General features: G+C 53.5%; 9 protein-coding genes across 19 annotated transcripts in view; 2 read left to right on the top strand and 7 right to left on the bottom strand.

Moving 5' to 3' along the window:
- The window catches only part of LOC138811300 (carcinoembryonic antigen-related cell adhesion molecule 3-like), a 25568-nt gene extending 21580 nt beyond the window's left edge, over window positions 1-3988 (bottom strand). Inside the window, 3 exon segments of the mRNA XM_069999030.1 lie at window positions 112-471; window positions 1918-2277; window positions 3925-3988. Coding sequence (XP_069855131.1) covers window positions 112-471; window positions 1918-2277; window positions 3925-3988 — 784 coding nt within the window.
- Window positions 3989-8586: 4598 nt separating this feature from the next.
- LOC138811224 (mitogen-activated protein kinase kinase kinase 10-like) lies at window positions 8587-25071 on the top strand. Of its 2 annotated transcripts, none has more exons than XM_069998910.1 (10): window positions 8587-10167; window positions 14678-14858; window positions 18401-18549; window positions 18789-18964; window positions 20536-20782; window positions 21884-22000; window positions 22567-22723; window positions 22803-22915; window positions 23159-23800; window positions 24473-25071. In XM_069998910.1, exons 1-10 carry the CDS (start codon window positions 9480-9482, stop codon window positions 24793-24795), a joined length of 2793 nt encoding a protein of 930 aa, XP_069855011.1. In that variant the 5' UTR covers window positions 8587-9479; the 3' UTR covers window positions 24796-25071. The 2 variants fall into 2 exon arrangements, with proteins under 2 accessions (XP_069855011.1, XP_069855012.1); XM_069998911.1 differs by having other exon boundaries at window positions 8590-10167; window positions 22567-22717.
- LOC138811225 (tetratricopeptide repeat protein 9B) lies at window positions 24888-27196 on the bottom strand. Its single transcript, XM_069998912.1, has 3 exons — window positions 26732-27196; window positions 26053-26235; window positions 24888-25445 (listed from the first exon to the last, which is right to left on the bottom strand). Exons 1-3 carry the CDS (start codon window positions 27147-27149, stop codon window positions 25330-25332), a joined length of 717 nt encoding a protein of 238 aa, XP_069855013.1. The 5' UTR covers window positions 27150-27196; the 3' UTR covers window positions 24888-25329.
- Window positions 27197-29948: 2752 nt separating this feature from the next.
- Window positions 29949-37636, bottom strand: LOC138811299 (cyclin-P-like). The gene is made up of 8 exons (XM_069999029.1): window positions 37540-37636; window positions 34085-34204; window positions 33829-33992; window positions 32488-32577; window positions 32238-32393; window positions 31648-31806; window positions 31291-31442; window positions 29949-30578 (listed from the first exon to the last, which is right to left on the bottom strand). The coding sequence occupies exons 1-8, from the start codon at window positions 37634-37636 to the stop codon at window positions 30404-30406; spliced, it is 1113 nt and encodes a 370-aa protein (XP_069855130.1). The 3' UTR covers window positions 29949-30403.
- On the bottom strand, window positions 36803-70410 carry LOC138811222 (RAC-beta serine/threonine-protein kinase). Of its 3 annotated transcripts, none has more exons than XM_069998907.1 (14): window positions 70217-70410; window positions 56417-56546; window positions 53891-54019; window positions 52684-52795; window positions 42561-42714; window positions 42264-42395; window positions 41886-41951; window positions 41350-41418; window positions 40876-40998; window positions 39822-39950; window positions 39496-39710; window positions 38992-39079; window positions 38787-38889; window positions 36803-38161 (listed from the first exon to the last, which is right to left on the bottom strand). In XM_069998907.1, exons 2-14 carry the CDS (start codon window positions 56460-56462, stop codon window positions 38082-38084), a joined length of 1446 nt encoding a protein of 481 aa, XP_069855008.1. In that variant the 5' UTR covers window positions 56463-56546; window positions 70217-70410; the 3' UTR covers window positions 36803-38081. The 3 variants fall into 3 exon arrangements, with proteins under 3 accessions (XP_069855008.1, XP_069855009.1, XP_069855010.1); XM_069998908.1 differs by lacking the exon at window positions 70217-70410 and adding an exon at window positions 59316-59421; XM_069998909.1 differs by lacking the exon at window positions 70217-70410 and having other exon boundaries at window positions 56417-56548.
- A 6036-nt stretch (window positions 70411-76446) lies between these two features.
- On the bottom strand, window positions 76447-93227 carry LOC138811221 (uncharacterized protein C19orf47). 4 transcript variants are annotated; one of them, XM_069998906.1, is made up of 12 exons: window positions 93152-93212; window positions 92255-92692; window positions 90328-90447; window positions 89205-89370; window positions 88405-88456; window positions 85447-85534; window positions 85256-85370; window positions 82693-82774; window positions 81134-81271; window positions 79697-79846; window positions 78787-78857; window positions 76447-77585 (listed from the first exon to the last, which is right to left on the bottom strand). In XM_069998906.1, exons 5-12 carry the CDS (start codon window positions 88421-88423, stop codon window positions 77088-77090), a joined length of 1161 nt encoding a protein of 386 aa, XP_069855007.1. In that variant the 5' UTR covers window positions 88424-88456; window positions 89205-89370; window positions 90328-90447; window positions 92255-92692; window positions 93152-93212; the 3' UTR covers window positions 76447-77087. The 4 variants fall into 4 exon arrangements, with proteins under 4 accessions (XP_069855007.1, XP_069855006.1, XP_069855005.1 ...); XM_069998905.1 differs by lacking the exons at window positions 89205-89370; window positions 92255-92692 and having other exon boundaries at window positions 76447-76686; window positions 77234-77585; window positions 93152-93227; XM_069998904.1 differs by lacking the exon at window positions 89205-89370.
- A 187-nt stretch (window positions 93228-93414) lies between these two features.
- Window positions 93415-108721, top strand: LOC138811219 (5'-3' exonuclease PLD3-like). 3 transcript variants are annotated; one of them, XM_069998900.1, is made up of 12 exons: window positions 93415-93511; window positions 99514-99599; window positions 99685-99759; window positions 99850-99992; window positions 101129-101312; window positions 102567-102687; window positions 102770-102897; window positions 103637-103837; window positions 105797-105936; window positions 107150-107315; window positions 107982-108081; window positions 108198-108721. In XM_069998900.1, the coding sequence occupies exons 2-12, from the start codon at window positions 99573-99575 to the stop codon at window positions 108383-108385; spliced, it is 1473 nt and encodes a 490-aa protein (XP_069855001.1). In that variant the 5' UTR covers window positions 93415-93511; window positions 99514-99572; the 3' UTR covers window positions 108386-108721. The 3 variants fall into 3 exon arrangements, with proteins under 3 accessions (XP_069855001.1, XP_069855002.1, XP_069855003.1); XM_069998901.1 differs by lacking the exon at window positions 93415-93511 and adding an exon at window positions 98871-98967; XM_069998902.1 differs by lacking the exon at window positions 93415-93511 and adding an exon at window positions 98874-98956.
- Window positions 108722-109120: 399 nt separating this feature from the next.
- On the bottom strand, window positions 109121-116668 carry LOC138811218 (homeodomain-interacting protein kinase 4). Its single transcript, XM_069998899.1, has 4 exons — window positions 115962-116668; window positions 113477-113833; window positions 110807-111640; window positions 109121-109630 (listed from the first exon to the last, which is right to left on the bottom strand). The coding sequence occupies exons 1-4, from the start codon at window positions 116424-116426 to the stop codon at window positions 109445-109447; spliced, it is 1842 nt and encodes a 613-aa protein (XP_069855000.1). The 5' UTR covers window positions 116427-116668; the 3' UTR covers window positions 109121-109444.
- Window positions 116669-118820: 2152 nt separating this feature from the next.
- LOC138811216 (periaxin-like) lies at window positions 118821-134397 on the bottom strand. Of its 3 annotated transcripts, XM_069998896.1 has the most exons (7): window positions 134340-134397; window positions 130367-130410; window positions 130183-130281; window positions 129195-129320; window positions 126659-126815; window positions 123375-123571; window positions 118821-122720 (listed from the first exon to the last, which is right to left on the bottom strand). In XM_069998896.1, exons 4-7 carry the CDS (start codon window positions 129219-129221, stop codon window positions 119031-119033), a joined length of 4071 nt encoding a protein of 1356 aa, XP_069854997.1. In that variant the 5' UTR covers window positions 129222-129320; window positions 130183-130281; window positions 130367-130410; window positions 134340-134397; the 3' UTR covers window positions 118821-119030. The 3 variants fall into 3 exon arrangements, with proteins under 3 accessions (XP_069854997.1, XP_069854998.1, XP_069854999.1); XM_069998897.1 differs by lacking the exon at window positions 130183-130281; XM_069998898.1 differs by lacking the exons at window positions 130183-130281; window positions 134340-134397 and having other exon boundaries at window positions 118821-121676; window positions 122427-122720.
- Between the last annotated feature and the right edge of the window lie 1717 nt (window positions 134398-136114).

Below are 136114 nucleotides of genomic sequence, written 5' to 3'. Positions count from 1 at the left end.
ATCATAGAGAATACGAGGTAGACTTGAAGCAGGCCTGCCATCCTGTGTGTGCAGTGCGTTTACCCCACGCAGCACCCAGGGCTCATGGCACCCAGGGAGGGCATCACTCACAGGCCAGGCGGATCTCCATGGACAGCAAGTCAATGTTAGGACCATCCTGTATGATCTGTAGGCTGTAGAGTCCTGTATCTTTCCAAGTGAGGTTTCTCAACAGCAAAGACCCATCGGGGTACAATTTCTCTTTGCCACTGGATGCAGGTCCTTGGTCGAATTGTCTAACATAGGCCAAATAGAAGACAACTACTTGGGTGTGGTCAATCTTGTCTCCTTTGAACCAATAGAAGGCTAACACATTCCTTGGCATGTTGTGGACACGGAGAAGAACATCCTCTCCTTTGAAAACCAAGGGCGGTATCATTTCAACAGTGAGCTTGGCAAGGCCGACCCGCTTCGGGACTGGTGAAAGTAAGGCTAGGAGAGAAGAGAGAAATTCATCATTCATTAGTGAGATTGCTATATCGGATGGAAAATAGAGCTCTGAGCCCTGAGAGAAGTTGTCTTCAATTTCCTGCCATAGTGTGTGTGTGTGTGTGTGTGTGTGTGTGAGAGAGAGAGAGAGAGAGAGAGAGAGAGAGAGAGAGAGAGAGAGAGAGAGAGAGAGAGAGAGAGAGAGAGAGAGAGAGAGAGAGAGAGAGAGAGAGAGAGTCTGTCTCCTATTGGCTCTGCTAGCAACATGACCTCCATTTCTTCACTGCCCCTGAACTTGCCACCCCTTCTGTGTGTGCAGTACTTCTCCCAGAGGGCTTCACGGCTCACCCCTGGCTGCCCTCTCACCCCCTGCTCACACTCGGAGTGTCCTGGGGAGACATTTTCCCTGACCCTCTCCTTTAGATTACCTGGGGCTCCACTTTCTCCCCTCTCCCTGCTGTCTCCTCTGTTGGCTCTTGTTACCCCCTGGCCTCCCATTCTAGATGCTGTGTCTTGCTGCCTGCAGGGGCAGAGATCGGTTGGGACAGGGATGCTGTGGTCTCTGTGGTGGCCCTGGGGCCTGGGATAGGCTCAGACACCCATGGATGAATGAAACACTGTTGCCAGGGCCCCAGTGTCTGCAGGGTTCATTTGGCAAGTTCTGAGGTTAGTGGCTAAGGATATGTTTAAAATCCCAGTTCTATTTTGTTTTGTTAATCTCAAGATTCATCCTGACATAAATATTAACATCCATTTTCAAAATGTCTTGGCCGGTGAACTTGAATGGGGAAGAGTTGAGCTTTTCCTTTCTCCTGACAAACTCCAATGGGGGACTGGTGGCTCACACCTGTCATCCTAGCTACTTAGGGGGCTGAGATCTGAAGATCATGGTTCAAAGCCAGACTGAGCATGAAAGTCCATAAGACTCATCTCCAGTTAATCACCCAAATGCCTAATGTAGAACTGTGGATTAAGTGGTAGAACACTAGCCTTGAGTAAAAAAGCTCAGGGACAGAGCTCAGGCCCTGAGTTCAAGCCTTAGAAGTACTAAAACGAAGCAAAACAAAATGAACACTCTCAGTATTTTCTGGGCAAGTAAGTATCTGACAATCAGCTTCTGTTCTCTATGACCCACAAGACAATACTTGGGACACAATTCCTTTTGGAAAAGGGACCACTAAGGGACATCTTTTCTCCCATTTTGCCTTCTGGGAACTCAGACCCTCTCTAGGACGGTGGGACTGTGGCCTGTGGACCGTCCCTCTGTGCCTTCTGTAACAAGTCTGGGGGGGGGGTGGACTTGGCTCCCAGTAAGTCCTGCCTTCAATACCCAAACCCCAACAAAGCCACATCCTGCAGAATAAGAGGTAGACTCTGTGTAGGCCCGCCAGCCTGTGTGTTCAGTGCATGTACTTCTCCTGGCACCCAGAGCTCATGAGAATCACTCACGGGCTACATGGAGCTCCACAGACACCGTCTGACTCCACAAGTCCTCTTGTATGATTTGTAGGGTGTAGATCCCAGTGTCATTCCAAGTGACATTCTTGAATACCAGGGAGCCATCCCAGAACACGATCTCTCTGCCCGTGTAGGCAGGACCTGTTTTGGATTGTCCATTTGCTGGCAGAAAGAAGACAATGTGATGGCTGTGGATGGTCTCTTCTCCCTTGAACCAGCGAAAGGCAAAAAGATTTGGTGGCAAATGGTGGACACGCAGGAGCACGGTGTCCCCTTCAGCAACAATGGGGGGCACGGTTTCAGCAGTGAGCTGGGCCTTTGTGGGTGCATTCCAGAGGCTTAAAAGTGAGGCTGGGAGGGAAGAAAGAGAAATCCATCAATACTGTGACCAGCCCAGTGCTGATGGCTGTACCTGTAATCCCAGCTAACAGGAGGCTGAGATGTGAGGATCATGGTTTGAAGCCAGCCTGGTTTTAAGGGCTTGAATGCTGTCCCTGAGCTTTATTATTATTTTTTTAAACTCAAGGCTAATGCTCTTTCACTTGAGCCACAGCTCCACTTCTGGCTTTTTTTTTTTTTTTTTTTTGGTAGCTAGTTGGAGATAAGGATCTCACCAATTTTCCTTCCTAGGCTGGCTATGAACCTCCATCCTCACATTTCAGCTGCCTGAGTAGCTAGGATTACAGGAATGAGTCACTGGGGCCCAGCCATGTAAGATATTTATCTCCAATTAACCACTAAAAATAGCAGAAGCAGAGCTATGGCTCAAGTGGCAGTTTGCTAGCCTTGAGCAAAAACAACAAAAAATAACAACAACAGCAAAAGAAAACCCTCAGAGACAGCACCCGGCTCTGAGTTCGAGCCCCAGGATGATCAAAAATAATAAACATTGGGCTGGGAAGGTGGCTCAGAGGTAGAGTGCTTGCCTTGCATGCCTGAGGCCCTGGGTTCGATTCCTCAGCACCACATAAGCAAAAAGAAAAAAGCTGGAAGTGGTGCTGTGGCTCAAGTGGTAGAGCACTAGCCTTGAGCTGAAGAGCTGAGGGGCAATGCCCAGGCCCAGAGTTCAGGCCCCACAACCGGACCCCCCCCCCAAAAAAAAACATACAAATGAAACAAAAGAATAATAACTAACAATAAATAAAGAGAAATTTCAGTTCACTGAGAAGTTCCTATATCTGACTAAGCCCCACTTCCATCTCTCTCTTTGCCAATCCTGGGGCTTGAACTCAGGGCCTGAGTACTGTCCCTGAGTTGCTTTTTGCTCAAAGCTAGTGCTCTACCACTTGAGCTACTGCACTCGGATTATAGGTGTGAGTCACCAGCACCTGGCCTTCATAGAATCTTCCCCTCTTCACTGTTGCTGCCTGAGGCTCCTCAGTTCCGGTCCTGAGGGCCCAGCTGTGGCATCCTCTCATGTCTGATTGTCTCAGTCCTAACCCAGCTGTTTGTCCCCCTTGTCCTGTGCAGCCCAGTGTGGCTGCCATGTCTCCTGATACCCTCCTGTCTCCAGATGTACTTCCAGCTTTTTCTGTGTATGTGGTACTGAGAAATCAAACTCAGGGCTTCATGCATGTGAGGCAAGCTCTCCACCACTGAGGCACATTCCCAGGCCCCCCCCCCACATTTTTGCCCGTCATGGACTTGAACTTTGGGCCTGGCTGCTGTCCCTGAGCTCTTCAATTCAAGGCGAGCACTCTACCACTTGAGCCACAGAGCCATTTCCAGTTTTCTGGTTAATTGGAGATAAAAGGCTCATGGACTTTCCTGCCTAGGCTGGCTTTGAATCGAGATCATCAGATCTCAGCCTCCTGAGTAGCTAGGATTACAGACATGAGCCACCTGTGCCCGGCCGCTGTCTCTCTTTATGTTCTGTTCCCTTAAGCTCCACATAGAAGCTCTGGTCTCTTTTCAGCTGCTGCCCTTCACAGAAGACCCCAGCAGAGCTCTGTGCTCTCTTTCCCCTGCCCTCCCTCCCTCAAGAAATCCTCCCCTCACCTGTGAGCAGAAGCCCCTGCCAGGGTATGTGTCCTCTGTGGGGAAGGGCTGAGTGGGCCTCCATGATGATATCTGTTTCCAGTTCTGAGCTCTGTGGAGGCGTGCTTTGACTCTAGCCCTGTTCCCAGGCTGGTCAGCTCAGGGGTCAGCTCTGCTGTCCTTCTTCCCTCTGAGTTGGATTTCCTCCCACCTTCTTTAAGATCCTCTTGATGTCCCCACCCCTCTCTTCATTCCAGTAGAGTCAGTAGAGAGAGATGCCTGTCAGTTGCCATGTGTGGGCGGGGCAAGTGGTCACCTTATCTGGATGTGGGTGTATGCAGCTGGAGCTGATGGATAGCTAGGAGCACATACACCGCTGAGTGTTGTAGGCAGAGCCTATAGGCAGAGTAGCTCTGAGAATCCATCCTTACTTATCATTCATTTAAACTGTTACTTTTTGTGTCACTACTGAGGCCTGAACTCAGGTCCCAGCACTCTTGCTTGGTTCTTTCGCTCAAGTCTGGCACTGTACAACTTGAGCCATACCTTTACGTTTGGCTTTTTGCCAGTTCTTTGAAGATAAGAGTCTCACAAGAGTTTCTGTCCCCCCTCCCTACCACCCTCAGGCTGGCTTCAAACTGTGATCTTCAGATACAGGCCTCCTAAGTAGCTCGGATTATAGGTGTGAGTCACCAGCACCTGGCCTTCATAGAATCTTCCCCTCTTCACTGTTGCTGCCTGAGGCTCCTCAGTTCCGGTCCTGAGGGCCCAGCTGTGGCATCCTCTCATGTCTGAGTGCCTCAGTCCTAACCCAGCTGTTTGTCCCCCTTGTCCTGTGCAGCCCAGTGTGGCTGCCATGTCTCCTGATACCCTCCTGTCTCCAGATGTCCATCGGTGTTCCCAGTGCCCAGCAGGGTGAATGGCAGATGCAGGCAGCATCTTGATTTCCCGGTCAACTGTGAGGCCAATGTCAGTTCAACATTCAGAACTTTTATTGAGTCAATACAAATCTAGATGTCCTTGGATGTCCAACTCTTGGATGTCCAGGATTTCAGGTCTAGCAATTCCCTCTAAGATGCCATTAAATAGAGGAGTATGGGGCTTGGTATTGGTGGCTCAGGCCTGTAATCCTAGCCACTCAGGAGGCTGAGGACTGAGGTTTGAAACCAGTTCAGGAAGACAAATCAGAGAGGCTCTTACCTCCTCTTAACCCATAAAAAAAGGCCAGAAGTGGAGGTGTAGCTCAACTGGTAGAGCATTAGTCTTGAGAGAAAAAGCAAGCAAGAGCGTGAGTACTTGAGTTCAAGCCCAGTACCAGCACACACACACACACACACACACACACACACACAGAGGAGTGGAGGTAAAAGTGAGAGAAAGGATATTTATTACCACACTTGCTATATGCAGGAATTGGGCAGAGACTATTGCAACATTCTAGTCCCTCCTCACGCACAGAAGGACAGATGTGTGCTTTGGGTTTTCCTAGAGGACGACTTGGGACTGTAGGCAGGGGGTGAGCTCAGTGAAGAATCCAGGTGAAAATGTGGTCTGTTGTTTTTCACAATCTCAGGATTCCTTGTGAAGGGCCTTGTCAGGACAAAAAAAAAAGTCACTGTAAGGATCAGTGCCTGTGTCTCATGCTTATAATTCAAGCTACTCAGAAGGCTGAGATCTAAGGAATGCAATTTGAATCCAGCCTGGGCAGGAAAGTCCATGAGACTCTTGTCTGCAATTAGTCATTAAAACGTTTGTAGTGGAGCTGTGGCACAAGTGGTAGAATACTCCACTAATCTTAAGTGAAAAAGCTAAGGGCCAGTGATCAGGCCCTGGGTTCAAACTCTCCTACCAGCACTAGAAAAAATAAAAGAGTACTACTAAAGTTTGAGACATTCATCAATGATAAAACTGTACTCCAAATATAGAATGGATTAGTTACTTGGTGAATTAATTTCTTTTGGTAGTACTGAGGCTTGAACTCAGGGACTTTGTACTGCTTGCTGACTCAGCTGGCACCCTAACACTTGATCCATGGCTCTATCCCTGCTTTTTCCTGCTTATTTTGGAGATGCAGTCTACAGTGATGTATGTCTGCTATCCTACAGAAAGCATACATACAGCCGGGCGCTGGTGGCTCACGCCTGTAATCCTAGCTACTCAGGAGGCTGAGATCTGAGGATCGAGGTTCAAAGCCAGCCTGGGCAGGAGAGACCGTGAGACTCCTATCTCCAATAAACCACCAGAAAACCGGAAGTGGCGCTGTAGCTCAAGTGGTGGAGCGCTCATCTTGAGCTGAAGAGCTGAGGGACAGTGCCCAGGCCCAGAGTTCAAGTCCCACGACCGACAAAAAAAAAAAAAAAAAAAAAAAAAGAAAGCATACATAGAAAGATAAGCCTGAGACTCTGTTTGAAAAAAAAAAAAAAAAGAACAAAAGCAAAAAAGCCTGGAGGCATGGCTCATGTGATAGGGAGCTTGCCTAGCACTTGTGAGGACCCACGTTCAAACCCTACCACCACCACACAGACCATAAAAATGTGTGAGTGAGACACCACTGAGGCCTGAGCTGCTTAAGTCTATGTGCCAGAACCAGGTGCTTCCGATATGATGGGAACAGCTTGGGGACAGGCCCAGCCACAGCCCCCAAGTCAAATCATAGCTCTTCCCTCCAGGCTAAATTGGTATCTGAATTTATAGCACTGGAGGCCCTATTTGTCTGCTCGGGCAGCCGTACCAAAGCAGCACAGACTGGGTGGTGTCAGCAACCAAAATGTATTTTTTTCACAGTTCTGAAGTCCAAGAGCGAGGTGTTGGCAGCTTCAGTTTCTCCTGAAGCCTCTCTCCATGGCTTGCAGATGGTCACATCCTTACTGTGTCCTCATATAGCCTTTTCTCTTCTCACACATCCCTGGTGTCTCTACTTTAACTGTCATCTCTCTCCCTCCCCCCCGCCCCTCTGTTACTGTGGTTTGAACCCAGAGCCTTATGTATACTTTTTTTTTTGGGGGGGGGGTCCGGTCGTAGGGCCTGAACTCTGGGCCTGGGCACTGTCCCTCAGCTCTTCAGCTCAAGGCTAGCGCTCTACCACTTGAGCCACAGTGCCACTTCCAGCTTTTTCTGCTTCTATGGTGCTGAGGAATCGAACCCAGGGCCTCATGCATGCAAGGCAAGCGCTCTACCACTGAGCCACCTTCCCAGCCCCCCTTATGTATACTTAAGCCAGTATTCTGCCACTGAGTTACATCCTCAGCCATAAAATTCTTCTTCCTTCCGACACCCCATCTCTCTCTACATGTTCTCACTGCCACCTTGATTTCTCTTCCTCCTCCTCCTTTTACTACTCCTCTTCTTTCTTTTTGCTGGTCCTGGAATCTGAACTCAGAGCCTGGATGCTGTCCCTGAACTTTATGTGCTCAAAGCTAGCTAGTGCTCTACCACTTGAACCACAGCTCCACTTGTGGCTTTTTGGTGATTCATCAGAGATAAGAGTTTTATGAGATTTTTCTGCCTGGACTGGCTTTGACCTGTGATCCTACAGATCTCAGCCTCTTTAGCAGCTAGGATTACAGATGTGAACCACAGGCACCAGGCTACTCAGTCTTTTTTAATTTCCATCCCTCCCCTTATCAACCCCAAATCATGGTGGTGGTTGAATTTTAAAAACTGCCTTTGACTCTTGCTTTGTCATTTATAATTTTTTTTTTTTTTTTTTTTTTTTTGTCGGTCGTGGGGCTTGAACTCCGGGCCTGGGTGCTGTCCCTGTGCTCTTCAGCTCAAGGCGAGCGCTCTACCATTTGAGCTACAGCGCCACTTCCGGTTTTCTGGTGGTTTATTGGAGATAGGAGTCTCACGGTCTTTCCTGCCCGGGCTGGCTTTGAACCGCGATCCTCAGATCTCAGCCTCCTGAGTAGCTAGGATTACAGGCGTGAGCCACCAGCGCCCGGCTCATTTATAATTCTGTATTGTAAAAGTGACTTCGCTTCTCTGAGTCATCTGTGAGACGGTGAAGATTTAACAATACTGTCTGTGCGATGCATTTAGCATAGATGCACACTTAGGACCCCCAAACTGAAATTCCTATTAGGGGTTGTTGGAGCTTCTGCAGAGCGCAAACCGCAGTGGCTGAGGAAACTCCCTCCTGTCCCCTCGCCCAAAGCTGGAGGGACAAGCAGGGGCGGCGGTGACATTCCCAGGAACAGTAAACACTTTGGGTAGGTCCGTGTTCCTTCGCTTACCTTTGCTTAATCCCAGCGCCCGGCGCGCAGGCGTCACCCTCGGCTCTCTCAAAGTTTAGGGCGCCGCCTCCCACAGCGCCGGGCCCAGAACGGACTACATTTCCCAGAGTGCGCCTCGGGCGGGGGCCCTGAGGGTCACCCAGCTCCCCGGTCCAGCTGCGTTTCGGGCTCGGGGCGGCATTGTCCATTCACTCAGCTCCTAGATTTCGGCTTCCTAAGCGTGTGCGTTATCCACCACCCCCATCTTGGGGGCATGAGTCCCACTCCTCTCTCTCCCCACAGAATGTGGTCCTTACTATCTGTGGGGAACCATTGGTCCTTTCCTCTCGGCGTCCCCAGATACAGGAGGAGAACCCGACACCTCGCTTTCCTCCCCAAGAGACGTCCATCGGGTCCTATCTCAGCCGGCAGCTCACAATGAGGGTCCGGGAGACAGACCGGAGGCCGCACGGTACACGGAACTACAACTCCCAGGCGGCATCGCGGCGGCGCTGCGGCCACGTCATTCCGACACCTCCAGCAGCCTGGGGAAGAGCCGCGAGCGATTGGGGGTGGGATGCGGGGGGACGAGTAGGTCAGCTCACAGCTGGGGACTGAGAGACTGCCTCGAAGCCTCACGGTTCCCCCCCGCGGAACTACAACTCCCAGGCGGCATCGCGGCGGGCGCTGCAGTTACGTCACTCCGGCACTGCCAGCTGCCCCCGGGAAGAGGCGCGCGCGCCGGCGGGCGGCGGGCGGGCAGGCAGGCGGGCGGGGGGGGAGGGGCAGGGTCTGGGGCCGACCTGGAACCCGGTACGGAAGATGGCAGCCACTCGACCACCCGGCGCGTGAGGAGGCCGAGGGGCGCGCCACCCCTTCCTGGGGCGGCCGCCCCTTCCCCTCGGGTCTCGCCATCCCTGCCCGGCCCCTTACGGTCGTGGCCCGGGATGCGGAATCCGGGGGCCGCCGGTGGAGCTGCGCGGGGTGGGAGGCGCGGGGAGGAGTGGCTGCCCGCTGCCCTCGCCCTCGGCCCCCACCGGCGGGCACGGCGAGGTTCCAGACGCTGGGGTGGGCCGGGCCCTCTTAGCGCCCTGACATCTGGGGGTGGGAACAGGTGAACCTGCGGCTCGCCCCCCTCCCCACCCCCCCCACCGCCCGGCTGGGACCGCCGAATCCGAGGGGACAGCCCTGCCCTTTTCAGGGCGGGCTTTGCCTGCTCCCCCAGAGGGCCCCCCCTCTCGCCATGGCCCCCAGGAGCGCCCGTGGACCCTCAGGGACCGCCTCCCACCCTGGCCGCCCGGGCCCGCCCTCAGCATCCCGCGGGCACCCGGTGTGAAGCGGCCTCCTGCAGCCCCTCCCCCGCCCATGGAGGAGGAGGAGGAGGAGGGGGCGGCCGCCAAGGAGTGGGGTTCGACCCCCGCGGGGCCGGTCTGGACCGCCGTGTTCGACTACGAGGCGGTGGGCGACGAGGAGCTGACGCTGCGGAGGGGCGATCGCGTGCAGGTGCTTTCCCAAGACTGTGCGGTGTCTGGCGATGAAGGCTGGTGGACCGGCCAGCTGCCCAGCGGCCGTGTGGGCGTCTTCCCCAGCAACTATGTGGCCCCCGCCACACCTGCGGCGCCCGTGGGTCTGCAGCTGCCCCAGGAGATCCCCTTCCATGAGCTGCAGTTGGAGGAGATCATCGGCGTCGGGGGCTTTGGCAAAGTCTATCGTGCCCTGTGGCAAGGCGAGGAGGTAGCCGTCAAGGCCGCCCGGCTGGACCCCGAGCGGGACCCGGCAGTGACAGCGGAGCAAGTGCGCCAGGAGGCCCGGCTTTTTGGTGCCCTGCAGCACCCCAATATCATTGCCCTGAGGGGTGCCTGCCTCAGCCCCCCAAATCTCTGCCTGGTGATGGAATATGCCAGGGGAGGTGCACTCAGCAGGGTGCTGGCAGGACGTCGGGTGCCCCCTCACGTACTGGTCAACTGGGCCGTGCAGGTGGCCCGGGGCATGAACTATCTTCACAATGATGCCCCTGTGCCCATCATCCACCGGGACCTCAAGTCCATCAACAGTAAGTGGTGTCCTCCCCCCACCCCCCTTCCACAGAACCTCCCAAGGCCAGGCCTAGGTGATGGGAGATAGGACCAGGGACACCAGGTGGCACTGTGCTTGGGATAAAGAGGGGCAGCAGTAGATCTTCAGGGCCAAGTGAGGCCGGCCTTGCCTCTAAGGAAGCTCAGAAAGTTTGGAGACCCTTTTGGCATTGATGGTCACACCTGTAATCCTAGCTGCTCAGGAGGCTGAGATCTGAGGATCCAAGTTCAAAGCCAGCCTAGACAGAAAACATCTATGAGATTCTTATCTCCAGTTAACCAACTGGCTCCAGTAGTAGAGCTCCTGGCTGGAGTGAAAAAGCCAAGTGAGCGTTGAAGTCCCAATACCTCCCCACACTCACAGGTAGAAAAAAAAATGTTGAAGACCAGACTGCCTCCCAGGATACAGTCACAATAGATCAATAAATATGTCTTCATGCACACAGTGACAGGCCCTACATTCCATGCCATAAACAGGACGTGCACATAGCCTGCCCTCATGGTACCCACCATCCAGTTATGGTGCCAGACAGACAAAACAAACCTAGCTTACCTGGAGACAAGGTTTCTCATCTCTGGCACCACTGTCATCAATGGATACTGCTGGCTGTGCGCATCAGCATCCTTGGCCTCTACATACTCTGCATTCTCCACTCTGTCCCAAGCTAGGAAAACCAAAAGTGACTCTAGACATGGCCTCGTGTTCCCACAGGGACAAATTCACCAGTTGTTAATGGCTTCCCAAAATCCTCTGGGCAGGCCTCCAAGGCAAACTGGATGTGGCTTATATAGAAGCTTCTAGGCTCCCTGGCTGGTCACAAGTTCCCCCAAAATTGATTGGTTGCTTGAATCCCAGGTGGATGGGAAGGTTCCCCAGGACTCCCATCTGGGCCACGGAGTGACTTGGGGACACTAGTGAATGTTATTTATTTATTTTTATTTTTTATTTTTTGGGTCCGGTCATGGGGCCTGAACTCTGGGCCTGGGCGCTGTCCCTCAGCTCTTCAGCTCAAGGCTAGCACTCTACCACTGAGCCACAGCGCCACTTCCGGCTTTTTTCTTTTTGCTTATGTGGTGCTGAGGAATTGAACCCAGGGCCTCAGGCATGCAAGGCAAGCACTCTACCACGGAGCCACCTTCCCAGCCCATGAATATTATTTATTAGTAGCCACACAGGGGTGGCTACTAACCACAAGCATGGTTTCTGCCCTAACATTTCATTCATTCTTTTCACAGATAGTTCTAGGGTGCCATATGCTACATACGCAGAGGAGTACACTTCCTAGCTCTCCCATACTTGTTCTGCCCCTCTCCCTCCCTTTCATTCCCTTAGTCATTCCTTCATTCCTTCTCTGGGGATCTGCAAGGCCAGGTGGTGTGCTTAAGTAAAGAGGCATCCACAGTAAATGGCCAGCATGACCCCTGTTTTCATGCAGTTCACACTCAGGCCCAGAAACCTGAGGGTCCCTCTTTGCCCTCAGCACTCATCCTGTTCCCTAATTTTTGCCACTTTGACATAATCAAAATTGTCCACTGTTTTTGTTTTTTAAACAAGTGTGTTGCTAGGCTGCATCAACTATAACCAAGCCCCTAGAACAAGTCAGAGTGGTCCTCGCTTCAGCTTCAGCTTATGTACACTCACAGATCGCTACCTGGTGCCCATATATTCTCAGGCCTGTGCCCAGACTGGAGCACTGATCAAGGCAGAGGTAGACGGGCCCTGTCCTCATTGATGCCCACGTTTCAACTCCCCTGAAACAGCTGGTGGACTTCTCCTGAAGGCTGGGACTGGCCCTTCCTCACCCCTGCTGATTCGGACAATGCTCTGAACTCTGGGCCTGGGCGCTGTCCCTCAGCTCTTCAGCTCAAGGCTAGTGCTCTACCACTGGAGCCACAGTGCCACTTCTGGTTTCCTGCTGGTTTATTGGAAATAAGAGTCTCATGGACTTTCCTCCCTAGGCTGGCTTTGAACCGTGATCCTCAGATCTTAGCCACCTGAGTAGCTAGGATTATAGGCATGAGCCACCAGTGCCCAGCTAGATGGTTTTTTTTGTTTTTTGGGGGAGGGGTCCGGTTGTTGGGCCTGAACTCTGGGCCTGGGCGCTGTCCCTCAGCTCGTCAGCTCAAGGCTAGTGCTCCACCACTTGAGCCACAGCGCTACTTCTGACTTTTTTTCTTTTTTCTTATGTGATGCTGAGGAATCCAACCCAGGGCTTCATGCATGCAAGGCAAGCGCTCTACCACTGAGCCACCTTCCCAGCCCCTAGACGGGGTTCTTAACTAGGGTTTCCCCTTGAGACAGAGGGTTTCCTCCATACCCGAGACAGAAACAGTGTCTGTAGCATGGTATATCCATTTCTCCTTCCCCAAGGAGCCCCTCATCCCGTGTCCTTCATCTTTGGGTTCAATAGTTCCCATGCACAGAGCATTGTCCTAAACTCTGGGATTACAGGAATGAGCAAGGCTAGATCGGCCCCCTCCCCTCTCCATATGAGATTTACATGCTAGTAAGGAGGACTAGATGATATCTGCTGACAAATAAGTAGGTGGACAAAGGGATGGATAAGGAGATTGCCAGACTTTCAGAGGGACCAGGAGTTCTCGGAAATAAGGCGGGCTAAGGGTGGGACCGAGAGAAAGGTTTGGATCTGCTGATAAGGGAAGGCAATGTTGGAGCAGAGATTCACAAAGAGAAGACTGTGGGTCAAGAGAACTCTGGGCAAGGGTCCTGAGGTGGATGAGCCTGACCTCGGCGAGAAGCATAAGACCAGAACCTCTGGAGGGGAGGAGATGAGATGGGAAAGGTGGGCAGGGGCTAGCTCTCAGGACTCTGAGGCCATACAGAGCACCTCAAGTGTTTCCTCTGATGGTATGAGCACTAGTAGAGGTTTCGACCAGGGGATGACATGGCCACAATAAGATTTTCAAAGGGGATTGATGTAGGCCCAGCTTGGGAGATGCAGAAATAAAGCATAAGGCCAAGACAAGCTCCATCTGCCACAGCGTTTATACAGCAGGGAGGTGACGGAGACGTAAGAAGGGAGAATGCCTGGGGAGATAGTCACATGCCGAGACATCACAGGAGGCTTCTAGAAGGAGATGGCAGTGTGTGGGCAGTGTGCTGGTCCCTCTGGTCTTCAGTTCCTTGATTTGCCCCATGGGCATGACAGAATAACCTCATGCTTGTCACACTTGGGGAAATTGACAGAGACGTAGAGAAGGTGGAAAAACAAGGAACAGTTTGAGGCCATCACAGGCTAGTAACCAGAGCCATCAGGAACACACTTAGTTTCAGGCAATAAACCTTTATAATCCTAGATAGGATCTGTGGTTGTCATCCTGTTTAACACAGGAGAAATCAGTCATGGCTCCAAGAAGGTGAGGTAAATGATACATTGTTATAAAGCTAATAAGTGGCAGAGCCCACACCAGCTGCCAAGGCCTGTAATCCTAGCTTCTCAGGAGGCTGAAGTCTAAGGATTATGGCTCAAAGCCAGCACAGGCAGAAAAGTCCCTGAGACACTTATCTCCAATGAACTACCAAAAAAGCTGGAAATAGAGCTGTCATTCAAGTGGTAGATTGCCAATCTTGAGCAAAAATGCCAAGCAAGAATGCAAGGCCCTGAGTTCAAGCCACAGGACTAGCACACACAAAAGATCAAAGTAGCAGAGCTGAGATTCAAAACAAGGCATTGAACTGCACTCTGAGGGGGAAATAGTCAAATATTGTAGCAGAAAGAGTCTGATAACAGCAATAGCTTGTGTCCAGCTATTTTCTAGTCAGCCATATGCTTTTGATCAAATGACTTCTCTGAGTGCCAGTAAGAGTATATTGCTTACAAGTCCATTCTTGTGAAAGACTAGATCAGCTGTAAACATTGAATATGTGTGGATGGATCAGTCAGATTTGGTCACAGTGATGCTGTGTAACAAAACCACCCCCCAAAAAACAAACTATCTTAACACAATTGCTTGCTACTGCCTGTATACTTGGAGCAGCAGTAAAACAGAGAGGCTTTGCCCCAGTATCTCCCATCTTTGGATCAGGGCATGTTGTTATGGCAACAGCAAAAGCTCAAGATGTCAAATAGACACTCAAAGACTCTTAAGAGCCCATCCTACCTGGGTTAGAGCCAAAAGATGGGGAAAGAGCTGTAGAATCACTTGGCAGAGTGGGCACACAGGAAGGGGTGGCACTGGGGCCCCCGGGGACTCTAGAAGACCGTAGGGCTAAAATGGAGAATCATTCTTCCCTTCTAGTTTGCTGGTCCCTTGTTCTTGGCCATTCATTGAGTTTCCCAGACTCCAGGCAGAGGACAGAGGGCTCAGGGAACTTGGTTAAAGCATGTGGAGAGACTTGTGGGGTTTGGGGCCAGGAAGATGCTGTGCAGAGTGGGGCTTGGTGTGAGGAGAGCCAGCAAGGCAGGTTGGCCCACGGTACCCACAGGTCTGGTGACCCTGACTTTCTTCTATTACTCCCGTTCCCAGTCCTGATCCTGGAGGCCATTGAGAACCACAACCTCGCAGACACGGTGCTCAAGATCACGGATTTTGGCCTCGCCCGAGAGTGGCACAAGACCACGAAAATGAGTGCCGCCGGGACCTACGCCTGGATGGCACCCGAGGTCATCCGCCTTTCCCTCTTCTCCAAAAGCAGCGATGTCTGGAGGTGCTGAGCTGGGGGGAGGAGGAGGAGGGCTTGGGGGGGCCTCAGGACCAGGGGAGAAAATGGAGGGGGTGGAATGTGTCTCCAGTACCCTGTACTGACAGGCTCACACAGTTACCTGCTCTGTGACAAAGGTGGCCCCAAGAAAGGACTTGAAGTAGAATGATAAAAAGAAAGTCCCTAGCTAGGTGCAGGTGGTTTATGCCTGTGATCCCAGCTACTCAGGAGGCTGAGATCTAAGGATCATGGTTCAGAGCCAGTTGAGGCAGAAAAAGCCCATGAGACTCATAACTTGAGCAAAAATGTTCTAGGACAGAGCTCTGAGTTCAAGCTCCAAGACTAGCGTGCATGCACACACACACACACACACACACTCTCTCTCTCTCTCTCTCTCTCTCTCTCTCTCTCTCTCTCTCTCTCTCTCTCCACTAAGAGAAGAAAGGTTTTGAAGTTTGGAAGCATGTAAGATAGTTGTAAAGATAGATGGGGGCGGGGGGGGCGGGGCTGGGAAGGTGGCTCAGTGGTAGAGCGCTTGCCTTGCATGCATGAAGCCCTGGGTTCGCTTCCTCAGTACCACATAAGCAGAAAAAGCCAGAAGTGGTGCTGTGGCTCAAGTGGTAGAGTGCTAGCCTTGAGCTGAAGAGCTGAGGGACAACACACCTGCTCAGAGTTCAGGCCCCACAATCAACAACAACAAACAAGACAGAGGGTATTGGCATATAGAACGAGGAGTAGATGGCTGGTGAAGGCCATTCTGAGGAGAAAGGGTGGCTTTGGGTCCATTCATAATGGACCCAAAGGAGCATGGTATATTCCAGAAGGTGTGGTTGGAGCAGGACAGGAAATGAGGCTGAGAGCTGCAAGGCTCAGCACCCCTGGTTTACTCAATACAATGCAGCCATTAGCCCCCTTCGGACACTCCTGTGAGCAGCGCCATCTGATCCAGCATGTTAAAAGCTCCCTTGGCTATGGGGTGACGACTGGATCTTAGGGGACAGTGGTGGTGACAGAGGCTGACAAGGCCATGGCAGTGAGCATGGGTGATAGCAATAGAAACTTGTCTACCATGGGCCTCTAGGTCGCCCGTTTGCTGTTCCACCAGTTCCCAGGGTCACTGATGGCCAGGACAGCAAATGCAGGATTCTCCCGCTTCCTTAGAGCAGGGCGGCTTCTGGACACCTGTGGCCTCACGTCAGGAATTCACAATGACACCCAACATCCATCACACACAGGGCTGGGAAGGTGGCTCGGTGGTAGAGTGCTTGCCTAGCATGCATGAAGCCTTGGATTCGATTCCTCATGAACAGAAAAGTCTGGAAGAGGTGGTGTGGCTCAAGTGGTAGAGAGCAAAAGCAGCCCAGGAACAGTGCCCAGGCCCTGAGTTCAAGCCCCAGGACTGGCAAAAAATGAAAAAAAGAAACCCCAAATAAAAAGACCAAAGGGGCTAAAGGTGTGGCTCAAGTGGTAGAGTGCTTGCTTACCCAGTGCAAGGATCTGAGTTCAAACTCACATACTAAATTTGTATGTGTGCGTGCGTGTGCACGTGCACCACACACACACACAAAGTTTGTACTTCATGTAAAGCCCAGGACTAACTGGCTGACGATAACCCAGCATGACAGATGATCCTATGCTGGGCTCCTCATCTGAGCGTTGGTGGTGTGGGGCAGAGTGACCCTCCTTTGCATGGCCCTGTCCTATACTTTTCAGGACAGTAAATACCCATTGCCCCCAGCCACCAAACATCAGCCACATTCCTCTGTCACTGAGGCTGTGAAAAACATCCCGAGAGGTTTGCAGGCACAAGGGAGCAAGCAATGAGGGGGCTTCTGCCATCTCCAGGATGTTACTTTCCTCTACCTTGCCTTCCATTCCCAAGCTTGCCTCATGACCCGAGAGGGCTACTTGAGCCCCAGCTTTTTTTGTTGGTCATGGGGTTTGAACTCTGGGCCTGGGCACTGTCCCTGAGCTCTTCAGCTCAAGGCAAACGCTCTACCACTTGAGCCACAGCACCACTTCTGGTTTTCTGGTGGTCAATTGGAGATTAGAGGCTCACAGGGACGTTCCTGCCCAGGGTGGCTTTGAACTGGGACCCTCATATCTCAATCTCCTGAGTAGCTAGGATGGCAGGCGTGAGCCACCAGCACCCAGCCAGCCCCAGCTTATGTCTACATTCTAACTGCTAGGAAAGGGGAAAGGGGCACACCTCTTCTCTTTTAGGACATTTCTATACCCTCCTTCATCCCACCGGCCAGAACCACAGTCCTTTGGGCATCCTTGGCCCCAGAGGAGGATGGGAAATCATTTCAAGCAGCTTACACCCGGCTCAAATTCGCCAGTGCTGTCACTGAAGCAGACAGGAGCTGCACACAGGCGGCAGCTCTGCCCATCTGTTTTTGGTGCCTAGAACAACAATGCCTTGGGCACAGTAGGTGCCAAATGAATGCACGTGTGGCTTGTAGGAGGGAACAAGGATGTAGCACACATTAGGGAGTGGTGATCAGGGCCCAGCGGGTGCCCAGAATCCTGGTGAAGGGGGGACACGCCCAGGGCAGTCGCACAGTGAGTTCTCCCCACTCTGGGATTGCCAGTTGTTGAGTTGAGCATGTTGGGCTCCAGCCAGAGGTAAACCCAAGTGTGACTCCACCACGGGACGGCTGTGTGGCCTTGAGTGGGCAGCTTGGGCTCTCTGAGCCTGTGCCTGTTCCCCCCAAAACACGGGCATCATACCAATACCTTCTGCCTCACAGGCTGTAGTGAGGATTACCCAGCGTGCCTGGCACAGTGCCTGGCCTGGAATAAATATTTCCTCAGTGGGGGCTGGGAAGGTGGCTCAGTGGTAGAGCGTTTGCCTTGCATGCATGAGGCCCTGGGTTTGATTCCTCAGCACTACATAAGTAAAAAGAAAAAAGCCAGAAGTGGCGCTGTGGCTCAAGTGGTAGAGCGCTCACCTTGAGGCGAAGAGCTGAGGGACAGCGCCCAGGCCCAGAGCTCAGGCCCACGACTGGACCCCCCCCCCCAAAAAAAAAATTCCTCAGTGAAAGATAGTGTTAACTTTTTTAGAGGTAAGGGCTGTGGGTCCTGCGGACATACAGAAGAAAGTCCTCTTCTCTTGTCTGGCTGTGGAGTCAAGGAAGGCTTCCTGGAAGAGGAGGCAATGTGAGCTGAGACACACCAAGGAAGAGGTGCTTTCATCAAAGGAATGAACGGCACGTGCAAAGGCCAGGGTTGAGAACAGGGATCTTACTGTTCTGTGTGACTGCAGGATGAAGCCGGGCTGGGCTGGGGACTGAGTGTTTAGAAAAGTTGGGGCTCAGAAGGATGGATCTGCCCAGTAGGCATGGGTGGGGGCATCCTACTGAAGGTGTTCAACCTGGGGCCAGGGAAGGGCAAGAGCAGATGGCTGGCTGGCCCATCTTGTTCATTGGAGAAGCGGGTCTCAGAGGTCAGATAGGATTCGGGTGGTCACGCTGGGCGCAGGACTGGAGCATTGGGTGAGGATCTGGGGTGGCTGTGCTATCATTCCATCCTCTCCCTCCCTGCAGCTTCGGGGTGCTGCTGTGGGAGTTGCTGACTGGTGAGGTCCCCTACCGAGAAATCGATGCCCTGGCTGTGGCATACGGCGTGGCCATGAACAAGCTGACCCTGCCCATCCCTTCCACGTGCCCCGAGCCCTTTGCCCGCCTCCTGGAGGGTGAGCCAGGACCCCATGGGGAGGGTAGGCTTTGCTTAGGGGGGCAGGGGATCTTAGGCCTGACCTCTCCCCTTCTCACTATCATGGGGTGGGGGCCCAGAAAGTGCTGGAACCCAGTTGACTCTGGGCAGCTCCTTCCCTGCCTTTCACTGTGCCAAGCTGTCCCCAGATGCCCTGCCTGCCTCATTCAGGCTGATTCCCGCCACCCTCTTCCCCCATCACTTCCCTTCCCACCCCAGAATGCTGGGACCCCGACCCACATGGGCGGCCAGATTTCGGCAGCATCTTGAAGCGGCTGGAAGTGATCGAGCAGTCAGCCCTGTTCCAGATGCCACTTGAGTCCTTCCACTCGCTGCAGGAAGACTGGAAGCTGGAGATTCAGCACATGTTCGATGACCTTCGGACCAAGGAGAAGGTGAATGTGGGATAGGGGGCGGAGGATGGAACGGGAGCCCTGATTTGGGTGCCTTGGGAGGCTCAGAACCCCACCTCATGGACCCCAGCCTGCAGGTTCAGCAGGATCTTTTTGCACATTCAGAAAAGACAGTAAGAACAAGGCACAGGGTGCCCATGGCTCACGCCTGTCATCCTAGCTACTCAGGAGCCTGAGATCTGAGGGTTGTGGTTCAAAGCCAGCCCAGGCAGGAAAGTCTGTGAGACTCTTATCTCCAATTAACCACCAGAAAACTGAAAGTGGCACTGTGGCTCTAGTGGTAGAGTGCTAGCCTTGGGCTGAAGAGCTCAGGGACAGCGCCCAGGCCCAGAGTTCAAACTCCACAACTGACAAAAAAAAAAAAAAAAAAAAGAAGAAGAACAAGTGCCCTGGCTGGGTATACGTACAGATACCTGTGTGTCTGGGATTGCCCTTAAAATACTACAGCAGGGGGCTGGGAAGGTGGCTCAGTGGTTGAGCACTTGCCTTGCATGCCTGAGGCCCTGGGTTGGATTCCTCAGTACCACATAAGAAAAAAGAAACAAGCCAGAAGAGGCGCTGTGGCTCAAGTGGTAGAGTGCTAGCTTTGAGCTGAAGAGCTGAGGGACAGCGCCCAGGCCCAAGTTCAGGCCTCACGACCGGACCCAAAACAACAACAACAACAACAAAAACACTACAGCAGGCTGGTACTGGTGGCTCATGCCTGTAATCCTAGTTACTCAGGAGGCTGAGGATCGAGGTTCAAAGTCAGCTGGGGCAGGAAAATCTGTGAGACTCTTAATCTCCATTGAATCATCAAAAAGCTAATGAAGCTGTGGCTAAGGTGGTAGAGTACCAGCCTTGAGCAAGAAAGCCAAGGAACTGCTCCAAAGTCCTGTGTTCAAGCCTCAGGACAAACCTAAATAAATAAATAAATATCAGCCAAAAAAAAATGCAAGGAGGGCAAAGATAAGGGCAGGAAGGGGACAGGAGATTTGTAAAGTGTAGATAGTTGTGATGAACAATGGATGTATAAATTGTGGATAAGTGCACTATGTGCACTATTTGGTCTTTGTAGATGTTGGAAGTTTTCTAAATTTCAGAATTAAGCCAGGCTCATGCTTGTAAGGCTAACTACTAAGGAGACTGGGATCTGAGGATCACAGTTCAAAGCCAGCCTGGGCAGGAAAGTCTGTGATACTCTTACCTTCAATTAATCACAGAAAAAGCTGGAAGTGGTGCTGTTGCTCAGTGGTGGAGTACTAGCCTTGAGCACAAGAGCTCAGGGACAGCACCCAGTCCCTGAGTTCAAGCCCCAATGAACAAACGAGTAACTACATAATACATTGCAGAGTTAAAAGATAAAAAAAGAAAAGGGACCCTTCCTCCTTGGGCTACCTCAGCTCTCCTACTAGATCTAAAGCTAGTGATGCTTGAGCTGGAGCTGTGAACCCTGTGTGTCCCACCGTGGATGCCCAAGTGCAGGGTGCCAACCACACCCAGCAGCTCCAAGATCACCCTGTCTCGGGGTGCAGAGAGGCTAAGCCCACCCGCCCTGCCCCCTCCCACTCCAGGAGCTCCGCAGCCGGGAGGAGGAGCTGCTGCGGGCTGCACAGGAGCAGCGCTTCCAGGAGGAACAGCTGCGGAGGCGCGAGCAGGAGCTGGCCGAGCGCGAGATGGACATCGTGGAGCGTGAGCTGCACCTGCTCATGTGCCAGCTGAGCCAGGAGAAGCCCAGGGTCCGCAAGCGGAGGGGCAACTTCAAGCGCAGCCGGCTGCTCAAGCTGCGGGAAGGCGGCAGCCACATCAGCCTGCCCTCCGGTACCACCCTGTGTGTGTGTGTGTGTTTAGGTACTGGGGTTTGAACTCAGGGCCTTAAGATCTTGCTTAGCTTTGTCACTCAAGGTTGGTGTTCTACCAATTGAGCCATACCTCTATTTCCTGCCAATCATTTCTTAGACGTACATCATCCATTATCCTGTATTTTTCCACAGCTGTTGGTCACTGTTAGCATGTCTCCCTGCCCCTTGAATTTCCTAGAGATTGCTGTGAGGGTACCTCAGGTGAAATTGCTGATACTCAGCCATTTCTGACTTAGAAAACAGATGTTTAGGTAGGGCATGGTGGGATATACCTGTAATCCCAGCTACTGGGGTGATGGAGGTAGGAGGATTGCAGTCCAAGGCCCGCCAGGGCAAAAGCACAAGATCCTATCTGAAAAGAAAGCTAGAACAAAAGTGCTGGTGTGTGTGTGGGGGGGGGGGGTTTGGAAGGTGGGGGGTGGGCAGGCATAGTTGGAGTGGTAGAGAGCTTGTTTTAGCAAGTAGGAAACTTTTGAGTTCAATACTGCCAAAGTAAAACCGTTTTTTAGGAAAACATTTAATCGAGCTGGGTCTGTGGTATAGTGGTAGAACACTTGCCTCGGATGCAGGGGGCCCTGGGTTTGCTCCTCAGCTCTGCACAAAAGGAATTTGTAAAGGTCTATTTGTAGATCTCACCAATTTATATCTGAGGGAGAGGGGGAGCAGGTTCATATGCCCAGGTTCTCCAAACACGCTTGAAGGTCTCCAGTGACCAGATTGTCTGTTTAGATTTTAGATGTAGTTATAATTACACAAGGCAGGATGGAAGGCCCATCCATCGCCTGTGTTGCGCCACTCCCATTTCAGAGCCAGGCTCATGGCTACCACGTTGGACACCCAGGCCTAGCTCCTCAGCGACGCCTGGCTAGATTGTAGACCTATGCCTTACACCTGCTAAATCATGGATTTGCATTCTAAGAGAGTTGCAGCTGGTGCCCATGCCATGAACTTGGGACTGCACTGGCTCCAGTGATCTGGGTGGTGATCCAGGCCGCCATTCCCCTGTACCAGTTGCTCGCCACACAGGGACTGGCTTGGCAAAGTCTCTTCCTCCTTGCAGGGTTTGAGCATAAGATCACAGTGCAGGCCTCACCAACCCTGGACAAACGGAAAGGCTCAGATGGGAACAGCCCCCCTGCCAGCCCCAGCATCATCCCCCGCCTGAGGGCCATTCGCTGTGAGTACCTGTGGAGCCCTCAGCAGTCAGTCAATCAACAAGGACCAAGACAGTCCCGCCCCTTCCTTCCCTCATTCTTGGGGAGCACAGATAAATCTGTAGGCTGGAAAATTTTCTTTTTTCTTTTTTTTTTCTTTTTGTCAGTTGTGGGGCCTGAACTTTGGTCTAGGCACTGTCCCTCAGCTCTTCAGCTCAAGACTAGCACTCTACCACTTGAGCCTCAGCACCACTTCCAGTTTTCTGAGTGGTTTATTGGAGATAAGAGTCTCACGGACTTTGCTTGCCTGGGCTGGCTTTGAACTGAATCCTCAGATCTCAGCCTCCTGAGTAGCTAGGGTTACAGGCGTGAGCCACCAGTGCCCAGCTTAGGCTGGATAATTTCTAGTCATGATCAGACAGAAGGGGAGAAAGAAGACAGTGGGGATACTACATGTGTGCACCCCCTGCCTGGCCCCTGGACTCCTGCTGTGTACCGTCAGAGGGTCCCTCCTGCAGGGACACCTAGAGCTCAGCCAGGACAGATGGAGTCCCCAAGACCCAGAAATCACGCGTCTTCTCTCCCGTAGTGACTCCTGTGGACTGTGGTGGCGGAGGCAGTGGAACCTGGGGTCGCAGTGGGCCCCCCAAGAAGGAAGAACTGGTCGGGGGCAAGAAGAAGGGCCGGACATGGGGGCCCAGTTCCACCCTGCAGAAGGAGCGGGCTGGAGGAGAGGAGAGGTGCCGGTGGGGCCCCCCACCCTACCCCGTGCCCTCCCAGGCCCTCCCACGGCGGACACCCCTCATGTCTCTGTACTGTCTTTAGGCTCAAGGCCCTGGGGGAAGGAAGCAAACAGTGGTCATCAAGTGCCCCCAACCTAGGCAAATCCCCCAAGCACACCCCTATCGCCCCTGGCTTCGCCAGCCTCAACGAGATGGGTAAGAGGTTGGGGTGCTGGGGAGGGGTCTGGACAGAACCCAGGGCGGGTGGGCATACTTGGGTGGGGGAGGTCCTGGTCCCCAGGGGGTGGGGGTCGTCAAGGAGCACCCTACCCCGAGACTTTGGAGGTGGGAGGAAGTTGGGAAGATGGGAGGACGGTGGTTAGTGAGGTTGGAGGTCACTCTGGGTATGCTTGGGAGCCTGGGCTGGGGGCAGCCAGTGATGGCCTTCTCGGGTTGCAGAGGAGTTCGCAGAGGCCGAAGGAGGCAACAGCGTGCCACCCTCCCCCTACACCCCCACGGCGTCCTCGCTGGCGGTGCCGCCCCCCGAGCCCGCCCCGTCCCCGTCCCCCGGGGCTCCCACGGCCCGGGCCCACGGCGCGCGGCGACGCTGCGACCTGGCGCTGCTGGGCTGCGCCGCGCTGCTGGGCGCCGTGGGCCTGGGCGCCGACCTGGCCGAGGCGCGCGCGGCCGCCGATGGCGAGGAGCAGCGGCGCTGGCTGGACGGGCTCTTCCCCCGCGCGGCGGGCCGCTTCCCCAGGGGCCTCAGCCCCCCCGGGCGACCCCCAGGCCCCCGCCACGACGAGGACGCCACCCCCGGCCTGGCGCCCTCCGCCACCCTGGTGTCGCTGTCCTCCGTGTCCGACTGCAACTCCACGCGCTCCCTGCTGCGCTCGGACAGCGACGAGGCAGCGCCTGCCGCGCCCTCCCCACCGCCCTCCCCGCCCGCGCCCGCCTGCAACCCCCTGCTGGACCTGGAGCTCGAGAGCTTCAAGAAGGACCCACGCCAGTCGCTCACGCCCACCCACGTCACCGTCACACGCCCGGTGAGCCGCGGGCACCGGCGGACGCCGTCGGATGGAGCGCTGGGCCACTGCGCGGCCGGTGAGTGGGGGCCTCCAACCGCACGTGGTAGGGCTGAAGCTTGCTTGCCACGACTGCTTCTGGGGCCAGGCCGGGTGTAGAGCGCTATCACCCCAATCCTCCCCGCGGGGAGGCGCTGCTCTGCCCATTCAGAGAAGGCAGTGTCTGGGATCTCCGCCATGTTGTCTAACCCCAACCCAGCCCCGTGTAGGAGGGAGGATAAGATACTGACTCAAGAGCCGCACCGAGGACCCTGCTCCAGGTTGGGCTTGGTGTCTCACCTCTGTAATCTCAGTTATCCGAGAGGCACAGTTTAAAGGCCCTCCGTCCAGCCTAAGACACTGGAAAATAACTAAGGCAAAAAGGCGTCAAGTGGTAGAGAGCCTGCCTTGCCAACAGCAGGCTTCGAGTTCAAATCCCAGTTCCCAGAAATGGAGGGAGGGAGGGAAGGAGGGAGGGGTGAATGGGTGAATCCTGTCCTCCAAAAGTGTGTAGTTCTACCCAGAAGATGGAGCTGTTGGGAGTAGTGGGGACCTAGTCGGGGTCAGGTGTGGCCCCCGGGATGGGGGTCCACTGCTGGACAGTGGGACCAGCCAGATCCACAGAAGGCAGGAATTCCTCTTGTCCTTCTGACATGCCGGCATGGACTCCCCTCCCCCACCCCACTCACCTCACGCCTTCCTCTCTCCCCAGGCCCTCGAGACCCCCTGGACTTCCCCCGCCTGCCCGACCCCCAGACCCTGTTCCCCACCCGACGCCGGCCCCCCGAGTTCCCTGGCCGTCCTACCACTCTGACTTTTGCCCCGAGACCCCGACCAGCTGCCAGCCGCCCCCGCCTGGACCCCTGGAAACTGGTCTCTTTTGGCCGGACACTTGGTATCTCGCCTCCTAGCAGGCCAGACACTCCAGAGAGCCCTGGGCCCCCCAACATGCAGCCCACGCTGCTGGACATGGACATGGAGGGGCAGAGCCAGGACAGCACCGTGCCCCTGTGCGGGGCCTATGGCTCCCACTGAGGCCTGCCCGCCACCGCCCGCCCGGGCAGCCATGAATGTAGCGCCCCAGGCCCCGCGGCAGCCCGTCGCACCCTGGCGGGGAGAGGCCTGGGCAGGATACTCACTATTTATTGGGGAAGGGAGGAGGGGGGAGACACTTAATTTATTCCTTTGTACCCCAGGGGGGTGGAGCCCTGAGCCCACCCTGCCGCAGGGGGAGGGTCGGCAGGGATTCTCAGGGACGGCATCGTGGGGGATTTGGCACAAAACAGCATTAAAGGTAACCCCTGCCCCCGACCTCGCTCTGCTCTGTGTCTTTCCCCCACCCTGGTCCCGATGCAGCCTTGACTCCAGGGGGCACTCGACACCCCACACTCCCTTTCCCAGTGTCTCTCCGAGCCGCAGGTCAGGGCTGAGAACCAGACCTGGGTCCCCACAAGAACACCACACAAAGTCATGGTCATCCGTGACAGGGCTTTACCGGCGCCCCGCGCGCCGCGGCCGGGGGCAGCTACAGGGCGATGTGGGGAGCGGGGTGGAGACGGCCACGCAGCCTCAGCCCACCACATCCCGGGCCGAGGCCCCGGCGCCGTGGCCGCCGTCTTCCCGCTGGAGGCCACAGCGGTTCATCTTCAGCTGGGTCAGCTGGATGTAGCGGAGCACGTTGGTGTCTGCAGGGCAGGTGGGCAGGGCGTGACCTGGCTATCCCCGGGAGGGGAGGGGAGGGGAGGGCGGGGTGGGGGGTGACAGCCACCCTCACCTCCCACTCCTGCCCAGCCCTTCCCCAGAATCCCGGCGGGGCAGATAGTTCCCGCCTCCCTGCCAGCCACGCCCTTCACAGGGGCGGGCGCCGGCGCCGGCTGGCTGGCGCTCCTCCCCGGTGGCATCTGTTCTCACCACGCCACTTCCCAGGAAAACTCTTCTTGCCTCCACGCCCACGCCCCTGCAGCACGCACCTGCTGTGGCTCCCCCCCCCCCAAGGCCGACACCTCCAGCTCTGCCACTCCCTACGCAGCCCAATTTCTCGGCCTCACCTGCCCTGGGTCAGTGAGTAGGCGCAAGTGTGAACGGGTAGCGTGTGAGGAGTGGGGGGGAGGGGGAGGAACAGGGCTGGAGATCGCTCGTGCCTAGGGTTGCGGCCGGCTGGGGAAGGGGAGGTGTCAGGATGGCAGGTGAGAAGAGGGAGGGGGGCTCTGCCCTGCCCTGAACCTCCTGCCTGCCTTCCCTCACCCTGCCCCCCCAACCCAGCCCTCACCCCCGCCCAGCCCTCGCCCTCACCTGTGGGCTCCCGGCTTCGGGCCTCCTGCAGGTAGCGCAGGGCGCGTGCGTAGTCGCCCAGGTGGTAGAAGGCGATGCCGGCGCGGTAGGTGGCCTTGAAGTTGCCCTGCTGCTTCTCCAGCACCTTCAGACAGTACTCACGCACACGCTCGTAGTTCACCAGCTCTGACTGCAACAGGCAGGCTGCGGGGGCCGGGGTGGGGGGTAGTGGTGGTGAGCCCCGAACTCCATGCCTGCAGCACCCCTGGAATCCACGTGACCTGGAAGTACCCGGCCTCTGCCCCCCCAGCCAAGGACAGTGTAGGCCTCCAGGGGGCGCCAACCTGTTACCCCATCCGAGGAGAGTCAAGCTGTGCCCAGCCAGGAGGCGCAGGAGACCCCGGGGAGGGGTGGGCGAGGGCATGTCCGGGGTGCGCCCTTGCCACCTTCCGTGTGCCCGAGGCAGGGGAGGGGAAGGATGACTCAGGGAAGTGGAGTTCTCAAGACTCAGCCCCAACCCCAGTTCCTGCATCCCTGTCTGCCCCCCATCCCTTTCCTTGATCAAGTTCTGAGGTCTGTCGCTTTAAGATTCCAGGATCTCCACCCACCCAACACCTGACCCTGGTCGCCCCCTGACGCCCCACCCTGTCCACGCATGCCCCCCTGACGCCCCCTGCCACCCCACCGACGGCGGCCGTACCCGTGAGGGAGTCATAACACTCCACCTCGGTGCTCTCCACCAGGCGCCGCTGCTCCTCGCTGAGGCGGGCGGGCCCTGGGCCGGCGGCCGGCCCGGGGGCCGGGGCGGGCAGGCCAGGGCGAGCCCCCTGCGCCGCCTTCAGCTGCAGCAGTGCCCGGTGATACTTGCCGATGGCTTCCCGGAACTTCTTCTCCCGGTAGCAGCGCTGGCCCTCTGCCTTGAACGCCACAGCGGCCCGTAGGCTGCTGTCGAGCGCCGCAGCCAGGCCCCCCGACGGTTCTGGGGCCGGACCTGGCCGAGCTGAGCCATGGCGGGGACCTGGGCCGGGGCCCGGCGGGGAGAGGGCGGGAGGCGGGCGCGGTGGAGGCTCCGGGGCAGCGCTGAGCATCAGCACCGGGGACAGCGCGCCGCGCTGCATTGTGGGAAACTCCTGCGGCCGCCGCTGCAGCTACCGCATCGCCCCCCGCGGGGCCGGTCCCCACCCTTTCTCCGCCCCCGCACCTCCCGGCTGCCGACTCTGGCTGCCCCCTATGGGTCTAGAGAAAAGACTCCCCCACCTCGCTCACCTTCCAATCTGCCCCTGTCGTGGTCCTCTAGCCGCCTCTCCCTCGTTCCCGCTCCCCTGACCGTCCCCACCCTCCTGCCTACTCTCCACTCCCCTACGTCCCAAGGTTTTTGGAAGAAAAGGATGAGCCCGGGGAAAAGAGCAGGAAGGCTGGGTTTAGCCCGCTAGCTATTTGGTACTTTGGATGAGACAGGATATGAGCTCAAGCCCCACACATTTATATTACCCAAATAAAATATTACTTTCTCGCTTGGATATGACTTGGACCGGTCACTGAAATTACCCTAGAACTCGGTATTCAGCAACATGAAACAGTATCTACTTTGGGTATGTTTCCTTTTTATGTAGGCAACAAATTATCACTGATCTCTGTGCCCAGCTCTGTTCTGGAAGTATCCGAAGGAAGCCCCTGGCCGAAGGGGTAAGGGAAAGCATCCTGGAGGAGGGGGGTGACTCTGCAATCAGGAAGAGACCTGATTGCCCTCATGAAGCTTATGACACAGTGGGAGAATCAGAGTTAGCAGCACAATAATTAAAAAAAAAAAGATATCCAAATGAGGAAACGTCATCAACCCAGAACAAAACTTAAGGGGACCCCACTGCAACAAACAAGCAGTGCAAGGTGGTGCATGATTGTAATCCCAGCCACTCCAAATGCATAGGTAGGAGGATCTTGGGCTGAGGCCTGCCCTGGGTTAGGGGAGGGAGACTCTCCCTGAAAAATAACTAACCCAAAAAAGAGTGGGGAGGAGCATAGCTCAAGTGGTAGACCTCTTGCCTAGCAAACACAAGGCCCTCGGTTCAAACCCCAGTACTGCCAAAAAGAAGTATGACTCACTAGGCACCAGTGGCTCATGCCTGTAATCCTAGCTACTCAGGAGACTGAGATCTGAGGATTGCAGTTCAAAGCCAGCCCTGGCAGGAATGTCTGTGAGATTCTTATCTCCAATGAACCACCAGAAAACCAGAAGTGGCACTGTGGCTCAAGTGGTGGAGCGCTTGCCTTGAGCTGAAGAGCTCATGGACAGCTCCCAGGTCCGGAGTTCAAGCCCCACGACCACCACCACCACCAAAAATAACAACAACAAAAAGAATGAAAGAAAGAAAAAGAAAAGTATGACTCTCTCCCTCATCCTTAGGGTCCAACTTCAAACCCCCTTATTCCTGAGTTTGAATTCCCAAATGCTGCATTCACCCTTCATAACCTCAGTAGTGCTGGAGATTATTTTCTTGTTTTCTTTTCTTTTTTCTTTTTGGTCATGGGGCTTGAACTCTGGGCCTGGGTGCTGTCCCTGAGCTCTTCAGCTCAAGGCAAGCCCTACCACTTGAGCCACAGCACCACTTCTGGTTTTTTGGTAGTTAATTGGAGATAAGAGTCTCATGGAGGGGCTGGGAAGGTGGCTCAGTGGTAGAGTGCTTGCCTTGCATGCATGAGGCCCTGGGGTCGATTCCTCAGCACCATATAAGAAGAAAAAGCTGGAAGTGGTGCTGTGGCTCAAGTGGTAGAGCACTAGCCTTGATCTAAAGAGCTGAGGGACAGTGCCCAGGTCCAGAGTTCAGGCCCCATGACCAACAAAAACAACAACAAAAAAAGTCTCATGGACTTTCCTGCCTGGGCTGGCTTTGAACCAGGATTGTCATCTTCTAGAGTAGCTAGGATTATAGGTGTGAGCCACCAGTGCCCAGCTGGAGTTTGTTTTCTTAATGAACACTATAGGCTGGGTGTGGTTGTAATTCCAGCACTCTAGAGGCTGAAGCAGAAGGATATCAAGTTCAAAACCAGGCTAGATACATAGCAAAACCTCAAAAAAAAAAAAAAAAAAACAAGCAAGAAAAAAGAAAGAAAAAGCAAACAAGAAATCTACTGAGGAAAAAATAAGTGAAAATCCATTAAAAAAAAAGTAGGTTAGTACTATGGCTTGAACTCAGGGCTTTGTACTCTCTCAACTTGTTTGCTAGACTGGTACTCTACCATTTGAACCACACCCCCAGCCTTACTTTTTCTGGTTATTTTGGAGATGTTGAGTAGCTAGGATTATAAACATGAACCAGTGGCAATCAGCAATCATTGTTCTTTTAACCTAGTGAATGATAAGATTCTGGAGCACCGTGTGAACAAGGACAACTGTACCTCACTCACAGTCCTATTGGATGCGATGCTGACATTTTTTACACCTACTAGGTGTCAGTGTTATATTAAAATTTTATAAGCATATTAAATCACACCTTTGAGGGAAAGACAATAAAAAGTTTGATCATACATTGTATTTTTTTGAGGGGGGGTCTGGTTGTGGGGTCTGAACTCTGGGCCTGGGCGCTGTCCCTCAGCTCTTTAGCTCAAGGCTAGCACTCTACCACTTGAGCCACAGCGCCACTTCTGGCTTTTTTCTGCTTATGTGGTGCTGAGGAATCGAACCCAGGGCCTCATGCATGGGAGGCAAGCACTCTACCACTGAGCCAACTTCCATATGCATGCATGGAAATGTCACAGCAAAACCCTCCCCTTCACAACAAATTTATACAAATAACAAAAAGGATAATAAAATAAAAACTACACCCTCTCCACCACCATGAGGTTGCTGGTATACTTATCATCACTGTGGCACTTCAGGAGTTAAGTACATCAGACTTCATTTATTGAACCCTATCAAAGACTTACAAACTGATGATCTTGTGCAATCATTAAAAATATTGAATTAGGTGAAGTATTAATACAGTGTTTACGAAATTGCAGACCTTCAGATTTGCCTGAGTAAAATCAGAAAAGCTGGCAAGGTTAAGCTAGCATTCCTCATAACTCAGCGGGGACCCCTGACTTCCCCACAATTCCCATCCTTTGAAATTTCTCATTCATCTTGACGAGCCATGCTGGGGAAGTCCGCCAGCGCCCCCTCTTGGAAGAGTTTTAAATTTCCCTCATCACCTTAATAAATAGCCTTGGTAAGAATATCCAATCAGAGAGATGAGAGGCTTAGGAAAGGACCAATCAAAACCGAGATCGGGACTACGACGTCACCAATGAGAACAGAGAGCGCTCAGAATAAAATAAACCTCTTCCAGACAGGAGGGAGGCGCACGCATTGGGTTTCTGGTTGGTTGGTGGCGTTTCACGGTGTTCTGGGAGCCGCAGGCTGGAGACCCCGGAGGAGTCGGTCGGCGGTGAGGCTGGTGCCCTGGTGCTGGGGCCTCGCGTACTTGAGGAACACAGCAGCACGGCCTGGCGCAGGACCTCGGAGCGCGGCTCGAACCATGCAGGGCTCAAGGGGGTCCAGCTCTGCCGGGCTGCAACGGGAAATGGAGAAACTAAGGACTAGCGGGAGGGGAGCCAAACCCCGAGGGGAGAGAAAAGAGGCACCAGCTGAGGGACAAGTTGATTCGTTTGCAATCTGGCGATGTGGCTAACGGGATGGAGACACTGGTTCAACCAGCTAAAGCGACACCCCAGCCGAGCACAGTTATGGAGCTGGGGGACACAAGGCCTGGCAGATCCTTCTCAAGTTTGGAACACAGCATCTTCCAAGCCTGGGAGATCCAATCTTCCACCCTGAGCTGAAGTTGAGTCCCCAGGTTTGTACAAACACCCTCATTCCTTTTTTTTTTTTTTTGGTCGTGGGGCCTGAACTCTGGGCCTGGGCGCTGTCCCTCAGCTCTTCAGCTCAAGGCTAGCACTCTACCACTTGAGCCACAGTGCCACTTCCGGCTTTTTTCTTTTTGCTTATGTGGTGCTGAGGAATCGAACCCAGAGCTTAATGCATGCAAGGCAAGCGCTCTACCACTGAGCTGCCTTCCCAGCCCCAAACACCCTCATTCTTACCCTTCCTCTGAGAAAACGAATGGGATCTTCCTAATGAGATCCATTCTCTCCCACACTCAGAAATATCAGTCTAGTCACACACTCACACACACACACACACCTACAATTGTTTTTCTCTGACTAGAAGGGGACAGAAGGGGACGCTCCTGGAGCAGCACAGGCCCTCCATCAAGACCATACCTGTAGAGCGCAGGTACAGGACTGGAGCCTGCCCCTTCCAGCACGCGGTAGGCCAAGTTTAGAGCCGTAGCAGCCCGACGCCCAGGTTCCCACCCCGCGGCCTCAGCCTCCAGCAAGGACAGCTCCAGGAAGTAGGTAGCAAGACGTTTCACCTACCGAGGAGGAATATCAGACCACACCCTCATGCCCACCACGCAGACCCTGCCCACTGCAAGGACACGCCCTATTATGCAAGAACCGCGCCCACAAAGCACGGCTGGAGCATGCCCAGTGCAGGCCTGGCCTACAACATGCTGGCCACGCCTATCCCGGACGGGCCACGCCCATCGCGCGGGCCACGCCCCTATCTAAGAGCACCTGGGCGTTGGTCCTGGCGAGCGCAGCAAGCAGGTGAAGGCACAGCAAGGGACCCGGATGATGCAGCCGAAAATCCAAGCGGCTCAGGATGCGGCGCTCGGCGCGCAGCAGCTCCACCCGAGAGAAGGAGCCAGCACTCAGGAGACAGAGGAAAGCAGGCTGCAGGGTGAGAGTGTGAGGGAAAACTGTGGAGGTCGCCTTGGACTCCCTGTCCTGGAGTGTCTGGGATGGAAACTTCAGCTTCCTGGTCTGTAAAATGGGGCACCTGACTTTTAAATCTGGAAGATGTGCATAGCGGGGTTCATTCCCCAGCACTAAAGTCGCTGAGTGGGACAGTCACTGAACCTCTCTGCCTTCATTTCTCCACCAAGAGGCTGACCTTAAACTACTCGAGATGGGCTGCACTCCCAAGTGCATGCCATTCTCTCTGCGAGAGTCAGTCTCCACCTCTCCTGAAGGGACACATTAGCAGTCCCTTCCCCACCAGGCATATTCAACCAGCGACTGCAGCCCAGAGCCCCGCCCTTCCCAGCCCCGCCCCTTCAGGCCCCGCCCATGACCCCGCCCCCGCCGTCCCGCCCCGGAAATACCTCAGGGAGCACGCACTCTTCTATTTTGCACGCCAGGAACAGACAGGCCACGCCCAGCAGCTGCAAGCGGCGCAGGCGCACTCGGCCCGTGTGCAGGTAGGAATCGAGCAGGTGCACGGCCAGGTAAAGCGTGTCCCCCGCCAGGCTCAGGTATTCCTGGGCAAGAGGCACGGGGTGACCACCAGGGTCACAGGCGGCGGACACGGGTTCGGCCTTGCCCCCTTCCCCCCGGGACGGGACGGTTACGTACGTGCACCTGGACCAGCCAGTCCACCACCAGCGCGCGCATCTCCGGGGTGACGGTGCGGGGCAAGGCCCTCCGGGGCAGCGCGCCGCACACCTGCGGCGGGGCGAGCGCGGCCTTACTCTCCACACCTGTCCTTCGGACTTGCCTGAGCTCCAGACCTCGGACGCCGCGGACGCCTGGGGTGAGTTGGACTCCACAGGGGTGTCTCACACTCCAAACTAACCTCCAGTAGAGTGGACTTCGTTCTAGATTATTCCTAACCCCCTTTTCTCGTGTGGAACCTCCATGGCCTTGCACCCGGCCATTTTCCTCAGGTTCACAGACTCCACAGTCAACCATCTACTCCTTCAGAACATCTAGAAACATCGATCTATCCAAACTGAAAATCTGACCAAGGAACCCCCCAGCTTAGAACGTCCAACGACTCTCTGTACCCCTCCTTAGGGCAGGAGGAAACAAAACAAGTTTATTCTTGATCCTATGTCACTTCCTTCCTCTCTTCCACATTTTAACCACCCTTTGGCTATGCCAAACTCACTCCTACCTCAGGACCTTTGTACTTACCATTCCTTCTTCCTGAAACGGTCCCTGCCCCCAGCTCCTTGCATTGCCTTCTTGGTCATTCCAAAAGTCCGTTTCCCCCCTTCCCCCTTCCCCATGCACTACACCCCATCACCATCACTTTGCATTCCTTAGTGAATACAGTCTGCCAGGCTGGTGGCTCATGCCCATAATCCTAACTACACAAGAGGCTGAAATCTGTCAGGCACCCGTGGCTCACGCCTGTAATCTGAGCTACTGAGGAGGCTGAGATCTGAGGATCATGGTTCAAAGCCAGCCCGGGCAAGGAAAGTCCATGAGACTCTTATCTCCAATAAACCACTAGAAAACCAGAAGTGGTGCTGTGGCTTAAGTGGTAGAGCACTGGCCTTGAGCTGAAGAGCTGAGGGTTAGCGCCCAAGCCCAGAGTTCAAGCCCCATGACTGACCAAAAAAAAGCTGAAATCTGAGGATCTCAGTTCAAAACCATCCCAGGTATGAAAGCCTGTTAGGCTCTTAACTCTAAGTAACAACCCCCCAAAAAATGCCAGGAAATGGAGTGGTGTCTCAAGGGCTAGAGCATTAGTCTTAAGTGAAAAAGCCAAAGGAGAGCATGAGGCCCTGAGTTCAAACCCCAGTTGCAGCGCGTGGGTGCACGCTCACACACACACGCTAATAATAAATGCAAGGCACAAATACAAAGGACTGTGAAATCCCCAAGGAAGGGCTGCACACAGGCAAGAGGGGAGGCTGGCCCATGCTGGCCTCACCCACCCAGCCCCCCTTAGCAGTTCTAGGTGCTCACCATGACCTCAGCAAAGATGTCCCCAGCGTACTCGCGTTCTCCCTCCAGCCCCAGTGTGCTCAGAGCCTCCTCCAGCCCTGTACCCAGATCCTGAGGCTTCTCTGGGAGTCCTGGGGAGACTCTCTTATCCACGGCCATGCCACTGGGAACTGAGGTGCTTGGCTCTGGGTTGGAACCCTGAAATGGACAGAGGCTGAGGGGCAGTGCCTAGAGAGGCCCAGGGATGGAGGCTGGCACTGGGGTCCAGGCCTCTCACCTGCATCCTCCACTAGCTTAGACCAAGGAGGCAGCTTCCAGCTGGAGAGAAGGGGCAGCTGCAGTCGCTTTGAATGCACCTGGACGCCTGCGCACTCCAAGTTTGCCAAGCTCCCTAATCCTGGGCAGGTGTAAATGGAAGGTGAAAGGTTGGCTGTGCCTCACACCTGTAATCCCAGCTACTCAGGAGGCTGAGATCTGAGAATCGTGGTTTGTCTAGTGGGGTTTATTATCCTTTCCTGTTTTCCTTTGTCTTTTCTGTGTGCACACATGCACTCACACCTGTCCTGCAGCTTGAACTCAGGACCTGGGCTCTCTCCCTGAGTCCCCCCCCCCCCGCCTCAAAGCTAGTGCTCTACCACTTGAGTCATAGCTCCACTTTTGGCTTTTGGGTGGTTCATTGGAGTAAGAGTCTCACAGACTTTCTTGCCTAAGCTGGCTCCAAACGGTGATCCTCAGATCTCAGCCTTCTGAGTAGCTAGGAAGCATACCGAAGCATAGGTGTCCCACTGTTTCATTTGTCTTCTGTATATAGAACCCCTATAAGTACTTCTGCAAGGCTGGTTTTGTGGTCCTGAGGCCCATTAGCTTGTGTTTATTGTGGAAGTTTTTTCTCTCTCAACTATGAGGAATAGCTTTGATGGGCACACTAGAAAGACAATTCTTATCTTTCATGGAGTATGTCCTTCCATGCCTCCCTGCCTTTAGAGGGTGTGTTATTCTAATAGGTTTGCACTCATATGTGACTTGTTGCTTTCCTTTTATAGATTTCAGTATTCTTTGATGTGTATATTGCTTTAACTGTAAGTCCAGGGGTGTTCCTTTCATCTTGCCTGTTTGGTTTTGAGCCTCCTGTACTTGCATGAACTTCTCATGGTTAGGGGTTATTTTCTATTATTTTTTGTTGGTCATGGGGCTTGAACTCTGGGCCTGGGTGCTGTCCCTCAGCTCTTCAAGGCTAGTGCTCTACCACTTGAGCCACAGCACCACTCCCAGTTCTCTAAGTCCTTTATTGGAGATAAGAGTCTCGCTGACTTTCTTGCCCAGGCTGACTTTGAACTGCAATCCTCAGATCTCAGCCTCTTTAGTAGCTAGGATTACAGGCATGAGCCACTGGTGCCTGGTCTCTATTATTTTATTAATAGTATATCTATACCTTTGGTCTTCCCAGCACTCCCCCCCCCCCCCCCCACTCCTGAGGCTTGAACTCTGGTCTGGGCGTTGTCCCTGAGCCTCTTATGCTGAAGTCTAGTGGTCTGTCACTTGAGCCATACCACCACTTCTGGCTTTTCCTGAGTTTATTGGAAGAGCCTCACAGACTTTCCTGCCTGGGCCTGCTTCGAACCATGATCCTGAGCTCTGCATCCTGAGTAACAAGGATTATAAGTGCCCAACTAGTATTAGTCTTTTGAGGATCTCCCAGAGGCATGTAAATTTCCATTTGTATTTTTCTCCTCTCAGTGTCTTTGATGTAATTCCTCTGCTTTATCTTCCAATTCCTGATTTGGGTGACTGAGTTCTTGATTTTTTTGTGGACTTCGCTGCCTGGGCTGGCTTTCAACTGCAATCCTCAGATCTCAGCCTCCTGAGTAGCTAGGATTACAGCTGTGAGCCACTGATGCCCTGCTAGTACTCAAGTTTTAACTTAAGCCTTCAAACTTACTTGGATTGTGGGCCCATGGCTGGCACTTTGCCACTTAAGCCATGCTACCAGCACAGCTTTTGGTAGAACTGTGTTAGAGATGGAATCTCTCAGACTTTTCCTGCCTGGGCTATCTTGGAACTGCTGGTGGAAATAGGCCTGAGGTGAAGGCTTCAGGGCAGGGTAGTGATAGCCGAGCTGCCGGCCTCTTGGATCAGGAAGCAGCTGGGAAAGGCCTGGGACATCACAGGCCCTTCAAAGGCATGCTGTCCACTGAGCTCTCTCCAACTCCTTAGTAGCCCCATCAGCAACCAACTCAAGATAGTCACTAATTAAGAAAGCACATCCCCATGATCCAGCCACCTGTCACCAGTGCCCCCAGCTGGGGCCAGCCTTTGTCACGTGTGCCTTTCTGAGGGTTGTCCTAGCCACTACGGCAGGTGTCTTCTCTAGTACACGCCCCTCCCCTTGGTCATCCTGTAAGCCATAGTCAGCACCAGCCACGCCCCAGGAGAGGGCGTGGCCTCCATCTGCTCTCCTCATTTCTACTGCCTAGGGCAGACTTTGCATTTCATACTTTGGGCAATCCCCAGTAGCATTCTCTTTGGTTGCACAGATGGTCAGCTTTGTTCCTGTGTTTCTCTGTTGTCTCCTGTGCCCATTAGATGCACCCCGTCAGAGATGGCTTTCTGGTTCTGGTTTGGAATCTGGACTCCAGTGCCTTGCACCCCTGAGCTCCTGGTCTTTCCAGGTCCTCCATCTGGCATATTGAGACACCAGTCTTGGTGGTGAAATGTGGGGTCTCATGGCTTCTTGCTGTAGCACAAGTGGGGAGCAGGGGTTGAGGCAGCAGTGGCCCTACCAGCACCAGCCTGCATACCACACTGGCTGCTCCCCACAACCTCCTGCTCTGCCCCCCTCTACTCACCCCAACTGCACTAGCCCAGACTTGCCCCCTCCACCTGCCTAGCTTTCTGCAGGGCTCTGAAACAGCAACAGTGCAGGTGTGTGGAGCCCAGGGACCAACCCCACAGTGGTTGCAAGGCTAGGGCAATGTCCATAGAATGCAGGCGAGGCCCTGGTCTGAAATTTATTGCTTGTACCGTACAAATAGGAGAGGGAAAGGCTAGGGGTGGGGCGGGGGGGGGGAATTGTCAAATAAACATACACACACAAAAAGGAAAAAAGACACCCCCCAAAAAAACCTACATTCCTGCCCCACCCACTCCTCCTTGCCTTTCCATAAACTGCCTAGTCTGAGGAGGTTGGGCAGGGAGGTCAAAACCATAAAAACTAAATTCCAGACACCAGAGAGGATGGGAAGAGGAAAAAGGAGGTGGGCAGGCGGCAGGTGGAGGTTGACCCCGAGCCCACACCGCACACACTCAAGGGCCAGGATATCTGCCTGTTTGAGTGCATGCACACACGCACGCATACACACACACACACACACACACACACAGACGTGCATCCCAGCAGCTCAGATGCCCACACAGTCCAAGTTGCACACACACACTCAATCATGCTCATATTAAGGCTGCAAACACAGGGCCCTGAAGATGGGGAGGGGTGCAGTGCCCTGGCCTCCGTTCTCAGAGGCCTTGACCCCCATGCGTACCAGAGACCTCCACCTCCACCCCGGACCCGAGTCCAAAGCCCAATACTGTCTCTTGTGGGATGTGTAACAGCCCAGGTGCCCTCCACCACACAGGCGCCCAGCCAGGCCAGGAGTCCAGCGGGATGTAAGGGCAGCTGGAAGAAAGGCCAGGTAAGGCACGGGGCTTGAGGCTGGGCTGGCCGGCCTCCGGCCTCACCCACAGGGTCAGGAGAGCAGCCTAGGAAGAGGCAGGACCTTGCTCCGATGGATGGTGGTGAGGAAGCCTTGGCTCTCACTTTAACGTCCCCGGCCATTATTGCTTTTCTCCCCGCAATGGGGCAGACTGCTCTTGCCAGGCCGGGGGACAGGACGTGAAGGCGGCTGTCTACTTGGAGTGACCAGATCTCCAGAAGCGGCCTCCATATTGAAGAGCAGTACAGGCAGCTGCCTGCGTGGTGTCCGCTCCGCCGGCGCTGGGCTGGTGCTGAGAGCCCTGACTGCCCCACAGCCCACCCGGGGGGCAGGAGAGGGACAGGCCCGAAGGGGAGGCTGCTGAGTTTGGGTGAAGACTGAGGAGGAGCTGGAAGTGGAAGGGGAGGGGGCGAAGGATGGGGATACAAACCAGAAAGGCAAAATACAAAGTTTGTTTTAAAAAGCCACTCAGGTGGCGGGCAGTGGCGTGCGCGTATCCAGAGGTGGCCACAGGGAGGCGGCGTGCACGTGTCCGCGTGTCCCGCGTGCAGGTGTAGGTGCGGGCGCTCACTCACGGATGCTGGCTGAGTAGGAGAACTGGGGGAAGTGCGTCCGCTGGTCCAGCTCCAGTGAGCCCAGGCTGTCATCTGTGGGGTGAGGGGGTGTGGTGGAGACAGCAGACCTGCAGAGGCCCAGGGTACCCCCAGCTCCCAGGAGGGGTGAGGTCCCCTGGGCAGGACAGGGGAGGCTGCGGCCCTCTGCAGGCCCAGCTTGCAGAGTGAGGTACCGTTCCCTGGGATGTTGTACAGGTCAGAAGGCCTGGGCCTGCCTGGGTGTCCCCTCCCCTGGGTCTAGCTCAGAACTGTGGTAGAGGCTACCACAGCCTGGGGACCTTCAGCCCTGATGCTGTCCTCCTTCACCACAGAGCCCTTCCTAGCTCCCAGGCACAAGGTCCCCATTAACCCTGGAGTTCCCATACCAGGTCCCTAATGTATCTGGCCTGCAGCCTGTCCCTAACTTACCCCCACCCTCCGCTGGCCATCCCTGGGCTTCCACGCTGCCCTGAGCTCCCCGGTAGACTCTGTCTCCAGTCCTAGGTGGGCATGGGAAGACTGCCAACGTGAGTCCTACCAGCCCCACCAGCTCCCTGTGACCCTCCCCAGACCAAGGAAAAACAATAGCACCAGGCCTTGCAAAGAGAGCGCAGGGCCTGCCAGCATGTGCTGGGTGCAGCAGTGTGTGTGTGGGGGGGGGGGGGGGCAAGGCACTCACAGCGGTCCGGGGGCGTGATGGTGATGGACTGCGCGGTGAACTCGTCATCGAAGTACCTGGTGTCCACCTCGGAGGTGACCTGAGGTTTGAAGGGTGGCAGGAGCTGCAGAGAGAGCAGAGCACCCCAGACTCAGGAACCCCAGGTCCCCAGGAACGGGCAAGGCCTTGCAGGGTTCCTGTGGGGGGGCAGGCGAGGGGCGCTCACCTTCTTTTGTACCACATCCTGCCAGTTGATGGTGAGGAAGAACCTGTGCTCCATGACCTCCTTGGCATCGCTGGGCCCCCCACCGAGCCTGGGCAGAGATAGCCATGAGCTTCTGCCTCGGGGAGCCGCGGGCTCCAGGAGCTGGGCTTGCAGGGCCCCAGCCATGGACTGGGAAAGGGAGGGGTCAGGGCGGGCTTGGCATGTGGCCTGACCACAGACAACTCAGCTACCCTAAGCAAGACTCTGTCCCAATACAGCAGTAGTCCAGGGGCGGGGGGCATGGCTCAGGTGGTACAGCACCTGCCTAGCAAGCAGAAGGCCCTGAGTTCAAATCCCAGTATCACAAAATAAAGCAAGTAAAAGGCAGTGCAGGGAAGAGGCTGAGGGCAGAGTTTGCTGAGTCCAGGTGCAGCGGTGGGGCCACACGCTTGGCGCAGATGACTGGGTGTGGCTGAGGGGACAGTGGCAGCTGGTGGCTTGGGCAGGGCGGACACCAGCCCTTACCTCTGCTTGGGGTCCTTCTTGAGCAGCCCGGCAAGCAAGGACTTGGCCTCGGGGCCGAGCGTGCGTGGGAAGCGGATCTCCTCCATGAGGATGAGCTCGAAGAGGCGCTCGTGGTCCTGGTTGTAGAAGGGCAGGCGGCCGCACATCATCTCGTACATGACCACGCCCAGCCCCCACCAGTCCACCGCCCGGCCGTAGTCGTTGTCCTCCAGCACCTGACAAGAGGCCAGGGAGAAGCTGGGGGCGGGGCGGGGCAGGGGTGCGGCTCTGCCCCATCAGGGTCCCTGTGCCCTGAGCTCTGTTCCTGTACCCCCAGCCCCAGGCACCTCGGGCGCCAGGTACTCCGGGGTCCCGCAGAAGGTTTTCATGGTGGCACCATCACTGATGCCCTCTTTGCATAGGCCGAAGTCAGTGATCTTGATGTGGCCATCTTTGTCCAGCATGAGGTTCTCCAGCTGCAGGAAAAGTCCAGGTATCAGGGCTGGGGCCCGGGGTGGTAGGTGCCACATCACAGGCTCCTGGGTATCCATTTCCAGAGGCCAAGATGGCCACAGCACACAGGCGTGGCCCTGTCCCTCTTCCTGGATGCTTTCCTTTCTGTGCTTCTGTGCGTCACTCACTGGGATGACAGGCGTGTGCTACGTGCCCAGCCACTGGCCGAGATGAAATGTCTGAGCTGGCTTTAAATCCAGATTCCCCACTGCTGCCACCCAGGTAGGCAGTATGACAAGCTTGAGCCACTGCACTGCTCATATTTTTTTTTTTTTTCTTTCGGCCAGTTCAGAGGCTAGAACTCAGGGCTGGGCACTGTCTCTGAGCTTTTTTGTGCTCAAGGCTAGCACTTTACCACTTGAGCCACAGCACCATTTCTGCCTTTTTCTGTGTATGTAGTACTGAGGAATCGAACCCATGCTAGGGAAGCACTCTACCACTAAGCCACATTCCCAAACCACATTTTTCTTTTAATTATGAAACATACCAGTGGACCACAAAGGAGATGTTTGTGTTTGTGCCACCCCATCAGGTCAAGGACCTGAGACCCATATGTGCCCCACTACAAGTAACTGGAACCTTCTTTGTCTTCATAGGCTTTTTCTTAAGAGGGGGGTGGAACCCAGGGATTCAATGCTAGCCAAATGCCTGCCCCCGCCCCAAGCTACCCCTCAGTCCTCTCCACATGTGCAGCGCATGGGCTCAGCTTCCCCTCATGGGGTCTAGCATTTCTATTTGTGCTGCTGGGTGGTGCGGTATATTGTGGTGTCTGCTACCTGGCATCCTGCCATTCTCTGGCAGTGGGCGCTGGGGCCGGTGTGGGAGAATATAGGGTGCACCCAACGAGCAGGCACACAGTGGACCTTTGGTGCTGGTGGCTGGGCTCACCTTGATGTCTCGGTATACCACGTCCCGAGAGTGCAGGTACTCCAGGGCTGAGACGATCTCTGCGCCATAGAAGCGCGCGCGGTCCTCCGTGAACACACGCTCCCGGGACAGGTGGAAGAACAGCTGTGTGGGCAGAGCGCGCTCAGCCAGGCATCCCAGCCCTGCTCCACAGGGACCACGGGCCAGGCAGGAATGGGGACATCAGTGTGGAGGGGGGACGGGACAAAGTGAGCAGATGCTCATAATGTAGTGATGCAGTTGGTTTCTGGAGCCCCAAACACAGCTTCCTGGCACTGCCAGCTGCCCAGCGCCACATGCCTCAGCACCCGGATTTGGTTCTGTCCCAGCTCATAGCTGTGTGCTTGAGGCAGGCAGGCAAGAGGCACTGAGCAAGCATCCCCCCACCCCGCCATCACCAGGTGTCCCTCTGTTGCACACGCCCTGGAAGGTACGCCGCAGGTGTGGCCAGCTCACCTCCCCTCCGTTGGCATACTCCATCACGAAGCACAGGCGGTCGTGGGTCTGGAAGGCGTACTTGAGTGCCTGCGGGAGGGAGCAGGGCAGCTGGGGCAAGAAGGGGCACAGGGAGGGATGCCAGCCAGGGATGGGTCTGCCCATTCCGCACTAGACTGCTCAGCCAGGACCAGGCATAGCCAGGACAGAAGGGACATTCTCACCACCCGGAGCCTTGCCACCAATTCACTCCCCTGCTTTAGTGGCAAAATACACTAAAAGTGCTCTTTCTCTCCCCACCTCCCTCCATCCAGATACACACACATACACACTCACTCTCACTCTCTCTCTCTGTCAGCTAACTGCTCGGGAGCCCTCTCGAGCCAGGCTGATGGGCAACACTTGGACCACACCTGCTTCTGACAGTATAAAGTCAGGACAAGGCACACCTGCTCACATGAAGTTGCCCACTATGGAGATGCTGCTCCCCCCTCCTCCCTACCCCCCACCCCCCGTACCCAGAGGGTCCTGATGCCTGGGAAGGGAGAGCAACTCACTGTGAGGAAGGGGTGCCTGGTGTTCTGGAGGACCCGGCTCTCCGTGACTGTGTGAGCGACTTCATCCTGCAGACACAGAGCCCAGGTGAGTGACCCAGGGCCACGCCTATCCATGCGGTGCAGTTCAGGCAAGGAGGAGCTGCACAGGTAGCAGGAGCAAAGCAAGCTGTGGGAGCCAACGGCAGGGCGATGCCAGACTGGGTGCCCATGGCACCGTCTTAAAGTCAGAAGTGTAGAGCAGTTCTGTTAGTCGTGATACTGAGGTTGAACCACGGGGCCCGATGCTCTACCACTTGAGCCACACCACTAAGGCACACAGCAGTGGGGGAGCATTAGCGGGTCTCTTACAGCCCCAGGCTGAGGTCCAGGGGTGCCCACCTTGGCAATGATGACCTCCTTCCGCAAGATCTTCATGGCATAGTAGCGGCCGGTGGCCTTCTCCCGCACCAGGATGACTTTACCGAAGGTGCCCTTGCCCAGGAGCTTGAGATAATCGAAGTCATTCATGGTCTGCGGTGCAAAAAGCAAGGGGTATCAGCACCCCACAATCAGCTGGCAGGATGTGCTGACCAACACCACCCTCAGCTCTGTGGCGATAGGCCCAGGCTCCCCTGCCTCTCCAGCACCCACAACCTGGGGAGCCAGGTCTTCGGGCCCCCCAACCCCAGCACTCACCACCTTGGCCCGGGCTCGGCTGACTGCCACATCCATCTCCTCTGGCGTGGATGAGTCGCTGGGGGAGCCACATTTGTAGTCCATCGAGTCCTCACCTGGGCCCCGCTGCTTGAGGCTGTTGGCGACCATCTGGATGGCCTGCATCCACTCCTCCCTGTGTGGGAACAACGAGGTGAGACCCCACTCAGCCCAGCCCCCCCACAACACGCTTGCAGACTGCAGAGCCCCTTTGGGCCTACAGAACTGATGTGGCCCGATGGGTACTGCACAGGCCCCTGCTGCACAGTGGGGGCAGTGCAGGGAGGGCACAGAGCTGAGCACCTCTGTCCCAGAGAGGTCCGTCCTGAGGACCCCTGGAAGCAGGTAACAGAAATGGTCAGTGGGGGCAGCTGGTGCTCATAAACCCTGACACCATCCTGAGCCTGAGGGAAGGCCAGTGCTCCCCTGAGCTCAAATTCAAGTTTACAAGTCATCACTGCTCAGCAAAGGAAAACCAAGAATAAATGGAAGCATTCAAGCCAAGCACTGGTGGCTCACACCTGGAATCCCAGCTATTCAAGAGACTGAGATCTGAGGATCTCAAGTCTAAGCCAGCCTGGGCAGGCAAAGTCCATGAGAACTATATCTCCAATTAACTGGCAAAAAGTCAGAAGTAGAGCCTGGGGCTCAAGTGGTAGAGCACCAGCCTTGAGCAAAAAAGCTAAGGGACAGCACCCAGGCCTTGAGTTCAAGCCCCAGAACTGGCACAGGGGGATTTTTTTTTTCTTTTAAGGAAGCATTCAAGAGCCAAAGCAGCTGGAGGACTCGCGTGTAGGCACAGCCCGCCAGGACACCAGGATGGCCACAAATGGTGGCCCCGGCAGCAGTGAGACTGCTTGAGAACCATAAGCTAGCTCTGACACTCATGACTTCAACATTGCTGGGAGCCAGGCATTGGTGGCTCACGCCTGTCATCCTAGCTACTCAGGAGGCTGAGATTTGAGAATCCTGGTTCGAAGACAGCACAGGTAGGAAAGTCTGTGAGATTCTGATCTCCAATAAACTACCAAGAAGCGAGAAGTGGAGCTGTGGCTCAAGTGGTAGAATGCCAGCCTTGAGCAAAAGACACTCTGGGACAGTGGCCAGGCCCCGAGTTCAAGCCCCAGGACAAGCACAAAAAAAGTTGCTGGGAAAGAATTTTCTTCTGACACTAGCAAACTTCTAACAAGGTCAAATGACCAGAGACAAAAAATACATATGTATGTCAGGCTGAACAACAGCAAACTACCTACAACCCTCATTCCTCACCCACTGTGCTACGCTGGCCCACGAGGGCAAGGATTTCCATCTGCTTTGAATGTGGTGTGCCCCCAGGATCCAGTGGGTACTCAGGTATGTGGGCAGACATACCCGTGAGGCCCAGGGCCTCTGCACAGCAGGCAGAGTGGCACTGCCTTCCCCCCCCCCCCCCCCCCCCGTGGCCTGCAGCCAGCATTGCTCAATTGGCTTTAACCCATGTCCCCTTTGGACAACTCACGACCTAAACCCATCCCTGTATTAATGTTCCTGTTTTCCAAAAAGCAAAAAAGTGAAAGAGGGAGGGTGGGTGGAATAGTAACATGGACCATGAACAGTCTATTTTATCTACCACTGTTTTCTTAGGAATTAAGAAATGATGACCTTGAGGGTAAAGTGGTTGAAAAAAAAAAAAAAACTCACAACTCTCCTAACAGGAAGATCTAAGAAGAGTCTTGTTCACATACAGATTCTGAGATGGTCCCGCAGAAAAATATCAGGCCACACAGGAGCCTGCTGACCAAGGGTGGCAGAGTACCACAGAGCTGGGAAGCGGCTGGGGGATACACAGTAGGTCTGCAGTGCAGCAAGCACCCTTCCTGCTCCTGCCTTTAGGAACTAGGCAAGACAGAAGCAAGCCAGCACTCCAGGGTGCAGCATGCAGTCCAGTGGGAAATCCCTGGTTTCACGGAAGACACTGGGTGGGGCTCAGACCTGTCCCCCGACCCCTACTGGAACTGCCGGCCACAACAAGAACTCGGAGACCAGGATGTAGGAGGTGGGGGTGATTGTGGCTCTCATCTTGCCAGCCACCAATCCAGTTCCAACTGGACTGAGGTTGTAAGGTTTCAGCACTCAGAATTCCAGAGAAAAAGCAAGGGCCTCTGTCCCGGACACTCCTCCAGGGCTTGCAACACAGTGTCTGGGGCAGAGGGGAGCTCCCACCCAAAGCTGCAGCCTAACTATCTCCAACAACCCCCCAACTCCGGACTGGTCCCCAGGGCAAAGATCAGAAAGCCATGGCAGTGAATGGCCAGTTCCACAGGCCTCACCCTGGTCATCAAGAACACATAAGAGTGAAAGTAGGAGAAAAATGAGGGAAGGGGCAACATGTTTGACAAGAAATAGACTTATTACCTTACTTATGTATCTGCAACCCCTCTGTATACCACCTTGACAATTAAAAAAAAAAATGCTGGGCACCGGTGGCTCACGCCTGTAATCCTAGCTACTCAGGAGGCTGAGATCTGAGGATCGCGGTTCAAAGCCAGCCCGGGCAGGAAAGTCCGTGAGACTCTTATCTCCAATAAACTACTAGAAAACAGGAAGTGATGCTGTGGCTCAGGCGGTAGAGTGCTCACCTTGAGCTAAAGAGCACAAGGACAGCATCCAAGCACAGAGTTCAAGCCCCATCTCTCTCTCTCTCTCTCTCTCTCTCTCTCTCTCTCTCTCTCTCTCTCTCTCTCTCTCTCTCTCTCTCTCTCTCTCTCTCTCTCTCTCTCTCTCTCTCTCTCTCTCTCTCGGACATAGTTCAGTGGCATGTGTGCTTAGCATGTTTAAGAATCTAAATGTGACCCCGGGGGACCTCCTCCAGCTGGGAAGCACACTTATGGCTGGGAACACAGATGGCCCTGGCTGTGCAATCTTGCTCACAGAAGATTTAACTGTTTTCATTCATCTAAAAGAGAACTGAGTACTGAACACCCATCCATGTACCAGGCACAAATAAGCAAATATAAAATGCCAGACTTGGTGAACAGTCACTATAAAGAAAAGTAAAGCTGGGTAAGGGGAACAGAGGTGAGAAGACAGCATCTGATGAGATCTAGGGAACAGGGGTCAGCCAGTGCTAAGGCCCTGAGGCACAAGCATGGGTGTGCTTGGCAGATTTAAGGGAAAGAAGATGCGTGGGGCTGAGTGAAGGCACCAGTGGCACGGGGCAGGTAACAGGACTGTGGCAGGAGCATGGCAGACGCTCAACTTTACACCAAGTGGGATTAAAAGCCATTCCGAATTCTTGTTCTTTTTCCCCACAGTTCGAGGGATTAACCCAGGCCCTTGCACACTCTAGGCAAGTGCTCTACCACTGAGCCCCTCCCCCACTCCATCCTGCCCTACCCCACTCTAGAGTTCTAAGCCCCAGGGATTACATCAGAAAGGTGACACCAAGCAGACGCTGCCAAGACTTTCCATAAAGAGTAGGAGAGCCGATTTTCAGGCATTGTGGCCACAATGTGTCCTTCACGGCTACTATAAAATCTGCCACCACAGGACAAAAGTGCCACAGACAATGCACATGCAAATGGACTGGTCCCATTCCAACACAACTTTATCTGCCAAGTGGAGAGGTAGGGCTGAAGGCTGCCTCCTCTGCTATAGACATGACTCCCTAGGAAATGGAGGAAACAAAAGAAGAAAAGTCACATCCAGAACATTCTACAAGATGACAGACTGGCTGACCAAGAATAGCAATGTCTTTGGAGGAAAAACAGGCAAAACACAAGCAAACAGGTTAGAGGTACCTTGAATAAATCCTGGTTAAAGAAGATTTCAGGGGGGGGAAGGGGGCGAAGGAGAAGGATTGGGATTGGGGGGGAGGGGGGAGGCTGGGAAGGGATGTGAAGGGTAAACCAAAGGAGGAGGCTGCAATGCTTGGTAAGAAATGTACGCATTGGGGCTGGGAAGGTGGCTCAGTGGTAGAGTGCTTGCCTTGCCCTGGGTTCAATTCCTCAGAGCACCACATAAGCAAAAAAAAAAAAAAAAGCATTACTTTAAAAAGCCGGGCGCTGGTGGCTCACGCCTGTAATCCTAGCTACTCAGGAGGCTGAGATCTGAGGATCGCGGTTCAAAGCCAGCCCGGGCAAGAAAGACCATGAGACTCCTATCTCCAATAAACCACCAGAAAACCAGAAGTGGCGCTGTAGCTCAAGTGGTAGAGCGCTCACCTTGAGCTGAAGAGCTGAGGGACAGCGCCCAGGCCCAGAGTTCAAGCCCCACGACCGACAAAAAAAAAAAAAAAATGTACGCATTATCCTACCCATGTAATTGTAACCCCTCTGTACAGTATGTTCACAAATAAAATAAAATAAAAGATTTCAGCTAGGGACCAGTGGTTCAGGACTGTAATCCTAGTTACTCAGGAAGCTGAGATCTGAAGATCACAGTTCAAAGCCCAGGCAGGAAAGTCCATGCATGCTAGCCTTGAGCAAAAAAAGTAGCTCTGGGACAGAGTCCATGCCCAGAGTTCAAGCCCCAGCACCAGCAAAAAAAGAAAAAGATAAAGAAAAAGACTATTTCGAAGAGAACAGAGAAATTCAGGTAGTGGCATGGACTTAGAATATTAGTAAAATATGTATGTATGTATGTATGTATGTATGTATGTATGTATGTATGTATGTATGTATGTATGTAATAGGCTAAGCACCTTATATAAATGCTTAGGATCTGAAGTGTTTTTCAGATTTGGGAATATGTGCACAGACTTTGCAGTTGTTTGAGGATTTCTAACTAGAAATTCAAACTCCTTGAGCACCCTGCAGACACTCAAGGTTATAGCTTTTTGAGCATTTCAGCTTCAGACATTTTCAACAGGGATGTGGCTGCACCTGCATCACTGTCTCCAGCGTGGTAATGACATCATGACCTCACAGGGACAAACACTAGGAGTGCTGTCATAAAGTGTGTAGTGTGTGCCCAAGTTCAAGTTCAAGGCTTGGCATCAAGAAGAAAAACTGAGAGGGGCCCTGGTGGCTCACGCCTGTAATCCTAGCTACTCAGGAGGCTGAGATCTGAGGATCGCACTTCAAAGGCAGACCCTGCAGTGAGACTCTTATCTCCAATTAACCACCAGAAAAACCAGAAGTGGCACTGTGGCTCAAGTGGTATAGCACTCACCTTGAGCTGAGGGACAGAGCCCAGGCTCAGAGTTCAAGCCCCACGACTGACCAAAAAAAAGAAAAACTGCAGCAAGAGTTCTGCGTGAAAGCGTATATGAGGCGGAGGGCAGCAATACATGCAGGCCCAGGGGCCTTGTTCATACTTCGTACCATTTTTCTAAATGGGACACAAGCTGGCAGTGGGGTGGAGACAGGAGTGGGGGGGGGGTCACTCACTACCTGGTGGAAGGTCAGAGAAGCAACCAGCACCCCAGCACCAAGGGTGCCACAGTGTTGGGCAGTATCCAGCCACCAGGGCACCTTCTGCCTGCCTGTCCCCCATGTTTGATGGGCTGAGCAGCCAGCAGCCCTGGACCTAGGCGAGGCAGGACCACAGGACAGCATGAGCCGGCCCTGGGCAGAGCTGATGGAAGCTCCCCTGGCTGTGTTTCCTGGCTCCTGCCTCCCCCAGGCTAAGGGCAGGAATCTGGGCTTTGATCTCTCAGCAGTCCAGGCAGTTTTCTCTCCAGTGACAGCAGAGGGGCTGAACAAAAGAGGAAGGCAGGGGGGCTCCCCAATCCCTCAAGTCTTAGCAACAGCATTCTCCCCACAATGAAGGGCAAGTTGCCTTGCATCTCTCTGGCCCACTCCCTGCCCCGCTCCCACACTGTGTGCCAGGTACCGCTCAATTGCTTCCTGTTTGTCATCTCCTGAATCTCTAACAACCCCATGTCTGCCAAGCCCTGCAAGGATCTCATCTGAGGGCCAAGGCCAGCTTCAAACGCCTCCGCTTCCTCTCCCCCAACATGCCTGCCCCTTTGTCTTCTGGGGACACAGAAATTGCATCCCCGCCAGGCCTCTGCAGATGCTGGTCAGTTCTCTTTCCTGACCATTTTTTTCTTTTTTTGTCAGTTGTGGAGCTTGAACTCGGGGCCTGGGCACTATCCCTGAGCTCCTTTGTTCAAGGCTAACATTCTACCACTTTGAGCCACAGCTCCACTTTTGGTTTTCTGGTGATTAAGAGTCTCATGAACTTTACTGCCAGAGCTGGCTTTAAACCATGATCCTGAGATCTCAGCCTCCTGAGCAGCTAGAATTACAGGTGTGAACCATCAGTGCCTGGCTTCCTTCCCTCTTTTTCCTTCTTCCTGCCTAACTCCAGGACCAACTCTGATCTGTCCTGCAAAACCAGCCCAATAAGTAATAAATCCCCAGGCTATATAAATACTATAGATAAGTAAATAATAAATCCCCAGGGCTAGGCATCTGTTCATGCAGATGTTGCTTTTACTGGCAGCCCAGTGCTTTGGTCCCTTCATTTTCAACGGGTTAACACCTCAGCTGGCCTGAGATGTTAAATCTGTTCCCCTCAGTGGGTGAGATTATTTTTAACCTTGGGGAGATATGCAACAATAATTATAGTAGACACTGTGGTAGCCTCTTTTTTTTTGGGGGGGGGAGGGTCCGGTCATGGGGCCTGAACTTGGCCTGGGCACAGTCCCTCAGCTCTTCAGCTCAAGGCTAGCACTCTACCACTTGAGCCACAGCGCCACTTCCAGCTTTTTTTCTTTTTGCTTATGTGGTGCTTAGGAATCAAAACCAGGGCCTCAGGCATGCAAGGCAAGCACTATACCACTGAGCCACCTTCCCAGCCCGTGGTAGCCTCTTATGATTCTGTTTTGTACAGGCTCAAGAACTACAGTGTAGCTACTGACCACACTGGCTACAGAGTCAACTGGCAATAAATAAAATCAAAATCCCAGTCCCTTGTTACCATACTTCAAATGCTCAAAAGGCAACACACAGGTGGCACAGAAAGGATGGCGGAGAGGACAGTTCCTCCAGGGCACCACGGTCACTTCAATGGCCCTATTAGGGCTCTGCCTGGGCACAGCTAAGGCCCTACAAGAGTGTTTTACAGCCAGGCACTGGTGGCTCATGCCTATAATCCTAGCTAGTCAGAAGGCTGAGATCTGAGGCCTGTGGTTGGAAGCCAGTCCAAGCAGTAAAGTCCATGGGACTCTTATCTCCAATTAACCACCAGGAAACCAGAAGTAGAAGTGTGGCTCAAAGTGGTAGAGCACTAGCCTTGAGCACAAAAGCTCAATGGCAGCCAGCACCCAGGCCCTAGTATTCAAGCCCCACAACCGACAAAAAAAAAAAAAAAAAGCATTCTTTGAAGTAATGTCTGAAAGGATAGAGAACACACACACTTGCCACCTGCCACAAAAGGCTTAGTACCCTCATGCACAGAGAACTTTTAGGTAAGAACTAGAAAAAGTTCAATACCAAACAGAAATAAGCTATAGGAACAGACAGTTCAGAAAAGGAAACTCGTGGCTCATCCACACAGAAAGGGAGGGCCTGCAGAGCCAGCACTGCTATTGCTCAGATAGGTAAAAATCCAAGTGTTTGGAGACATAAGGCTCTTAAAATCCAATGTGCATTCCTGTGACCCCAGCAATGCCACACCTAAGAAAGAGTTCACAGCCGGGCGCTGGTGGCTCACGCCTGTAATCCTAGCTACTCAGGAAGCTGAGATCTGAGGATCGCGGTTCAAAGCCAGCCCGGGCAGGAGAGACTGTGAGACTCCTATCTCCAATAAACCACCAGAAAACCGGAAGTGGCGCTGTAGCTCAAGTGGTAGAGCGCTCGCCTTGAGCTGAAGAGCTGAGGGACAGCGCCCAGGCCCAGAGTTCAAGCCCCACAGCCGACAAAAAAAAAAAAAAAAAAAGAAAGAGTTCACCACACAGACCAGCCTGCATTCAAGGGAAATGCTAGCAGCACATGGCATTTCACTAAGACTTTATTTTAATGATGAACGATTAGCTCTTTAATAATAATTAATGTTTTTTTTAAAACTAGGAAAACTAGTTATTAAACTAGTAGCTAAAATCTAGCTACTAAAATTTACACACACACACACACACACACACACAAATACAGGCATACCTCAGGTGGTCTCTGGTGCAACATGGCAATCCCCTCCATGGAGATGGGAGACTGCTGGGTCAGCTTTCTTTCTAGCAAGTGCAAGGCTGAGTTCAAATCACCAATAAACAGGCTGAAAGCCAGGTGCCAGTGGCTTACACCTGTAATCCTAGCTACTCATGAGGCTGAGATCTGAGGATCATGGTTCAAAGCTAGCCCAAGCAGGAAAGTCTGTGAGACTCTTATCTCCAATTAAGCACCAAAAAACCGGAAGTGGCTGTGGCTCAAGTGGTAGAGCACTTGCCTTGAGCTGAAGAGCTGAGGGACAGTGCCCAGAGTTCAAGACCCATGACCGACAAAAAAGAAAAGAGCCAGGCACTGGTGGCTCACGCCTGTAATCCTAGCTACTCAGGAGGCTGAAATCTGAGGATTGCGGTTCAAAGCCAGCCCGGGCAGGAAAGTCTGTGAGACTCTTATCTCCAATAAGCCACTAGAAGACCAGAAGTGGCGCTGTGGCTCAAGTGGTAGAGCGCTTGCCTTGAGCTGAAGAGCGCAGGGACAGCGCCCAAGCCCAGAGTTCAAGCCCCATGACCGACCAAAAAAAAAAAAAAAAAAAAAAGAAAAGAAGAAAGAGAGAGAAAGAGAGAGAGAGAGAGAGAGAGAGAGAGAGAAAGAGAGAGAGAGAAATGGGCTGAAGCCAGATGCCAGTGGCTCACACCTGTCATCCTATCTACTCAGGAAGCTGAGATCTCAGGATTTCAATTTGAAGCTAGCCAGGGCAGGAAAAGTCTATGAGTCTTATCTCTAATAAACTATTCACAAAAAGGCAGAATGTGGCTTAGTGGTAGAGTGCTTGTCTAGCATGCATGAAGCCCTAGGTTCGATTCCTCAGTACCATATACACAGAAAGTCGGAAGTGGGCTTGTGGCTCAAGTGGTAGAGTACTAGCCCTGAGCAAAAGAAGCTCAGGGTCAGTGCCCAGGCCCTGAGTTTAAGCCCTAAGACTGGAAAAAAAAGCCAGAAGTTGTACTGTAGCTCAAGTGGTAGAGCACTAGCCTTGAGCACAAAGAGGCCCAGAGACAGCACCCAGGCTCTGAGTTCAGGGCCTAGGACTGCCAAACAAAAGGGGCTGGGGGGCTGGAAGGTGGCTCAGTGGTAGAGCGCTTGCCTTGCAAGCCAGAGGCCCTGGGTTCAATTCCTCAGCACCACATAAGCAAAAAGAAAAAAGCCGGAAGTGGCGCTGTGGCTCAAGTGGTAGAGTGCTAGCCTTGAGCTGAAGAGCTGAGGGACAGCGGCCAGGCCCAGAGTTCAGGCCCCACGACCGGACCCAAAATATATATATATATAAAAAACAAAACAAAACAAAAAAAAAGGGGCTGGAAGCAGTAGCTCAGACCTATAATCTCAGCTACTAAGGAAGCAGAGACAAGAAGATCATGGTTTGGAGCTAGCTTGTGCAAAAAGTTACTGAGATCTCATCTAAATCAACCAGTTGGACACAGTGGTATGCACCTGTCATCCCAGCTATAAAACGCTTAAATAGGAGGATCATGCTCCAGACAGTCTGTGAATAGATGGAAGATCCTCCCCAAAACAATTAAAAAGCAAAAAAGGACTTCCTCTTGGAGGATGCAGGGAGGGGAAGAGCTCTGTGGATGAATGAGGCTTCTGCCAAACATCCCTCCCACGAACTGTGTCTGGGCATGGCGCCGGGTCCCACACAGTCTAAGGCCGCCCCTGAGACGCAGCCTGGCCAGTTTGACTTGAGGACAGATCAGTCTCAATAACCAGCTCTCGCTATTAAGTGGATCGTTATAGTTGATTCTGGTTCACTACTTAGAACCAAACAGAGGCTCATGGGACCTGCAGACCCTTTGAAGAGATCATGGCCAAACCAGCTCTGCCTATAACTCCACACCACAAGGGCTGGAGACAAACGACTTATGTGAGGACCGTGGAAATCTGACCATCCATCTCCTTTCCCCCGTGAGGCCCCCCCACCCACCCCCGCCTTCAAAGGGAAGCTGCACAGAGCCCCTCACCTCTCATCAGGGGAGTCCACATGGAAGGTCCTCTCAATGACCGTGGTCCACTGCAGGCAGCGGATGACGAAGGTGTTGGGCCGTGGCCTCTCAGTCTTCATCAGCTGGCATTCTGCATGAAGGATGAGGGAAGAGTAAGAATGTAGCTCTGGCAAGACCACTGTCCCCAAGCTACCTCCTGTGTGCCCAGCTCCAAGCCAAATGGTGCCAGGGGCCCTTTAGTGACAAAAGCCCTGGCCTTGTCCTCAGAGATACAGTGTGTGTGGGAGGTGCCCAAAAGAGCAATAACAACTCAGCCAGGAGGGCAGGGTTAGGGAAAGCCAGAGGAGGCATCTGACAGAGCCTGGGGCATCAAGAAGTGTAGCTCCAAGAAAGGAGGCCATGTCACCCAGAAGCTCGCTATGAGAGGGAAAACAGAGCCAATCCTGGAGAGTCCTCAGGTATCAGGGAGCCATGGAAGGGATGGGGTCAGAAAGAGACAGAGGAGGGGACTAGAGACTGAGAGGCGGTCTGAGCAGATCTGAGTTCAAAGGACAGGGTGGACAGGGCCAGGGAAGGACAGGCAGCAGGCTGGAGGGCCAGGCCTAGGCCCTGAAGGTGGTCTCTGGTGCAACAGGGCAATCCCCACCACGGAGATGGGAGGCTGCTGGGTCAGTTTGGGACATCATGACCATGAGGCAGCCAGAGACCCCTTCCTTTCCAGGGAAAGTTGTTCAAGAAGCTGCCGGGGACGTGGGCATGGGCACGTGGGGAACACTGCCAGGAAAGGCTTTGTGCAGAAGTGTGTGGGACAAGGGCAGGCACCCAGGTTCTGGGGAGCAGGGAAGGAGGCGGCAGGGGCTGGAGCAGCCCTGTCAGGCTCCATCAAGAGCTGTGGGTCTGTAAAGCTGGTCTGGCTGTCAATAGCTGGCCCTGTGATCAGCTGAGTGAAAGCTGCCATCCTGTTAGGTTAGAGGCAGAGAAGACAGAGCAGCCAGAACTGGAGTGGGAGAGGACAGAGGGGGGCATGGAGGCTGGGCTGGGTGGGCACAAGAACCCTGGCTTTTCTCTGCTTCTTGCTCTCACCTAGCAGCTCAGCCCTGCAGGGCTGATAGCAGAGGCAGAAGGCCCAAGATGGGCTCCAGGTCAAGGACCCACCCACATGTCCCCAAGACCTGCCGGCCCTGCACTGGCTTTAGTACTCTGACCTGCATGTTCCGATACATACCTGCAACGGAGAAGTTGTTTAAGGGAGGAAGGGTCTGGTCAGGAGCCTCGGGTCTCTCCTTATACCCAATGAAGGAGCCATCGCTCTTCAGCAGAAAGTACCTGGGCCTCCAAGTCTTGATGTATTCACCTGAAACAAGGCAGGAGGGGAGGAGGTCACCCACTGGCAGCTCCTGTGATGGTGACTCATGGGGTGCCGGGCGGGAGGGGCTATGAGGGCCTCTCCAGGGAAGCCCTTAAGGTGGCCCCTGCTGACGCAGGTGGGGGCACTGAACCGATCGAGTGATCCACAGGCCAAGCCTGGCAGGAAGGCACCGTGGCAGTGCCCCAGGGCACCAGCTGCCTCAGCATGTGGCAAGCAGCAAGCTATCCTGGCCAGGGCAGCTCAGCACCGGCCAGGGGAGGCCCAGGCCTCCAAATGCATGTGGCCCAGTGGCCCTGTAAGGCTGAGTCCCATGGGCTGGGATTCACCCACAGCTGTGTGGGCAGGGCACATACCAAACTACTGTGCCAGCTGGGGCACAGGTGCTGTCCCACCCTCCAACCACCCCAAGATCCCTTCCCTTTGTCCTGCTTGTGAATATCCAAGCACCTGCTCACTGTCTCTCACACAGACACACAGACACACATAGACCCACACACACAGGTACACGCAGGAGCGTGCGTACACACACACACACGCATATCACAAGGTCCCATTTCTCAGGGGGTGTCTCAGGAGCTCAGGGCCTGGCACAGGGTGGGAACTCAATAAACCAGGGCAGAAATTATTTCTACCAGTAGGAGCAAGGTGGTTGGCACAGGTGCCAAGAGCAGCATGGCCCACTTGTTCAGACTACCTCTGCCAGCTACAAGCATCAAGGAAGCCTGGGAGGGAGGGAAGTAGAGAGGGAAGCAGGAAGAAGAGGAAGGGAAGGGTGAGGGAGGGAGGCAGGGATAGGCCAGGACAGGAGTGTCCAGGCTGGGTCATTTCAGCAGCAGGGCTAGCTTGAGGTCTGGAGGCAGTGATGCTGTCGGAGAGGCCAGGCCCCACCTTGCCACTGCTGGGTCTCAGCTGGAGCCGTGCCCCGCCCTCAGCAGTTCTCCAACAGCCTCCAGGCCTTCTGCCCCACAGCCCACAGTTGAGGCACAGGAGCCACAGAACCTTTTGGACCCCAAAGCTATTCGCACCACACAACCCCAGTCACTAAAGGACTCATTCACATTTCCTGAGGAGACCCTGGGGTGCTCGAGCCATGCGAGAATCCTGCCCTCCCGGTGCTGAGCAGGTCAGGAGGCCAGGCTGCTAACCCACTGCACAGATCGCCATCATGCTGAGGGCAAGTGGCCAAGGCCAGCTTAGAACCCTGGCTCAGTGTGAGCCCAGACTGAGGTGTAGGAATATCAGCAGGATGCAGCTCTCCTTGCTGTTCTACGTGGGGAGGTGTGGTCCCCCCATCAACCCTCTGCTCTGCTGCCACGGGTCCCCTCGCGACACCTCAGCTGTGTCCTCTCTCTGTGCACTGCCAAGCTCATTCCCACCTCCAGAGGCCTTTACTCTGTGATGCCTGCCCTCACCATGGATACAGGAAGCCACTACTCTGCCATCAGGACCCCATGTCAAGGTGATACCGGGCAGGCCTGTAAGGCAGTGCCCAGCCCATAGGAGCTGCCTGCAAGTACACATTTGCAGAATAATGCAATGGCTCCCCAGACCCAGGACAAGGCCGGTTCGCAGCATTCCCTTATCTGCTTGTCAGTGTCACATAGCAGCTGGCCCTGTGGACAGGCAGCCTTGGGATCTCAAGATCTATGCACTTTCCTGCCCAGGAAGTCACTGGTCCTTATATTCCCCACCAATACATCTGGATCGAGTCCAGCCTGGCCCCCAGCACCCTGGGCTTTTGTGAAGCCAAGGTCCAGCGATGGCCTGCAGGGCTCCAAACTGTTGGCTCCGAGTCACTGCTCTGCCTGGCCTCCTGCACCTTGCCCCTGCTCACACTGCTCCAGCCACACTGTTCCTAGAAACAGCAGGCACACGCCTACCTCCAAGCCTTTGTCCTTACCGGCCCTCTCTGGGCACCCTTGCCAGGCTCTGAGCTTGCCCAGGTACCTCAGCGCACCTCACCACAGCACATGGCTCCAGCCCCTTGCTCTCAGTTGTGACTTTTCATAATGGCCTCTCTCTACCTCATGTTACATGCCCGCTCACTCACTTCTGTCCTTGCTGCCCTCTGCAGTGTCACCTCCAGGAGGTGCCGTGATGTCCCAGGACACTCAAGACACTCCATGATTGCCACTTGGCCGTGTCACCCCTCTCTCGGCAGGTCTGGAGACTCAGAGCGGAGAGACCCACAGCTCTGTTCTAGATGACTCTGAGAGATTCAGGGAGTGGCACGCAGGTGGCATGCAGGTGGCAAATGGCCTGGGGCTGCCCATGCCGGTTCCTTAGGCTGCATCACCCTGCTCCTCTGCCCCTTAGGGTATAGAGGAGAGCAGGGTGCAAAGGGGGGGGCACACAGTCTGGTGGGCAATGACAGCCCCTTACCACGCTTGTGCAGCCAGCCTTCTTTGATGACAGACACCTCGTTCATGGTGGCAGCGTGACACGCTGTCACCTAGCTTGAGACAGCTCAGGGCAGCAGGACATGCAGGAGGCGCTGTGGATGGAGTAGAGGCTGCAAGACAAGAGGGGAGCGTCAGAGGGGAAGGGACCCCCAGCTCCTCCCTCAGCTGAGGCCCTCTGGCTGCCTGTCTTGCTGGGGGGAGAGGGAAGGGCAGAGCTCTCTCTTGGGGCCCCAGAGACCACAATGTGGGGGGAATCACTTCTCTGTGGCCCAGGCCCTGCCCTCCACCCTTGCTCCTGGCTGGGCAGCACCAAGGTAGCAGCAGCCCCGCCCCCTGCGTCACCCCCATTCCCCAGCACTGAGGTAACCCAGGATGAATCAGACAGCCTCAGGCACCGTGGGTGTGCTCCAAGCTACTGGCATCTATCTCACCCTCCCCTCCCCGTACAGGCACGCGCCCCCACGTGTGCACGCACGTATGTGCGTAGACTCATTCTCTTCCCTTTCAAACCATGAAGCCACCAACCTATGACCTTTGAGGCCCACTAGGGCCACCCCACCTCACCCCAGCCTTAGTTATCTCCCAGGCCAGTCCATGAACAACCAATGGATCCTGAATCTCAGAAGCTCTAAGACCCTTAACAGCCAAGCCACTGAGCATGGACCCCAAAAGCCAGCCTGGGGGCTTGAGCAAAGGGCCTGTCCTCTCCCCAAGACCTCTGTGCTTGTCCTCAGGGGCCAGCAGCCGACAGACTGACAGACGCCAAGGCCACTGCTTCTCAGGTTCCCGAGCGGAGGGGAGAAGGGCACCAGGCAGCTGCCATCTGGGCCCCTACCTGGAGCCTGGGGCCAGGACATGGGCCATGGAGCCCAAGGCGCCTTTTGCCTTTCCTAGCCTGGGGTTATTTGCGGACAGCAGGTCAGGAGCTGCGGGAGCCCCCAGAGAAGTGGCAGCTGACTCTAGGGACACCATAAGCATCAGCTTTCTCCCGTGCCCCAGGGGAGCGGGGGGCCGGACATGCTCCTGCCTGGCATGTGATGGTGGCAGGCTGCCCAGGCCGGCAGAAGGGAGGGCGGTAAGCAGGAGGAAGTGGGAGGAAAGGCAAGACGGACAATGACGGGGAGAGACAGGATGGTGAGAATCACATTTGGACTCCAACTCGCTGGGCTGGGACAGCAGGCACGGCCACCACTCTGCACCTGGGACCATAACCTTCGACTGTGAATGTCCCACCCATGTCAGCCTCCAATGTGTGCATCCCATGGCCACTAGCAGGGTCCTGGCCTCTTCCTCACTGGGCCCCTTTCTCTGTTCCCCACCCCTGAAGCTAGTGGGCCCCTCTAACCTGGCCCTGACCTTCCCCAGCTCAATGTCTCCTTTGTCCCCTACAGTTCCTGGCAAAAGAGCCCAACTCTTGGGCTCAGTGCTCAAGGCCGTCCGGGACAACCCATTGCTCCTGCGGCCTCCTGTCCACTGGGCTCAGGCCCAGTCCTCACAATGCTGGTGGGCCTCCTGCGAGCTTCTCCACTACGCCAGACCCCCACACTCAAGCTGTGTCTGACCTCACCCATTTCTGCTCAAATCTCAGTAATGACTGCCAGTGTGCACAACACACACAATCCCATCCATCACTTGGAGGTGGCCTGATGGGGCTGAGACCTGCTCCAAAATGGAAAGTCTGACCAGGACAGTGAGTCCCACACCTCTCCAGCCTCCTGTTCATCCCTCTCTAGGCTCCCCTAGGCAACTGGCCATCCCTATAACACCCCTGGCTCTCAGAGCCTGTGAACCCCTCAGGGGGCTCATGCCACTCCAATCAATGCACCTTCAGGAGGCCAGTCTGGAGCAACATCTCTGAGCAAAGACCAGGCCTGCTGCAGCTGCTCATCAGTCATGCCACCAAGCTTCCCTGAATGGGCCTCCACTCCAGACCCTGAGACAGACAGACAGACAGACAGACAGACAGACAGACAGACACAGACACACACAGACACACACACACACACACACACACACACACACACACACACACACACACACACTGGTGAAGGAAGAGGGAAAGGATAAAAGGGTAAGGATGGAAAGGAGCAGGGTACTGTATGAGTCACTAAGTGCAGGGGATACATGTGCAGACACCTAGAGCAAACAAGGGAGTGAGGGGTGCAGAAATGCAGGGAAAATAATCTCAGACATGACAAGCACCGGTGGCTCACATCCTAGCTACTCAAGAGGCTGAGGTCTGAGGATCGTGGTTTGATGCCAGCCCAGACACGAAAGTCTATGAGACTCCTATCATTAATGAACCACCAGAAAGCCAGAAGTGGAGCTGAGGCTCCAAATGGTAGAGTGCTAGCCTTGATCAAAAGAGCTCAGGGATAGCGCCCAGGTCCTAAGTTCAAGCCCCATGACTGTTTTTTTTTTTTTTTTTTTTTTTAAGTTCAGACAGGGAAATGGCAAATGCCAAGATGCTAAACAGGAGGGAGAGGGATGCAGGTGAAAGGAGGGGACACTCAGGCATCAGGACTGTGGCTGTGAGGTAGGGTCTGACACCATACTCCCCAGCCACAAGATTAGTTTGGAACACTTCCCAAAGAGTTGAGGAGAACTGGAGTCCAGGGGAGTAGTGGGGGCCCAGGTCCAATCTCGACTCTCCCTTGCCTTCCTTGGTCCAGGCAGTACCAGGGCCAGCAGCAGCGTAAGAGCCTGCTGAGGCTGAGGGCTCAGCCCACTGTCCGAGCCACACAATCACCACTGTTCAAAAGCTATGGAGAGGCAGCCAGGTGTGGCCAGATGTGGTCAAGGGGGCCTTGGGCAATGTGCCAGCACTCCCAACCCCACCAGAGGGGAGGCCAGAGGCTCAGAGAGGGGAAGCCATTTACCTTGGGTCCCCAGCCGAGTGGCAGCGGCCCCAGCTGAGGCTTGGCACACCACAGCCACTTTTTACGATCTCCTTTCAGTGATTAAGAAGTCAGTGGCAGCAGTGGCAGCGGCAGCAGCAGCTCAGGCGGGCGGTGAGAGCAGGGAGGAACTGGAAGATCCCCTGCGCCCCGCCGGCTGCTGCCTGTCCTCCCACTGAGGGTGGCGCCTCAGCCGAGGTGTCTGTGACGCAGTCCAGAGTGATGAAATGCCAGGCAGCACAGCCAAGAGGACGGCCTGCCCGCTGGGGAGCTGTGGGCCGAGGACACGCAGGCGGGAGGACGGGGAGGCCAAGGCGGCACACAGGGGCCTGGGCGCTGGCACCCCACAGCAGGGAGCCCCATGACCCCTCACCTCCCCCAGGCTTGCTAGAGAGCCCAGGCCTGAGTGTGCACCAGTGGCAGCTGCAGAAGAGATGTGAGTCACCAGGGAGGCAAGGTGAAAAGCGTCACAGCAGACACTCAATCCCATGGGTCATGGATGGGGAAGCACAGATTAAAACCATTTGTCTAAGACAGTTACAAAAAAACAAAAAACAAACCCTGACAATGCCACCTATTGGCAAAGCAGAGTACATGAACTCTTTACTCAGAACTGGAGGGAGCGTAAAGTAGTTGGACCACCCTACAAAACTGGCAGTAGGAATTAAAAATATATGGCTACTCTGTGACGCCAGCAATTCTCCAGTCCCCCAACAGAAATCAGTGCATTTGTTTACCAAAAACAAAACAAAAAAAACACGAGAAGGATCACAAGCAGCAATGTTCTCAGTGACCCCTAAACCAGTAACCGACCAGGAGCTCACCACCCACAAAAATACATCAACCAAGGCATTCATATAGCCGGGTGTGGGTGGCTCATGCCTGTAATCCTAGCTACTCAGGAGGCTGAGATCTGAGGATCACGGTTCAAAGCCAGCCCGGGCAAGGAAAGTCTGTGAGACGCCTATCTCCAATAAACCACTAGAAAACCGGAAGTGGCGCTGTGGCTCAAGCGGTAGAGTGCTCGCTTTGAGCTGAAGAGCTGAGGGACAGCGCCCAGGCCCAGAGTTCAAGTCCCCATGACCGAAAAAAAAAATGCTTGAGGACATTTTTTTGTTGGTGCTGCGGGTGATTATGGGGCTTGAACTCAGAGCCTGGAAGCTGTCCCTGAGCTCTTGCTCAAAGTTGGTGCTCTACCACTTTGAGCCACAGCTCCATTTCTGGTTTTCTGGTGGTTTGTTGGCGATAAGTCTCAAGGACTTTCCTGCCCAGGCTGGCTTTGAACTGTGATCCCCAGATCTCAGCGTTCTGAGTAGCTAGGAATTACAGGTATGAACCACAGGTGCCTGCCTTGAAGACATTTTATTTCCACCCAGCTGGCTCTCAGGGGGTAGCCTGGACCCCCTTCAGAAGCCACTGCATGGCTCTAGGCCTCCCAAAGTTCAGTTCACTTGTCTGTAAAAGGGGGCCTCTGGGCTCTGCCACTTAGGGGCTGTGGGGCCTAGATGAATCGTTGAGTCCGACCCTTCTCAAGTCTGGGACTCTGTGAGAGTCAAACCCTCCTGCCGTTCCTCCCACAGGCCTTCCAGGTTGGATGCCCCTCACTCCTGCTTCCCAAGGGAGTGGACAGGCCGCAGGTCTGGGGCTCACTCTGCTCCCACGTCACCTTACTGACCCATCTGCTCATGGCCTCGCCCTGCCCTGCCATGGAGCAGGGAGGACAGGGACCCCCACTGCCCTGCTGGGAGGGACAGAGTAGGTACTTAGCAAAACTGGAATGCTCTCATAGAAAACAACTCAAACTCAGCAGGGCTCCACTGCTGTGCTCGATGAGCTCTCCCTCGCCCCCTAGCTGACTGGGGTTCCATGGGGAGCAAAGCTTGTGCTCCTGAGTGGGTGGCTCATACCCCAGGAGCCTCTGCCATCAGCCTCTCGCCCAGGCCTTGAGGAAGACCTGCCCAAACCCTTCACTGGCCACTCACCACCCTGTAAACTGGCTTTCAATCTGAGGACATTTTGGCAAAACTGATGAAACGCCACCTGTGGCAAAGCCAGTCTGTGCCACAGCTGCCTGGCCCCTTCTCGCCCAGCAGCAAGCGTCTTCTGTGGGGGCAAAGCCATACCAAGTGAGAACTAGTGTCCTACAGGAAATGACCCTTATGCCTGCCACAGGGCCTGCCACTACAAAGCAGTGACAAAGGATGGCATGGAAGGTGCCAGGTCCCTGCTGTGTGTATGCAAGCATTAATTAAGGGCACAGCAACTGGTGAGGTGGACACTTTGCCTCTATTTCAATGCAGGAGTCATGTCCACCTAGACAGGAGGTACAGGACATGGCCAGAACCCCCAGCAGTGTGGTGCAGAACTGGCACTTGGGTGTCCCAACCCAAGCTCTACGGCTCATGGTGGGTCCCAGGGCATATCACCTCACCTGGACTTTAGAGATGGAAGAATATGGTCCTAAGCCGGGTGCTCGTGGCTCACACCTGTAATCCTAGCTACTCAGGAGGCTGAGATCTGAGGATTGTGGTTCAAAGTCAACCTGGGCAAGAAACTCTGTGAGACTCTTATCTCCAATAAACCACTAGAAAACCAGAAGTGGTGCTGTGGCTCAAGCAGTAGAGTGCTAGCCTTGAGCTGAAGAGCACAGGGACAGTGCCCAGGCCCAGAGTTCAATCCCTACGAGTGACAAAAAAAAAGCATATGGGGGCTGGGAAGGTGGCTCAGTGGTAGAGCGCTTGCCTTGCAATGCATGAGGCCCTGGGTTCGATTCCTCAGCACCACATAAGCAAAAAAAAAAAAAAAAGCATATGGTCCTCCCAGAGGACTGGCCAAACTTTCCACCGGAAGTCCTCCCCAAATCTGGACACAGCAAGAACCCAGCACATGTCAGGTTAAATCATTCTTTCCTCAGTGGGTGGAGACACTATATATTTCTGAACATATGAAGTTTTACCTATTCCGCCTCCTTGGTGAGAAGGTAGCGTTCTAGACGCCTCTCTCCGCCACCATGTGCCCCGCCTGCCCCATCTGTCTGCTGGAACAGGTAGGATTGAGGGCGAGATGGAGGCGTGGGCAGGCTGCGAAAGAAACTGGGACAAGAATAAGTTCCAGAACAGACTTTCCTGTCTTCTCCACCATGCCCCCCAACACCTTCCCCCTCATGCTGCCTGTCCAAGGCTTTATGGCTCCCTCAAAAACCGCATCCAATATTCTGGGCTTCCTGTCGTGGGCTACACACATGGGCAGCCCCAGCCTTAGCCAGCAGGATCCTCTCGGCCCAGCTCTGACACTACCTAGGGCCTTTCCCAGATGCCCATGGGGCATGACATACACTCTTATGGATACTGCCAGGGTCCACCTGCCTCAGCCTTTCCTCCACTCTGCAGTCTCAGGGATCTGCTGGCCCCAACATACCCAAGTTCCCCTTCTGCTAGTCCCTTGGAAAACTGCTTCCCTGATCCCTGGGTCTTGCACATGTTCAGCACGTTCCCTGGCCAGCTTGCTATTCACCCATCTTAACTTGCCCACTCCTCCTTTCCTCCGAGGAGCCCTTCCTGACTGCCTCTTTCCCACAAGGGCAGACCCTCAGAGTAAGCCTTCCCTCCCCAGCTGCCCCACCATTATCTGAGCAATGGGGCCTCCCCTGGACCAGAAGCCTCACAAAGCAGGAGCAGAGCCGGCTCTGGTCCCGTGTTCTCAGTGTCCCAGCACAGGGTAGGTCCAGGTCCAGAGGGGTGACAACCAGAACACTGCTCTTGTGCTGAGCTCCCGCAGAGATGGCACAGGCTTTGTGTAGCAAAGAGGCAGCAAAACAGAGATGCAAACTCCGCTGCACACCCCAGACAGGCCAGTCCTAGGGGGTCCAAAGTGGAACCTGGCCTGCCTCTTGCCCTGGCTGCTTCTCTCTGGCTCCTATCTAGGGGCCCACCTGAATCTGGATAACGTGTCCGTCCCCCCCCCCCCACACACACACCCCTGGCCTGGCTCCTCACCATAGCCCGGCTCCCATGGTCTCTGCTCTAGCCCCAGAGCCAGCTGAGTAGGGCTTTCCTCAGGTGCCCTGTCCTGTGCACCCTTCACTCTGCCTTTTCTGGCCAGCTTCTCCTTCATCAGGAGCCCCCCAAGCCCAGCTACCTATCCCCACTGTCTCTTCCTCAGCCATTTTCATAGGTAAATGCTACTTCTCTGCCCCTCTGGCCGGCTGTTGGCACCCGAAATGACACGGACATAGGGGCTCCAATACAGATATGGCCAAAAGCCAGCCAGGGACCAGCTCCCATGGCCATTCGGGAAGTCGGGACTCCGTGTGGGCGGCCTCCCACACTCAGCTCTCCCCTGCCTCTAGGAAAGGCTGGCCAGGGCCAAGGCTGCGCCCACATTAGGGAGGGGTGGGAAGTGGCCACACCCACCTCCCCCAGCAGCCAAATGGAGGCTTTTCCAGGACACCAGGGGAAATGCTCACAGCCAGCTCTGTCTAGAATTCATTACACACATGGTGATAACCCCAGAACTGCAGCCACAGTGTCAGTCAGAAGAATGGCCCGAGAGGATTCACTTACAACCCCAAGAAGTGCCACAGCCTCCCTGCGCCTGTTTCCTCACCTCGCAAATGGGGACAAACAGTTGTACCCAGCTCCCAGGGTGCAGAGCAGGGCCCAGCAGGAGGCTGAGTACAGAGCTTCTCCCAAGAGGAACAGAGTTAAGACTTGTGCTGGCCTGTGATCCCAGCACTGGGGAGGCAGCGGCAGGAGGAACACAAGTATTAAGCCAGTTTGGGCTACACTGAAAAATCCTGACTCAAAAGTGGTAAAGCGCTCACCTTGAACTGAAGAGCTGAGGGACAGCACCCAGGCTCAGAGTTCAAGCCCCACGACCACCACCACCAACAAAAAAACAAAAAACCAAGAGCCAAGCCCAGTGGCTCACAGCTGTAATCCTAGCTGCTCAGGAGGCTGAGATCTGAGGGCAGCCCAGGTGGGGAAGTCTGTGAGACTCATGTCCAAAGAATCCAGAAATGGAGCTATGGCTCAAGTGGTAGAGCACCAGCTTTGAGCAAAAAAAATCTCAGGGACAGCAGCTAGGTCTCAAATTCAAGCCCAGGACCAGCACCAAAAAAAAAAAAAAAGTATAAAGAGTAACCTGAAAATGCTATATAGCATGTTCTATGCCTCAGTTTCCCATTTATACACAGGTCTTTAGAGAACCCTAACAGCAGCTCAGTGCAGGACCCACCTGGGAAGGTACTCAGCTAGCAGAATCCTCACACATCCAGTACTCCAACCAGGAACCCACCCTGCCAACCACACACAGGCTGTCCCTTGATCCCCCACGCCCACCCCGCTCCCCTGCCTGCCCACTTGGAGGCAGGCTCTCTAACCCCCGCCCCCACAGCCCTGCTCAGCATTCTCATCTTCAAGCAATCAAGCTGCACCCAGGAGAAGTGGGGCTCCATGGCACCTGTGGGGCACCAGAAGGACTGTCCACCCATCAGCCAGGGCGCCTGGGTCACTAGGCAGGCCAGGCCATGTGAGGGCAGGCATTAATGATCATCTGCCCCTAAGGAGCCTGGGAGCAGGCCAGGAGGGGACCTGGCAGTGGCAGCTGCTATAGACAGCTCAGAAAGGGGCCCCAGGTGGCAAACCAAGGAAGGCTGGGATTTCTGGCCTCACCCTTAGAAACAACGTCTGTGGACGAGCTTCTCTGCCAGGGTGGCTGGGCTGGAGGAACTTCTAGAGGGACCTCTGCCACGGAGGCTCCTCGGCTGGCCCGGCCCTGCAGTCCTGCTCAGCTCACCCACAGCACCCGGGCCCTGCTGTGGGTGCCTGCCGAGTTGGCAGCAGGTCCTGCCTCAGGAGGACAGGCCTCGATCCCACCCCAGGCCCCACCCACACTTGCTCCCTCCCTCCGTCCTCCTGGTCCGGCTCCCAGGCCCGCTGCTCCCCCAGCTGGGCCTCTTACTGCTTGGCTGACTGTCCAGAAGAGCCCGCCACAGAACCACCCCACCACTCAGCCCAGATGCCTGGTGGCTGCCGGCTTTCTGCCGAGAGCCCTGAGAGGCTGGAGGCCCAGGGAGGGGTGACTGTCGTCCTCCATGGTCCAAGATCAAGAGCAGAAGGCAGTACTTGCCAATCTAGCCTGGAGGACTTCTAGAGCCCCATGTTGGCAGAGAGGGCGCTCCTTTCAGGATAGCACCCCAGATGAGACCGAGCCTGGGAGAAACAAATACTAGCCTTCCTGCTTACTGTGCTAAGCTTAGGAAGTGAGACCCATCACTGGTTTCAGAGGCTGTCACCACCCAAGTGACAACTGGAGCCAGTTCCTTCAAAAGCCCACAAGATCTTCACAATAATCTACAATAATCTCCCATGGCCCTCAGGCCCTGTCCATGTGTCACCTCCCCAGAGAGACCTCCCTGATTGCCCAAGCCAGACCAGGACACCCCCACCCCCACCACCATTATCAGGACATTATCAACCCCAACATGATGTGCAGTCCTTGCTGGAAGGCAAGCCCCAGGACCCAGGCCTTCCATTCTAGAGCAGTTGCTGGGCGGTTGCTATCAGTGGGACTGTTGTTCTGCTCTGTTCTTGTCATCAGTGCGGCTGGCAGGGCTGGACAGCAAAGTCAGTCCACTAAACCCCCCTCCAGCTGCCTTTTTCCCTAAGGGCAACAGCCCCCACCCTCCACCCCCTGCTCAGGGGAATGGTGAGAAAACCACAGCAGAAGGAGGGGGTCTCGGAGCCTCTGCCCAGTGATTTCACTCAAAGGGGAAGTAGAAGACATTGGAAACTTCCAGCCCAAGCAAGGTCAAATCCAGTGCCCCTAAGAAGCCAAGACCCTTCAGGGCCAAGTCACCTGAAATTTGCCCAATCCAAACTCCTCCACAGTCGACAAGGTTGTTGGGGCCCTAGGCCCCAGCTGTTCTCGCTGGGCTCTGCCCAGCTACACACACCTCAGTGAGCCTGTCCCACTGCTCCCATATAACTGTCTGCGTACCTTGCCCGTCAGGAGCAGCCCTACGTGTCCAGATGCTCCTGGCAGTCCCCTCCTACTCTGAATTCCCTGCCAGGCACTCACCTCCTCACCCCCTCACCTATTCTACCTCCTTGCTCTCCCTCAGCTCTGCACGGGTACACTTGTGTGTACCCCACATGTCCAGCACTTGATGTAATACTCAACACTCAACAGATAGTGTTCTGAGCTCCAGTGATTTCAGGACCAAACCTACACCTCATCCAAGGGCTGCCATGCCTACTCTCCCCCTCCTGGCTACTCCAAGAGCTACAGTAGGAGACTCGAAATGGAGAGCTATTGCTGGTACTGGTGGCTCACACCTGTAATCCTATTCAGGAGGCTGAGATCTGAGGATTATTGCTCAAAGCCAGCCCAGGTAGGAATGTCTATGAGACTCTTACCTTCACTAAACTACCAAAAAAGCCAGAAGTGAAGCTGTGGCTCAAGTGGTAAAGCATTAGCTTTGAACAAAAGCAACTCAGGGACAGCACTGGGGCCCTGAGTCCAAGCCTCAGGATGGGGGAGAGGGGATGTTATCGATGAAGATGTATTATGCTGGGCTGGGAATGTGGCTTAGTGGTAGAATGTTTGCCTGGCATTCATGAAGCCCTGGGTCTGTACTACATAAACAGAAAAAGCTGAAAGTGCCACTGTGGCTCAAGTGGTAGAGTGCTAGCCTTGAGCAAAAGAAGCCCAGGACCTAAGACCAAGCCTCAGGACTGGCAAAAAAAAAAAAAAAAAAGACAAGCCAGGCACCGGTGGCTCATGTCCATAATCCTAGCTATTCAGGAGGTTGAGATCTGAGGATCATGATTCAAAGCCAGCTTGGGCAGGTAAGTCCATGAGACTCTTATCTCCAATTAGCTAGCAGAAAATCAGAAGTGGCGCTGTGGCTCAAGAGGTAGAGCGCTCCTCTTGAGCTGAAGAGCTGAGGGACAGCACCCAGACCTAGAGTTCAGGCCCCACGACCGGACCGCTCCCCCCCCAATAAAAGAAATGGTGTAACTGCCCACTGACACTTCAGAGCTTCTTGTGTATTAATTCACTCACTCCTACAGCTAGCTGCAGAGCCCATGACAGAGGCAATGCTGTGGCTGCATTCACACAGCCTCCAGGGGAAAGCACCAGGTATATCACTATCCTGCCTGTAGCACGGCTTGGTCCGTGATGGCTGTGTCATCCCCTCCTACTCCTGTGCGGCCTTCCCATTGGCTCCTGTCCCCACACAACTGTAATCCCAACGACTGAAGACAAGATCAAAAGGATCAAGGTCTGGGGTTGGCCCTGGGCAAAAATGCAAGACCATACCTGGAAAATAAGATAAAAATTAAAAGGGGTGAGGTGTGGTAGAGCTCAGGTTTAAAAGTATCTGCTCAGGAAGCACAAAGCTCTCAACTTGGAGGAGACCCCAAGTTTCCCAAAGCACAGAAGTGCTGGATTAGCCACTGACAGGACAGAAAGCACTCAGCATCTTCATGCTCAGGTTGAGGGAAGGAAGTGACCAGGGAAGAGGTCAAGAGGACAGGTCACACCAGGCCTGAGACCTGGTAAAGAAAGATTGTATGACACCAGGACTTAATGGGCTTGGGTTCAAACCCCAGCCTGGCTTCCGATAGTCTGATAAGACATGGAAAAAGATAATTCCTCCAGACCTCAATTTCTGACTCTGGAAAAAAAAAAAAAGAAAAGAAAGAGAAACAAATTGTGGATAAAGCTCCAAGCCCAGAGCCAGGTACAGTGTTAGCTCCCAAACAAAACCACTGTCTTAGCTCAGTGCCTAGGTTGCCTTATTTGTAAAATGGGTATCACACTCTGACGTCACTCACAGGGCTCTGTAAATGAAATTCTATGTATGTTTTGAGGCTTAAGTCATGTGTGAAGAAGCCTGCATGTGCCTAGCATGGGCCAAATGCCCAATAAACAGTTGCTAGCCACTCACTCTGGAAATGTGTGTGTGCCTGTTTCCTCACCTAGGACATTGGGCAGTTCACCTGTGAGGTGAGTGTTAAGTGTCAAGCCCCCAGGAAGTACTCAGGTAAGGTCAGCTGTCGGTTTAAATGGTTACGGTTTTTATTGATGTGGTGGACTCCATCAGGTGAATAGGAGCTAACAGCTGGAGAACACACTGCCTCTATGGACCCAGGGATCTGTCTCTCCAGGAATGGTCTTAGGCTTTGGGGACAGTGCGCCCTCTTGACCTCATCCCCATCCCCATCAGCTGGGTCAATCAGGGACTACAGCCAGTCCTCCGGGAAAACCAGACTCAGAGCGAAGGTTACAGGATAAGCCAAGGTCACAAACTGGCCAAGGGAGCAGGGGCACTGGTCATGTGCTTCTAGCAGCAGCCCAGAAACCACAAAAGAAACCACTTTGGGGGGATCTGACTGGCCTGAGTCCTTCAGAGCAGCCTTCCTTCTTGGGCTGGGGGTGGGGGAAGCCCCCTCCTGGCTCCTGTGGCCCATGCAGAGAGGAACAGCTGGGAAAACAGTGATCAGCCTCACGTAGGACAAGCCAACTGTTATCGCTCAACAGTTGAGCATAAACATGAAGAGCTGCTGGGCTGGTAACTGAAGACACAAACAGCCCGGATGCTGGGGATGGAGGAGCCTGTGGTGATCTGGGTGGGTGCCTGGTCCCCTTCACACCCACTGCCCACCTAGATCGGAAACAGATTCATCTCCAAACTGCTACTCTGGAAAGAGTGGACAACGCTGAAAAGCAGCCTAATCACAACCCGGATTAATTACTCAGCCTAGCTAGGCCTCTTGCTGAATCCCAAGAGGTCTCAAAATGAGAGGAATGGGACCTCGGAATCTCAACTACCTTGCCCTGAGGGAGAACTGTCCCTCCAAACACTCTTCCTGTCAAGTCTAAACAAGCAACTGGTGGGGGTGGGGGGACGGTGAGGAGAGAGGAACACAACTCCTCAAATCCAAGCCCAATGCCCTTCTCGCCTTCCTAACAGGGAGCCTAAAGCTCAGACAACTTTCAGCGACTTCTAAGACATATCTTTCCGCCTCCCGGAAGGAAGAGATGTCAAAGGCTGGCATCCATTGCCAAAAGGATATCCCACACCTCCAAGTCAATAATCTGAGAGGGTTCTAGAAGGAGCCCAGGGCAGTCCAGGCCTAGGGTTCAAAGCAGCCTAGTAACCACCCAAATTAAGGGTGAGCTCCGTGTAAACGCCCACCGACACACATTAAACTACAGGAAACAGAAGTGCCCCACACCACTCGGCAGCACGGAGCCCCCAAGTACATCCCTAACGCCCATCGGTGCCGGTCCTGATCTCCCCACCCGTCAGTGCCCCGTCCTTCAGAGATTAAAAACATCCCTGCGCCCCCCTCGCAAAGCGGCGCTGGGTCCTAAGGATGCCCCCCGAGTCTTGTTGGTATAATCCAGACGGCCCCCTTCATGGCCACCCGTGGTATAGGCCACGCTCCAGACACCCCCCCATCCCTCTAAAAAAGCACTGTAGGAACGACGTGGTGGGCCCCTCCGAGGTTCCGTCCTCGCATACTAGGCATGAGATCCCCCCCCCCCCCCGCACACACACACCTAGCCCGCCCACGTTATTAGGGTCGGTGTCCCTAGACCCTCACACACTAGGAGCTCCCCCCCCGCGGCCGTCCGGTGGTACGGCCCGCCGCCCCCGTCCCCGTCCTCTTTGGGCTAGTCCCACCGCCCCCGCGCAGCCACCCCCATTCAGTTCCGGAAAAGGGGGGGGGAGAGGGAAAGAGGCTCGGGACTGTGGTCCCCTCCCGGCGGGCACGGGTGGTACGGCCCAGCGCGGCACCGCGGGGGGCCCGGACGCGACCATCGCGGGGGAGGGGGAGACGCTGAGGGACCCGCGCTGGCGCACTCACCTGTCACCGGCGGCCGCCCAGCCTCTCCGGCGGGGCTCTACCCCCGCCCATCGCCACGCAGCGCTGGCTCCAGCTCCTGGTGTTTCCTGGTGACTGCAGCCGGCCGGCAGTGAAAGCGGCGACGCCTCCTCCGAGCCAGACCCAACGGCTCGCGCGGCGCGGCCCCCCCGCCCTCTCCCCCCAGCCCCCGCTCACCGCCCCCTCCCAAGGAAATACCGCCTCCCGCCGTCAACAGGAACTGACGTACAAAGAGCGAGGACTGGGCTCGGAGAGCACCAGTGCGCAGGCGCAAGGAGTGGAGCGCGGGCGGGCTCCCAGTAAGGCGCCTGCGTGGATGAGGCAATGTTAGTTTGCGTGGGGAACCTCGCTCAGGCGCAGGACTGAAAGTAGAGTATTGCGCAGGCGTGATAAAATTCCGGCGCAGGCGCGGTAGAACCCCATTGCACAGACTTTCCCTGGAGGCCTCGGGTTGTGATTATTTCCCAGCAGCCCTTGGTTCTTATTTACTCACGCTTTGATCTTGTTTTACTCTGCTCTCATTGGTGCTTTGGTTTCCCCCTTTCTTAAAGAGCCGGAGCGGGAGTTGGGAAGGGCGCGTGTGTGTGTGTGTGTGTGTGTGTGTGTGTGTGTGTGTGTGTGTGTGTGTGTGTGTGTGTGTGTGTGTGTGTGTGTGTGTGTGTGTGTGTGTGTGTGTGTGTGTGTGTGTGTGTGTGTGTGTGTGAAGGGCGTGTATGTGTGTGTGTGTCTCCTGGGCTTCTGTGTGTGTGTGCGCGCGATGTGCGCACGTTTGAACTCAGGGCTTAGGTCCTCCCTTGTGCTTTTTTGCTCAAGGCTAGCGCTCTACCACTTGAACTATTTCCAGCTTTATGCTGGTTAAGTGGAGATAGGAGTCTCACACCAACTTTCCTGCACAGGCTGGCATCAAACCGCGATCTTTAGATCTCAGCCAACTTAGTAGCTAGGATGACAGGGGTTAGCCACCAGTGCCGGGCTGACAGGGGTTTCTTTTTCAGTGTGGCGGCCTGTCTTAAGCTTAGGCTCTGAAGCCACACTATTCTCAGATTTGAGTTTCATCCTTATGGATGACCATGAACCCACTTTCTGAACCTCAGTATACGTATCTGTAAATTAGAAACCGTGAACGATGTCTTGGAAACAGAAGGACGTTTTATCAGAACAACAGTCTACGAGTCCAAAATGCGAATGTGACAGGTCACTGGAGGGCAGAGGCAGCTGAGAAAAAGCCACTTCCTTACACACCACCTGTCCCAATTATACACCACCTGTCCCAATCATCCTGTCCTTCAGGGACACTAGCCCGAAACTGTTCAAACTCGCAAAACAAGTTATGTGCTAAAATTTCCTGCTGACCCCGGCCACATAAACCCTGCTACAACCAGACTCTGGGTGACCTTTCTAATACCGACTAGGAAGCCCCGGAGCGTACTCCAATAAACTTTCCTTTTCTTCACATTTACCTCCTCCTGCGTGTTCTTTCCTTGCCTAAAACCTTACAGAATGCCAAGAGAATCTGCAGCAACTTGGGCCCACAGATGCTTTAGTAATGATTTCCTTCGCAGCCAGGTGCTTGTGTCTCAGGCCTGTCATCCCAGCGACTCAGGAGGCTGAGATCTGAGGATCACAGTTCAAAGCCAGCCCAGGCAGGAAAGAAAGTCCTTGAGACTCCATAATTAATCACCAGAACACCGGAAGTGGCACTGTAGCTAAAAACATGGTAAGAGCACTAGCCTTGAGCAAGAGCTTAGGGACATCACTCAGGCCTTGAGTTCAAGCCCCATGACCAACCTCCCCATCCCCCCCCAAAAGAAAATAATTGCCGTCCCTCACAAAAAGCTTTAGAAGCCTGAAGGGCATGGAACATACTTGTAATCCCAGCACTAGGGAGGGGAGAAAGGAGGATTGTGAGTTCAATGCCAGCCTGAGCCATGTAGCAAGACCCTGTCTCAAAAAAAATCAAAAGAAAGGAAAAAAAGCTTTACAGAGATTCTGGCTGACTCATGTGTTAACTAGGGTTCTAGACAGCTGTGCAGCATCTGGCTTCCAGTCCCTTTCTTTTTCTTCACAGGTTGGGAGGTGACTGCTACCTTCTAAACTTAGGATTACAGTATGCTAGGAAGCTTGGCAAATACATACTGGGGAGAAAAATGACTGGTTAAGAGTTGAATCCTGCTGGGTGCCGGTGGCTCACACCTGTAACCCTAGCTACTCAGGAGACTGAGAGCTGATGATCATGGTTCAAAGCCAGCCGGGCAGAGAACATCCCCATGATGTTCTCTTTTCTCCAGAGGACCACCAGAAAACCAGAAATGTAGCTGTGTCTCAGTGGTAGATGAGCACAAAAGCTCAGGGACAAAGCCCAAGCCCTATGTTCAAGCCCAAGACTAACAAGTTCTCAGGTTCTTGGCAAGTCCTGCTCAAGGATAGGCCTTAGTTTTCCCCAAAGTAAACTATTCAATGCTGAAAACAGTCTTTAATACACTGCCCTATGTTGATAAGTAAGGCACAACTCTGTACTCCTAATTTATAGTCTTTCCACATCAAACAGTATTGATAACTCTGCCCAGTGTCTACTTTCACATGCCTAACCATTTTAGAGTATTGTTTGGTGACAAATCTGTTTCCCTGGGCACAAAGAGTCCTTTGAGGAAGGAGACCAGGACTCAAGTCATCACTGAGTATCCAGCCCTGCCCCAAAAAGATCCTACACAGAGTGGGGATTGTTGAGGAATATTTAAGCATTTCCCCCTTTGAAGCTGGGCAAAAAAGTTAGCAAGACCTCATCTCCATCAACAAACCAGGCATGGTGGCTCACACTTAATAGCTAGCTACTGGGAAGGCCCCAGAACCCTCTTGGATTACTGTACTTGAAGTTCTTTCCCTCCAAGGAAGAAGAGAAACATCTTTGGCTCCCTGGCAAGAAGAGGAAGAGTATGGAGGTTGGATTTGAAAAGCTGTACCCCCAGAGTTGCTTGTTCAGATTTGGGAGGAAGGAGTTTGGAGGGAAGCTCTCTCTCAGAACAAGATAGCCGAGACTCTCTCATTTGGAGATCTCTTGGGATTCAGAAAGAGATCTAGATTGGAATAGTTAGACTTGTGGTTGAACTGCTTTGCAACATCGCCCACTCTTTACAGAGAAGCAGTTAAAGAGATCTGTCCCTGCCCGAAGCAACTTTTAACAAGGTTGTGAACATAGACCCTGCACTGTGTGGGATACATAATGAAGGTAGGATATTATTTTATTTGTTCAATCTTTCGTTAGTAGACAAGTTCAGGCCTGTAATGAAGATCAGATCAAGACGGAGCTTTAACCTTATCAAAGTCACATTCTTAAAACATAGTGTCCATTTCAAGAAAAAAAAATGAGATATTTAAACCACAATTTCACAGCTACCTAATGGGGCAAGGTCTTAACTCTATTCATGATCTTGCCACAAGATGGAGCCACATGAGCTGGCCATACAGCTGGAACTCAGCTGTCTCTTCAATTTCTGAGCAATTTGGAGGATATTTGTGCTGTTACATTAACAAGCTTTTATGTCACCTTAATGCCACAAATGAATCAGATGTAGTGACACTAGCCCATAATCCCAGCATTCAAGAGTCTGAGATTGAAAGACAATGAGTTCAAGATCAGCTTGGTGCTACACAGTGAAACTCCAGGATCAAAACAAAAACAGAAAAACACATGATTTTCAACTGGATTTTCAGTGAAGCCTCAGGGGCAGTAACAATCAGGAACAATTATTAGGACAACTGAAACAAATTGCAACATGAGTTGTAGATTGTTTCCATTTTAAATTTCTTGCTTTTCTTCAACTCCAAATGGTTGTACTGAGATTTACAATGTAACATGTCCATTCATGTCTCCAATGCTTCCTTGTTGTTTTTTTTTTTTCTGCAGTGCTTGGAGATCAAATCCAAGGCCTCATGCATTCTAAGGGCAACCCAATTTGCATCCCCTTTTCTTTTTGTGTCAGTCCTACAGCTTGAACTCATGGCCTGAGCACTGCCCTTGAGTGTGTGTGTGTGTGTGTGTGTGTGTGTGTGTGTGTGTGTGTGTGTGTGTGTGTGTGTGTGTGTGTGTGTGTGTGTGTGTGTGTGTGTGTGTGTGTGTGTCAGTCATTGGAGATAAAAGTCTCAAGGACTTTCCTTCTTGGGCTAGCTTTGAACTGAGATCCTTAGATCTCAGACTCCTGAGTAGCTATGATGATAGGTTTGCCCAGGGTTAGCCTCAGAGTGTAGTTTTCTCACTTTCCACCTCCCCAATAGCTGGAATTATAGGGATAGGTCACCATGCCAGCCTCGATTCTTGATTTTGATAGTTATACTGTACTTATGAAAGAGATGCTCTTGTCTTTAGGGCTGCACACTGAAGTACTCTAAGGCAAAGGGGGCACGAAGTTCTCCAAGTGAACTCTGAGATGTGCCAAAAAAAACCAATGTACACATAAGCAGGATGGACAGGTATGTCCCCTGGAGGGGGGGGAAGCAGGGGTTAGGCGCATGGTGGAATAAGTTATAAACAAGTAGCAAGCTGAGTAAAGAGCATACTGAATCTCTGGTGCTGCTTCTCTCACTTTTCTAAGTTTACCTGCACTTTAAAATTAAGTTTTAAAAAAAGTGATTTTTTTGTACTCCAATTTTTTTTCCTGCCAGGTCTGGGTCTGAACTCTAGGACTGAACACTGTCTCTAAGGTTTTCTTGCTCAAGGTAGTGCTCTGCCACTTGAGCCATACCTCCATTTTCAGCCTTTTGGTGGTTCTTTGGATTGAAGAATCTCATGGACTTTCCTGTGCAGGCTGGCTTTGAACCTTTGAACTAGGATTACAGGCGTGAGCCATGAACACTTAGCCTGATTTTTTTTTTTGGGGGGGGGGTCCGGTCGTGGGGCCTGAACTCTGGGCCTGGGTGCTGTCCCTCAGCTCTTCAGCTCAAGGCTAACGCTCTACCACTTGAGCCACAGCGCCACTTCCGGCTTTTTTCTTTATGTGTTGCTGAGGAATCGAACCTAGGGCCTCAGGCATGCAAGGCAAGCGCTCTGCCACTGAGCCACCTTCCCAGCCCCTTAGCCTGATTATTTATTTATTTATCTATCTATATCTTTCTGGTGCTGGTGCTAGGGCTTGAACTCAGGGCCTGGGCACTGTCCCTGAGCTTCCTTTGTTCAAGGCTAGCACTCTACCACTTGAGCCACAGCACCACTGCCAGCTTTTTCTGAGTAGTCTTTTAGAGGTAAGAGTCTCCTCATGCACTTCCCTGCCCAGGCTGGCTTTGAACCTCAGTCCTCAGATCTCAACCTCCTAAGTAGCTAGGATTATAGACATGCCTAGCCTGATTTTTTTTTTTTTTTTGAGGTAGTTGGATTTGAACTTAGAGTCTTTCAGGCAGGTGCTCTGCCACTTGAGACATGTTCTCAGGCTTTTAGACTTTAGTTACTTTTCAAATAGGATCCCTGGCTTATGCCTGGGCCACCCTGAACTGGGATGACAGGCAGGCACCACCACACCCAGCTTTTTTATTGGTTGAGATGGGAGCTCTCAAACACTGGACATAGAGCCATCCCAGGCCGTCAGAGCTTCAGTCCACCAGCCTAACCTGAAAGAACTGAAGGCAGGCTTGTACTTGTAGGCCAGCCTTCTTCATGCTCTTTGTCCCCCTGCCCAAGGCCTTTGTCCCAGCCCTCCCTGTGCCAGCATATTCTGGACTTGTGTCACCTCCTCTGAGCCTTTTCCCACCTCACCCCTGCAGTGCCCTAGCCAGTTTCTATGGACCACATCCTCACAGACACCCTCTCCCTCACTAAAGAGGACAGAGTTCCAACCGGGGCGGGGGGGGGGGGGGGGGGGACCCTGGCCTGCCCTGCCCATGGCAGTCTCTAGGACAGAAGTGTCACAGAAGTGTGGCTGCTGAGAGCAAGGAGTGAGAGTGGACCCATCAGTGCTCACAAATGGAGCCCAGGTAGGAACAACAGGCAGAGTGACAGAAACAGGATGAGAGGTGGCAGAGTGACAGCTCTGTTTGTAGGGGGAGGAGGTGGCTTAACAGAATGGAGATGGGACCTGAGTGTGTGCAGCAGGAACTCAGCTTTTCGGGATTGAGCCCCGTCACTTGGCCAGTGACACCCCCCGCCCCGCCCCTGCAACCCCAGTACTGTGTTGGTGTGAAAACCTGACCTGCCTCTCACCCCAAGGAGGGGAGGGAAACAGATGGGAAGTCACAAAAAATATATTAAAACGCCATTGTCTTCTCTCTCCGATCAGTCTCCCCTGTGATACCCCCTTGCCCACCAGTCCCGGGCAAGGCTTTTGAGAGGAAAACACACCCAGGTACCCCACAGCAGCCCAGGGACAGCTAAGAGTCTCGACAGGCTCAACGCCAGCGTCGGCGAGGGGGTCGCTGAGAGGCCGGAGGCGCAGGAGGGTCGGGCAGGATGCAGCGGAGAGTCGGGCCTTGCCACCGGGACAGAAAACAGAAGAGAAATGAAAGAGTGAAGAGAGGAAGGGAGGCTAGAGTGGCTGGGGGGGAGGGGTAAGGGAAGTAAGTGTGTGGGGGGGATATGAGGGGACCTTAGGGTGAAGTCTCTGTGGACAAGGAATAGGGAGAGGGAGTTTGGGGCAGCTGAGAGGGGAGGGCGCTAGGGAGAGGTAGAGAAGCAGGGTCTTGCCAAGGCCATGGGGGAGGGCAGAGGACAGGAAAGAAGGGGCCATCCCAGAGCAGGTGAGGTCCAGCCACAGTGACTAACCCAGAGCAGAGGGCTCAGCCCAGAAGGGCCACTCGACAGCCATGTTGTCCAGAATCAGCAGGAGGAGGGACCAGGGAGCCCGCCCCCCTCTCCCACCCTCCACGTGGGCTAGAAGGTCCTGTGGCCCAGTCTTTTGAACACGCTCACGGTGCCTGTGTGATCCATCTGGGCACCAAGGCCCTCGCTGGAACTGCTTCCCCGGGGCCCCACCGGAGTCCTCTTAATGGTGACCTTCACCTTGGCTGATGACTTACTCTTGGTGCTGGTGACTTGGCTGTCCTGGGCCTCGGGCACTGGGGCGGCCTTGCCCAGTCTGTGGATGATGCTCACTTTGGCCAGGGACTCCGACTTCTTCTCGAGCCTGGGAGGTGAGGAGAGCGCTAGGCGCCGCAGCGTTGGGGCAGTGGGTACTGTTGCCTTGGAGCTTGTGGCCTTGGCTTTGACCGGCAGGACTGGCTGGGGACTGGTCTTCACTGGGCCCCGCCCCAGCTTCTTCAGGACCCCAGCATACTGCAAGACAGAGCTGCTGCTGTCATTGTCGCTGTCCCAGGCCAGATCGTCATCCATCTCTGGGGTGGCCCCCAAGCGGCTGAAAACTCCTGTGGGCTGACATCAGAGAGGCCCAAGTCACTCAACCTACCACCTCCTCCTCCACACAGGGGGCAAGTGGAGGGGGAACAGCCATGGGTGACAACTGAGACAGTGGTGAGGACCGTGATGGGGGACTCAGGGAGCTGGCCTGGCAGCAAGGAAGGTTCCCTGACAAAGAGCACAGCTACTGAGCTCTGAGAGCCAGAGGAAGTGGGCTCGTGTGGGCATGGGGGACAGCAGGTGCCACGCAGAGGGAAGACAGTGGCCAGGTCTGTAGGACAGCACAGAGACAAAGATGCCTTCGGTCATCTGGTGAGCCTGACTCTGCACCCTGTCCTAGGTTGGGCAGGCTGGAGACCTAGAGATGGCCAGGACGGCCTTAGCCTGCCCTCATGGGCTTACAGTCCAGTAGGGAGTCAGGCATGGAACCAGACACGACACCACCAGTGCTTCTGTCGGACAGCGGTGTATTCTTCAAGGAGTGTGAACAGAGAGAGATACGAGGGTGGGGGACAGGGAAGAAAGGGACGGCCAGGCCCTCCAGGGGAATCAGACTTAATGAACACTCACTACTCACGAGGACACAGCCCATCCCCTGAGTGCTTCTACATGGCTGCCATGTCACTGTGGGAGGCGGGACAGAGGCAGAGCGTGCGCTGGTGATTGGCAGGAAGGAAATGTTCTATAGAGTCCCTCCAAGGTAGCATCTAAAGTGCACTTACCACCCCCACGATGCCCCCTCTCACATGTACCTGCCTGATCTGAGGAAATAGGCATAAGGGCTTAAGTGCCTGGCCATGGTCACCCAGACAGCCAGTGGGCTCGGGGGCCCCAGCGAGAAGTGTGAATTTCATGGTAGGCACAGAAAAGCCTTGGGTCTCTGAGGGGGAAGAGGACAGCTGTCCACTACAGCACATGCTCCTGCAGTGGTGGCAGCTGTGGGGACTGATCAGGAGGTCACCGCTCTCTCCAAGGAGGGAGGGTGGTGGAGGAGCTGGACATGGAATCCTCAGACTCAGGAATTGGTGTGGGAAGGTGGGCACCCTGAGCTGGGCCCCAGGAAAGGGGCAGCGGCAGGGAGGAAACCTAGTAGTGATCAGAGAGCCAGGAAAGCCACCAGAGCAATGAGGAGAAGTGGGGCTGGGAGATGGGCCAGGGCAGGTGCAGGGAGAGGGCAGAGATGTCCAGGGCAGTCGCTTCTCCATGCCCCACTCACCTTACTCCCTGTGGTCGTGTCTGCCTTGGTCTCAGCGCCAAGGCGGTCAAACACAGATGTCCTATGGAGACCTGGGAAGAGAATGAAACTATCAGGGCGCACTGTGAGCCCTTCTTGGGGTCCCGGGTGCAGATACTAAGGGATGGCACAGCTGGCACCGACACCGGTCACTCAGCCCCAGCAGGGATGGTCAAGTTTTGCCTCCTCACTGGCCAATGTCAAATGCCAAAGATCAACTCAAATTGACACTGAAAATTCCCTGTACCCTAGTACAAGTTCATGAAATGGGGGTGGGGGTTCTTAATCCTACTCCTTTTTTTTTTTTTTTGGTCCGTCGTGGGGCTTTTTTTAACTCTGGGCCTGGGCCCTATCTCTGAGCTCTTCAGCTCAAGGCAGTGCTCTACCACTTGAGCCAAGCACCACTTCCGCTTTTTCTGTTTATGTGGTGTTGAGGAATTGAACCCAGGGCCTCATGCATGGGAGTCAAGCACTCTACCGCTGAGCCATCGTCCCAGCCCCTCCTACTCCTCCTACAGCCTCTGATCATGAGTGCTTTCCCTAAGTAAAACACAAAGCTTGCTGGGAACTGGTGGCTTATGCCTGTGATCCTAACTAACTACTCTTCAGGCTGAGAACAGGTGGATCATAGTTCAAAGCTCACCCAGGCAATAAAGTCCAAGAAACGCCATCTCCACATAACCAGCAAAAAGCTAGAGGTATGGCTCAGGGAGTAGAGACGGCTATGAGCAAGTGACAGGCCTTGACTTTAAGCCCCAGAACTGGCATAAAAATGAAAGCCTCCCAGACTCCATGCCCCGCCCTCAGGAACGAGGGGTGCAGGAGCCATCTGCAATGTCAGCCAGCGTGCCCTGGGCATGCGCACAATGCCATGTGCACCCCAGGCCAGTACCTTTGGCGGCCTGCTGCTGCTCCAGGATCTTGCGGGTGCGGGGTGTGGTGCCTTTGGGCATGTTGATGATGTACTTCCCCTCCATCTCCGCAGTGACCCGGCGCCTCTTGGCAGGAATAGCCAGGCTCTCGTCCTCCCTGCGGGCCAGAGCTGCGGTGGGGAGACACGGACAGGGTCAGCACCCACCAGGATAGGCCACTCTCCTGGCACTGGCAGAGGGCACACTGCTGCCCTTCATCTCTACCCGTGCCTGACCGGAACCCCTTATCCTACAGCCCTGACATAGCCAGGAGCTCCCAGGCCTGGATGAGGTCACAGGAAGCTCTGGGGATCTCAGGCTCTCTGTGGCCCACCAGGGTCCAGCCTAATCTCTTTACACAAGGAACCCACTGGATAGTGGGAAGGTTCTAGAACACCACAAGTACCACTTTCACAGCTACACTTTTTTTTCTTCTTTCTCTCCCATTCTCTCTTTTTTAAATGCTCACTTTTTTTTATTTATTTATTTTTTAATGCTCACTTTTTAACAAGTAATCAAGCTGAATAATTTCCATTTGGAAATTACAGTGGTTGGCATGTAACTGGCAAAGCACTTGCCTAGCAAGTGCAACATCCTGGGTTTATTCCCCCTACCAGAAAAAAGAAAAAAAAAAAAAAGAGACTATCCAGGGTGAAAAAGTAAATTATAAATTGTGCTTTTTTTACTAGACTCCCCTGCCCCAGCCTACTTAATAGCTGCTGCCAGGCAGAAGGGTGCCCTTTTCTTTTCTTTGTAATAGCAAAGGGCTTGCTTGTTTTTCAGCCCAGTCTGTCCTTGAACTAACTGCGATCCCAGGCTAGCCTGGGACATTTCAGATTCAAGGGCTGGGATTACAGACTTGGCCTACCACATCTGGTTTTACACTTCAATTAAACCAGCCGGGCACAGTGGCTCACTCCTATTATCCTAGTTACTCAGGAGGAGACCTAGGGCACTACTTGTGGAAGCCAGCAAGGGCAGAAAATTTGTTGTAATTCCATCTCCAATTAAGTAGCAAAATGGCAGACTGGAGGCATGACTCAAGTGGTAGAATGCCAGTTTTGAGCAAGGAAGCTTGAGCAAGAGATTCTGAGTTCAAACTCAGATATTGGCACACACACAAAAATTCCAGGATGGGCATCAGTGATTCACACTTATAATCCTATTCAGGAGGCTGAGATCTGAGGATCACATTCAAAGCCAGTCCAGCAGAAAAGTCTGAGACTCTTATTTTTTTGTCAGTCATGGGGCCTGAACCACCAGGAAGGGGAGGCTCCCAGGGTGGAGATGATGGCCCAATTCAGAGGCAATTCAGGCCCACATACTCCACACACCTAGGGTATGGGGAACACGACCCCCACCATCAAAACCTTTGCATCTATATTCTCCAGCTCCTCCCCCACAGCCTGCCTCCTCACCGGCAGCCTTGGCACCCTTCGCAGCCATCTTGTTGGACACAGTGACAGAGATCTTGGAGGTGCTGGTGTCTGGCCGCCTGGGGGGAGTGCTGGGCGGGGAGTCTCGGTTCAGGCTGTTGGCGATCATTCGGGAGGCAGCTGCAGGGAAGGACAGCAATGCTCTGATTGGGTGTGCTCCCAGGAGGAAGAACTGGAACTTGGGGTCAGTGAGCATGGGGCTGCATGGAGTGTCCTATGTCTGAAAAGCCATTCACCATAGTGGAATCCTTTCCTGGGGCTGTGCTATGGATGCTGTGGAAATGAGCCCTGATTGGCTCCATTTCCCCACATCCATACCTTTGGGTCGCTCCAGCCCACACAGATGGAGCTCAGCCACATAACTTCTCTTGACAATTAAAAAAGAACAAATCTATGCAAGGGGCTTTAAGCACTGGGGCCTGCTGTTACGGAGACCACTGCAGTGGGCACATGCCTGGGCTAGCCTGCTGTGCAACAAGTAGCACTGGCCAAGTCACCTCTGTAGGCCCAAATAACAAAGTTACCAGACCTGTGAATGGAGCCATCACTGATCATCCAACCTTAATTCAGCTGCCATGGGACCACTGGGATCCATGAGATCCCAGAGATCTCAGAGCTGGCTCTGAGCCCAAATAACCAGCCAACCCATAAAATCATAAGGAATAAATGTCTGTGTTTATAACCACAGTTTTGCCAGGCATAGTGGTGAGCACCTGTAGTACCAGCTACTGAGGAGTCTGAAGTAGGAGGGTCATTTGCGGTTAAGAGTTTAAGACCAGCCTGGGCTACACAACAAAATACCCCATCTCGAAAAATGATTTTTAAAAAAGCTAGGTGCTAGTGACTCACACCTATAATCCTAGCTATTCAGGAGGTTGAGATCTGAGAATAGAGGTTTGAAGCCAGCCTGGGCAAGGAAGTCCATGAGACTCTTCTTATCTTCAATGAACCACCAAAAAAGTCAGAAGTGGAGCTGTGGCTCAAGTGGCAGAACACCAGCCTTGAGCAAAAAAGCTCAGGGACAGATCCTGAGTTCAAGCCCCAGAACTGGCACAAAAACAAGCACATGGCCAGGCGCTGGTCGCTCACACCTGTAATCCTAGCTACTCAGGAGGCTGAGATCTGAGGATCACAGTTCAAAGCCAGCCCAAAGCCAGCCCGGGCAGGAAAGACTGTGAGACTCTTATCTCCAATAAACCACTACTGTGGCTCAAGTGGTAGAGCGCTAGCCTTGAGCTGAAGAGCTCAGGGACAGCCCCCAGGCCAAGTTCAAGCCCCACGACCCCCCCAAAAAAAAAAAAAAACACACATGGATTGGGAGTGAGCGCAAAACCCTGAGTTCAATCTTCAGTACAGAAACAGACAGACAGACAGATGACAGCCAATGGCTACTTGCTGCCCAGTCTACTGTCTCCCTGGGAAGGAGGGCCTCAGGTGGCTTTGTTTCTACCTGTGCAAACCACAGGATGGGACAAACAAAAGTGCCTTCCCTGTTCCTGCCAGGGCCGTGAAGGAGGCGGCTCTGGACATACCACACTCACCGCTAGAGGAGGCACGGCGAAGCTCGCCTGACAGGGAGCTGGGATTGCAGGGCACCGACTCCGTGGCAGCTTTGCATATGTCCTATGAAAAATAGGAATAGGGTCAGCCAGAGGAATGGGGACTGGAGATCTGGGCAGCAGTTGGAGGGTCAGAAACGCCAGCATTGACCCATTTTGTTTTTTGGAGATGAGATCGGAGGTCGCAGTGAATAGCCCAGCCTAACCTCAAACTTGCTATGCAGCCGGGCTGGCCTCCACCTCCTGAGGGCAGGGATTACAGGCATGAACCATCTTGCTCCTGACCAGAGGAAAGTATCACGTACCCAGAAACAAAGGGATGGTCCCTGAAATATCTGAGCAGAACTTTAAAACTGTCAAGGGGCAGGGCAATGGTGGTTCATCCTTATAATCCTAACTGAGATCTCAGGAGGCTGAGATCTGAGGATCATGGTTTGAAGCCAGCCTGCACAGGAGAGTGCAAGAGATTAATTTTGTGAGAGTGCAAGAGTGTTGTTGGTGGTCTTAGGGCTTGAACTCAGGGCCTGGGCACTATGCCTGAGCTCTTTTGCTCAAGGCCAGCACTCTACCACTTTGAGCCACAGCTCCACTTCCAGTTTTCTGGTGGTTCATTGGAGATAAGAGTCTCATGGAATTCCCTGCCAGGGCTGGCTTTGAACTGCAATCCTCAGATCTCAGCCTCCTGAGAAGTTAGGATTACAGGCATGAGCCACCAGTGCCCAGCTCCATGGGACTCTTATCTCCAATTAACCACCAGAAAAGTAGAAGTAGAGCTATGGCTCAAAGTAGTAGAGTGTTAGCCTTGAGCACAAAAGCTCAGGGACAGTGCCCAGGCCATTGCGGGGGAGGAGGGGGCATGTGGGGAACAACAACAACAACAAAAAACTGTCAAGGCAGCCAGTGGCAGAGAGCCCTGCCCAGCAATCTCAAAGCCCTAGGTTTGGTCTCCATCCCTATAATCAAAATGGTCAAGACTATTAAAACAAGGAAAGGACAATGAAAATAGACTTTGAATCATGGTTCAAAGCCAGCCCAGGCAAGGAAAATCTGTGCCTCTTATCTCCAATTAACTACCAAAAAAGCTGGAAGTGGAACTGTGGCTCAAGTGATAGAGAGCCAGCCTTGAGTGAAAAAGTTCATGGATAGCACTCAGGCCTTGAGTTCAAGCTCCAGGAAAACACACACACACACACACACACACACACACACACACACACACACACACACACACACACACACACACACACACACACACATGAGTTCAAGCTCCAGGAAAACACACACACACACACACACACACACACACACACACACACACACACACACACACACACACACACACACACACACACACACACACACACACACACACACACACACACACACACACACACACACACACACACACACACACACACACACACACCCCCAAGTATAAAAGTTTAAAGAACAAACAGGGGGCCGGGAAAGGAGTTTGTTGGTAGAGCACTTGCTCAGCATGTAGGAGGCCCTGAGTTCTAGCCCCAGCATGCTTACCACAAAAAATTAAAAACAAGGGGCTGGGAAGGTGGCTTAGTGGTAGAGTGCTTGCCTTGCATGCATGAGGCCCTGGGTTCGATTCCTCAGAACCACATAAGCAGAAAAAGCCAGAAGTGGCACTGTGGCTCAAGTGGTAGAGTGCTATCCTTCAGCTGATTCAGCTGAAAAGCTGAGGGACAGCACCCAGGCCCAGAGTTCAGGCCCCATGACAAAAAAAAATAAAATAAAATAAAATAAAAAATAAAAACAAAAAGCTTACAGAAAAAAAGAATGTTTGGCACATTGCCCTTTCCACTGAGCTAATATCCCTCTTTGAGGAAGCATTACTGAGGAATCCTGTCCATAGGATGGACAGCTCAAGGCCTGAGCCTGAGCTAGAAGAAGCTACTAGAAGGAATCAGAAACCGTATAGGGATAAAGCAGGGTCCTGAGAGCTCAGCTCTGCAGCAAGTCTCTTGCTGGGACCAGCGGAGTCCTAAGGGATCAAGGAGTTCGTGTGTGCAACGGATAGAGATAGCACCCCATACCTCGCAGGTACTCAGTAAGGACCTCCCTCCAGGCCACATGATCTCTGGTAAAGACACCAGCACCTGATGCAGGGTGTGCAGCCTATTCAGAGGTGTGGGGAGGTGGGTCACTATGACAAGTGGAGAAGCCATACTAGAAGGGCCAGGATGTTACCCCAGTCCCACAGCACAAACTCCTGCCTGGAGACAGAGAAGGCCAGGGAGGCAGGTGACAATCAGAATGAGGAAAATAAGAGTCAGCAACGATCATAATTACAGAGAACGTTTCTTGAGGCCAGATTCTAGCAGTTGCCTGTGCCTGTCCACTTAATACTCAAAAACACCTTTTACAATAGACATGCTCTCTGAACAGAGAAAATAAGCCACAGAGGTGAGGTGACATGCCTGTGGCACACAGAAAACCGCTGACCGGCCTTGGCATGCAGGCTGACCTGCCTTTGCCACCAGGTCTCTGGCTGGCTCTGCAGCAGCACACCCACCTGGCGGTGCACCACCTTGGCATGCTTGAGGATGGCGATGATGTCCCCTACAACGGTCACGCCCAGCTCGTTCATGATCTCCTTGTTGAGGTCCAGCAGCATGCTCTTCTGGATCCTGCATGGAAGGGGAAGGTGGACGGGCCAGCTCCGCCTCCCCCACCCAAGCTCACTTGTCCCTTCATCTGCCTCACCTGTTATCCACAAACATCACAGCGTAATTCACAGCAGGGCCCGGGGGAATGCCGGCTTCTTTAAAAAACTGGATCCACTCAGAAGTGGCTTCAGGGTAGACAGGACAGAGTGCAGTTATTCTCACCATCATCTTTTTTTTTTTAATATTTTTTATTTTAAAAATACTGTACAGAGGGGCTACAGTTACACAAGTAAGGTAATGAGTACATTTCCTATCGAGCATTGTTACCTCCTCCTTTGTTTTACCCTTAATAGCCCTTTCCTCCCCACCTCCCCAACTCCTCCCCCAACCAAGTTCTAAAGTTTGTTTTCAACATAGTGTCTTGTACATCTCATTGTTACAGTAGGTCAGCCTTATCCTTATTTCAGCATTTTGTTAGTTCTTTTCCCCTCCCCAAATTAGAAAAAAGTATATACAAGATGCAGGGCACTGGAATCAAATACAGTGAAAACAGGGGTTATACCGTGGGAGAAGAACATACAAAAGAAGCAAAAAAAAAAAAAAAAAAAAATCACATAGTACATCATAAATATGTTAAAAATAGCAAGAAAGAAAAAAACCACTTGTGTCCCTATCTTAGGGTTCATTTCGCTTAACATCATCTTATATGGTTATATATACATAACTTTTGAACTTTTCTGCTTGTCCTAGACATATACGAGTTATTGCAAATAAGGGAAACCATGGGACCCATGTTTCTTTGGGCCTGGCTTACTTCACTTAATATATTTTTTTCCAAGTCTTTCCATTTCCTAACAAATGGGGTAATGTCATTCTTTCTAATGGAGGCGTAGAATTCCAGCATATAGATATATCACATTTTCCTGATCCATTCATCTACTGAGGGGCATCTGGGTTGGTTCCATATTTAAGCTATGGTAAATAATGCTGCGATAAACATAGTTGTGCTGGTAGCTTTGGTATACCCTTGTTTGTGATCGTTTGGGTAAATGCCCAAAAGTGGGAACCATCATCTTTTACAGCAACAAAACTGCAATAGCTGCAGGCTTGCACACTTTGCACACAATGGACCACCTAGGAGTCAAGCAGCATTGCCTCCCAAGTAGCTGGGGTTACAGGAATTGCACTACCATGCCCAGCTTATACTATTTTAGCGTATTAGAAATCTGTATTACTTATAAGACAACTGAGGTACAGAGTAGAGCACAAGACATGAGGGATCAGCTACTGCATGGGTGGCATAGAAGGCTCAGGGGCAGATGTGTGGGCCACATCTCTCCCAAGATTTTGGACAGCCAGCCAAAGCTCATCTTTGAGGACATGCATAGGACCAGAGCAGATGAGTAACTTCTGTCCTGAGGATCTCCTTCATCAGCCCTAAAGAAAGAATCCCAGCAGGGTGCTGGTGGCTCATGCCTGTAATCCTAGCTACTCAGGAGGCTGAGATCTGAGGATCATGGTTCAAAGCCAGCCCGGGCAAGGAAAGTCTGAGAGACTCTTATCTCCAATAAACCACTAGAAAACCAGAAGTGGTACTGTGACTCAAGCACAAGTGGTAGAGTGCTAGCCTTGAGCTTAAGAGCTGAGGGATAGCGCCCAGGCCCAGAGTTCAAGCCCCACAACCGACCAAAAAAAAAAAAAAAATCCCAGCTCCCCCTTTTTTCTTTTCTTTTTTCTTTGGAGGAGGCAAAAAAAGGGGGAGTGGTAATTGCTTTTATATATATACCAGTACTGGGCCTTAAACACAGGCCCTGGGCACTGCCTCTTAGCTGGTAGACTGTTACTCTACTACTTGAGCCACAGCTTCATTGCTAGCATTTTGCTGGTTGATTGGAGGTAAGAATCTCAAGGATTTTCCTGCCCAGGCTGGCTTCAAATCTCAATCCTCGGATCTCAGCCTTCTGTGTAGCTAAGATTACAGGTATGCCACCAGTGCCTCAAATTTTTTTCTAAGCCACCAAGTAATCTGTGTCCCTTGGAAATCCAGAAATAGAGGGGCTTTTTTTTTGGGGGGGGGGTCTAGGCATGGGGCCTGAACTCTGGGCCTGGGCGCTATCCCTCAGCTCTTCAGCTCAAGGCTAGCGCTCTACCACTTGAGCCACAAAGCCACTTCCGGCTTTTTTCTTTTTGCATATGTGGTGCTGAGGAATCGAACCCAGGGCCTCAGGCATGCAAGGCAAGTGCTCTAAAACTGAGCCACCTTCCCAGCCCCAGAAATAGTTTTAAGAGTTTAGGAGGTACAGACATGGTTCTAGAGGTAGAGCACTTGCATAGCAATGTATAAAGCCCTGCTCATGCCTGTAATCCTAGCTACTCAGGAGGCTGAGATCTGAGGATCACAGTTCAAAACCAGCCCAGGCAAGGAAAGTCTGGGAGACTCTTATCTCCAATAAACCACTAGAAAACCGGAAGTGGCACTGTGGCTCAAATGGTACAACACTCACCTTGAGCTGAAGAGCTGAGGGATAGCACCCAGGCCCAGAGTTAAGCCCCATGACTGATTAAAATAAAAAATAAAAAAATCCCTGGGTTCAATCCCAAATAGTACAATTAGCTAGCTAGGTAACTAGCTAGCTAGCTAGCTAGCTAGCTAGATAGATGGATGATAGATAACAAGGAAGAATCTGAGGGTAAGTCACATAACAAAACCAAGTTAACATCGGTTGAGAGCTATGCACAAGACTTTACATGCCATAACCACTTCAAACCCAACACAGAATTTTTATCTCCATTTCACAGCTGAGGAAAGGAAAGCAAAGCTGACTGGTCAGGTGGAACCCCAAGTTCTTCATGGTCAAACTAGGCAGTCAGGAGCACAGACATGGAGAAGGGGCAGGCAGAGGTTGCCTGGCACGAGGCCCTAGCCCCACCCCTACCTTCGTCATCAGAACACAGCTGCTCTGACAGAGACCTGGCTCTCCCTCCCCCACCAACAAGGGTGGACCTCAGGAAGGCTAGTAGGGAGAGGGGACCCCACAGGGAAAGCTAGACTCACCCATAGTAACCGACACCATCCTCTCCCTGGCCCTGACCCTGCTCCCTGGAGCCTGGAACAGAGGAAGAAAGGAGAGAGACCATGAGTCGCTGGGGTTGTGAGTGTGTTCTCCCTCTCCCGGTGCCTGTCTGTCTGTCTGCCTGCACAAGAGCATTCCTGGGCTAGGGGGTCATCAACCAAGAATAGCCTGGAGCAGCTGGCAGGAGTTGGCCTGGGGCAGAGCTGCTATGACTATCTTTTCTGCCTGTGATGAGGCACAGCTTCAGTCCCACACACCCCAAGGGGTCCGGCTGGAACAGGGGACAGGAAAGGGATACCTTCTGCCCTAAATACCTACCAGGTGTACTCAGCCAGCCAGCCAAACAAGACCTCCTAGCCCAGGGCGCCAGTGCCTCACGCCTGTTTGTCCTAGCTACTCAGGAGGCTGAGATCTGAGGATCATGATTCCAAGTCAGCCTGGGCAGGAAAGTCTGAGACTCTTCTCTCCAATGAACCACCAGAAAACCAGAAGTGGTGCTGTGGCTCAAGTGGTAGAGCGCTTGCCTTGAGCTGTAGAGCTGAGGGACAGTGACCAGGCTCAGAGTTCAAGCCCCACAACCGACCAAAAAAAAAAAAGACCTCCTGAGCATAATACTATGTAAGAGCACTCAGAGACCCGCAAGGGGACCATACTATGGAGCCCAGCCTGCAGGTGAGGGGCAGGTGAGTGGAGAAGGCAGACAGAAAACAAGCAAATGACAAACACTGCAGTGTTAAAAGCTGGCAGGATGGCTTTGGGAAGGGAGGTTGCAATTTTCAACCTGGTGATTAAAGAAGCCCGAAAGTGACCCCTGGAGACTGTTGGAGGGGAGAGGAGCAGCAGGGTGGTTTGATGGAGAAGCTGTGTTCCAGAAGGTACAGTGAGTGCAGTGCCCGGAGCCAGGAGCTCATCTGGCATGTCTGAGAGACAGCAAGGAGCCTGTGTAGCTGGAGGCGAGTGAACGAGGAGAGGGGGTGGGGGGAGGGAGGGAGCAGAGAAGAAATAGAAAACCAAGTTTCATTTATAAGCATGATGAGAAGAACGGCAACATTCAAAGCAATGATGCGATGCGATGCCATCGGCCTCCAGGACTACCTGGCCACACTGCCCTGTCCCTCCCCTCCAACTCCTTTTACCCTGGCTCCTTCCTACCTGGCTGGGCTGTCCCTCCCCTCTGCCAGGCACTCTGGACAGCCCCACCCTCTTGCCTTTTTTATTTTATTTTTTTGCTGGTCACAGGGCTTAAACTCAGGGCCTGGACTTGGTCCCTTAGCTCTTTCACTCAAGACTGGTGTTCTACCACGTTAGCCACAGCTCTACTTTTGGCTTTTGGGGTAATTAATTGGAGACAAGTCTCATGAACTTCCCTGCCCAGGCTGGCTTTGAACTGTGATCCTCAGATCTCAGCCTCCTGAGTAGCTAAGATGACAGGTGGGAGTTTCTGATGCACAGCTCCCCAGCCTATTTTGATGGCATAATGGTTAAGTGTAAAGGCTCTGGAACCGGATGGAAGGGCCTCTGTTGCTTACTACAGTATGACCTTGGCAAGTTACTTTGCCAGTCTGGCCTCAGTGTCTCCCTCTGAAAAGTGGGGTGATAAGAATGTCACTCACCTTAGAGGTTTGCAATGAAGGTTAGATTGGTTTCTATGTCTAAAGGCACTGAGACCAGGCTGTGTGGACGATGAAAGCTCCCTTCCTTCCCTGTCTCCCAGTTTTGTATGTGTTACTGAGCCAGGGTCTTGCTGTATTAACTTAGTCACACCAGGATAGAGCTGAGCACTCTACACATGTCTTACAGTGGCCTCATGAGCAAAGACTATAATTAGCTCTGTTTTCATCAATTTAAAAAATCTGACTCAGTAAGGACCAGTCATTTGCCAAAGGTCACATCATGCAACTGACCTTACTGGGATTAAAAAACAAGTTCTTCCTGATCCAGAAGCCCATGGAGCAGATCCTTTCGAGTGTTTACTATGTGCCAGGAACTGAGTACACACATCTCAGTGACTTCTCACAAAGAACCTGAGGGGGAAGAGAGGGAAGAGAAAAAAAGCAAAAAATGAGCAAAACAGGAAAACAACACAAAACTTAAAAATAGATGAGCTAGGCACTGGTGCCTCACGTCTATAATCCTAGTTACTCAGGAGGCTGAGATCTGAGAATCGGGTTCAAAGCCAGCCCAGGCAGGAAAGTCCATGAGACTCTTATCTCGAACAAAATACATAGAAAAAGCCAGAAATGGTGATGTGACACAAGTAGAAGAGTGCTAACTTGAGCAAAGGAAGCTCAGGGACAGCACCCAGGCCCTGAGTCCAAGCCCCATGTATGTAAAAGTGGGTGATAGGCCCAACATAATAAAGCAAGTAACAACAGGGGTAGGACTTGAACACAAGTCAATCCAATGGCTATGGTTAAAGCTGATGAAGAGACTTTTGTTGTTGTTGTTGTTGTTGTCAGTTGTGGGGCTTGAACTCAGGGCCTGAGCACTGTCCCTAAGCCTCTTTGAGCTCAAGGCTAGTACACTTGAGCCATAATGCCACTTCGGATTTTTGAGTGGTTAATTGGAGATAAGAGTCTTGAGCTGGGAAGGTGGCTCAGTGGTAGAGTGCTTGCCTTGCATGCCTGAGGCCCTGGGTTCCATTCCTCAGCACCATATAAGAAAAAAGCCGGGAGTGGCGCTGTGGTTTAAGTGGTAGAGACCTAGCCTTGAGCTGAAGAGCTGAGGGACAGAGTTCATGCCCCACAACTGGACCTAAAATAAATAAATAAATAAATAATAATAAAAAAAAGAATCTTTTCTGCCTAGGCTTGACTTCCAATTGTGATTCTCAGATTGCAGCCTCCTGAGTAGCTAGGATTACAGGTGTGAGCCACTAGCAGCTGACTGATGGAGAGCTAGGGACTGTGGTTTGCCTTTGGAAGCCCTCAAGTAATCATTGCCAAAATCCTCCTGTTTTCCCCCACCCCACTGGACTCAATTTCCTCTCCCTATCATTTTGTTTTTTGATACAGGTCTCACTATGGAAGCCAGGATGGTTTGGAACCCATGACACTGACTCTGCTACCCAAGTGCTAGAATTAAGGTATGTGTTACCATGCACAATTTCCTCTACCATCTTAAAAGCCCATCTCCAGGCTGAGAATGTGGCTTAGTGATAGAATGCTTGCCTTACATGCATGAAGCCCTGGGTTCAATTCCTCAGTATCACATAAACAGAAAAAGCTGGAAGTACCCTGTGACTCAAGTGGTAGAGTGCTAGCCTTGAGCAAAAGCAACTCAAAGCCAGTGCCTAAGCCCTTTGCTCAAGCCCCAGGCCTGGTAAAAAATAAAATAAAAGGTCAGCTCCCTACTCATTTAATTACTTTTCCAAATTAATGGTAATTTACCAACTACTAGCACTAATCCAAATTCTGACTGATTTAACACTTCCTAACACTTGCTCTGAGCAAGTGGCTTAAATTTCTTGGAACTCATCTCCTTCAACTATATAGTAAAAATAATTAAGATTATTCTTTAAAATATGAGTGCCAGGTATGGTGGCACATGACTGTAATCCAGCACTAGGATGAAATAAACAGCAAGATCTCAAGTTCAAGGCCAGCCTGGGTTCCATATGAAAAGACCCTGTCCCCAAAAAGGTAGGGGAATAACCTAAAAGCCCTTAGAGCAATATTCAGCAAGTGGTAAGTATGCACTTAATTAATAAATCTTGAGCTGACCACTGGTAGCTCATTGCCATTAGGATGGCAAAGCACTTTTTCCTTGTCCAATTGATGAATATGCACCAGTCATCTTCAAGGAAAAAAAAAAAAAACCAACTATACTTACAGGACCCCACAAATGTGGTCAAGCAGGAAGTCACTTTGCCCCAGGACCAGTTTTATGTCTCCTATGGCCATCTCTGAGCTTCTTCTCTGCTACTTTTTTGGGGGATTTTTAGGTACACCCTTGACTTTCAGAACTCTGTGTGTGGTGTGTGTGTGTGTGTGTGTGCACGCCCGCATGCCCGCCTGCCTGCAGTGGTATGCTGGTTTGGAGACTTGAACTGAGGGCCTGAGCAATATCCCTGAGCTTTCTTTTTTCTTGTTTGTTTTTTTTTTTTAATCAAGGCCAATGCTCTACTACCACTCGACCCACAGCTCTGCTTCCGGCTTTTTGGTGGCTAATTGGAAATCAGAGTCTTATAGACTTTTCTGCAAGAGGTGGCCTCAAATCACGACCCTCAGATATGAGCATCCTGGGTAGCTAGTCGTGAGCTACCAGACCCTGGGGAAAAAAAATATTATTATTATAGTCCCGGATCTATCTCTTACTATGCTTAAAAAGAAATCTCAGAATCCACCCAATGAATCTGTGCTACTGGGACAATCAGCCCTCCCAGCAAAGGCGGGGAAACAGGCTCAGAGAGGGAAAGGCACGGGCCCGCTGCCACACAGCGGGGCTGTAACCTGAACTCAAATCCACCGGCATGAAAACCCAAGGAGCCTTCCCGCGCCTCAAGGCCAATGGTAAACGACTAGTGACGAAGTGGTCACCACAAAGCGAGGGCTACCGTCGGATTCTGACCCCCCCCCGCCCCATTTTCCAGAAAAGGAAACTAAGGCGCAAAGAAAGAAAGAAAGCGCTCCGAGCCTAGATTGTGATTATGGAGCCCCGGACGCCCTCCATCCCGCATCCCACCCAGCCCAGTCCCTCCTCTCCCGGCTCACGCCTTATCTAGCTCACCCGGCCCGGTAGCACCGACACGCGCCGCCCGCCCTCCAGACCGTACCAACTGTCAGATAACCCTTTTCCCTCCTCCCGCCCCGGAAGTTCCGCCCGGCACCGAAGTCACTCTGAGCTACCACGGACGCTCTAGCCTTCCGGTCCGCCACAACCAGCGAGAGGGCATCACGTGACTGCTTCGACGCCCCCGCGCGCTAGCCGAGGAGAAGTGGCCAATGAGAAGGGCGCAGACATGGACCCCGCCCCTTCGCGGCCGGAGTTGGAATGCGCAGGCGCACAGGTGGGCTGGAGAGGCGGGGCTCCGGCCTCGAAGGTTGCATGCGTGCTGGCTGAGTCCTGAGTGGCCGACGCGGAGTACAGGTACTGTGCGATCTAGGGGTACGACACCTTTGAGTTACCCCCTCGTTTGCAATGCATCCCCCTTCTTATACTGTCCTCCATCCCTTCCGTCGCCCATCCTCAGTACTCTCCTGTGAGCATCACCTTCCTTCTGTCGTCATCAGCCTTTTAAATTCGCCTGCGTTCCTCTTAAGCCCTCATTGCCTTTAGGTGTGCAATCGCCCCCTCTTTGAATCGTCATCGCCTCCAGCCTCTCCCCTCTTTCGCTGCCATTTCTGCTTCGTGAAACCCTCACTTCTAAATCTTTCTCTTCCCCCACCGTCCCTTCTCCTGTTCCCATCTCTCCCCCGATTTGTTTGTTTGAGACCAGGTCTCTCGCTCTGAAGTCCCTGCTAAGCCTCAAACTCCCGATCCTCCAGCCTCAGCCTCCAGGATGTTGAGGCTACAGGTGACCCTGAGCATCTCATCCCTGGCTATGTTCATTGCCCTCTTATGTCCTTCCTTTTTTCCCTGTCCCTCCCCGTCCTGCGACAGTCATGTCAGTGTTTCCTGCACCGTTTTCTCCGTCAGAAGATACCCAGACTTATAGTCATTTTCCTTCCTTCCGTGTGTCCATCATTTGTAATCCTTGTGTTGGGCTTCGCCTTCTCCCATCATAACTCCACTCTGGAGCCGTTACCTGAAGTGCACCTAGAATCTCAGCCCTTCCCTACACGTTGAACATCTAATTCAATCCCAACCCCAGATTCCTCGTGTGTAAATTGCACAGGAGGACATCCATGTCAGGGGAGGCGTGTGGCAATTCCGGACACATCTGTGTCCTGGTGTCATGCCTGGTTTGCTGCGACATTTAGACTATTATGGTAATTAGCCGTGCACATCCCCCTCCCCCATCCAATCTCCTCTACTCCCCTTGTCAGCTGACTGCCATTGCTCCCCACCCCCACCCCACTTGCGCTTGTCATTCCATTCCCGTGGTGTCATCCCCTCTTCCACAGCAGTCACTCCACCCCCACTATCTTCACGCTACCTTCAGAGTCTTCCTCCTACTCCCCCTCCTGGTCTCCATATTGGAGGGCACCCAGCGGCCCTCACCATCCTTCCTTCATTTCAGCGACAGCCCAGAGATAGCTCTGGGCCTGGAGAAGGGATGGGAAGGCACAGAGGGCTGTGGGACTCCAGAGAGATGCCTGTAGTGGCTTCCCTGGGAGATCAGGGAAGGCTTCCTGGAGGAGGTGGTATGTATGCTGAGCGGGATACCAAAGTGTGGAAGGGTTCAAAGGAAGCTGTGCTGCGCAGGAGAAGCCACAGTGATTTAGTGATGAATATGTGGTTTCAGTTCAAGGAACTGAAAGATACTCAATAAGGCTTGGGGTGTTAAAAAAAAAAAAAAAAGGTGAAAGAGGTTACTGAGGGAAGCCAATGAGGAGGAACTGGGATTTTTTTTTTTTCAGTTGGTCGTGGGGCTTGAACTCTGGGCCTGGGCGCTGTCCCTCAGCTCTTCAGCTCAAGGCGAGCGCTCTACCACTTGAGCCACAGAGCCACTTCCGGTTTTCCAGTGGTTCATTGGAGATAAGAGTCTCACGAGCCGGGCGCTGGTGGCTCACGCCTGTAATCCTAGCTACTCAGGAGGCTGAGATCTGAGGATCGCGGTTCAAAGCCAGCCCGGGCAGGAGAGACCATGAGACTCCTATCTCCAATAAACCACCAGAAAACCGGAAGTGGTGCTGTAGCTCAAGTGGTAGAGCGCTCGCCTTGAGCTGAAGAGCTGAGGGACAGCGCCCAGGCCTGGAGTTCAAGCCCCATGACCGACAAAAAAAAAAAAAAAGAGTCTCACGGACTTTCCTGCCAGGGTTGGCTTTGAACCTCGATCCTCAGATCTCAGCCTCCTGAGTAGCTAGGATGACAGGTGTGAGCCACTGACGCCCAGCTGAACTGGGATTTTTGTTCTAGGAAAACCGGGGAACTTTGAGCAGGGGAGGAACCAGTCAAATTTAGATGAAAGGGAGATCAGAAAGTTAAGTAAAAGCTGGGAATAGGGTGGACACCCAGGCTGAGACCTGCAGGCAGGTGTCTTTGAAATAGAGACCCAGAGGTGGAAGAGATGTAGGAAATAGAGCGACAATGGGGGTAAGGGGCGTGTGAGGGTCAGGGCCCATGGGACACCCTGGGATCATCAGGGCTGGACTTCAAAGGGAGGCAGAATGGAGACAGGAATGAAGAGGGAAGGTGGAACTGAAGCTGTCATGGCAAGTGAGGGTCCATGCAGCCTGTCCAAGTCAGTCCCTATCGGACATGGTTAGAAGTTTAGATGTTCTGCCTGGTGCTGGTGGCTCAAGCCTATAATCCTAACTACTCAGGAGGCTGAGATCTGAGGATCACAGTTCAAAGCTAGCCCAGGCCAAAAAGTCCCCATGAGACTCTTATGTCCAATAAACTACTCAAAGCCAGAAGTGGCACTGTGGCTCAAGTGGTAGAGTGCTAGGCTTGAGCACCAAGAGGCTCAAGGACAGCCTCAGGCCCTGTCTTCCAGCCCCAGATCCTGCAAAATGAAAAAGAAGAATTTAGGTGTTCTGTGGACAGTGGAAACCACAGAAGAGTTCTGAGCTCCTTAACCAGATGCAACCAGGAGCAACGCAGTAACAGACCAGACCATGCAACTGAGGTTTGGGGTACTAGGGGACCCGTGGTCTTCCACAGGCAACAAATCCCAAGGTTCCATTAACCAAGGTTTTTATTGGTCTTGTTCAAGGAAGTAAGGTACTAACTTGTGACAATATTTTGTATACAAGTGGTAAGTGACCTTATTCTGGGAAGGAGAGATAAACAGTCAATAGTCTACAATTTGCATAAACCTAAGTCTACCCTTAGGTTCCCACACAGTTTAAGGTAAAATCTGAGTTTCCCTTAAGCCAGGACTGATTGACCTTTCCAGGAAAATTCTCAGCATTACGAGAGTACATTGGGAGAAGGCATTCCAAACCCCAATCCTTTTGGGGTCTCACAGCTTGGATTTTTGGGCTTTCACAATATTCATTCTATGGCTTACCTGGCCAAGGTGTGCCCCAAATCCAAGAGGAAGCAGAGCAGGAAGATCAGCCTGAGTTAGTGGCACTGGAGTCACTCAAGTGGCTTGGGGTCACTAGACTGTTCCCAGCTGCTCTGACTATTTAAGTTATATTCTGTCCTGTGTCCCTTATGCTTGGATCTGGGACTGGAGTGAGGGAGCCATATTCCTTCTGCAGCTGTGGCCACCATCCTCTGAAGCTGGGATCTAGGGGAGGATGCACCCTACCTGGAGGGCCAAGCCTCATTATGGAAATCATATATAGAGAATTATATAGAAATCATGTGCATTTAGAGGTCCAGGAGTGCATGCCTATAATCCCAGCTGCTCTGGAGGCAGAGTCAGGAGACTTGCAGTCTGAGGGCATCCAGGCAAAAAGCACAAGACCCAGGGGACCAATAGGAAGATGATGAATATGATGGGTGAATTTGTTCAAAGTTCATTGTGTGAATGTGTGGAAATATCACAATGTACCCCCTTCATACTACAAATGTAGGCTACTTCAAAAATAAACTATTATATTATTTAAAAAGCACATACAAACAAGCATAAGACCCTATCTCAAAAATAAGAAAAAGAGCCAGGTGCAGGTGGCTCACGCCTATAATCCTAACTATACAGGGGGCTGAGATCTGAGGATCATAGTTCAAAGCCAACCCAGGCAGCAAAGTCTGTGAGACTCTTATCCCAGTAAACCACCAGAAACCAGAAGTGGTGCTGTGGCTCAAGTGGTAGAGCGCTAGCCTTGAGCTGAAGAGCTGAGCACAGTGACCAGGCCCAGAGTTCAAGCCCCCTGACCCACAAAAAAAGAAAAAGAGGGTGGGCACCAGTGACTAACGTTTGTAATCCTATTTACTCAGGAGGCTGAGATCTGAAGATTGCAGTTCAAAGCCAGCCTGGGCAGGAAAGTCTGTGAGACTCTCCAGTCAACCACCAGAAGACTGGAAATGGAGCTGTGGCTCAAAGTGGTAGAGTGCTAGCCTTGGGCAAAAGAACTCAGGGATAGCACCTGGGCCCTGGGTTCAAGTCCCAGGAACAACAACAAAAGATTTGAACCAATAGGGCTAGGACATAGCTCAAGCTTGAGTGGTAGAGGCCTTGAGTCCTAACCCCAATATCCCAACATACACAAAAACACACAAGAGGCTAGCCTGGGCTCTACAGTGAAACCCTCACACACATAGACAAATACCTAGGCTCTTGAGATGAGGTTAACCTAAATTTTATTAGGCCTCATACCCAAAGACATGTGTCCGTATAAGGAATAGATGCCACACAAAGGCTAAGACTGGAGTGATATGCCTACAAGCCAAGAACACCTGGAGACACCAAAAACTGTGTAATACACACACACATATGTAAATATATATCCATATACATATTGTGTGTATTTGTATATTCAAAGCCTGAATAGCAAGATGCTGGCTCAAAAAAGTGAAAGCAATAAAATGAGAGACTCTTCTGTACTTCTTAATTCCCTCTCTAGCTGTGGCTTTAAATCCTGCTTTGAGAAATGAGCCTCAAAAAATATTTTGTTTTGATCCTTATCAAAACAGCATCTGCCTTTAAAATACAAATCAAATGCTGTAATCCAGACAGCCAGACAGAAAACATGCCATCACTCCCCTTTTTATTTTTTATTTTGTTGGTCATGGGACCTGAACTCTGGGCTTGGATGCTGTCCCTCAGCTCTTCAGCTCAAGGCTAGCACTCTACCACTTGAGCCACAGTACCGCTTCTGACATTTTCTGTTTATGTGGTGCTGAGGAATCGAACCCAGGGCCTTATGAATGCAAGGCAAGCACTCTACCACTGAGCCACCTTCCCAGCCCAACTCCCCTGTTTTTTTTTTTTTGGCCAGTCCTGGGGCTTGACCTCAGGGCCTGGGCACTGGTCCCTGAACTGCTTTTGCTCAAGCTCTACCACTTGAATCACTGCACCACTTCCTGCTTTTTCTGTGTATGTGGTACAGAGGAATCGAACCCAGGGCTTCATGCATGCTAGGCAAGCACTCTACCATTCAGCCACCTTCCCAGCCCAACTTTTGTGTATTTTTTAACTAGGTGCTGTAAACCCATGGTAAAAAAATAATAAAATTTGTTGGGTTTTTTTTTTTTCTTTTAACCTGGAGTAACCTCCCTGTTCTTCCTCATGGTCCAGGAGATGGGTAAACCCCATCTCCCAGTTAACACAGAACTCCACCCCCGGCCAGGTAGGCGGGCCTTATCCGGAGGCCCCGCCCCTTTACCCCGCTGCAGCGGAGCCGGCTCGCATGTATTGCGCAGGCGCCCCGCTGCAGTGGGCGTGTTCCGCGAAGCCACGCCCCTCCTCCTGCCCAGCCTGTTGGGGCAGAAGCTGGGGCCCCGCGGACGCGGACATAGCAGCAAGCCGCCTGCTGAGTAAGACCCAGGTCTTTCACGGGGAGAGAGGGGAGGGGAAATCGGGAGAATGGGTGGAGGGGAGGGCCCCCGATGGGCCTGAGGCTGGGGTCCTGTGTTGTCAGGTCTGGTGGTTACCTGAAGATGAGGTCAGAAATGCCACCTGGAAAAAGCTTCCCAGGGCTGGATTGAAAAAAGAAAGAAAAGAAAAGACAGCCCAGGGCAGAGATCTGGGGTTCCATTGACTCCCTCCAGGGGAATCTTTGTGGGGGTGAGATCTCTATTGGAGCTCAGATGAGGCTGAAGGGCGGCAGCGTGGGCACGGGGGGGGGGGAGTGGGGGGGTGATACACAGTGGTGACAGGCAGAGGCGTGGAACCTTTGGAGGATTTCGAAATCCCTGCTGACCAGACACCATCTAGCTTCCCTCTTTTGGGGGGATGATTTGGCACAGTGCCAAGGGTCTCGTGATCCTGGGCAGTGATAACTGCCCAAGACTAAATCTGCTTTCTGTGTGATATCCCCTTGAAACCCTATTAACACCCCTCTATGGTGCTTGCTTCCCTCCCCCCACCCCAGCTTGGAGACCCTTTCCGTTTGTGCTCTGTGAACCCCTGCACCCCCAGCTGTCAGGGAACATGAAGCCTAAACTAATGTATCAGGAGGTAGGTGGATGGGAACTCTGTGGGGAGGGTCCAGGTGAAGTGGAGGGCAGGAGACCCACAGGCCTACCCTGTCCCCATCCTCCAGCTGAAGGTGCCTGCTGAAGAGTCAGCGATTGAGCTGCACCTGAATGAGATCGAGGCCTGGAAGGCAGCAGAGAAGGTAAACTTAGCCTTGTTAACCCTTGATGTGTCCCAGGATGATTGGGTTGCTGGACTTGGGCAGGTTGACTGCCTCCTCTTCCTCCCGCAGAAAGCCCGCTGGGTCCTGCTGGTCCTTATCTTGGCAGTGGTGGGCTTTGGTGCCCTGATGACTCAGCTGTTCCTTTGGGAATATGGAGACTTGCATCTCTTTGGGCCCAACCAGCGCCCAGCCCCATGCTATGACCCCTGCGAGTAAGTAGGAGGAGGGGAGGGGGAAGGGAGAGAGAGGGGATGAGAGGAAGGAGGGGGAAGGGGCCCTGACAAACCAGGTACACTTAAACCCACCCAGCCACACCCAGTATGGAGGGGAAGTTGGTAATGCAGATGTCCGAGCCCATATACGCCCACCCCCTTCTCCCCACGCACACCGTTTCCATGGCAGCCACAGCGTCATCTTCTATGCAGGTCTGGGAACAAATAGACACGCATACGCATGGCATTTTCTTTTCTCTTTCTTTTTTTCTTTTGGCACTGTCCCTGAGCTGTGTGTGTGTGTGTGCATGCGCACGCGTGTGCACGTGAATGCACGCACACAAAGGCACACTCGAGGATAGCACACTACCACATGAGCCACACCTCCACTTCTAGCTTTTTTTTTTTTTTTGTCAGTGGAGGGGCTTGAACTCAGGGCATGAGTGCTGTCCCTGAGGTCTTTTTGCTCAAGGCTAGAGCTCTGCCAGTTTGAACCACAGCACCACTTGCAGTTTTCCGGTGGTTCATTGGAGGTAAGAGTCTCATAGACAACCAGGTCCCAGTGGCTCAGGCCTATCATGGTAGCTACTCAGGAGGTTGAATAGGATTGAGGGTCCAAGACAGCCCAGGCAGAAATATCCCTGAGACTCTTATCTCTAAATAATCACAAAAGAAGCTACAAGTGGAGCTGTGGCTCAAGCGGTAGAGCACTAGCCTTGAGCAAAAGAAGCTCAGAAAGCTGGGCACCAGTGGCTCATACCTGACAGCCACTTAAGAGGCTGAGATCTGAGAATTGCAATTTTAAGCCAGCCTGGGCCAAAAAGTCCCATGAGGCTCTTATCTCTAATAAACTACTCAATAAAGCCAGAAGTGGTGCTGTGGCTCAAGTAATAGAGCATTAGCCTTGAGCACAAAGAGGCCCAGGAACAGTGCCCAGGCCCTGAGTTCAAGCCCCAGGACTGTCATGCACGTGCGCATACACACACACACCTCCCCCATCACCTCTAGACACATGGAGACCCACAAGAGTCCTGAGTAAATGTACAAAAACTTACAACCTCCTAGCCCTTTATTTCCTGTCCCCTGTGGCTGATGTTGTCCCTTTATCTCTCTCTCCCTCCTACCCCCCCTCCCAGAGCAGTGCTGGTAGAGAGCATTCCAGATGGCCTGGACTTCCCCAATACCACCACCAGTAACCCCTCCACTAGCCAGGCCTGGCTGGGTCTGCTCGCTGGGGCCCACAGCAGCCTGGACATCGCCTCCTTCTATTGGACCCTCACCAACAATGACACCCACACACAGGAGCCCTCTGCCCAGCAGGTACCCATCATCAGCCTGGACCCTAGGGAGCATCGAGGTGGGGGAGTGGCAGTGGGGAGAGGTGAAGTTTTACACACACACACACACACACCTGGAGACAGGCGGACCTGTCTCCCAGGTGTTTAGAAGCAGCTGTCTGGACTGGGGTGTTTTTCACTATTGTCTGGAGGCCTCTGAATGCCAGACGGTGGGTTTGGGTTTGCTTACAAGGGGAATTAGACTGGCAGATGTCATTTGCTACAAAGTGACCCTGACTCTATCCCACAAAGACATGGGAGAGAAGACAAGTGATCACTCACTCCCAGCTTTGAGCGAGGCTGCCAACCTTCCAGCCTTATACAGCACTGCAACTTCAGTGTCTTTGGACCAAAATGCATGGCTGCCCTGCAAGGCTCACGTTAGGATAGATGAGCCAAATCCATGCCCGACACAGAATCAGCCCTTTGTAAGGTTTTGCTGTTAAGATATTGCTATTCAGCTGGGTGTGATGGTGCTGCCTGTAATCCCAGCATGTGGGAGACTGGGATAAGAGGATGGAGTTTGGACTATACAGTGACACTTCACCTCAACAACAAAAGCCAGGCGCCGGTGGCTCATGCCTGTAATCCCAGCTACTCAAGAAGCTAAGATCTGAGGATTGAGGTTCAAAGCCAGCCTGGGGGCTGGGAAGGTAGCTTGGTGGTAGAGTGCTTGCCTTGCATGCATGAGGCCCTGGGTTCGATTCCTGAGCACCACATAAGCAGAAAAGGCTGGTAGTGGTGCTGTGGCTCAAGTGGTAGAGCGCTCACCTTGAGCTGAAGAGCTGAGGGACAGAGCCCAGGCCCAGAGTTCAGGTCCCACTACCAGCAAAAAACAAAAACAAAAAATCACAAAGCCAGCCCAGGCAGGAAAGTCCATGAGACTCTTATCTCCAGCAAAACACTCAAAACTGGAAGTGGTATTGTGGCTCAAGTGGTAGAGTGCTAGCTTTGAGCTGAAGGGCTGAGGGACAGCGCCCAGGCCCAGAGTTCAAGGCCCACGACTGACCACAAGAAAAAAGTCTAACAAGGACTTTTCTGCCCAGGCTGGCTTCAAATTGTGATCCTCAGATCTCAGCCTCTTGAGTAGCTAGGATTACAGTCTCCTGGACTAGTTTATTATTTTTTTAAAATGACATCTCAAAGTCAAATCCAACCCTACTGGGGTAACTCAAGACTGGGAGTAGGTTAGCATACTGGCTGGCCCAGCCCCAGAGAATCTGCTTCTTTCCTGCAGGGTGAGGAGGTCTTCCGGCAGCTCCAGGCCTTGGCACCTCGGGGTGTTAAGGTCCGTGTCGCGGTGAGCAGGCCCAATGGGCCTCAGCTACCGGCGGACCTTCAAGCCCTGCTGCAGAGTGGTAAGCTGGGAATGGTTTGGGTGGCAGGCCTGGGTCCCCCTTCACAAGCCAGCCCCCTGATTGTGGTCACTGTTGGCTTCAGGTGCCCAGGTCCGCATGGTGGACATGCAGAAGCTGACCCATGGCGTCCTGCACACCAAGTTCTGGGTGGTGGACCAGACCCATTTCTACCTGGGCAGTGCCAACATGGACTGGCGGTCCCTGACCCAGGTCAGCCCTCACCCCACCCAGCTTTCCTCCCAGGCCTGAACACCCTCAGTGCATCACTCTCTGGTCCCTACTCCCCACCTTCAGCTCCAGCCCCGGGCTTCCTCTAATTCCTCATGAAAGCCACCTTTGAGATACAAGGTATTGAAAACCCTGCCCATCCAGGTGGCCTTCGTTATACATTTCCTGTGCATCTGTTTCTAAACCCTGCTCTACCCTGGGGGATGCTGGGCACATTGCAAATATCTTGAACTTGCAGTTCAGTTTGGAAGCTGGGACCAGCACCAGGCAGTGGCATTCAGGGGCCTCAGGATTTGGGGTAGATGGAGAGGGGCAGGTGGAGGGGCAAGGATGTGATGAGAAGACACAGGCAGAGAGCATCTGGGATAGGATAGATGGATAGAATGGTGGTGGAGGCTGAAGGGTCAGAGCCTTGGAGTGATGCATAATCTGAGCAGTCCAGGGAGGCTTCCTGGAGGAGGAAACACATTGGCCTATGCCAAAGATGGAACAGGAGTTGGGGTAGAAGCAAGAGTTTATGTGAACCTTCAGGAAAGCTGGAATGTGAGTCAAGTTCAGGCCTGTGAACTTGAGAAGAAGATCTAGAATATTATCCATGCAAGGTAATGTGGAAGAGACCAAGGGACAGAGAGGAGGAGGAGCAGGCAGAGGGGATCTTCCTTGTTCTCTTGTCTTCCTGCCCCTGGCTGTCCCCAGGCTCAGTACCGCCCCTGTCCCACAGGTCAAGGAATTGGGTGTGGTCATGTACAACTGCAGCTGTCTGGCTCAAGACTTGACCAAAATCTTTGAGGCCTACTGGTTCCTGGGCCAGGCAGGCAGCTCCATTCCATCCACCTGGCCCCAGTCCTATGACACACACTACAATCAAGAGACACCAATGGAGATCTGCCTCAACGGCACCCCAGCTCTGGCCTATCTGGCGGTAAGTCTGGGAGAAGCAGGCCACGGTCATGACCTCCCTCATGGCCCTGCCTAGTGATGGCATTCTGCTTGGTCAGGGGCCTGGGCTGGGGTTCAGTCTCCATTGGCCTCTGTTTTGTTGTTGTTGTTTTTGCCCAGGCGCTGTCCCTGAGCTTTTTCACTCAAGGTTAACGTTCCACCACTTTGAGCCACAGCTCCAGTGGCTCATGGGAGATAAGGGTCTCATGGACTTTCCTGGCCAGCCAGCTTTGAACCACAATCCTCAGGTCACAGCCTCCTGAGTAGCTAGGATTAGAGGCCTGAGCCACTATTGGCTGGCCTACCTCTGTTTTATCTGGCAAATGGGTACCACGTTTTTCCAACCTCTGGGTATAGTACACACCAAACCTTTGCTATTGTCTGGTGCAGTCACCAAGAGGTGGCTCTTTCCATTTAAATTAATGAAAATTAGGACTAGGAAGCATGGCTCAACAAGTAGAACAACTTGGGGCTGGGAAGGTGGCTCAGTGGTAAAGCGCTTGCCTTGTATGCTTGAGGCCCTGGGTTCGATTCCTCAGCATCCATAAGCAAAAAAAAAAAAAAAGCCGGAAGTGGCGCTGTGGCTCAAGTGATAGAGTGCTAGCCTTGAGCTGAAGAGCTGAGGGACAGTGCCCAGGCCCAGAGTTCAGGCCCCACGACCAGACCCTAAACAAAACAAAACAAGTAGAACAACTTGCTCAGAGCGTGCAAGGCTGAGTTCAATCCCCAGTACAACTGAAAGAAAAAAAATCTATTAATTAAAATTAAATATGGTGACAATCTACATGCGACAAGTGGCTGCTATATTGGGGAGTGCAGAGAAAACCTTTTTATCATTCCAGAAAGTTCTTTTTTTTTTTTTTTTTTTTTTTTGGCTCTACCACTTGAGCCACAGCACCACCTCCGGCTTTTTTCTTTTTTGCTTATGTGGTGCTGAGGAATCAAACCCAGGGCCTCAGGCATGCAAGGCAAGCATTCTACCACTGAGCCATCTTCCCAGCCCCATTCCAGAAAGTTCTATCAGGCAGTACTGACTACTTTTGGGGGGCCTGGGGGTGGGGAGGGGGGTTGGTAGTGGGGCTTGAACTCTAGGCCTGAACGCTGTCCCTCAGCTCTTCACTTTAAGGCTAGCACTCTACCACTTGAGCTACAGCACCACTTCCAGTTTTCTGGTGGTTAATTGGAGATAAGAATCTCATGGACTTTCCTGCCCCGGGCTGGCTTCGAACTTCGATCCTTAGGTCTAAGCCTCCTGAGTAGCTAGGATTATAGGCATGAGCCACTGGTGCCCAGCTACTTCTTTTTGTTCTTTTTTTTTGAGGCTACCATGCCTGCTTCCTTAGCTTATTTGCTCCAGGTTGACATTCTACCACTTGAGCCACAGCTCTACTTCCAGCTTTTTGCTGGTTATTGGAGTTAAGAGTCTCACATATTTTCCTGCCCAGGCTGGAATAGAACTATGACCCTCAGATCTCAGCCTCCTGAGTAGCTAGGATTACAGGCATGAGCCACCTGTACCCAGCACAGTTTGCATTTTTAACTAGTTTCCAAGTAATATTGATGCTGAATGAGGAACCACTCAAAGCATAAATTCTGGAACCAGGCAGTCTGGGTACAAATCTTGGCTTCATCAATCAGCTGTGACCGTCGGCAAGTCTCGTACCCACTCTGAGCCTATTTTTGACATAGTGATTGTCCCCTCACCTTCAGAGGTGAGGAACTCAATGAGACCCAGCAGGCCTGGTTCATGGGGAGCTGGCCATACACAGGGGTCACTATGATCATGCCTCTGTTTTGTTTTGTTTTTGATCTGAGATCAGGACTCGGAACTTGGTACCTGATGTTGTCGCTCATTGGCTAGCAGTCTACCAACTGAGCCACGCCTCCAACCCCCAACCCTGCCTCTGCGGGACATTTTCTGTGATTCTCTTCTCACCCCCAGAGTGCACCCCCACCCCTGTGTCCAAGTAGCCGCACCCCAGACCTGAAGGCCCTCCTCAATGTGGTGGACAGTGCACGGAGCTTCATCTACATCGCAGTCATGAACTACCTGCCCACCATGGAATTCTCCCACCCTCGCAGGTACAGCTGGGCGTGGACAGGGCTGGGATGGGGAGCCCCTGTGTGGGGAGAGGGAGTGACGGAGCTCAGAGAGCAGAGGAGGTACTGAGACGAGAGCATAGATGCAGACAGGGAGACGGAAGTGACAAACACACCACCGGATGTCCGAGGCAGGGACTGGATGGGGTGAGGGAAACAAAACGAACAGGGCAGCTAGAAGCCTGAACCAGGGGTGTGAAATGTGGGGTTTGGGGCAGCAGAAATCATGATCTCGAAGGGGTATGGTGATACATTCCTGTAATCCCAGCACTCAAGAGGCTGAGATAGGGGGCTCTGGGCAGTTTGAGCTACATAGCAAGATTCTATCTCAAGAACAAAACGAAAGAGTCGAGGACGTACAGCTCAGGGGAAGGGTGCTTACCTAGCATTTGCAAGGCCCTCGGTTCCAAGAGAGGGAGAGAGAAAGAGGGGGAGAGGGAACAGGGAAAGAGGGAGCAAGGGAGACGAAGAGGGAGAATATGCAAGTCTCTTAAGAACAAGCCAAGATTGGAAATGGATGTAGGAAGTAGCTAGGGTTGGCCAGATGCTGATAGATCATGCCTGTAATCCTAGCTACTCAGGAGGCTGAGATCTGAGGATCAAGGTTCAAAGGCCAGGAATGAAGAAAGGACATCCATGAGATTGATCTCCAGTTAACCACCAAAAAGCCAGAAGTAGAGCTGTGGCTCAAGTACTAGCCTTGAGCAAAAAAAATTCAGGGACAGCACCCAGTGCCTAAGTTCAAGTTCTAGGACTGGTGTGTGTGTGTACGCACGTGCGCGCACGCGCGCACACACACACACACACACACACACACACACACACAGAGGAGAGATACATATAATCTCAAAACTCAGGAGACCAAGGCAGGAGCAGGAGCATTTTGAGTTTAAGGACAGCCAGCTAGAGAGAGAGAGACCCTATCTCACACAAAACAAAGGGATGATTGGGCTGGGGAGGGGGTATTGGAGGAGGCTGTGTGGGGATGAGTAGACAAGATGATGGGGGACAAGGCTTTGGGGATCTGGAATAGGGGATGAGGGCTCAAAGGAGACAGGAACGGGCTGGGAGCCAGCCGTGAGTACAGTAGATATTTAGGGGTGCTCTTAGAAGCCAACACAAGGGCCAGGCTTGGATCCCCAGAGCTGAGGGTGCAGGCTGTAGGTAAGGCTGCCCTCCTTACCTTTATCCCCAGGTTCTGGCCTACCATCGACGATGGGCTGCGCCGGGCAGCCTACGAGCGGGGAGTCAAGATTCGCTTGCTCATCAGCTGCTGGGGACACTCAGAGCCGTCCATGCGGTCCTTCCTGCTCTCCCTGGCTGCCCTGAGGGACAACCACACCCACTCTGACATCCAGGTGGTAAGTTCTACCAGACTAGCTTTGGCATTGGGAGGCACTAAGTAGTGACACCAGCAGAGAGTCGGGGATTGATGAGAGACAGGGGCAGAGGGTTGGGACAAGATGGTGACCCAGGCCAGGTGCTGGTGGCTCACGCCTGTCATCCTAGCTACTCAGGAGGCTGAGATCTGAGTACTGCAGCTCTAAGACAGCTGGGACAAGAAAGTCCGTGAGGCTCTTACCTCCAGTGAACCACTATAAAACCAGAAGTGGTACTGTGGCTCAAAGTGGTAGAGTGAGCAAAATAGCTCAGAGACAGTGCCCAGGTCTTGAGTTCAAGCCCAACAATTGACAACATTTTTAATAAATGTTAATAAATAAATGTTTATTAAATAATAATGTAATAAATAAATGTTTAATAAATAAATGTAATAAATAAATGTTTAATAAATAATCCTGAGGCTTTGAGTGGTTCATTGGAGATAAGAGTCTCACGGGGACTTTTCTACCTGGGCTGACTTTGAACCACGATCCTCAGATCTCAGCCTCCTGAGTAGCTAGGAGTACAGGTGTGAGCCACCAGCACCCAGCTTTCTTGGGGCTTTTCTGACCCCCTGCACCCACACCTGCACCTCATTTTCCTTGCTTTCCTCTTCCCTTCCCTCCCCTCTCTTTTCTCCCTGGCAGAAACTCTTCGTGGTCCCTGCAGATGAGGCCCAGGCCCGCATCCCTTATGCCCGTGTGAATCACAACAAATACATGGTGACTGAACGTGCGGCCTACATCGGTGAGTGTTGGAGCATCATGGCTAGGTGTGGGGGAGTGGTTTGGAAGGAAGGAGTGTGCAGGTGCCAGGGCCTGGACACCCCACGGAACCGTTAACTCTTTACCCCACATCCAAAGGAACCTCCAACTGGTCAGGCAGCTACTTCACAGACACGGCAGGAACCTCCCTGCTTGTGACCCAGAATGGGCATGGCGGCCTGCGAAGCCAGCTGGAGGCCATCTTCCTGAGGGACTGGGACTCCCCCTACAGCCACGACCTGGACACCTCAGCCGACAGCGTGGGCAATGCCTGCCGCCTGCTCTGAGACCTGGTCCAATGGACAGGCCAAGACCTTCAAGCTCCCCCCACCCCTGCCTCCCCACTCCACAGTCCCAGAGACCCAGACTCTGGGTTCCGGTCCCCCTGTCCATATCCCTGCTTTCTGTCTACCCCTCATTGTGGCTCCACAGGCTCTCCCCTGCGTTTCCCCCTCTACCTCTACCCTCCACCAGCCTGATGCAGTGGCCCCTGGGGCCTAGCAGGGCTGAGGGAGGGAACCCCCAAAGAAGTGGGGGTGCATGCTGGGCCCAGACCCCTAGGCTATCCCTCCTTTCTAGGGCAAAGAGGGCCCAAGATTATAATAAGTAAATAATTGTCTGTACCGACTGTGTCTGACTGACTACTGTCAGATGAGGGTGTCAGGGCTAAGGGACAGCCCATGTGGGTCTCTGGGGGTGTGTGTGACAATATGCTAAGCCCTTGACAGGGCACACCTGTATGTTTTGGTGTGTCCTAAGCCCCCAGTAGACAATGCACATGAGCTGGCACAGGCTGAGCATGCATGGAGCCAGCACGGGCTGGCACGTGCTACACACAGGGAGCAGGCGCCTAGATCCAGCATGACCTGAACCATCATCACCCTTGTCCCCAGGGGGAACCAGTGCGCCTAAACACCACAGCGTGCACCAAAGGCAAGATCTAAGCCTGAGAGCTTTCTGCGCCGAAACCCAGAGAATGTTCTGGAGGCAGATTCCTAAGTGCCAATCCAGAGACAAGGAAGTGCTAGAACAGTTCTTTTATTGAAATAGGCAGAGACGGCAGAGCCGGGAGCGAGCTCGGGGCCAGTAGCGCGCATCCATCTTCCTGCCTTCCTGGCCGAGGGGGCCATGGGCCAGACCCTGAGAGGCCTCCAGTGTTTGGGGAGGGAGGGGTGCAGGCATGCACTTGGAGGGGAGGGAAGGGAAAGGGAGGATTCTGGATAATTATCTTTTGTGTAAGAATAAATTGTAGGCTCTGGGGATGGCTCTGTAGAGCAGTTCAGGTTGAGGAAGAATGCCAGCCCAGCTAGCGCGGTCCCGGTCGTGGGCAAAGCTGGGTGACACCATCAGTGGTGCCCGCCGACGTGCTGCAGGAAAGTGGTAGCACGGGGTGGACCGTGAGGATGCGGGTGGGGGTGCCGGGGTGGGAGCCCCTGGGCCCGCGATCCCCGCACGCTCTCCAGGGTCCACTCTGGCTCACTCAGCCACTCGCCAGGACAGCTGCTGGGCTCAAAGAGCTCAGGCCCAGACCTCTGCAAGGGGAGAAGGGGGGGGGGAGTGTCAGCAACAAGTGTGGGTGACCTCTGACCTCAGAGAGGGAGTAAGTCCTCTGCAAGGACGATTCTATCAGTGCCCAGCAACTTTCTTATGTTTTTTTTTTTTTTTTTTTGTCGGTGGCGGGGTTTGAACTCTGGCCCTGAGTGCCGTCCCTCAGCTCTTCAGCTCAAGGCGAGCGCTCTACCACTTCAGCCACAGCACCACTTCCGGTTTTCTGGTGGTTTATTAGAGATAAGAGTCCCACAGACTTTCCTGTCCAGGCTGGCTTTGAACCTTGATCCTCAGATCTCAGCCTCCTGAGTAGCTAGGGTTTGTAGGTGTGAGCCACCGGCACCCGGCTCCTTTCTTATTTCTGAACCCATATCCATGTGTGAGCCATCTAGGCCTAGCTTTGTTTTGCTATAGAGACAGGATGTGGCTAGGTTCCCCTGTACTGTCCTTAATCTCAAAATCCTCGTACCTCTGCCTCCCCAGTGGCTTGGATGACAGGTGTATGCTCCCGCACGTGTCAGTTCTTCCAGATATATTACTAGGTCCTGAGTTTTAGTTACAATCTGAAGGTGGGTTAGAATGACCTAGCCTATTTTTTTTTTTTGTCAGTCATGGGGCTTGAACTCTGGACCTGGTCGCTGTCTCTGAGCACTGCAGCTCAAGGCTAGTGCTCTACCACTTGAGCCACAGCAAGAATGGCCAAGCCTTTGTCCTGTCTTAGGAGCATCAGTGTGAACGCCAGACACCATTATCTATCACCTAGCAGGATAGGTTAGCATTCTGCTGAATCTTACATCCCAGATGTGGGTTAGTGTGGAGTAAGTCTTGCCATATTCAAAGATAAATTAATATGTTGCAGATAAAACAGAGGAGCCCGGTGCTGGTGGCTCATGCCTGTCATCCTAGCTACTCAGGAGGCTGAGATCTGAGGATCACGGTTCAAAGCCAGCCTGGGCAGGAAAGTCTGTGAGACTCTGATCTCAAATAAACCACCAGAAAATTGGAAGTGGAGCTGTGGCTCCAAGTGGTAGAGCATAGCTTTGAGCCCTGAAACTCAGGGATAGCACCCTGAGTTCAAGCCCTAGGACTGTTCCCTTTAAAAAAAAAAAAAAAAACAGCTGGAGGAAACCCCTCCCCATCCACCTGCCCATGTGGCTTACCTCAGCATCCATCGTCATGTCCTTGATACTGGGCCCGTCCCCGTCCCTCTGCGGGATGGTGGGCAGCTCTACGGAAGCCCCTCGGCCTTCTCCTTCTTCCCAGCCATTGCCCCGGCAGGGTCCGTCGTCCTCGGGGGAGGCCTGGCTCAACCGGATCAGATTGCTGAAGTTGGAGTTGGACTTGGAGCCCATGGGTGGCTTCCGGACCTTATGGCGACCGGTCAGACGGCTGCCATAGAAGGCCAGAATGGGCTCCGGACCTGAGTCAGGGACCCTGCGGCCAGCGGTGGCTGCTTTGAGTGGAGTGAGCATGTCAGAGACCGTGTCAGCCCGGGCCTCGCTCCACAGACCTTGCCCTGCCTCCTGGAGGCTCAGGTCATCCAGCTGATCGATGGCTCTTTGCATGCCCGGTGCCTTCTCATCCCAGAAGAAGGGCCCGGTACCCATGCCCACGGCTTCCTCTTCCTCGGCCAGCCGGTAATAAGGGGCCCCATCTTCAGCGGTGGCCACCATGGCCGGGGGGGCCTTGCCCTCCACCTGCAGGGACAGGCGGCAGCTGCGCAGGGACAGCTGGTAGTACCGCGTGGTCTCGTGGGCGCTGCGCAGCTGCTGCATGGAAACGAAGGGGTGGCGCAGGGCCGCGCTGGGGCTGATGCGCTCGTGGGATTCCCACGTGAGCATGCGCTTGATGAGCTCCACCATGCTCCTGAGGTCGGCCAGCTCGGCCACCGCTTCGCGGTCCTGAAAGCTCAGCCGGCTGGCCCCGCCGCCGTTCACCGTCTCCATCTGATCTAAAGACTTGAGCATGTACTTGCGACGCTCTAAGGGGCGAACCTGGTGACACAGGGGCGAGGGAAGGGGGGGGGTGAAGGGAGACACTGCACTGACCAGTGTCCAGGCCTAGCATGCCAGACTTTCTTTATGGGGGCCCCTTGACATCCAGTTCTGCCTGTGATTAGACCTAGGGCTCTCTTGCTGCTAGGAGGTTCTAACCTGATCACTCATACCCTGTTTGTTTGTTTGTTTTTGTTTTTGTTTTTTGGTGGGGAGGGGTGCTTTTTTGTTTATCTTATTTCCTTTTTTCTTTTTCTTCGTGTCAGTCCTAAGGGCTTGAATTCACAACCTGGGCACTCAGCTTTTTCACTCAAGGCTAGCTCTCTACCATTGGAGCCACAGCTCTCCTTCCAGATTTTTGGTGATTCTTTGGAGATAGAGTCTCATGGACTTTGCTGCTTGAGCTGATTTCCAACCACAATCCTCAGATATCAGATTTTTTTTTTTTTTTTTTTGGTGGGTCGTGGGACCTGACCTCTGGGCCTGGGCGCTGTCCCTCAGCTCTTCAGCTCAAGGTGAGCGCTCTACCACCTGAGCCACAGCACCACTTCCGGCTTTTTCTGCTTCTGTGGTGCTGGGGATTCAAACCCAGGGCCTCATGCATGCAAGGCAAGCACTCTACCACTGAGCCACCTCCCCAGCCCAGATCACAGCCTAGTGAGTAGCTACAATTACAAGCATGAGCCACAGGTACCTGACACGTTTTTTTGTTTTTTGTTTTTTCTTTTTTCTTTTTTTCGTTTTTTGGGTCTGGTTGTGGGGCCTGAACTCTGGGCCTGGGCGCTGTCCCTCAGCTCTTCAGCTCAAGGCTAGCGCTCTACCACTTGAGCCACAGCGCCACTTCCGGCTTTTTTCTTTTTCTTATGTGGTGCTGAGGAATCGAACCCAGGGCCTCATGCATGCAAGGCAAGCACTCTACCACTGAGCCACCTTCCCAGCCCCAACCTGGAAGGTTTTGTTTTTTCTTTTTCTTTTTTTTTTTTTTTGGGGGGGGGTGTTTTAAACTCAGGATCCCATGTTTGCTAGGCAGATGTACTAAGGTATACTATCACTTGAGTCATGCTTCCAGCCTCTTGCTTTATCTTTTTTTTTTTTTTTCCAGTCCTCGGGCTTGAACTCAGGGTCTGGGGGGTCCCTGAATCTGTTTGTGTTCAAGGCTAAGCCTACCACTTGAGCCACAGTACCACTTCTGGCTCGCTCTTTCTATCTTTCTTTCTTTCTTTCTTTCTTTCTTTCTTTCGTTCGTTCGTTCTTTCTTTCATTCGTTCTTTCTTTCTTTCTTTCTTGTTGGTCGTGGGGCTTGAACTCTGGGTCTGCACTGTCCCTCAGCTCTTCAGCCAAATCAGCTTAAGGCTAGCACTCTACCACTTGAGCCACAGCACCACTTCTGACTTTTTCCGCTTATGTGGTGCTGAGGAATCAAACCCAGGCCCTCATGCATGCAAGGCAAGCACTCTACCACTGAGCCACCTTCCCAGCCCACTTCTGGCTTTTCTGAGTGATGCATTGAAGATAAGAATCTCTCTCAGACTTGTCTGCCCAGTCTGGCTTCAAACTGTGATCCTCAGATGTTAGCCTCCTGAATAGTTAGGATTACAGGTGAGCCACCAGCACCCTGCTGCTTTATTTTTAAAGTAGGGTCTCAGTCTTTTCCCTTCCCTTCCCCTCCCCCCCAGGAGTTGCCCTCAGATTCTACGATTCTCCCATCTCTGCCTCTCATGTAGCTGAGATTATAGGCATGAGCCACAGCACCCAGTGAATTTAGACTGTTCTTGGAGCAGTCTACTGGATGACTGTCCCCCCACACATACCCATGCCCCTTGCTTGCCTCCCTACCTTGGTCTCCGCCAGGTAATCAGCTGACGACTTGAGCTGCCAGGGGTTGGTGGGATCTGGGTGGGGATTGCGCTTGAAGAAATGGTGGACCTTGCGGGCAGCGTGCAGCAGGTGTGGCTTGGGCAGGCCCTGGGTCTCACAGATATAACGCACTTGGTCGTACTCATTGTTGCCCGGGTAGAGGGGCCAGCCTAGATGCAGCTCAGCCATGACGCAGCCCAGTGACCACACGTCCACCTTCTCACAGAAGGGCAGGCCCAGCAGAATCTCGGGGGCCCTGTAGAAGCGAGACTGGATGTAGGGTTCCTTCACGTAGCGCACCTCGCTGAAAATGCTGGCGGAGCCGAAGTCAATCACCTGTGGGAGAGCAGGATGGGAGAGAGTAGGTCCGCTTGGGTGGGTGCGGTGCTGGGGATAGCCTGCTCTCTCTTCTTAGGGGGTCCTTCTACATCTGTCATTTGCCTCTGGCTGGCTGGCTGCCTGTGACCTTCACTTCCATTTTTATTTTTATGTTCTAGGACTAAGGCTTGTGCTCAGGGCCCAGGTGCTGTCCCTGAGCTTTTTCACTCAAGGCTGGTGCTCTACCACTTGAGCCACCACTTCCAGCTTTTTGGGTGTGGTTTATTGGAGATCAGAATCTTGGGGACTTTCTTTCTTACCCAGGTTGGCTTCAAAGCTCCCAAGCCTACCCAGAACTCACCATGTTTAGACCCTGTCTCGTTACCTCTGTCCTCTTGCTCATTTCCTGCCTCCCACCACACAGCCATAGACAGCACGTGCACCCCAGCCTGTCCATGTCCTTCCTCTGTTCAGCATCCAAGCCAAAGCCCTAACCCTATCACATCTTGATCTTATTCACTTTTTTCATGCTGCAACTCCATAGACGTCCTCAGTGCTTCTTTATACATCAATTCAGCAGCATGTGCTCCTACCTCAGGGCCTTTGCACTGGCTCTTATCTGGACAGATGTCCAGTATCTTTTCCAGATGCCTCCATGGCTCCCTTTCTCCCTTCATCAGGACATCCTTCAAATATCACCTACTTGCAGAGGTCTTTCCAATTACATCACCTAAAGTGCCAGTCATGACCATCTGCCACCCCTAACCAAGATTCCACAATCTCCTCTTCTCTCCTCATTCACAAACCACATTTTACCCCTTACCGTGATCACTCAGTCTCCCCAATACAGTGTCAGCCTCATAAGGGTCAGAGGTGCTGAATGGAGAATGGTATAGAATAGGGAGTCCTCAAGTCTGGGGTGGAGGGGAGCTCAGCAGCAGGATGGGGAAGCCAGGAGCTGGTGACTCACACCTTTCATCCTCACTACTCAGGAAGCTGAGATCTGAGGATTGTGGTTTGAAGCCAGCCCAGGCAGGAAAGTTGGAGACACTCATGTCCACTGAAGCACCAAAAAAGTCACAAGTGGAGCTGGAGCTCAAGTGATAGAGCACCAGCCTTGAGTGAAAAAGCTCAGGGACAGCACCCAGGCCTGAGTTTAAGCCTCAGGATGGTGCACGTGCGCGCGCGCGCACACACACACACACACACACACACACACACACACACACACACACACACACGCCAGAAAGGGTAAAGTGCTAACATACTACCACTCTACTGAAGTGGTAGAAGGCTAACATTGAGTTTAAAAAAAAAAAAAAAAAAGCACCAGCACACATAAAAAGAGAGAGAGCTAGGGCTGGGAAGGTGGCTCAGTGGTAGAGCGCTTGCCTTGCATGCCTGAGGCCTTGGGTTCGATTCCTCAGCATCACATAAGCAAAAAGAAAAAAGCCAGAAGTGGTGCTGTGGCTCAAGTGGTAGAGCACTAGCCTTGAGCTGAAGAGCTGAGGGACAGCGCCCAGGCCCAGAGTACAAGCCCCAAGACCAGACCCCGCCCCCCCCCAAAAAAAGAGAGAGTTGGGTGCTGGTAGCTCATGCCTGCAATCCTAGCTACTCAGGAGGCTGAGATCTGAGAATCAAGGTTCAAAGCTAGCCTGGGCAGGAAAGTCCATGAGACTCTTATCTACTGTTAACCACCAGAAAACCAGAAGTGGCACTGTGCTCAAAGTGGTAGAGCGCTCACCTTGAGCTGAAGAGCTCAGGGACAGTGCCCAAGCCTAGAGTTCAAGCCCCATGACAGAAAGAAAGAAAGAAGAGAGAGAGAGAGAGAGAGACAGAGACAGAGAGAGAGAGAGAGAGAGAGAGAGAGAGAGAGAGAGAGGGAGGGAGGGAGGGAGGGAGGGAGGGAAGGAGGGAGGGAGGGAAGGAAGGAAGGAAGGAAGGAAGGAAGGAAGGAAGGAAGGAAGGAAGGAAGGAAGGAAGGAAAGGAAAGAAAGGGGAAATGGAGGAATTGGGAGCCAGCAGTGAGAAGAGACACAAAGGGGAGGGGAGGGAGGAAATTCAGGGCTGAGAGTAGGCCAAGCAAGACATGAATGTTGAGTCTCCGCTGTTGGGCAAAGCTGTCACCCAAGGTGTGCCCACTCACCTTGACCCTGAAGGGGCATCGGGTCTGGTCCACCAGCATGATGTTCTCCGGCTTGAGGTCAGCATGGATGATGGCCAGTTCCTTGAGCCGGGCGAGGGCTCGGAGCACCTGTAGGGTGACGGTACGGATATGGCGGGCAGGAAGAGGTGCAAAGTTGTTCTCCTTCTGGAACTCAAAGAGGTTTTGTTCGAGCAGTTCAAAGACCAGGTAGAACTTGAGGGCATCGTGGAAGAACTCCAGAAATCTGATGACGTGGGCCTCTTCGGGATCCAGGCCCCGCATGCATCGAAGCAGCTTCAACTCGTTCTTGATGATGCGGCTGCGGTAGGCATCATTCTTCAAGATCTTGATGGCCACCATCTCGCCCGTACTCCGCCGCCAGCCCTTGGCCACCTCCCCAAATGTCCCCTTGCCCAGCACCTCGATCATATCATAACAGTCAGTCTCCGACTGGATGGTGGCCATGATGCCACCAATCACCACCCTGCTCTGTCCCGGGAACCACAGGCTCTGCTGTCTGCTTTGAGCCAGCACAAGCTGCCGACCCCTCAAGACCCCCAGGGGGGGAAAGAGAACTGAATTCGTGCCTGTCTTTAGCAGGTTGGCCCTCCTGCCTCCCCAGTACCCCTCAACCCCCTTGGCCACAAGGCAAGTCGGTCAGGGGCTGCACCCCTCCCCCAAAGCCCTCCCGGCTTGGGACGAGGGGCCCCAGGCCACCCCGAATGGGTTCCAGCGTTGCTCAGTGGCTCTGGTTCTGTTGTTGGAGACCTGAGCCCCAGGCTGGAATGGGGGGATGGGGTGCCAGGTTGGGTCCCCTCCCCCACCCACTGGCGGAACCCTGGAATCTGGTGGGGGACCTGTATACATGGATGCAGACCAACTGACAGGCCAGAGTGAGAAAAGGCAAACATTTTGAGTTAGGGGTCTGTGTGTGTGTGTTTCCAGCAAATCCTTGCCAGAGCAGATGGCTGCCATCGGAGGGAAGCATAGCCAGGGCATGGCCCTGAATACTTGGTTTTAGGTGCCCTAGGGAGCCACACAGGGACTTTGAGGGAGAGAGGGCAAAGTTAGGCCTGAGGCTCACAAAGTATTTTTCTATGTGCTAAGAGTAACTGGAAAGGGCCAAACCCAGGCAGTAAGCTAGGGCAGCACTCAGGTGACCCAGGGTGCAGAAAAAACCCAGAAGGTGGTAGATCAGTCATTTTGGTAAATTCAGGAAGACAACCCAGGGGCCGACAGACTGAAAGTGGGGGGCTGTATCGGACCAGGTCCAGGGCAGTCTCTGGAGACATGGACAAGAAGTGTAGGGGAGAAGATGATGAGGTCAGATTAGGTCAGATTAAAACACTTAAACACTGATTGAGTAGCAATCATATGGAAGAGAAAATCCAGGCACAAATGACAGCCAGGAAATGAAATGCCTGTAATCACAACAGAGGGGAATGAAGATCAAAGTTCAAAGCCAGCCTGGACCAAGTTAGCAGATCCTGCCTCAAAAACAAAAACTGAGATCTGAGAATCACAGTTTGAAGCCAGCCAAGGCTGGGAGAAAGGAACCAGTGCCCCTGTGACAAGATGAACAGGTTTGAGAATAAAAGAGGCCAGGGGCTGGGAAGGTGGCTCAGTGGTAGAGCGCTTGCCTTGCATGCCTTGATTCCTGAGCACCACATAAGCAAAAAGAAAAAAGCCGGAAGTGGCGCTGTGGCTCAAGTGGTAGAGTGCTTGCCTTGAGCTGAAGAGCTGAGGGACAGCGCCCAGGCCCAGAGTTCAGGCCCCACGACCGGACCCAAAAAAAAATCCCAAAAAAACAAATAAAAGAGGCCAAAGTCGGGTGGGGGGGCATACTTGGGAATAAACAGGTAGCGATGGAGGCCTAGAACCTAAATAGGGAGGGGCAGCGGGACAAATGGCTCATGGCTCAAGAACAGGTGGACAGGTAGATACTCCAGGAACTTGGGACCTCATCCTAAGAGACAGTCTAGTGTGTAGAGTAGAGGCTCGAATCTGTGATTGCCAAGAGGGAATGGGTAGGACTTCCTGGGTAGGGCTGAGGTGAACAGAGCCATGAAACAAGCCTGATGAGGAAAGGATAGGTGTCATGGGGTGGGGGGCGGGCGCCTAAGGCAGAGGGGTCCACAGCCACGCTCTGCTAGGGGACTCGCGAGAGTCCTCTGCAAAGGCTTCTGGGAAGTCATGTGTGCTGGTGGCTTACACCTGATACCCTAGCTACTCAGGAGGCTGAGATGTAAGGGTCACAGTTCAAAGCCAGGACAAGGTGGAAAAGTTTGTGACACTTTTTTTTCTTTTTGTCAGTTTTGGGGCTTTCACTCGGGCCTGGGAGCTAGTGCTCTACCACTTTGAGCCACAGCCCCACTTCCAGTTTCCTGGTGATTCATTGGAGATAAGTGTCATGCATGGACTTCCCTGCTGGCCTGGCTTTGAACCTTGATCCTCAGATCTCAGCCTTCTGAGTAGCTAGGATGACAGGTGCAAGCCACCAGGGCTGGGCTTCTGAGAGGCTCTTATCCCCAGTGAACCACCAGGGAACTGGAAGTAGTGCTGGGGCTCAAAGTGGTAGAGCATTAGCCTTGAGCAAAAGAGTTCAGGGACAGCACCCAGGCCCTGAGTTCAAATCCTAGTAGCACCCCCTCCACATACACACACACACAACCCTCTAAAGAGCTAGGATGGGCCACTTGTCACCAGGGCCTACCCAACACTACTTTGCTGTTTCTCAGACCCTGGGTGGCCTGTTTCTCCTCCCCAGAAGCTGTGAACCTCCTTTTGGGGGGCTCCTTTCTCTGCACCCACCCACACACCCGGACCTCCACAGAAAACTGCACGCACAGTGACGTGGGGATTATTTTATTCACATGGCGTGGCATGACACAGACGCTCCTGCCAATGAGCAGTGCACAAGTCTTGGAGCCCTGTTGGGGGTCAGCTGGCCACCTGTGGGCCTTTTGGGGGGTTAGTGCTAGTATCTCACACACAAAACAGGGGAGGGAGATTGGGAGAGGAAAGGGCAGGGTGGGAAGACAGGAGGGAGGGCTCCATTTACCCAGGGCATCAGACAGCAGCAGCCTGAGTGCCTTCCACCCTGCTGGGGCCTGGAGGCCCATTCTCAGAGAACCCCACGCTGGGCAGCCGGACCCTGAACCCACCCTCTTCCTGGTCCCCACTCCCGCCTCGCGCCTTGGGGCTCAGGGACACCCTAGGGAAACGAAATTTGGGTGACTTTTCCCCAACAGGGGACTTGGAGACCGCCTCACCCTCCTGTCCCTTGGAGGTCTTAGAAGGGGCCGTCAGACCCACGCGGGGCAGGCGGACCCTAACCCGGCTGCGGTGGCTGGAGGCTCCCTCCCCAGTGTGCTCTTCCTCCTCCTCCTCGGAATTGGGGGACCCCTCTCCGGGTGCCCACTCACTCTGGCCAAAGCCTACTCGGGGTAGCCTGAGCTTGGGGCTCTTGGCTTTCTCTCCCTCCTCCCCAGCTTCCTTGGCCCGCACGAGGCCAAACCGTGGCAGCCGCATCTTAAGCTTATGCCCCACATCCCCTCCACCTTCGGCCACCTGGTACTCGGCGTGGCTGCCCACGGCCGGTGGGGAGAGCTCTACCTCGGGCAGTGAGAGCTGGAAGGTCCGCTCTGCCCCTGGGGGCTGCTCCTCGCCACCCTCTCCCCTGGCATCTGCCTCCAGGGCGGACAACTTCAGCCGTATCCCACCTTCACCTGTGGCTCCCTGGCCTGCCTGGGGCTCGTGGCCCAGCCCTACATCGAGCTCAACCTGGGGCACGCTCACCGTGGGCATCTTAAAGACCCCCTCGCCCACTAAGAGCTCACCCCCTGCCACCTGGCTTCCAGGCTTAGCCTGCTTCCCCGGGCTCCCCATCTCCCCAAAGCTGGCTAGCTCCACCTGGGGCACGGAGATGGTCAGTGGGGGCATCCTGAGGACCCCATCATGGCCCTCAGTGTGGGCCTGCTTGGCCGCGGACACCTGCTGTGCTGCACTCCCAGCCACGGCCCCCTGGGCCCCACCTTCCTCCTGGGGCACCATTGTCACCAATTCTACATCGGGGATCTTAAGTGCTCCAACTGTGGAATCTGGCTTGTCCCCTGGGCTGACCCGTCCACTCTGGACTTCTGCTTCTTTCCCTCGGGCCAGCCCGAAAGATGGCATCTTGAACTTGGGCATCTTTACTTTCCCATCCCGACCCCAGCCCTTGCCCTCTAACTCAACCACCCCTGCTGCCACTTCTCCCGCCTCAGTGTCCCGGCTTTTGACTCCAAACTTGGGCAGTGCAAATCGAGGCCCCTTGAGCTTGACATCGGCCCCTGTGGCCTCCGCCTTGGCTGAGGGCAGATGGGCATCGAGGCTGAGCTGTGGGATGGACAGATCGAGCGCGGGCAGCAGGCCTGCCTCCCCGGCCCCTTTGGCTTCAGCGTCAGTCCCCACTCGAGCTTTGGGGAGTGAAATGGCAAACTTGGACACTTTCAGCTTGGCTCGTGCGGCTCCCTCAGCCTCTGCCTTGGCCGCCTTCGATCCTGAGAGTCCAAACTTGGGCAGGGAGAACTTGGAGGAGGAGGGCTTGGCCTTCATCTCCATCATCTCCAGTCGCTCTTCTGCAACTTCCAGAGTGGGGAGCTGGGGAGTCACGATCTCAACGGATGGCACCCGGAAGCCCATTTCGCCAACACCTGCTGCCACTCTGGGACCCTCTGGCCGGTCCACCTTAGCTGCTTCAACTGCTTGGCTCTGTGTCTCCAGGCCAAGGGCCCCTGGCAGATCCAGCTCTACGGAAGGCAGAGTGAGGGAGGGGACGCCCCCTCGAGCCTCAGCTCCCACTTCCGGCTGCAAACAGGGAAGGGTGACCAGCTTCCCCGAGTCCTCAGGACCCACCTTGCCTTGTGCCGGAGACCCCACCCTGCCTAACTTGGGCATGGTCATCTTTGGCATCCTGAAGCCAAACTCCATCTTCTCCGCCTGCTCGGCTGCAGCAGCTTGGCGCTGCACATCTGGCACCTTGAGCTGCACATCTGGCACCTTGCACACCTTCAACTCCGGGGCCTGAGGGAGGCACACCTCTGGGACGCTCGGCACTTGCAGTTCCGGAAGTTGCATCTCTGACACTTTGGGGAGCTGTACTTCTGGGAGGTGCAGGTCAGGTACGGGGATCTCGGGCATTTTGGGGAGCTTTACTTCGGGCACTTTGGGGAGCTGCACCTCCGGAAGGTGCAGGTCGGGGACGGCCATCTCGGGGACTTTGGGCAGTTTGATCTCGGGGAGCTTCACCTCGGGGAGTTTCATGGATGGGATTTTCATCTCGGGCACTTTGGGGAGCTGCACCTCCGGAAGGTGCAGGTCGGGCACTGCCATTTCGGGGACTTTGGGCAGTTTCATCTCAGGGAGCTTTAGCTCGGACACTTTGGGGAGCTGGACTTCCGGGAGTCTGACGTCGGGCACAGCCATCTCGGACACCTTGGGCAGCTTCATCTCTGGTACTTTGGGGAGCTGGACTTCTGGGAGTCGCAGGTCAGGCACCGCCATGTCGGGCACCTTGGGCAGCTTCATCTCTGGCACTTTGGGGAGCTGGACTTCCGGGAGTTGCAGATCAGGCACCGCCATGTCGGGCACCTTGGGCAGCTTCATCTCAGAAAGTTTCATCTCTGGGAGCTGCACATCTGGGAGTCGAACCTCTGGCACGGCTATCTCTGGCACCTTTGGGAGTTTCACCTCAGGGACTCGTATGTCTGGAAGGGTTGGCTCTGGCACTTTGGGGAGCTTGACCTCAGGGACCTTAGGCAGCTTCACTTCTGGCCCTTTGGGTGCCTTGACCTCAGGCCCTGCCACTCCAATGCCAAACGAGGGCATCTTGAGGGTAGGCAGCTTTAGCTTGCTCTCTGCAACAGCCTCGGGGGCAGAGGGCCGGGGCTCCAGGAGAGAAAGCCCAAAGGTAGGCATTCGAAGTCTGGGACCCTTCACTTTGGTCTCAGGGCTGCCCTTGACTGCCTTGGTCTCAGGGGCTTCCTTCCCTCGAACCCCAAAGCGGGGGAAACTGAGGCGGGGCATCTTCAGAGCCACATCAGGCACTTCTGCCCGGGGCTCCACCTCTGAGCCTGGCAAGGCCAGATCCACCCCCACCGAAGGCGCTTCTACATCCAGGGTGGGGACTGTCAGCATCACGGCCCCTTCCCGGGTCTCCAGGCAGGGAAGGGTGGGCAGAGTGGGGAGCGAGGGCAAGGTGGGCAGCTCCACTTGGGGGACCTGGATCCCCACAGTTGGGGTCTCCACAGCAGGTGCAGCTGGGGCTCCTAGCCCAAGGGTTGGCAGGAGGGCAAAACCACTGCCTGCCTCTGCAGAGGGGGCCCCCTTGGGTGCTGAGACCTGAGGAACATCCACCTCAGCCCCTGGCAGCCTAGGCCCAACCAGCTCTACCTGAGGGGCTGTGAACCTCGCTCCTGTGCCTACCTCAGCGGCCTCCACTTTGGCCTTCCTGGGGGGAGGAGCAGCAGCAGCCATGCGGGCTGCCTGGGCCTCTCCAGCCACTTCTCGAACCCGCAGCCGAGGCAGTTGGAGGCGCCGGCGGGCAGGGGCAGCTGAGACAGGACCCTTGGAGATCTCAGCTTTGAGGCCCCGGCGCAGACGGGAGAACTTGGGGAGGGAAAACTCGACGTCAACGGGGGCCAGGTCTGCAGGGGCCCCCAGAGCCCCAGGCACCACCAACATCTTCTTCTTCTTCACAGGGGACAGACTCTGGATATTCTGGGGAGAGAGGAGAGAGGCGGGAGGCGGTGGGACAGTGGGAGGCTGGGAGCGGACAGAAAGAGCCCCAACTGTCACTGAGTGCACCAGACTGGGGATCTGTTGGGGGTAGTCTCTTGTCTCCAAAACACTGTCCCCCACTTCCTGCCTGCCGTTTCTCCCCAGGAAGGCACAGGCTGCCTTTAGAATCTCACAGGGAACCTACAGAAACATAGAAACTGGGACCCAAGGCTTCTAAGGCCCTTCTCCAGGCATTTCCCCAACACCATTATTGCAGAGATAGGGAAACTGAGGCTCAGGGAAGGACAGACACTTGTCCAGCTGTAACTGAGCATCACTCATGCATGGAACTCAGCCTTCTTGCTTTCCAGTACCCCTAGGGAGCTTGAATCTGATCATAAGGATGATTCCCTAAGATGGGATGGGGGGGGGGGGTCGGGGCATGGTCTGGGATAGGTGGGACCCCTCCCAGAGGAGGAGTTTTTGGGAGCAGAGAGCAAAGGACAGAGGATGGATTAGCGTTGGATTAGTGATGAGACAGAGGGGGCAAGGCTGGCCCACGATGGCTGGGAAGGGGGCTCACGGCGCACAGACCGGATCGCTGGGGCAGGCCGGGGCCTGCGCTGGGGCCGGGGCCGGGCTAAGCACGCGTACCAGCTTGGCCACCTTGGCCCGTGGGCCCTTGATCTCGTAGCCAGCCACGGTCCCGGGCCGCAGCGCTAGGTCCCCGGTGGGCACGGTGCGCTTCAGGCAGAAGGAGACCTTGTAAGGCTCGGCACATTGAAGCAAGCGTAGCGCATCCTCGTACTTGAAGTTCTCGAAGAACACGCGGGCGCTCAGCAGCTGGTCCCCTGCAAAGGGGGGGGAGGGAGGGAGGGAGGAGGAGGACGGAGGCGTGGTCTCATCTGGTCCCGCCCATCTGCCCCGCCCATCCAATTGAAGTCTAAGGTCCTGTCCTTTCGTCCCACCCACCCGGTACAGCGAGGTCCCGAGGAGCCCCGCCCCATTGGTTTGGCCCCGCCCCCGATCCCAAACAAATCAGTGCTACCTAGCTAGGGTCGCCTTCTCCAGCCTTACAAGTTCACACGCTGTTCTTTATTGAGAAAATCGAATCCGATGGTGACTTCTCTACATTCCCATGCCTTTTCTTTCATTTTTGTGCCAGTCCTGGAACTTGAACTCGGGGCCTGGGTGCTGTCCCTGAGTTTTTGTGTTCTAGGCTAATACAACCATTTCAGCCACAACTCCATTTCTGGCTCTTTGGTGGTTCATTGGAGATAAGAGTCTCACAGCCTTTCCTGCCGGGCTGGCTTTGAACTGCCATCCTCAGATCTCTGTCTCAGCCTTCTGAGTAGCTAGGATTATAGCCTCTGGTCCCCAACAGACCTGTCTTTCCCCCCCCCACCCTCCTATCCCCACCCCCACGCACACACACCCAGTCTTGAGGCTTGAACTAATGCCCTGGACACTGCCCCTGAGCTCTTTTGCTCAAGGCTAGCACTCTACCACTTTGAGCCACAGTGCCACTTCTGGTTTTTGAGTGATTAATTGGAAACAAGAGTCATACCAAGACTTTTCTGTCCTGGCTGGCTTCCAACTGTGATCCTCAGATCTCAGCCTCCTGAGTAGCTAGGATTACACCACCCACCAGTGCCTGGCTCTCATTATTATTGTTGTTGTTGTTGTTTTAGTATTATTATAACAATGATGTGCAAAGGGGTTACATAAATCAGGTAATGAGTAAATTTCTTTTTGGACAATGTCACCTCTTCCCTCACTCTCTCCCAGACTTATCTTCTTTAGTGGTGATTTTCTCCTTTTCCTAGGGATGAAATGACTAGCTCACACCAATCCTCCCTTGCCTGCCCAGGGACAGTTTTTCCTCTCCTCTCCCCACACCTCTTCTACACAATCCCCATCAGCTTGCAAACATGCTACTATTTCTAGTCTTTTCCCAAGCAAGCCCCAGCCCCAGGGTACCCCATTTGCAGAACTGGTAACTCCATCCTCCCTGGATCTGTGACTCCTCTCTCTTCATCATACCCTATAGCTAGTCCCAAATATCTAGGCTCCAGCTTGAAAATGGATCCAGAATTCAAATCCTTCTTTTCCATCTCCAACACCATTTAACACTAAGCATCCTGTCTCTGCTTCCCAACACTGCCCCTACAGTTAGTGTACTGTTGATGCCCCAGTTCACCAAGATCAACCTCCTCCCCCTTCACTCACAGACTCCAGGAATAAAAGGCCTCCAATCTTAGGCTGAGAATGTGTTTTAGTGGTAGAGTGCTTGCCTAACATACATGAGGCCCTAAGGCTCGATTCCTCAGTACCACAGAAACAGAAAAAAAAGGAAGTGGTGCTGTGGCTCAAGTGCAAGAGTGTTAGCCTTGAGCACAAGGAGCTCAAGGATAGTGCCCAGGCCCTGAGTTCAAGCCAAGGACTGGCAAAATAAATAAACTTAGTCTTGTTTTGGGGGGTAGGGAGGTAGGGGACTTGAACTCAGGGCCTGGATACTGTCCCTTAGCTTTTTCTGCTCAAGGATGATCAAGCTTAGAGCCTCAAATATACTAAGCAAGCGGCTCTACTGCTGAGCTATATTCCTCGGGAGCTTGTTCCCTATCTCCTTCAGCCTTTCCATGTTTCTCATCTACCTGATGTAAAAATGCAGCTTTGCTCCAGGCACAACCACACATCTAATTTACTATTTATTTTCTTTAAATATGTCTGTGCCCACTAGGAAGCACTTAAGTAATGTCTCAGAAGGAAAGCACGCACTTAATAATTGTTGCATGAATAAGTTGCATCTCCACGCCCTTCCCAAGTTAACTCCACCCTTTTTCTCTGGCCCTAACAGCACAACTATTAACTAGCACTTACAAAGTGCTGACTATTTGCCACTTAACCTTGTGCAAGGTGTTTTGTTTTGTTTTAAATACTGACTCATTTGTTCTACATAATAACCCTATGAGATCAGTATGGCTTGTTCCTATCTTCTTGTTTTGTTTTCTGTGTCAGTGCTGGGGCTTGAACTCAGGACCTGGACACTGTCCCTAGCTTTTTAACTCAAGGTTGGTGCTATATCACGTGGACCACAACTTCACTTCTCGCTGCTTTTAAGTAGTTAACTGGAGATAAGGGTCACAGATTTTCCTGCTAGGCTGGTTTTGAACCATGATTCTCAGATCTCATCTTCTTGAGGTAGCTAGATTTCAGACATGTGCCACTGGTGCCCGGTTGATTGTTCCTATTTTAAAGATGAGAAAACTAAGGCGCAAAAAGAGCATGCACTAGTTAACCAAGGTTTGTGTGTGTGTTTTTTTCTTTTTCTTTTTTTTTTTTTTGCTGGTCGTGGAGCTTGAACTCTGGGCCTGGGGCACTGTCCTAAGCTCTTCAGCTCAAGGCTAGCACTCTACCACTTGAGCCATAGCACCCACTTCCAGTTTTTTCTGTGTATGTGGTACTGAGGAATCGAACCCAGGGCCTCATGCATGCAAGGCAAGCACTCTACCCCTGAGCCACGTTCCCAGCCCCACAAGGTTTGTGTTTTTATGGGTCGTGGGGCTTGAACTCATGGATTGGGCCTAGTCCCTGAACTTTTTTTTTTTAACTTTCTACCGTTTTGAGCCCCAGATCCACTTCCGATCTTTGAGTGATTGATTGGAGATATGAGTCTCACGGGCACTTTCGGTACTGGCTGGCTTCAAATTGTGATCCTCAAATCTTAGCCTCCTGAGTAGCTAACAGCACCTGGTTTAACCAAGGATTTTCAATCCCAAAACAATAACGAGAGCCCTCAGAGCATGCTCAGAACCATCAGCAGCAGCCACACGCAAAGCACCGCCCCAGGCTCTTAAACCTGCCTCCTACACGCAGGCCACGCCCACAACACCCCCACCCACGCGGAGAGGCCACGCCCAGTTCGTGACCACGCCCACCTTCTTGCAAGCTTAGAGACCGGGCGGCGGGTGAGTCCTCGCGCAGCTCTCTGATGAAGATCCCTTCTTTGCCGCCGCCCGCGACATTGATGCCGCTGACGCCGGTCTGCGCCTCGGTCTCCACGATGATCTCCACCAACTCCGCACGCCTCAGCTCCTGCGGAAGGCAGCAAGGGGTCTCCATGGGGAGCCTGGGCTAAACCTCGCCCAGAAGTTGCCATCGCGCTTAAAAGCCGCTCGTAGCGGGAGCTCGGGGTACGTCTTCCCTTCACGCACGTGAGCGGCGGAGGTTCACCCCCTAGGATCCGCCTTTCGGTTTAACAGCCCGTCCCACGTGCGCTGGAAGCTCTGGGGGCGGGGCCATGACCGGGGTGGGACCAATAGGAGCCGGGCCAGCCGGGGAGGGCGGGGGCTGTACATGGGGGCGGGGCTTCTCTTCGTGGGCGGGGCCATGTCTAGGGCGGGCCCAATCGGGTAGGGCGGGACTAAGCGCCCAGGCTCAAGAGGCCCAATAAGATTCCCCAAGGTTCTCTCAGAGAAAAGAGAGAGGTGTGGCTGGAGTTTATGCTGGGTTTGAGTCTGGGAAAGAATCTAATGCTAAGGGTAGATTTGCGCTGTGGGGCTTTTGTGTGTGTGAATGACAGTTTTAGGGCTTGAACTTAGCCTCTGGCGCTCTTACTTGGTTTTGTCTGATTAAGGCTGGTGCTCTACCAATGAGCCACAGCTCTACTTCTGACTAGTTGCTTAACTGATAATAAGAGTCTCCCAGGCTTTTCTGCCTGGGCAGGCCTTGAACCGTGATCCTCAGATCCCAGTCTCCTAAAGTAGCCAGGAATACAGGTATAAGCAGTAGTCTCACCTTCAATGGGATTAAGGATGGGACTCTTAGGACAGAGCTGGGCCCTTAAACCATGCAGGATGGAGGAGTGGGGGACTTGCCCCGCTGTAGGCTCACACATGATGTACACTGAGCTCTATTGTGGACTGTATAACCCCATGTTCTTGCATAACGCCCACAGGAGAGGGAATCCAGTGAAGGGGGGGAACGGTGTGGGTAATGAATTGTGGCATTCTTGATATTTACTGTAAATGGTGCAGGCTCACTCTGACTTTGGAGTGCACGAAATGGGGCGCACATAGAAGCCTCCCCAAAGAGGAAGTGAGATACCTGAGTTCTGTCTAGGAATCCAATCCCTTGGGTCTCTCAGGGACCACCTTGCTGTCTCTGGCCCATCTCTCTGCTGTAAAAGGTAGCATCGGGAAAGGTGAAGGAATGTCTGATTGTGAACTGTGACCTCAAGAAGCAGAGAGCAGAGCAGGGGGCTTTGAGACCAGACAGGACTGGAGAGGAACAGAGCAGGGCTGGGCCAGACACTCATGCTAGGGTCTCTAAGAGAATAGGGTCTAATAAGGCCATCTCCGCTTCCCTTTAGCTTCAAAGGCCCCGGGCTAAGCATTTTACCTAAGATCTCATTTCATCCTACAACGTTGGGCAATCACACCTGAGGAACACTTAAGTCTCAGAGAGGTGAAGTAACTTGCCTAATACCACTCAGCAAATTAAAGAGCCAGGCCTTGTCCGTTCATCTCTGACCCCAGAAACCATAGGTCATCCTATAGACATTAGTGACCCCCTTGTTAGCACCCCATCGTTAGTGAAGAGCCTATAAAAGTAGACCTACTCTGTGTGGCACATAGTAGGACAAATCAATGAAAATGTATCTTCATCATAGCCATAGTCACCACTATTTGAGGATGCTGTAGCACCAGACTGTGCAAATGGCCAGAGATGCCTCATTTCATCAATGGGGAAACTGAGATTTTAAGAGAGGATGTCAGGGCCAGGTACCGGTGGCTCACGCCTGTAATCCTAGCTACTCAGGGGACTGAGATCTGAGGATTGCAGTTCAAAGCCAGCCCAGGCAGGAAAGTCTGTGAGGCTCTTGTCTCCAGTGAACCAGCAAAAAGCCAGAAGTGAAGCTGTGGCTCAACTGGTAGGGTGCCAGGCTTGAGCAGAAAAACCCAAGTGAGAGCTCAAGGCCCTGAGTTCAAGCCTCAGTACCAGCATGAGCCATGCCTGCTTTCCCACCTACTCAGGAGGTAGAAAGAGGAGGATTGCAAGTTTAAGGCGGCTCCAGCAAAGCTATACAGACCCTGTCCAAAAGAGGACAAAATTTAAAGCAAGAGGACTGAACATTCTTGAGGCTGTGGGTTCAATTCCTAGTACCAAGCAAGTATGCAGGAAAGAAAAGAGGAGACAGGAAAACAAAACAAAACAGGTAGAAATCCTTCCTCAGAACAAGAATGAACAAGCAGTACCTACTTTTGGCTGTAGCTCATTATTAATTTAAGTCCTCTATGATCCAATGAGTTAGCTGTCGTATGTTGAGGTCTGGATCAGGCACTGAACTAAGCATTTTATATATGCTATTTTTTTTTTTTTTGGCTCTCACAGTTAAATCTCTTGCCATATTGCAGATGGAGAGACTGAGGCACAAAGAAGCATGGAAGTGTCTTGTGGCTAGTGGCCACTCACCTCTGCACTCCGGCTCCTGACCTCCATGGCACTGCTGGAAGTCTCCCCAGCCCCAAGCTCTTGCTTCCTCTCCTCCTTCTGCTGCAGGACCAACTTCAGTTCTGCATGGAGCAGCTGCCGCTGAGCCTGCCAGGGCACGTATAGAGGTTCAAGATCAGGAAGGAATGAAGGTGGATGTTAGGTTTACTAGGGAGGTCTGGGCAGGTGTCAGAAGGGAATGGCCAAGTGCGGTAGGGCACTTCTCTAATCCCAGCTAGTTGGGAGGTGGAGGTAGGAGAATCTTGTTGCTGTTGTTGTTGTTGTTGTTGTTGTTGTTTGGTGGTTGTGGGACTTGAATTCTGGGCCTGAGCGCTGTCCCCGAACTCTTTTGCTCAAGGCTAGTGCTCTACCAATTTGAGCCACAGCACCGCTTCTGGTTTTTTGGTGGTTAATTGGAGATAAGAGTCTCACAGACTTTCCTGCCCGGGCTGGCTTTGAACCGAGATCCTCAGATCTCAGCCTCCTGAGTAGCTAGGATGACAGGTGTGAGCCACCAGTACCTAGCAGTAGGAGAATCTTGATCCCAGTCCAGCCCAGGCAAAAGCTTGAGATCCTATATGGAAAAAAAAAAAAAAAACAACCCAGGGCTAGGAAGGTGGCTCAGTGGTAGAGTGCTTGCCTTGCACGCATGAGACCCTGGGTTTGATTCCTCAACACCACATAAGCAGAAAAAGCCAGAAATGGTGCTGTGGTTCAAGTAGTAGAATGCTAGCCTTGAGCTGAATTGCTGAGGGACAGCGCCCAAGCCCAGAGTTCAGGCCCTATGAAACCAAAAAAAGAAAAAAAAAAACAAAAACCAAAAAAACCCAACCCAGCTGGGGGCGTGGCTCAAGCAGTAGAACACATGCCTAATTTCTGGAGGCCTTGAATTCAAACCCTCATTACCACCAAAAATTTGGAGGGGGAAAAAAAGGGGGTGGGAAGAGCCCCACCCGTGGTGTCCCCTCACCGCCGCCTGGGTACAGGTACTCTCTCCTAACAGGAGCCCAGCCGGAGGTACAGGACAGCTGTTTGCAGGGCTCAAACCCTTCCGTTGGGGTCTTGCTGCCTGCCAGGGAGAGAACGGGACTTGAGGCTCCACCCAAGCCAGGGAGGGAGGCAGGAAGGGACATGTGGCATCAGCCAGAGCTCACCTGAGGGTCACCTCCAGCACCTTGGGCCTCCTGGGTCCGGGACTCTAGAAGAATCAATTGCACACTATTATCAATCACCACTCACTTCCTCAGGGCCTGGCCCTCCCAGAGCAGGCTCTGCCAGCGCCTCGTCTACAGCGTGCAGGTGGGGAAACTGAGGTTCAAAGAACCTTAGCCCCAAATGACCCAGATGGGCCACAGATGGTGAAACCTTTACTGACTCCTAGATCTGTCTGGCAGCTGAGCCCTCGTGCCAGCCACTTCAGGGCATAGAGAAAGAGGGAGAATTTCCTGTAAAATAGTTCTAGTCCCTCCCTCCCTCCCCCGGTGGACAAAGCCCCCTCCCCTTCCTTGGCTAATAAGGTAGGAGGAGAAGGGCAGCCCCTGGCAAGGCTGTTCTGAGGGTGCGGTGAGTTAATGGGTATAAAGTGGTGCCAGGAGCCGGTGGCTCACACCTGTCATCCTAGTTATTCAGGAGGCTGAGATCTGAGGATCGCAGTTCAAAGCCAGCCTGGAAGGTCTGTGACACTCTTTGTCTCAAGATAGCCCCCAGAAAGCCAGAAGTGGTGCTGTGGCTCAAAGTGGTAGAGCACTAGCCTTGAGCGGGAGTTCAGGGACAGTGCCCAGGCCCCGAGTTCAAGCCCCATGACTAACAAAAAAGAAAAGAACATCCTTGTTCTTGGCTGAAGTTAAGTGCCCCACAGACCATTGTGAACTTGATAATTATTTTTCCCCTTATACCAGGAATTGAACTCAGGGTTTCACCCTCATATTGCTTGCTTGGCTGGTGTTCTACCTACTAGAGCCATGCCTCCAACCCAGTTTTTTGCTGATGAATTAGAGTTGGGAGTCTCACAGACTTTTCTGCCCTGGCTGGCTTCAAACTGTGATTCTCCAGATCTCAGCCTCCTAAGTACCTAAGATAGTCTAGCACTGGAGAGCTCCATTTGTGGCTTTTGGCTGGCTCATTAGCAATCAGAGCCTCTTGGACTTTCCTTGGCTGTCTCTGAACCACAGTCCTCAGATCTCATCCTCCTGAGTATCTAGACAAGTGTGAGCCACTGGTGCCCAGCTTGAACTTTACTTTCTCACCCCGAACATCTTGTCTGCTCAGAGAACATGGCTCAGCGCACGGAGCTAGGGGTTCACGGCCTCCTGCCTGGCCCCATTCTGGAGGAATGGACATAGAGATTACTCCCCCCCCCCACCTCCAACTCCAAGCTTGGCCCCCACCTGGCATGCCAACCCGCCAACCCCTACTTGGCAGAGAAAGGTCAGACCTCACGCAGCACATTCTCTCACACAATGGCCCGTCTGCTGGCCAGTCCGCATTCCACCGCTACCCACCCACCCGCAGACACAATGGCCCTTCATAGCCCACCACCAGCCAGGACTCATAACCAAGACCCCCTCAGCACCCTGCTGCCTCCATCTCACAGTCGGCCCCCACAGTGTCAGAGGGCACCTCCCTGGATCTCTCAGGGGTCCCAGCCCCCCCGCTGCGAGCCCCCAGCTCCCAGGCTGGCTCCTTTGTTGGGGGAGGGTGGGCTCGCTCTGGTTTGGGTGCTGGATTAGATCCCACAGGCCTCAAAATCACACTGGTAAAGAGGGGAAACTGAGGCTCCGAGAGGGGAAACTGAGCTGTCCAGAATCACACAGCCAGGCAGAGTTAGCACCCAGGGCCCTTGTGGCTGCTCTAGGCAACTTGCACGGAGGGTGTGGAGCCCTGGGAGAGTCTGAGCTGCAGGGCATCCGGGACATGAGCAGGGAGGGGTCGAGGGTGCCATGAATGTGTTCCTGTGCCAGGCCTTGGCTCACCCTGCCCAGTGGTACCTCTCAAAAGTTGAGAAATAAGAACTGGGAGCCAGTGGCTCACGCCTGTAATCCTAGCTACTCGGGAGGCTGAGATCTGAGGATCATGATTCAAAGCCAGCTCGGGCAGGAAAGTCCTTGAAACTCTCATCTCCAATGAACCACCAAAAAGCCAGAAGTGCAGCTGTGGCTCAAGTCATAGAGTGCTAATAGCCTTGCACACCAGAACTCAGGCACAGTGCCCAGACCCTGAGTTCAAGCCCCAGGACCTGACAAAAAATAAAACAAGTGAGAGACAAAGATTGACCCCAGCCGGGAAGAGCTACCAGGAACCATGGAACAGGTGGCACTCTACCTTGGGGCGGGGAGAGATGGGGGGCATAGGGCTTAGTAGCACTTGTAGACGTCAAGTGTGGGAGAGGCGGGGACCCCTCCCATGGGCCTCAGGCTCCCAGTTCCAAGCCTAGACAAAGAGAGTCATACCCAGAGCCTGGCACCAGGGGCAAGAGAGCACCCTCCTTCCTCATCCCTGCCTGGGACAGCTGCCCAGCCCAGGTTATATTTAGCCTAACTGTGCCCTTCCTGAGTGGCAGGTCCTGGGGTGGGGTGAGGGAAGTTTCCGGAAGGAAACCCACTCCACCCCAGGTACTCCTTGTTCCCAGCCCTGCCTATCCCACCAGGCAGGGGGAGAGGAGAGCCACATACACCCCTTCCAGGGGTCCCAACTGAGGTTGGATGGAAAATCTCACAGGGTTGCCCAGGTGAATGAAACCGGGCAGAACCTTCTAGATGCCAACCATTGTTTTGATCTGGTTGTTTTTATTGTTGTTGTTGTGCCAGTCCTAGGGCTTGAACTCAGGACCTGGGTGTGATCCACTGCTGGCTTTTATTTTTGCTGGCTAATTGGAAATAAGAGTCTCATGGACTTTCCTGTCCAGGCTGGCCTTGAACCATGATCCTCAGATCTCAGCCTCCTGTGTTGCTAGGATGACAGGCCTGAGCCACTGGTGCCTGGCTGTCTGGAGCCCTTACTTAACACTGGGGCCCACAATTTGGAGGCACCCTTCGGGGCTGCTCAACATCTTCACTGTGGCCGGGAAGGCGGGGGGGGGGGGGCGCCTTGTCACCTGGGCTAGGACCCCTCTGTGGAGCCAGAGACCCTTCTGGCCCACTCTTCCCCAGAGACGACCCATCAAGCTCAGATGTCATCAGAGGCTGCCTGACTCCTGCAGGCCCCTGGACATTGGCTGAAGCCATGAGGGGCCAGCAGGGGAGGTGCTAAGGCACTGGCTGGATGGCTTCACTCTGTCCCCGCTCCCACCCCTCCCAGCTATGAGGACCTTCCCTCTGGGGCCTCAGTTTCTCCACCTGTCAAGTGGAACCAATCAAGTGGCCTAGAAGACTGGCAGGTACATAGAATAGCCCCAGTATGCAGGAAATGCCGAATGGATATTAACTAGCCTCCAACAGCATCCGTCAGTCCATCTGTCTCATGGGGTCCCCTGTCCAGCCTTAGCTTCCCCAGTGATCACTATCCCTTCACTGCAGCAGTGAGAGGTGCAATCCCCAGAGACAGGCTCCCCAGCCCCCCCGTCTCATGAGCCAGAAAGCTTCACCCCCAGAGCTTTATAAACCGCATCATGTACCACCTCAGTACAGTGAGGTGGCGTCTACCAGCCCATTTTAGAGATAGAAAAGCTGAGGCACAGAGATCAAAACATCTTGCCTGAGTCCGCACAGCCAGAAAGAAGAGGAAGTTGGGATTTGAACCCGGGGTCTGGCTTTCAAGTTTGTCCCTTTCCCTTTGCTTGTTGTTTTGGTACCAGTCCCGGGCTTGAACTCAGCCTCTGGGTGCTGTCCTCAAGGCTAGAGTCTACCACTTTGAGCCACGGCTCCACTTCTGGCTTTTTTGATGGTTCACTGAGATAAAAGAGTCTCACAGACTTTCCTGCCCAGGCTGGTTTTGAACTGTGACCCTCAGATCTCAACGTCTTGCATAGCTAGGATGACAGGTGTGAGCCACCAGCACCCTGCCTGCCTTGAGCTCTTCTGTCACCCTCCCGCCCCAGCACCTCCCAAACCTCCCCGGGTCCCCCCCCCAAGTTTGTTCCCAAGACTTCTCAGCTTGGGCCTGGAGGGGCCCGGCCAGCTGATTGCTTACCCTGGGACCTCCAGGTGCCTCCAGGACTTCCAGAGCTCCAGCCTGTCTGACCTGTCCCAGCCCTAGGCTGAGGGGGAAAAGGGATGGGGAGGGATAGGAGAGGAAGACCCCAGCCATTGGCTGCTCAGAGGTGATGTCAGCAGAGGGTGGGTGGTGGGGAAACAAACATCCCTTCTTCTAGCTGCATCTTTGTGGGGGGGGGAGGTGCTGGGATGGAGACATTGCCCCTCCCTAGCCTGAGCAGTGACCTCCACCTAGCCCTGCTATTAAAGGGGTTTACATGCCACCACCCATCCTTGGAGACTAAGCAACCCCCCCCCATCATCCCCTGAGTCTTCAAGGTAAACTCCTCTTCCTCCCTATTCCCTGATGATTTTAGTTTAGATCCACATCAGCCTGGCTGCATGACCGTTGGCAAAACCAAGTGTCTCTGGGCCTTGATTTTTCCCTCTCTTGAAATGGCACACACCTGTAATCTCAGCTCTCTGAGTGGTGAAAGCAGGATGGTTATGAATTCAAGGCCAGCCCAGGGAGCAAAAGAAAAAAAAGCACAACATCCTTTCTGAAATACAAAATGAGGCCCAGAGCGTAGCAAGTCAGGAGGCTGAGATCTGAGGATCACAGTTCAAAGCCAGCCCAGGCGGAAAAATCCTAGAGGCTCTGATCTTCAGTTAATCAGCAGAACAAGCTGTAAGTGTATAAGTGGAGTTGTGGCTCACAATACAGACACAGAGGCTGGGAAGGTGGCTCAGTGGTAGAGTGCTTGCCTTGCATGCATGAGGCCCTGGGTTCGATTCCCCAGCACCACATAAGCAAAAAGAAAAAAGCCGGAAGTGGTGCTGTGGCTCAAGTGTTAGAGCGCTAGCCTTGAGCTGAAGAGCTGAGGGACACCGCCCAGGCCCAGAGTTCAGGCCCCACGACCGGACCCAAAAAAAAAAACCAAAAAAAAAAAAACAATACAGACACACACACACACACACACACACACACACACACACACACACACACACACACACACACACACACACACACACACACACACACACACACACACACACACACACACACACACACACACACACACACACACACACACACACACACACACAGAGGAAGCATGGCCTTAGAGCCATTTGCTGGTTATCTGTTTGGCAAGTGAGAGGCCCCAGGTTCCATCCCTGTCCTGTTACACAAACTAGATGGCTGGCTATTCTCAAGGGGCTCTTGAACCCCACTGTTTAGGTGGGGAGGTCCCCCTCTATATGCTGTGTTCACTGGGCATCCCAAGTTCTGCCTCTGATTCAAGGTACTCATTTTGTAGCTTCATGACCAGGAAGGACTGGGCTACACTCTTCACTGATAAGAAGGTTCAGAGAGGGTGAGTGAGTCATCCAAAGACCCACAGCAGCCAATTGTTAGAAACCCAAACCTACCACCTCCTAAACCAAGGCCACCAGGCTTTCCCCCCTCCACTACTCCAGGCCCCCCCAGACTGCCCTGACTCACCAGACCCCGGGGGGCGGCACAGGGAGCACAAGTACCCCCACATGCCCCAGGTACCCACTAGGCTGCTGCCTCCGCTGCTCGTGGCTCTCTGAGCCAGGACCTGGGGCAGGGGCCGGGACGAGGCTGGGGGATTACCCCCAAAGCATATGTCAGCAGCTTCTGCCCCATTGTGTAGCCAGGCACAGCCCTGGGGCTTGGGCAGCCACAGGCCCAGGCACCAGCTCAGGTAATCCCCCTGCCCACCTGTCCCCCCCACCCCAAGAGCAGGC

Source organism: Dipodomys merriami, unplaced genomic scaffold (genome assembly GCF_024711535.1).
Source record: "Dipodomys merriami isolate MVZ:Mamm:240054 unplaced genomic scaffold, mDipMer1.0.p SCAF_52, whole genome shotgun sequence".
NCBI classification, from domain to species: Eukaryota; Metazoa; Chordata; class Mammalia; order Rodentia; family Heteromyidae; genus Dipodomys; species Dipodomys merriami.
This window is presented reverse-complemented; position numbering and strand designations above follow the sequence as displayed.

Bases quoted from the DNA above. Each gene is read 5' to 3' on its own strand.
- LOC138811224 (XM_069998910.1), top strand. From the start codon at position 9,480: ATGGAGGAGGAGGAGGAGGAGGGGGCGGCCGCCAAGGAGTGGGGTTCG. The intron at 10,168-14,677 runs GTAAGTGGTGTC...TCCCGTTCCCAG, and splicing joins GGACCTCAAGTCCATCAACA to TCCTGATCCTGGAGGCCATT. The intron at 22,724-22,802 runs GTGGGGCCCCCC...TACTGTCTTTAG, and splicing joins GGAGGAGAGGAGAGGTGCCG to GCTCAAGGCCCTGGGGGAAG.
- LOC138811218 (XM_069998899.1), bottom strand. From the start codon at position 116,426: ATGGCCACCATCCAGTCGGAGACTGACTGTTATGATATGATCGAGGTG. The intron at 113,834-115,961 runs GTGAGTGGGCAC...GCTCTCCCACAG, and splicing joins GATGCCCCTTCAGGGTCAAG to GTGATTGACTTCGGCTCCGC. The intron at 109,631-110,806 runs GTAAGCCACATG...CTCCCCTTGCAG, and splicing joins ACATGACGATGGATGCTGAG to AGGTCTGGGCCTGAGCTCTT.
- LOC138811216 (XM_069998896.1), bottom strand. From the start codon at position 129,221: ATGGAGGTCAGGAGCCGGAGTGCAGAG. The intron at 126,816-129,194 runs GTGAGTGGCCAC...TGCCTTCCGCAG, and splicing joins TCAGGAGCCGGAGTGCAGAG to GAGCTGAGGCGTGCGGAGTT. The intron at 122,721-123,374 runs GTACGCGTGCTT...CTCTCTCCCCAG, and splicing joins GGGCCAAGGTGGCCAAGCTG to AATATCCAGAGTCTGTCCCC.
- LOC138811222 (XM_069998907.1), bottom strand. From the start codon at position 56,462: ATGAACGAGGTGTCTGTCATCAAAGAAGGCTGGCTGCACAAGCGTG. The intron at 42,715-52,683 runs GTGAGGGGCTCT...GTTCCCACACAG, and splicing joins GTGGACTCCCCTGATGAGAG to GGAGGAGTGGATGCAGGCCA. The intron at 41,952-42,263 runs GTGGGCACCCCT...CTGTGTCTGCAG, and splicing joins AGGAGGTCATCATTGCCAAG to GATGAAGTCGCTCACACAGT.
- LOC138811219 (XM_069998900.1), top strand. From the start codon at position 99,573: ATGAAGCCTAAACTAATGTATCAGGAG. The intron at 99,760-99,849 runs GTAAACTTAGCC...TTCCTCCCGCAG, and splicing joins CCTGGAAGGCAGCAGAGAAG to AAAGCCCGCTGGGTCCTGCT. The intron at 99,993-101,128 runs GTAAGTAGGAGG...CCCCCCTCCCAG, and splicing joins CCATGCTATGACCCCTGCGA to AGCAGTGCTGGTAGAGAGCA.
- LOC138811221 (XM_069998903.1), bottom strand. From the start codon at position 90,372: ATGGGCTTCTGGATCAGGAAGAACTTGTTTTTTAATCCCAGTAAG. The intron at 81,272-82,692 runs GTGAGTGTGGTA...CCTTCCCTGCAG, and splicing joins TCGCCGTGCCTCCTCTAGCG to CTGCCTCCCGAATGATCGCC. The intron at 78,858-79,696 runs GTACTGGCCTGG...TTCTCTTCCCAG, and splicing joins GCAGCAGCAGGCCGCCAAAG to GTCTCCATAGGACATCTGTG.
- LOC138811299 (XM_069999029.1), bottom strand. From the start codon at position 37,636: ATGGCCGGGGACGTTAAAGTGAGAGCCAAGGCTTCCTCACCACCATCC. The intron at 32,578-33,828 runs GTGAGCACCTAG...GCCCCGCCGCAG, and splicing joins ACATCTTTGCTGAGGTCATG to GTGTGCGGCGCGCTGCCCCG. The intron at 30,579-31,290 runs GTATGGTCTTGA...TTCCCGTTGCAG, and splicing joins CCTGTACCTGCGCTCTACAG to CCCGGCAGAGCTGGACCCCC.
- LOC138811225 (XM_069998912.1), bottom strand. From the start codon at position 27,149: ATGCAGCGCGGCGCGCTGTCCCCGGTGCTGATGCTCAGCGCTGCCCCG. The intron at 26,236-26,731 runs GTACGGCCGCCG...CGGCCCCCGCAG, and splicing joins GTGTTATGACTCCCTCACGG to CCTGCCTGTTGCAGTCAGAG. The intron at 25,446-26,052 runs GTGAGGGCGAGG...CCTGCCCTGCAG, and splicing joins CCGAAGCCGGGAGCCCACAG to ACACCAACGTGCTCCGCTAC.